Raw genomic sequence first — 141,006 nt, 5'->3', positions numbered from 1 at the left:
AAAAAAATCCACCACAAATGCTAATGTGTACCACAACATTAAACTAGCTAACCTGCTCAGGGACTCTGGGAACTGAACTTTTCAGGTGCCTCAGATCTAGAAAGGCAGGAAGCTGCCTTATATTGAGTCAGACCATTGGTCCACCCAGCTCAGAATTTCTGCACTGACTAGCATTCCCAGGATTCAGATGGGAGACATTCCTCACCCCAGCTTGAGATGCCAGGGATTGAGCCAGGGACCTTTGCGTGTAAAGAAGATGCTCTACCAGTGAGCTACAGCCCTCCCTGAAGTTTCCAGAGAAAGCCAAGATCATGAGCAAAGCAATCCTATGGAGGTGAGAGAGTTTATGGTAGATCTACCACCACTTCCCAAGTCGTGCCAGCAGAGCAGAAGATGCTGGGTGGGTAGCCTATTACCTGTTTTCCCTTATCCATTTTTTCTTTTGGAACCAATGGGAGGAGGAAATAATAATAATAATTTAATAATAATTTATTATTTATACCCCGTCCATGTGGCTGAGTTTCCCCAGCCACTCTGGGCGGCTCCCAATCAAGTGTTAAAAACAATACAACATTAAATATTAAAAACTTCCCTAAACAGGGCTGCCTTCAGATGTCTTTTAAGGAGAAGATAGCTGCTTATTTCCTTCACATCTGAAGGGAGGGCGTTCCACAGGGTGGGCGCCACTACCAAGAAGGCCCTCTGTCTGGTTCCCTGTAACCTCACTTCTCGCAATGAGGGAACCACCAGAAGGCCCTCGGTGCTGGATCTCAGTGTCCGGGCTGAACAATGGGGGTGGAAAGGAAAGAGGGAAATGAGCTAGGATGAAAGCACGGCAAAGCTAATAAACCACTTCAGTCAACATAAGCAAAGCACAACACAAGCTTGCACTTTCAATCCCTCCAGGAACCAACAAAACCCATGCCAAAGAAGCTCATCAATATATAAAACAGCTGAACAGCCTATGTCTCAGCAGGGCTACCTTGCTTCCTAGCTCTCACTTGGATCATCCTACATCAGGGGCTCCTCCTTCTCTCACCAGGGAGCCAAAGACATATTTCACTGATTCTTTTTGCAGTGCACACCAGCTGCAGAGGCACTGCCTCCCTTGTAATGTTTTTACAAGGTGGTGAGATGAATAACATTAACTGAAATGTTAATATGTCTAGATTAGAAACAAAGGACTTTCCAGAGCCCTTATAAGTTTTGTTGTTGTTTTTTATTTGCAACATTTGGAGTAACCATTCCCACTTCCAGATTAGTGGATATGATAAGAGTTATGGAGTGGTAGAGTGTACTTCAAGTGCACTTGTGTGCGCACACAGATGCAAAACCAGATCTTTGCCTTTGTTTTGAATAATCACAAGTGATCCTCACAATCAGAAGCATGGCTCGAAAAGATAAAGCCCTGTTGAGTATTTGCTCTCTCCCAAGTTATAATATTGGGACGTGGGTGGCACTGGGGGTTAAACCACAGAGCCTAGGACTTGCCGGTCAGAAGGCCGGCAGTTCGAATCCCTGCGACGGGGTGAGCTCCCGTTGCTCGGTCCCTGCTCCTGCCAACCTCACAGTTCGAAAGCACATCAAAGTGCAAGTAGATAAATAGATACCACTCTGACAGGAAGGTAAACGGCGTTTCCATGCGCTGCTCTGGTTCACCAGAAGCAGCTTAGTCATGCTGGCCACATGACCTGGAAGCTGTACGCCGGCTCCCTCAGCCAATAAAGTGAGATGAGCGCCGCAATCCCAGAGTCGGCCACGACTGGACCTAATGGTCAAGGGTCCCTTTACCTTTGTTGTTGTTGTTTAGTCGTTTAGTCGTGTCCGATTCTTCGTGACCCCATGGACCAGAGAACGCCAGGCACCTCTGTCCTCCACTGCCTCCCGCAGTTTGGTCAAACTCATGCTGGTAACCTCGAAAACCTTTACCTTTACTAAGTTATAATATGGGCTGTGGATACACCATGCATTTAAAACACATGACTTCCTGTCGATGAATTGTTGGAACTATAGTTTCTTAAGGGTGTCGGCAACTGTAGCTCTGTGAGGGGTAACAACTGTTCCCTCAATTTTGGGTTGGGGGGAGTCATATGTTTTAAAAGTATGGTGTGTACGCAGCCCCGGACAACATACAGAGACTCCAGCCCCTCACCCACTTGACTAAATTTGAACTAGGACCCTATAGGAGAGAAACCTTAGAATCTCAATTTTTTATTTTTTTATTTTTGTTCCCTTGATAAAACTCTGCAGTCCCTTTACTCTTTATTTCAAAAGACAGATTTGAGGCAGCAGGTGTGCATGTGATTGTTAATTGTGCCCCCAGGCTTTAAGATTTTCAGCTTAATGACAGTGGATCAGTTACTTCTTTGCGGCTGTGATTTCAAAACAGGCTAAATAAAAGTTATTTTTGCAGTTTTTCTTCCAAGCACATTAATCAGCCTGTTACTTTAGATCTTACTCCCTTGAGGCTTTTAAAATGCTGCTTGAGACTTTTGCAGATAGCTGTACTGTTTGGAACCTTCTCTCTATACATATGTTTACTCAGGGCAATTAGTTTTGTTGTGGTATTTTTAATGTAATACTTTTGTGAGGGGGGGGTGGAATTATGCATTTTGAAATTAAAAACCAGAAGGTAGCATGCAGTTGCTATGAACTGTGAATCACCTTTAGCTACTATATGAAAATAGCTGGAAGATAGGAAAATTCCTTCATATTAAGCAGAAACTTTTTTTATTGTTGTTCTTTTCCCCTTGGAGATGAAAGAGCACACACAGAAGGGAGATGTGCAAAGATGATCAAATATAGTAAAACACCAAAAGTGTTGCCTTAGTATGTAGATCAATGAAATGTCTTATATAAAGAGAGAGAGCTGTCAGCCATTTTGTGGAGAGACCAATACCAATTCTAATAAATAAATACTAATAAATCAGCCAATTTCCTACTTAAATTCATGAAATTGCAGGGCAATCCCATGCATGCCTACTCAGAAGTAACAACATTGAATCATATTAGACTTACTCCCAAGAAAGTATTACAGGATTGTGTACACACCATACATTTAAAGCACCCACCCAATGAATCCTGGAAGTGCAGTTTACCCCTCATAGAGTCACAATTCCCCTTACAAAACTACAGTTACCAGAATTGGGAAGGGGGCACTTTAAATGTGTGGTATGTACACTGAGACTGTTGGTCCCACTGAAATAAAACTATAGCAGTGTTATAAGAAAAAACTGCTCCTTTATCCCTTATGGGGTATTAAAGAGCCCGTACGGAGTCCTTATGGAGGTTCTCTATTGATAAGAGAAAATAACAGAAGACAACCAGAGAATACTGAGAAGCAAAGCAGCTAGTAAGCATGGTCTTTATTAAACTGTTGCAACAGGGTCCCCCACTCCCCCACGCAGGGAGGGAGGAGAGGAACCCAAAACATTGGTGTGCAAGCTCTTATATAGACTTTTGAAATTGCCTGCCCTGAAGCTCAAGACCACCCCCCAAAGCACCATACATACATCACAGAAAGAGGTGGTCCCCAGCAGAAATTTGAGTGTGTTGCTTCTCTCCTGTCTGCCAGGATACCTGATAATGCCTTATTTTATTGTCTTTTCTGCATAGCCTGGCCATTCCTTTGAGATGGTAAATACTTAGTTCCTGAATCCCTTACGCATATTGATAAGTGTGCTCAGCTTAACAGGTACTTGCCAGACTGTATTTACAGGGAGGTGTAAGCCCCTGAAGTACAAAGACAACTGGAAAGCTTCTCCCATTTCCTTCCTCCTTGCAGAGAAATATTTTTGGTCAATTTGGGAGAGTCAAAATGGCTTCAGGGTTTTTTCCTGTACTATTTCAGACACATGGTTTATATACTTACGTATGTGTTTGCCTTGTGCATTTATGAGCATTTATTTTATATCTTAGACCTTATAATTCTCATAACAGCAGAGATGAGAATGGATCTGGGGTAATGCCCAGACAACCTGATTTGTTGTCCATCCTGACAGCTGAACATGATTCCTGAGTCGTAATCAGTTAGGTTATTGCCCTACTGTCCCATGCACCAAACAAACAGGATGTATTCCTACTTTCTGCTTCCTGTTATCCAGACTTTTTCCTGATCGACAAGAGGAACCTTGCCTGTTATTCCATGACTGCTAACCTTACTCAGGAGTCTTTGGCGTGATACTTTGTCAAAAGCTTTTTGGAAGTCCAAGCACACAATGTCAACTGGATCACCACTAAAAGGTAAAAGGTAAAGGACCCCTGGTCGGTTAAGTCCAGTCAAAGGTGACTATGGGGTTGGGCGCTCATCTCGCTTTCAGGCCGAGGGAGCCACCATTTGTCCACAAACAGCTTTCTGGGTCATGTGGCCAGCATGACTAAATCGCTTCTGGTGCAACCGAATACCGGGACAGAAACCAGAGCGCACAGAAATGGAGTTTTCCTTCCCACCACAGTGGTACCTATTTATCTACTTGCACTGGCATGCTTTCAAACTGCTAAGTTGGCAGGAGCTGGGACAGAGCAAAAGGTGCTCACCCTGTCGTGGGGATTCAAACCGCCGACCTTCCAATTGGCAAGCCCAAGAGGCTCAGTTGTTTAGACCACAGCGCCACCCACGTCCCTTTTGGATCACCACTAACTGTATGCTTGTGCGTACTTTCAAAGAACTCTAAAAGGTGAGAGAGGTCCTAACCTTGCAGGAGCTATGCTTTGGCACAACCTTTTAATCGATGTGTTTAGTAATTATATCTTTAACGATGCTGTTCATTAGTTTTTCCAGAACAGCCTCTAATTCCCCAGAATCCCGCTAGAATCCTTTTATATATTTAAAAAATATTGATCACTTTCTACTCCTCAGGTATGAATGCTGGTCTTCTGGACAAATTTCACTTCTTCTTTTTTTAGATCCTAGAATTGCAAACATTTCACCCCTCCTCTGATGGGTCACAGTTATGTGAGAAACAATGATTCAGCAGGTAAGTGCTTGGTAGAGAAAGGTGTCTATTTCCCCAGGAAAGCTTTGCTTTTTGGACTTCTCATACAGCTATGGAAGCAACAGGTCCTAAAAATGGAGTAAATAAAACCGAGCCATAGGGAATGAACATTGGGGATGTTCCCAAGGATCACTGAAATACGTAAACTTCGCTGCTGCCCTCTGAGACATATAAAGGATCAAAAAAAGGATGAGTGTAATATACAGCTTTTCAGAAAGTTCATGTTCATTGTGTGCTAACTGAGGATCAGTTTGCTGAGCAAAGATGCTGCAGATGTGAAATGATACCCAAGGCCATGAATGGCTGAGCAGAGAAAGTGTCCTTTTGGAGCTGTTCAGGAAAACATTGATGGTACATGTATAATGCATAAGAGAGGAAACAACCCAGGTTGGCCTTCCGGGCAATGAGATGAGTCACTGCATTGGAATGAAGATGACAAACGCCACAAGCAAATTGTTTGGCTGCCATTTTGTGCGTGTATCTCCAATATAACATTCTACTTTGCCGCCTCAAAAATGGAATAGCATTTCTTCCCCCTCCCCCACCAAAAAAATATGAATTGTGTATGAGTAGAAGGAAACTAACATTGGACAGTATAACGGATTGGATGTATAGAGAACTTGAGCTGTAATCCCAGGAGAACCACTTACCAAGTAACCTTGGGAAGCCTGGCTGATCTTGTTATGCAATGACCTCAGCTGGAAATTGGATAGAATCTGGACCTCTGAGAGTAGCAGAGACATAATCTGAACTAACACTACAATAAAGACATATGAACTATGTTACTGAGCTGGTCCCAGTATTTAGTTACTTTTAATAGATGCAAATACACACCCAGACTAATGGGGGGGTGAGAGACAGGGGAAATAAAACCAACTACTGTACATCATAAGCACTGCAATAAGATCAGAAGGCAGCCATTTGCTTTCATGTCCCTCTTTCCCTTTTGTTTGTAATAACATGACGGTATCTTTTGAGGGACTGTGGTGACTTTTGAATAAGAAATTACCACTGCCTTTTATGTTTCCCCAGTCATAAACCTGGGAGCAGCCAATCTGAATTCATCTCCCCCCCCCCAAAAAAAAAAAGTATTGAAAACACTCTTAAGTTTCCAGGGAGGGATAAAAACGAAGCACATCGGGGCTTGAAAAATTTGATGGAATATTTAAAATGCTACCTGATCACAGGGCAGCTCCAGTGCTATTAACTGTATTTTTCAAGTGGAGATTATGGTGAGCTGCTCAAAAATTGAGGTTGGTGAATGAGTGGTTGCTAGCATTATGACTGCCCATAACACTTTCTTCTGCAGTCCTTGAATTACAAGGGGGCATGGGCATAGCCAGGGGGTCAGGGGAGGGGCAGTTGCCCCCCCCTTAAATCAATAAAAATCAATAAAAGTACATAGCAAACTGAAGTTGTGTCCCCCTTTAACAAAAATCCAGGCTACGCCCATGCAAGGGCGTGGACCTCTTAACACATTGTGTGGGGCCCCTTAGCTTTGCTTTTGTGTGGCTAAAATTGTGGAGAGGAGAAATGTTAGTTTGGGTTTTCTTTAAGTACTCCTTCCCATTTATTCCATAATTCAAACACGTGAGTTTTCTAATGTAAATCAGCAAAGTTCCTCCTTGCCTTTTTCTCTCTCCTGCCACCATGGAAGGCAAGAGAGATGAGCCAAATTTTCAGGGGTTTGAAAAGGATCACAGCAAGATTGGTTGCTGGCTAGCAAATCCTTCAGCAAGAAAACAAAGCAAAAATATCTTCATTTAAATTACAACTGCAGCTTCTCGCTTTGGTGTCTTACACCTTCCAGCTGGTGCCACAGTAGTGATTATATAGGTTTGGCAGAACATAAATCTTATGCATACACATACATACATATACGGTCTCCCAGTACTTGAAACTTTTAAGAAAATATTACCGTACAACATCACATGTGGTTGACACATAATAAAATATCAAAAGTGATGAACGATTCTTGCATTACTGCTATAAACCTATACACACACACACACACACACACACAAACATGCGTAGCCCTGAAGACTCTTCTGCGAACCATCCTTCATTGATGGAAGACTTTTAGAAACAACATCGTCCCTGGGCTGCTCAGCATTGCAAGGAGTTTAATTGTAAAAACATTTTTAATATTTGAGGGAGAGCAGGGCATTCGTAATTGTAAAAGCATACGTGCTCTATATTACAATATATTCAAAGAACATAGATCACACATTTCCCAATGTAAAAAAACAACAGTGTTGGTACTTGAAGAGGCAAAACACTGTATCTTCTAGTGCAGAAGTTAGTACTGGCAGGGAAATTTAACCTGGAAATTTACAACCAGAGAGTAGCCTAAATGAAATTAAAAGAAGATGGTGAAACTAACCAAACTCTAGAAATCGTTAGACAATTTAAAGGCTTCTACACAAATTTATGTAAACATTCCAAACTGGACCGATCAAATGTATCAGAGTAGGAGTTGAATTACGGTGGGAACTTGGACTATTCCTTTTCTCTCCCATCCCTTGTTCATCTCTATAAAAATAAACGCCATGTATAGTGGCTAGACGCTAGAGAGATAACGGTTTCTAGCATATGTGGGTTTAAAAAAAGAAGGAATTCACTTCCAATATTAGGTCCAGAAATAAAAGAAAACTAATAGACCCTGAGATATAACTGGCTTCAAATCCACGAAATTTACATTTTATTCAAACCCCTCTTGTCTATAAGCAAACTTGTAGGAAACTTGCCCAGAAGATGGAGGAGAACACTGAATGGTGTGTGTTTTTTCTATCCTGGCTCCCACCCTCAGGGACAGTACTTGGACTCTCAGCTCCAGGAAACTCCAAGAGATTATTTCAAGAACTCAGCAAGAGGTCTCAGCATTAGCTTAAGGTACAGATTACAGCGGGACATGGATGGCGCTGTGGTCTAAACCACTGAGCTTCTTGGGTTTGCCAATCGGAAAGTTGGCGGTTCAAATCCCCATGACGGAGTGAGCTTCTGTTGCTCTGTCCCAGCTTCTGCCACCCTAGCAGTTCAAAAGCATGCCAGTGCAAGTAGATAAATAGGTACCGCTGCGACAGGAAGCTAAACAGCGTTTCAGTATGCTCTGGTTTCTGTCTCGGTATTTGGTTGCGCCAGAAGTGGTTAAGTCATGCTGGCCACATGACCCAGAAAGCTTTCTGTGGACAAACAGTGGCTCCCTTGGCCTGAAAGTGAGAGGAGTGCCACACCCCATAGTTGCCTTTGACTGGACTTAACTGTTGGGTCCTGTACCTTTACAGGTTACACAATTCATAGGTCTATAAGCAAGTCTGTAAGATTCATGACCAGGCGTTAGCTAATATGCTGTTCCAGCAGTTGACATGCCTCACCCGCTTTCCTTTTTAAGCGGAGGAGATTGTGCAATTCTCATCCCCAATGAGAAGACTGATCTTTCAAGCGTGCACTCCAGTAAATGGGCAGAGTCTGTTTGTGCCAATACAGATGGCAGTCTCTCCTTGGTGATGGAACTCGCATCAGTTCCTCTGGCTTTTCCTCCACTTCTGTGAGTGAGCCGGCTGCCTTCTCAGCTGCCATGGACATCCCATTCTCCAGAGATGGAGTAAGGACTGTCTCAATTGCTTCCCCATCCTCCTTGGTGACATCTAGCAATAACAGGGTAGGGACCTCTCCCAGCTCAATACATGGACACTCTCCTTTTCCATTCTCAGGGTCCTCTATTCCCTTCTCTTCTGACTGATCCTGCCAGCCCCATCCTTCTTTGGTAGGAATAATATCTCCGGTGGTTAAGAGACAGAGCTTCAGTGGCCTGCACAGCTTCCTGAAATTCGCCAGAGGGCTAGCAAAAATGGAATAAGGTCCATCAGGTTGGAGGGCACTAGGAAAGCAGTTAGTCACATTTATGGTACCTTAAAATCAGTATGACATGCAGCTTTATCCCATAACGTATAAGGAAGTAAGGATTGTTGACTGAAATGGTAATTACTCCCTAGAGAGTGAGCAAAGGATCAGATCTTTGAATATATTATAGTGTAGTGCTTAAGGTCTACTGATTTCAAGCAAGACATAAGCAAGGTACCATTTCCTGGCTTGACCTGTTAGGTGGAAGTTCCACTGATTCCTGCAGGCCTTAGTTTAACATGTTTTAAGGAAGAATAGCAGTGTAAGGGGGGGGAAAGGACTTCCACATTTAACTAAGGAAATACTATTTAATTGTTGTTTTAAGTACAATGGATGTGGTAACGCTGAAGGAACAACTTCATGCCAGCCTTCAGATAAGAAGGCGAAAGATTGTGGAGGCCTGTACTTAACTTCAAATTGCACAGGGAAACAAGATGTTACTGAAAAGAAACCAGAATAATCCTCCCTCTCAGAACTACAGCAACCAAAAGACCCTGGATGTAACATTGCAGATGTTATAGCTCAGTAAAGAGACCCAATTAAAAAGGTCCCTGTAAGCCAGGCATGGCTGAACTTGGACCTCCAGCAGTTTGGGGACTCATCCCAGACCACTTGTCCTGTTGGCTAGGGATGATGGGAGTTGTAGTCCCAAAACATCTGGAGGGCTGAGTTTGCCTATGCCTGCTGTAAGTCAAAGTACAACACTCAAGTGGACCACCTGGACTCCACATACTTGCTTTTCAAAAGATAGCAAAATTCCCACAAGGGGAAAGAATATTTAAATAGCTGCCAACCTTTGAAAGAGGGAAAGTTTGAATTCCCTACTCCTTCCCACTTCCCAAGCAAAAGAGCTACTTTGCAGTCATGAAAGAAACTGGTCAACCTGGCCAACTAGTTAACTGAAATCCAAGGTCTTGCCAGGATGGTGAGCTAATTTACAAACTCCATCGTTTGAAGAAAGCTGGCAGTGTTTGAAGGTGCTGCAGCGCCATATACCAAGCCTGTTTAGCTCGTGGGCAGTTTATCTTAATTAACAACATTGCCATTTAGGAAGCTATGGTATAAGGAACTTCCGGGTTGGCGCCTCCGGACAATGGCGGAATTCCTCTGATCGGGAGGAATTCGCTACGTGGAAATTAGGGTCTGGCCGCCACGGCGAAGGCGGGGACCCATAAAAATCACAGGCGGGAGAAGCCTGTGAACGTGGGATTCGGCTGGCACCTTTTGCGCCTCCCCTACTCGCAGTGAAACCCGGTTTCGGGGATCCGGAGCGACGTGGGGTGAGTGGCACGGTGCTTTGAATCGACTGCTTTTTTCACGGAGTGAAGCCGCACTGCTGTTGCCGGAGAGCGCTGACTTTTTCCTGTGGACAATTTGATCTTGAAACAACTACCCGTGAGTAGAACGGAAAATTGGATTTTCAAATGTCTTAATTTGGCACCGAAACAGGGAGGTTTTAAACAGGAAGTCCGCCTCCCCCTTTTGTAAATAGACTGAAGCAAAGAGGCTGCAAGCTAAAGTCTTGGAAAGTCTTCTGTAAAGAATTAAACCTCCATCAGCTAAAATCGTTAAACCCCCCTTGGAAGCAGGAGAAAAGGGGGGAAATTTTAGATCGCCTAAGCCTGCAGGAGAGAGAGTGAAGAAAGATAAATTACCACCGTTTTGAACCTGGAAACGGGCTGCCAGTAAGATTGACGTTTTGGGAAAGTTCATTGACTGTGAATAAAACGTATGTTGACAGATAGTTAAACAAGAGAAATATATTGTTTCCATTGTTTCCTTCTGCGCTTAAAAAGGAGCAAAAGTAACTGAAAATTGAAACTAATTTTGTTGCTGGATCTGCGTTTAAAAAGACTGATACAAATAGAAATTGTTTCCTCTAGAGGGAGCCTTTGAAACTGTTACAGGAGTGGAGCTGGGGAATTTTCCAGCTGCAGAGATAAAAGACCGTGAGAATCAGAGATTGACCTTAGACTGGTAAGAATGTCGACAGAAGAAGCCTTAGCGATTGCATTTTGCAAGATAAGTGCTTCATTGGAACAGCTTCATAAGAAGACGGATGTGATGACTATTAAAATTGATAATCTGGGACAAAAAGTGACTGATTTGGGACAAAAAGTGAACATCTATACAGAAACTATTCAGGAATCGGTTCAGGAATCTACCTTGACATGGCAAGTTGTGGAGAAGGCGAGGGAGAAAGTTGTTGTTGAACCTCAAGTAATACAAGTGGAGAGAACCCCAGCCTTACAGAGGCAATTTGATGAATATAAGTTGTTGCTTTCTATGACTGAATTTAGAGAAAGTCAGATTTTGAAGATTGGAGCCCCGCTTGGATTGGAGAAGGAAAGTTGGACAGATCCCTTTATGCAGGGATGTTCTGGCTTTTGGGACCTGGATTTGGGTCAGGAGGAGATTGGAGTTGTGGGGGCCTTCAGTTTTGGAGGGATTTTGAAACACGTCCGGAAATATCTTTTGGACCTTAGTTTTGACTACGGAGAATGGGCTGATCTGTCGAGAAGGAATAATGACATTGTTAGGTTGGAGCTTCCCCGAGATCTACTCAGTGCCAAAGGAAGGAAATTAAGAACAAGATCAGCAGAAGATAAAGTAAAGTGTACGTATAAATATGAAGAAGAACTGCAGAAGGGACATGGAAAAGAGTTAAGAGCCTCGGACAGAAGATCACCAGGTTGATGGACCATATGGAATTGATAGAAAGGACTGGCAGAATCCGAGACCAGGGAGAAGAGACGGTGGAAGAAGATTGGGAAAAAGTTTAAAATTTATTTATAGAAATATTGTAAAATTAATGAGTGTTAGAAAAATGTTGGAATGAAATTACATGGCTTTAGTAGAAATGTTTTAAGGAGTTAAGTACAAATAAGTTTTATGGTATTAATGGTAAGATAAGGTTAAAATAAATTAAGATAATTATATGACAGAAAACAGAGAAAGATGGAAAGGATTTGCTGAAATAATTAATAACTAGAATACAAAAAAGGGAGATGTGAGGAGGTCGATGAAACAAGTAAATGAAAGATAAAGATATGGAAGTATTGGATGTGTTTTTAATTGTTTTTGCTTTTGTTTTTGTTTTTGTTTTGATGTATTGTTTTTTGTTTTTTTATGTATTGTAATGTATTGATCTGTTTTGTTTAATCTTTCTCTTTTTTTCTTCTTTCTGTAATCTTTAAACTTTTAATAATTTTTTTTTTAAAAAAGGAAGCTATGGTATAAGGAAATGAATCTAGCCAAAGTGGGCAAGTTGGCAGGTCCACTATAAAGTTGAAAGGGGCAGGGGGTGGGCCATGAGTAGAATCGGCAGCTAAAATAACAGCAGTTTATGAAATAACACTGTGTGTTTCTTTTTAGAATGGGACAAAAATAATTCAAAACTACCACACCTTGTTTTTCTCTCTACAGTAATGAATGTTGAGTAGAGTTATAAGGAGGATGAATGCAAGGAGAAAAAGAAATGTGCCTATTTTGAAATGTTGTTACCAGTTTCATATGACAAAAATAAATGAAATAAACCTGAAGACTAAAGCAATCGACCCTTTAGGTCATATTCAGATATAACATTAAACCAGGGCTTAATGCTCTATGCTTTCCCTGCTTCTCCATGGGGTGTGTGAAAAGCACACACCCCATGACCATTTTAAAACAGAAGAAACCAGATGTAGGTGGCCCAAGCAATGGACATGGTGGTGATGTGTCCACACCTGCCCAGTGACATTGTGGGTGGGTGTATACCAAGATCGCACTCAGCACTTCCTTCATCATTTACCCTGGGGTATGTGCAGGGAGAAAACGGTATGGATAACCTAATCAAGGGAAGGGTTTTCAAACACATAACAAATAACCACACACACCCTTGTGGAAGGCAAAATCTAGATGCAATCAAAGTGTTGATACTGACCTTTAAAGCCCTAAACAGCCTCAGCCCAGTATACCTAAAGGAGCGTCTCCACCCCATCATTCAGCCCAGACACTAAGGTTCAGCTTTGAGGGCCTTCTGGCAGTTCCCTCACTGAGAGAAGAGAGGTTACAGGGAACCTGAAGGCAGAGGGCCTTCTCGGTAGTGGCGCCCGCCCTGTGGAACGCCTTCCCATCAGATGTCAAGGAAATAAACAACTATCTGGCTTTTAGAAAACATCTGAAGGCAACCGGGTTTAGGGAAGTTTTTAATGTTTGATGTTTTATCGTGTTTTTAATATTCTGTTGGGAGCTGCCCAGAGTGGCTGGGGAAACCCAGGCGGATGGGCGGGGAATAAATAATACACTGTTACTGTTGTTGTTAGCAGCAGCAGCAGCAGCAGCATATTGAGGATGAGTGTGAATAATTCCAGATTAGGTAAACAAAATGAGTGTGTATTCTAAATGGAACTCTTAACAGTATTTTTCTCCAATGCCTTCAATATAACTCTTTGCACTGAGATAATGTAATGCTGGTAAAGGTAAATGTAAAGGGACCCCTGATCAGTTAATGGCCTTGCTAAAACCCAAGGCAGCTCAGCTAGGAAATCTTGACTCTGATGACAACCTGATTTTAAGCCCTTATAGCTTTCCCCACCTGGTGATCTCTGAACATGCCACACCAAGAGAATAAATAGAAAGGCTGTTGCATAACAGTGAGGATTTCCTCAAGTGAGCTGGCATGCCTAATCTTTGATCCTGGTGGTCCCTCTAGAGGTGGAAAACTATTCAGCTTTTTAAAATACCGTATTTTTTGCTCTGACTCACTTTTTCCCTCCTAAAAAGTAAGGGGAAATGTGTGTGCGCAGCAATCCCTCTTGCTGTTCTGGCTTCTGAGATTCAGAATACTTTTTTTCTTGTTTTCCTCCTCCAAAAACTAGGTGCGTCTTGTGGTCTGGTGCGTCTTATAGAGCGAAAAATACGGTAAATATAGTCATTGTACTTCCCTGTCAAACTTAGTGTTGCTGGGGATGATGATTCTCTGCTATAAATAGTGGCTCAGAATGGGACATCTTACACTAGACTACTGTAAAGACTACCTTGTGTGGCTGGTGATAGGGAAGCTATCAAGTTATGCACTTACAGTACTCTCATCAATGGGACTTATATATTCTTGGGATTTTGATCTAGGTAAACAGGCTCCCTTTATTATTACACAGAAGGCTGTGTGGACAATTGCTGGAATGTAGCAGATGTTTAACCTAACCAAAATGTCACTTGATAATGACTGAATGTGCGAATTGATCCCAGGTATCCTTGCTGAGCTATCAGCTTTGCAACTAAGCCACAATATGCTTAGAACGTATATCACTTTATTCCCTTTCCTGGATCCTTCTACTTCTTTTATGTCTTGTGGGTATATTCATTTTGCATTGGGTAGTTTATTGGCTGGTCCCTGTGAAAAACAGTAGTTGGAGATAGATTTAAACAAGAACCACCATTGCTTGCATTCAAAGGTGTCCTTTGTACTTAATCCAATTGAGGCTTCCATCAGTGGAATAGGGAGGGAGGAATTTTTTTTGCCAATTTCCCCTCAAATATGTGCCAGAGGGTTGGGGAGCCCTTTGAGACAACAAGAAAGATGATGCAGGGTGCTAGATGATGCAGCAAGAGAGGTAACCAACAACAACAAAAATGTCCTTTCCACTGTTTGGGTCCATGAGCCCTCCATCACTTTAAGGGACACCATTAGACACAACTTTTTTAGGTGCGGGCTAGTAATAATCATTTAGCCTACTGCACAAAATTATTGTTAGGCGAAAGGGGGGACCATGTACATTGTCCAAAGCTCTTTGGATGAAGAATAGGGTAATAGATAGATGATAGATAGATAGATAGATAGATAGATAGATAGATAGATAGATGATAGATAGATAGATAGATAGATAGATAGATGATAGATAGATGATAGATAGATAGATAGATAGATAGATAGATAGACAGATAGATAGATGATAGATAGATGATAGATAGATAGATAGATAGATAGATAGATAGATAGACCCTCAAAAAAAGTTAGGCTGCACAGTCTTACAGAAAAACTTGATTCAACATCACTTGACATAACTAAAAACATCCAGTGTTGCCTTGGGAGAATTCCACACACAACAGGAGTCTCACAACACCTTGAAGATTGATAGATTATAAATTGATAAATTATATTTAAAAAATATCAAAAATATATTTTGAAAATCCTATCCCCCTATACAATACAAACACATGGTAAGAAGAAGCTTTAGCTTGTAGTGCAACATTGCTTCCGTTGCCAGGTGTGTGCCAAGAACTAAGAACTTCATGGCTGACATTTCTGCTGTTTCAGGTGCTGCCAGAGCATTTCCTGTGGAGCCTCCTGGAGGACTGTGGCACTACCTTACGCATTCCAGTACAAGGGTGGGGAAGCCATTTCAGCCTGAGGGGCCACTTACCCTTCTAGACCACCTTCCAAGGGCCCCATGCCAGGTAGGGCTGGAGGCAAAAGTGAGCACTGAGCATAATTTTTTCATTCGTATGGTAGGCTGCTTTCCACACACCTCCCTATCTTCAAGACGGGCAAGTAAGAAGAGTTCCAGGATATATTCTAGCAGGGCAAAAACACTCAAGGAGAGCACAACAAAGGCCACTGGCAGATCAAACTGCCCTTCCAACTGAAAACCGAGAGCCCGAGTAAATGTTTTTGCCTGGCTCCTATAAACAGACAATGATGGCACCAGGCTTGTTTCACACAGGGAACAAAAAAAAAGCACATCAGATGATGAATGCCGTGTACTGGTTGTTTCATGGGGGGGAAGTGGTACTTGAAATACTGGGATCCTGAGCCACATTCTTCTTCTCATACTAGCAGTGTACTTCAACAAAGTCTGAAAAGATGACTCAGCGCATCAAGCATTAAGGCAGGGGTCAGCAAACTTTTTCAGCAGGGGGCCAGTCTACTGACCCTCAGACCTTGTGGGGGGCTGGACTATATTTTTTTTGGGGGGGTGAACGAATTCCTATGCCCCACAAATAACGCAGAGATGCATTTTAAATTAAAGGGCACGTTCTACTCATGTAAAAACTGTTGGGATACTGCCAGGGAGACAAAGTCCATCATAGCCCCCAAGCCGGCTGCCGGACGATCCATCGACCTCCTGTAGACAGGCAATATCAGCAATTAGCGACACGAAGCCTCAGAAACAGATTGCCACATTCTCAGGCTGGTGCACACTCTGTCAGCAGAATTCACACAGCAAAAGATGCACAGCAGGAGAGCATATTTACAGTTTATTTAGCGTTGGTCAGAACAAAGAAAACCATGGCCGCCTGCATCGGTATGCTCAGGCACGAAGGAAGAAACGAAAGCAACTGAAAACATAAACATCCTGTGAACAGGAAATACGCAGACTCTGTGACTCACAAAGCCTGCTCCCTTTTAAGGTGGAATGGAAATATCCATGGGCCGGATTGGGCACCCGGGCCTGTTTGCCTACCCATGCTTTAAGGTATCTCAGGCTATACCACCCCCCTTCTTGCTTTCTAATTCCTTCATAGTCAAAGTTGACACCAACCTGCTTTTAGGGCAGCCCTAGCTATATTATGGCTTGGAAAACAAGTCATTTGTTCCAGTTACACAGTGTTCTTTATCCACTTGAAATTTTGCCTTCTTCCTGTGTGAGCGACCATTTTTCAGAGATGCTCCATTGTAAAGCTTAAACACTCTGTTCCCATAGATTTGCTCAAATGGATCAGGTAATTAATGATCCACACAGTTCTTCTAAGTCCCTAATAAATTTTGTCACTTTCTCTGCAATGCAAGGAGAGGGCTGTTATGCTAACTGAAAGGCATGAGCCAAAATCACACTGTGATCTCTCTTATCTATAATCTTTGGCATCCTAAATTTGCTCTAGGGTGTTTGTTGGCCATTTCACCATAAAGCACACACTAGTAATTTAGAAAATCATAAAGTGAACATTGTTCAACAACACACACACCTAAGAGTTTATTGTAGGCAGCACACACACACACACTATATATTCAGGTAGGTAGCCATGTTGGTCTGACGCAGTCAAAATAAATTAAAAAATTGTCCAGTAGCACCTTAGAGACCATTTATAGTAGATATTGTATCCTGCTCTATGAAGGCATTGTATGTTGCTTGGAAACATCTTGCTTGGACAAACATGGAAGGCATTATATGCTGCTTGGAAGACATATTGCTTGAAAAAACAAGGTACAAATACCTGAATAAATTCAGGGGGCATATGTACGAATATGCACATCTTGTAGTAGCACATCTAGTTTGGCCCTGCCAATTCTGTACAACCGGGATTGTTATTTACACAGTACCATCAGTAGACATGGCTTGTTACAAAGGATGCTGGGATTCACACTTCCATAGCACGATCAAACGGTCACAGGAGAAGCAAACTGTCTTGGTGTGGTCCAGCCCCGGTCCCAGGCAATTTTGCACTCTAGTCCAGGCTAACTACTTGCACTCCCCACCCCCACTACTCCAAAATTGCTAACATCAATTTTCAAAAACAGATGTCTTGTTGAAAAAATGAAAAGCACAAAACTTGAAACTGCTAAATTTATTTTAGCACACAAATCATTTTGAACAATTGTTTTAATTGTGATGTTAAAACAATTAGTCTTCTAAAAGTTTCAATTTCAGGCACATCAAAATCTCACTTTGTGTGCCTTTTCCTTTGATAATTTTGTCACCAATTCCTTCAAGTGAAGTGCTGATACTGGGGCATGTTCAATTCATATAGCTGCCAAGCCAACTAGTTGCAAAATGTAAGTTTATATAAGTTTGAGCTTTGAGAAATTGTGTTCACCAGTTGCCATTGACACTGGAAGTGTGGGAAGTATTTTTAGAGCAATAGAAACATTAGGCACATTATCCTGGAGTTATTGTTGTAGTATAAAGAGACGTACTACTTGGCTTAACCTATGCCTAAGTGTGATACATGGCTAGTTAGAATTTTCCAATGCTGAGTCAATGCAAAGAAATAATTACAGATCTGTTGAACCAAACTGAAGAAACTGGTTGCTTCCAAATAACATTTAGCAGCAGCATTGATTACCAAGTTTAAAGAGTGCGCATTGAAGGGCACAAAAAGGGAACACGGGTTTATGTCCCAGACTCTCTTTTGTATGCCATTTTCTTTGCTTTTCATGTTACTTCCATCATCATAACTTTGACCACACAAGGTTCTCAATTGTTAATCCCATTTGCTCAAGCTGTCCAAGAAGAGTTTCTGTCATAAAGGCAGCTGTAGTCTTCTCTTAAGATAACCTCAGGCTCAGACATCTCATTATCTGTGGCTTGATAGCATCAACATAATATACAATCATTGTAAGTTGTTCAGTGTGATTAACATCAGATGTGCAGTCCAGAATAACTGAGTAGTATTTGGCTGAGTTTGCATGTGCTAAGTTGTTCTGCTTTGCAGCATATGTTAAAGCTATATAAGCTCATTTTGGATATCTTTTCCCAGGTAGCAACCATTGTTTCTTGATCTTTCCCTGTGCAAATGTTCATTTGTGATAGGATCAAAAAGGGCTAGAAAATTCTACAAGTTTTAAAAAAATAATCCTATGCCAGCACTGTACAACTTTTCAGATGAGGCACAGAATGCCAAGAGAAATGCCAAGTAAACATTTTGTTTAGAACATATAACAAAACCTAATCTGTATAAAACAGTGCCCCTCCAAGGCCAGTACTGTGCCCCTCAGAGATGTGCACCCTAGATAGCTGCCTAGTTGGCCTAATGATGGCCCTGACCCTTGTGTAATCCTTTGCATGCATCTCTCACTGAATTAAATACAATTTAGCATGGATGATAGCATGTGCACAAAACCTCCTCGGCTGCAAAAGTGACTAGACAGGTCCAACTACTGCATTCTTCTCACACAAGCTCTATTCACTTGAGCAAACTTTATGCTTTATGAATGAGAGGCTGCAACTATTAGACAGCTACACAAATCCCAAGCCCTTCTCCTTCATCTCCATGAACTTTTAAAACGTGGAAGTGCCTGCATCATATGAAATAGGTAATAAGATGTGATACCAAATTGTATCCATACTCACTCAGAATTCCCACTTCATAGAATTTTTGAGCTAGAAGGGACCATGAGGGTCATCTAGTCCAACTCTCTGCAGTGCAGAAATCTTTTTGCCCAACATGGGGCTTAAACCCACAACCCTGTCTCTACGAACTGAGCTATCTCAGTACAGTGGTACCTCGGGATGCGAACGGTATCCGATCCGGAGCCCTGTTCGCATCCTGAACGCAGCGTAAGCCGCAACAGTGTGTCTGCGCGGGTCGTCTTTTGCCACTTCCGCGCATGTGCGTGATGTCATTTTGAGCATCTGAACATGCGCGAGCAGCGAAACCCGGAAGTAACACGCTCCGTTACTTCCGGGTTGCCGCAGAACGCAACTCGAACACACTCAACCCGAAGCACATTCAACCCGAGGTATGACTGTAGTACTTACAACAGAGTCTGGATGGCTTTGCTCAAAAGCTATGTCTTTACCACATGTCCATCCTGACCCTGTGCTTGCTCACTCCGAGGTCCCACTCCTTTCTGTCAAACTTACCCAGGGCATAACCACCACGCAGAGCAAGTATTAAGACTTACAGAGCCTTACATGAATCTTAAACAGCACAGCCATGCAACATAATCCTATGCATGTTTACTTGGATGTAGGTAGCCCTGTATTTAATGGGGTAATACTCTCTGCTAAGTGTGCAAAGGATGCAGCCCAACTCTCCTTACTCTGCATAGCCACCTGAAATAGTATCTACAGACTATTAGGCAAGGCATCCCAGTTTGGGGTTGCTAATTAAATATCATGCATTAAACATGGTTCGCATTGAGTCACACAACTTTCATGTTTCTGAGCTCTACAAATTATCAATTAACCGAGTGGTTTAGTAAAATGCCAAACGTTGCACCAGTGCAGCTGAATTTAGGAAGTGTGTTCTGAGAAGTGATTCCCAGCAGCTAGAGGGGGGGGGAGGAGCAAAGGCCATCAGACAAGCTCTCTGACCCTTGATCAATGCAGCCTCCACTCCTCTTATCACGATCCCCTTATTCGATCCTAGCTGTTCTCCGCACCCAACCTTTTCTAAACTGATAAGCATATATGCTTATTCAAACTTGTTCAGAAAACACACTTTCACAACGCGCAAGACGTCCCCCGCCAGCCCCAGACAAGGACTTGAGTCGTTTACAGATCCCCGCCTTGAACATTAAAAAAAAAAACCAAAATCAACCCACGCAAGGCGACCTTTACCCGAGCGCACCTAAAACCACTTGCCCCAAACCAGGCCACGTGACTCCCCGCCCGCCAGCCGCCTCGCTTTTGCTTTTTTAAGTCTGAGCGGCCTACGGCAATCCAATTGGCCCAAAAACTTCCAGCGCATATGGCAGCGGCTGGGGGTAAGGGAGTGGATGGCGCGCGCTGATTGGAGCGCGCGGCCGGAGCGGAGTTGTAAGGCGAGCGCCGATTGGCGGAGGCGCGGCCGCATGTGTCCGGCTCTCTGTCTTTGTATACAGAGTCGCTCTCGGAGCCCCTTTAACAATGGACGGAGGGAGCCGCTCCGCCGGATGGCGACGGGCGACGAGCGCAGCTCCCGCGGGATGCCGAGCCTGAGGCTGCTGCTGCAGCTGCTGCTGATCGGCGTTCAAGGCGGGGCGATGCCCGGGGAGATCCCCGAGGTGGATCTCTTGCTGGCCCGGGGGCTGTAAAGAGAGAAGTGGAGCTGGGCAAACTCCGGGTAAGTGGAGAGGAGGAGGCGGCGGGGCTGCGCGGAGCTCCGAAGAAGGAGGAGAAGGGGACTCTCCAGAGGCAAGCTCGGGCAGCAGACGGAGGAAGCGTGTCAAGCCCTTTGTTGTAGCTTCATCTGGCGCTGCGCTCTCGCTTTCCACAAGGAGGAGGAAAGTTGGCAGTTGCTGCGGGACGGTCTTGGGCGGGGAGGAGGTGGTCGGCGCTCGCTCTTCCCCGCAGCCCTTGTCAAGAGGCCAAGACGTCCTCCGCCGCCTCCGAAGCTCAGCTGGGCGCCCACCGCGCCGCCGCCCTTTAATGCAACCCCAGGCTCCCCGCTTCCCACCAGGGGGATCCGACGGGCGCGGCACCAAAAACTCCGAGCTCGATCTCTCTTGCTCTCCCGAGGATCCCCTGCGCGCCTCTCTCTCGACGTGCATTGAGTGGGATCAGCTGCGTGGCTTCAAGCGCAGCTTCCTCGGCCGGCCTCCCTCCCTGGAAAGAGGGAGCGGAGGGGATCGCGGAGTTCTCGTAGCTCGGCGGGGAGGGGTGGGGTGGGTTGCCCGGTTGCTTCTAAGTGGGCGCAAGCGGCGGCCCTGGAAAAGGGGGTCTGAGCCCGGGCTGCTTCCGCTCCCTCTCCTGTGCAGGCTTCGGTGCTGCTGCTGCTGCTGCTGCCGCCGCCGCCCGCTGCTGATTCCCGGCCGCCTCACCCTGTCCCATGGAGCTAGAGGGGCAGTGGTGGAAAGGACAGCTCGCTGCCGACATCCACCAAGCGCTTCGCTACAAGGTAACTCGGATCATCAGGGCACCATCGTGTTCTACCACTTTTCCCCACTTTTCTTTTTTTTTAATTGCTCCGGGTGAAGGTAGTTCTCGGGCTGCTCAGTGCTAGAATTAAGTTTGCTTCTTTTGAGTGACAGGGCGAAACAGCTGCCTGCTGCTCTTTCTCTCTGTCCTCCTCCCACCCCACATTGGGCGCATCAAACGGCTTCCTGCGTTCACTCTTTTGTCCCCAGCGTTTACATTTTGCAGGAAGGCCGTGCCTATGGGCCGCCTGTTTACCTCCAGATGGATTTCATAGTCCTGTGTTCGTTCACAGGGCTGTTTCAGGAGCAAAGTTGCTAATATGTTCACGTGCAGGTGGGGAAACTTAACTGCATGCTTGTTGGGAATTAAGAGGGACTTGCTTCTGAGGCCCTTATGCCCTGAAAGTTAGTTGTGCTTTAAATCCATCTTGATAACCGGCCTTGTATTTCTCACTGAATGGGGCTTGCTTCTGAGTAGACACTCATAGGGTTGCACCATAAAGCTTAGGTACATTAAATCCCATTGGCCCCGGTGGCTTTAATTCCTAAGCTGCTTTGTTCTCTCATGGGACAGGGCAACTCTGTCAACTTTCATGTGCACCCAGCACAGTGTACCAGGGCCTCCCAGCCACTAGGAACAGTTTTTGAAGGAGACTGGGTAGGGAGGGGAAAGTTGCCAAAGCAATGTTCTATGTACTGTACAGTGGTACCTCGGGTTAAGTACTTAATTTGTTCTGGAGGTCCGTTCTTAACCTGAAACTGTTCTTAACCTGAAGCACCACTTTAGCTAAAGGGGCCTCCAGCTGCCGCCGCGCCGCCAGAGCACGATTTCTGTTCTCATCCTGAAGCAAAGTTCTTAATCCAAGGTACTATTTCTGGGTTAGTGGAGTCTTTAACCTGAGGCGTATGTAACCCAAGGTACCACTGTATTCTGTTCATGGAAGCAAAGTTAGACTCCAAGCTGGTGTCCTAAAACTGCCTAGGATCAGACTTCACCTTTCTCTGAACTGGGGCCTAAGGTAAACATCCCAGACTGCCCACACAACTTGCTTCAGGCTGCATTATATGTCTGTGACAGAGATGAAACTTAGATCTCACAGATCTGTGCCTGGCTGTCTGTCTTCTGAGTCATGGTGTCTGCCAGATGTATGTATATTTGTGAGCATTTGAAACTGGACCTGTTGCTTTTGCAAAGGAGTCTGAAATGTTCCTTCTGAGAATCAAGAAGGGTGGCTGAGTCAAAGGTTTCATGCAAAGTGCTTTCCAGCACCTATAGAAACAAAGGGTAATATACTTTGCATTGTCTTCAAAGAGTTCATTGAAACTTTTCTTTTGCTTGATCAGCTTTACTTTCTTAATTGAACAGCATGTGGAGATGAAACTCCTATTCAGATAGTAACTTCATTGAGGGACCTGTTTATTTTCTCTCTACTCATTCAGGAATTGTGAGAACCTGTTTAGTCTTGGCTTTTCCCAAAGTGACTCATCCCTGATCATAAAAGGCTTTATTCTACCTCCTATACAAAAGGGTTTTACTTTTTTTGAAATAAATCATCATCAAGACAACTTCAGATGCCTTGTCCCAAAGCCCGTTGTGCTGTATGGAAGTTCAAGGCTGCTTAACTGGGCTATTGAGCCAGAGTTTCATGGGAACTACCTAAAGAATGAATAAAATGTGATAGTGGGTTGCTGGGCGGCAGGAACAACTGTGGGAGAGGCTGGGTCATAGTCGTTAAAGGGACATTAGACAGCTGGCTAGTGCTATAGATCCTAGTCGGAAATTGCCAGCCTATGAGCTCTATTTGTCTCTTTCCCCTAGACTAGAGGCAGACTGCAATAAAAATGCAGCGGTCTTCCTCAAAGGACCAGTGTGAGAACATTTCTTACTTACAAATCTTTTAGGCTGCCCAACTTAAAATGTTGGGTTTCCATCTGGAATGTCTGCTTGATTTTAGCTTTTTAATAATAAACAAATGCACGTTATCTGCTCTGGAGTTGTGTTGCCACCTGTTTCTGGCAGGACTCCTGTGGTTTTAAACAGGGTAGAAATTCAACAGGTGCAGTGGTTGAATTTCTGCGTTTTGTGCTACTGTTAAAGGCACATAACCCCTGCTGGAATAATGATGGCAACTCTTCTGGAATTACCAGTTAATATTCTGTACTGTTTCACTTATGTTAATTTCATAAATAGTTGCCACCTATTTCTGAACCCTTTGGTGTGTTTGTGTGTGTGTGTGTAGTTGCCTCTGGTTGTACAAATGCACTCTCAGCAGTTACCACTGCTATAAATGTCAGCTGATGATGTTTAATTATAGCAGCATTCTGCAAGAGTAAAGGTCTGGATGTGGATGACACTTTGGGTCAATTCTCTCTTGAGGAAGGGGAGCATGCATCTTATTCTAAGCATATTTACTCAGATGTAAATACAACTGAAAGCACCAGAACTTACATATTTGTAAGTATGCTTAGGACTGCAGCCTTTTAAGCATTAATCTGTCTGAACAGCACCTTAGGCATACTCACATATAGGTCACAAACAGGAGCAGGGCTGCACCATTCTGTTCTACTGACAACTGAAGCATCAACCTCTCTTTGAAACTAAACCAGTGTACTTGCCCTGGCAGCTGTTTTGAAGCATGAGTGGTTTGTGTGACTATCATCCCATTTTTCTGCTCTCTCGCCAGCTTCTTAAAGCCTTTGTTGATCCCAGTGTAAGCTAAGAAAGATAGCTGAAGTCAGATGTGCCTTCAAAAAAAAAGATCCTGAAATTCTGGATTTATTCCGCAGTAAATCATTCTTTGCTGCAAACTGAATCCAAACTATTATTTGGGGATATTCCTTCTTGATTACTTTAATTATAGACTTGTCTTGTCTTCAGTGGAAGTGATTCTCTGTTGTATGTTTATTTTTAAAGCATTGGGCTGTGATGTCTCACCTTGCTGACTGCTCTGAGTCAGGTAACTAAAGCAGTGACTCTTGCAGTTAACCCTTGACTACAAAGGATAATCGCTATCTAAGGCAGCTGAGCTGTAAAGTAAATTCAGGCCTTTGTGTGTCAAAGCATTTTATCTGTGGTTTTCCCTGTGAAAACCAAGAACACTTCGAATCATAGAATTGTAGAGTTGGAAGGGACCAACAAGGCTCATCTACTCCAACCCCCTGCAATGCAGGAATCTTTTTCCCAACATGAGGCTTGAACCTGCAACCCTAAGATTAAGAGTCTCATGCTCTACAGACTGAGCCCAAATTTTCTGAGCCCTTGGATATAGTGCTGGATAAAGTTTCCCTGTTCTAGCAACACCCAATGCTCATTGTAATGATCTTTCATAACTTCCTAGACTACAGACTTGCTGGCATTTTGTATTCTTAGCTCCAGTGAATTCTTGGATACTTACATGCGAATAGATGGATCATAGCATCTGTTTTGTGCAAACAAGTCTGGAGAGGTGATAAGTGCTGGCATGCCCGCTAGTCAGATGTGCTAATTGGCTGCCTCCCCTTGGTCCAGCTGTGAGCTGGAGATCAGTAACCCTTTCCACCACAGAGGTGTTGTGAAATTGGGCTCAGTCTGTAGAGCATGAGACTCTTAATCTTAGGGTTGTAGGTTTCAAGTCCCATGTTGGGCAAAAGATTACAGGCAGATCTTGCTAATGTAATAGAAGCCCATGTAGTGGACTGTCCAGCTGCTCATATGCATAGGGGTGTCTACTCTTCTAGATTAGCTGAAGAAGCCTTTTGCCTTGTCTGTTACTTGAGCACTGTGACAAGTAATAGGATTGAAGGCTAAAGTAGTTTGGGTGGTGGTGGTAGGGATGGAAAGGCCTATGAACAACCCTTACATATATGGTGAGTACCGGAGAGAACAGGCAACAAAATAAGGCTTTTGTGCAAAAACTGCCTCTTTTTATAATGTACTGCAGTAATAAGGTGCAGGACAACGTAAACCCATTTGTGTTACTTGGAACCTTGTGGTATTTTGTTGCTATGTTTAATTTTGGTATGGAAATTTGTTCCCATATGTTTGATTCTAGATATATCTCTACTTCTATTTGACACCTGCTGTTATACTCCGTTACGTTATAAATAAATAAAAATACCAAAAAAAGGCCCACTCCTGGGCACTTATGGAATCCAGTGGATTCCTGAATGGTCAGTGGAATTTTCTTGCATATGGAGCTAGTGATTCTGTCAAGGCCTTAGTCTCTAGGGAGATGTGGCAGGCCGTCAACACTATTGTTCCTGAGTGTCCTTTCTAGTGCTGTGGAGTCAGTGCTGTTCCCTGGTACTCGAAAGAGCTGCAGCTGATGAAACGGGCTGGATGATAAGTGCATTTTGAACCCACCACTCATTGTAGCTAATTTGGATGCGTGCAGGCTGTTGTGTATGTGTGGCTATGTGAGATGGCGGTGCACCCAGAGCTATTTGATGACTTCCACCTGGCTTTCCCTTTGGAGGGAAGGTAGGTACCCGAGAGGGTTGTGGCGGCCCAGCTTCTTGCACTCTTGGAAGAAACTGATTACCTGGACCCTGTTCTTCTTCCTTGATTTCTCAGTGACTTTTGATACCATTGACCATGGTATCCTGCTAGACTTGTGAGTAGGGACTGGGAGGCATTATGTAAAAGTGCTTCTGCTCCTACTTACAGGACACATTTCAGAGACTGGCATTGGGTGGCTATATACAGACCTTGGCAACTATCTTCTAGGGTGCTGCAGGAATGTGGTTGTGTTTTAAAGGGTTGTTTTTGATCCATTGATAATTTTAATCCCTGCTTTATTTGTAATTGAGTTTTAAGACAGTAGTTAGCTGCTCTGGCAGGAGGTGAGGAGTGATATAAGAACAACAAATACAGTTGTACCTTGGAAGTCAAATGGAATCCGTTCCGGAAGTCCGTTCAACTTCCAAAATGTTCGAAAACCAAATCACGGCTTCTGATTGGCTGCAGGAAGCTCCTGCAGCCAATCAGAAGCCCTGTTGGATGTTCGGATTCCAAAAGATCGTTCGCAAACTGCAAGAATCACTTCTGGGTTTGCGGCATTCGGGAGCCAAAACGTCTGAATTCTAGGGCATTTGGGATCCAAGGTGTGACTGTAAATGTAACATCCGAGTGGAGTCATCAAAAGATCTGGAGTGTGGTGTTATCAGTAGGAAAAAATAAAAGAAACTGCAAACCCTAGGTTCCTAAACCTTAAAAATGACTTCAGTTTCTTTAATTTTGGTTAGTTTCAATGTCTGTGTAGTGGTGGCTGTCTTTTTTTAAAGTACCTGTTATTCTCCACTTAGGAGCTGAAGCTTCCATCCTATAAAGGCCAGTCTCCCCAGTTAAATCTGAGAAGATACTTTGCAGACTTGATTGCCATTGTGAGCAATCGCTTCAGGCTCTGCCCTGCTGCCCGCCATCTTGCTGTTTATCTCCTGGACCTCTTTATGGACCGTTACGACATATCCATTCAGCAGCTGCATGTGGTGGCTCTTTCCTGTTTGCTTTTAGCGAGTAAGTATGAAGCAACAGGATTAACAGATTTGAAAATCATATTTCCCATTGTTTGGTTAAAAGCTCCTCAGTTTTCCAGTCTGTTACATGTCCTACAACTATGCAAAAAGAAAAAAGAAAAACACCACCCTGCATGATATCGAAGGATTGTGAGGGAGACACAGGGCCTTGGCAGCTTCTCAACAAGCACTGTTCTATGTAGATTCAATCTCATTCTTATATCCACATCCTGTGTTAATATCACATTACTCTCTGGCCTGCCTCAGGTACAGTCGTATTGTGGTTTTTGAATTTAATCCATTCCGGGACTCTGTGAAGAGGGCTTTGGTGAGCAGCAGAATTCCTGCTAGAAGTTGTGTCTGCCTCAGAAGCTTTTGGACAATTGATTTCACAATTTAACAAAGGATGAAATACCTCAGAATTTCAAATATTGTGATACTATACCTAGTTGTCCACATCAGAATCCTCTATCACATTTGCAAAAATACGGAAACCAAAACTGGTTATTTCAGATACCGCGGCACTGAGTATGGCATACATCCCAAATAAAAAGCAATCGCTTTCTACTCAGTGAATATATCTGAAGTGACAAACCAAATCTGCCATGAATCTACTCAAAACGCTTTTGTCAAAGCCTTAAAAAAATACACATATAAATAAATCCATTTATATTGTCAACCTAAATGAGCAACCTATATTTAATTTTAAAACTGAGGACCAGATCTACCATAGATTTTGTAAATGTATATCCTTTATGTTTAATAGAAAGTGTATATATGTTCTGGTTAGGCCGTTATCTACCTCTGCAGCTTTTCGCTATGAGGTGATATAAGGTACTACAAGTGCAACAGAATCCCCATTGTAACTTTTTGCAGGATGTGGTGGCAATTGGCTAATCCTCTGTAGCAGGACTGACCAACATGCTGTTCTCCAGACGTTGTTCAACTCCCATCAGCCCCAGCCAGCCTGGTCAATGGTTGAGGATGATGACATTTATGCTTTAACTCCTGGAAGGCACCCCGATGGCTAACCCTGCTGTATAGCAGCTGCTATTATTTTTATTTTGTTTTATTTTGCAACGTTGATCCGTTTCTTTTTTAGGCATTGCCGTTCCTCCATGAGGAGCTAAAACATAAATACATTTGTTTTCATTGTGTACCTAAGCTGTAATGGAATTTTACCTTCTCATTTCCCTCAAGGTAAATTTGAAGAGAAGGAAGACAGTGTGCCTAAACTTGAACAGCTAAACAGCTTGGGTTGCATGACTAACATGAACCTGGTAGTAACCAAACAGAACTTGCTGCACATGGAGCTGCTGTTACTGGAAACCTTTCAGTGGAACCTCTGCCTCCCGACAGCTGCTCACTTCATTGATTATTACCTCTCCATTGCCGTTCACGAGTCCGATCTTCATGATGGATGGCCAATGGTTTGCTTGGACAAGACAAAGTTGTACATGGCAAAATATGCTGACTACTTTTTGGAAGTATCCCTGCAAGGTGCGTTTTCATGGCTTTGTTCTAAAGACCCCCCATAGTTACTTAGGTTACACAGCTAATACTGTGCTTGACTAAACCGTGATCCTCCGATGTCTCTCCAGATCATGCATTTTTAAATTATGCCCCTTCGTTAGTGGCTGCTGCATGTGTGGCTTCTTCAAGGATTATCTTGCGTCTTTCTCCAACGTGGCCAGCAAGACTCCATCGCCTTACTGCCTACTCCTGGGACTTCCTGGTGCCATGCATTGAACGATTGTTGGTGTAAGTTTTTCAAGCAGTCTCTAACGTGATTGTGTGGGTTTAAATCGCCCAAGTGGTGGAATGCAGTGGGGTGTATGTGTTTTGTTTTGTCTTGTGATCACTTTGAAGAAACTGGTAGTCATGCTGGTGTCATTCTTGATTCTGGCAACTGGTTCGTTTTTAGCTTGAATGCTTTCACAATAATTGCCACATTTTATTATTTCCCCCCAATGACTTCCCCCTTTTCTGCCTGAAATTCATCCTAGTTATCACAGACTTCAACCTTGTGTGTTTTGGCTAAGGTACAAAGTGCCTTTATTAAGGGGACTTTCTAATCTTGCCTTCCTTGGGACCCACTTGACAAAATCGGCTTTTGACTTGAATGTGGTTTCCCCCTCCTTGTGCTGCCTTGCTCTGCATCCATTGTCTTCAGCCTGCAATCCACCACTTTAGAAGGTCTGAAATTGTATGATGGCTTTATTCATACAACTATTTTTATGTAGGCTTTTTATTGTGGAGTTTTGATTTGCATTACTACTGCAAGTAAAATCTGGCCCGTGGTGGCTTTGGTGCCTTAGAAATAGTTGCATAAACAGTACCTTGTCTGACTTCTATCAGTGCACTTATTGGTTATCTTTCTACTGAAGTACCCAGGGTGATGTACCTACAATAAAATGAAAGAGCAGAAGCACACACGTTTAACAGCATAAAAACTAATCTAACAATATCCATAAGATAGCCAGAATAAGTCAAATACAGGAAGTTGTAAAGATGACAGGAGTTCTGTGTTTCATTCATACCCACCAGATGGTGATAAACATTAAACTTCTTATTTTTGATTAAACGGTCACCGGTTTCAAACATTCATGAATTCATTTGCTTCAAGTATACCCTTTTAACGCCCTGCTGCTAAACTCATGGTCTTGCATGCTTGCCCTATCGATTTCAACAAGCTATGTTCAGAAATGACAGTGTTTTGGATTGCAGCTTTAAGGTGCCAGAATGCAGTATGCTTATTAAGCATACTGAAACTATTAAAAAATTAATAGCCATTCAGAGTATAACCTTCTGAGGCGTATTTTATTGTAAGGATAGGAAACCTGTGGCCTTTTAGATGTGGTTGGAGTGAAACTACTGCCCATTGGTGATATTGACTGGGGCTGATGTAAACTGGAGCCCAACAACTGAAGAGCCACAGATTCCCCTTCTCTGGTTTACTTTACTGTTTTTTCAAAAATACCAAATACTGCATATGTTAAAAAGAAACACCATGTTTTAAAATCAACCTTAGATGCTGTTTTTAAAATGCATCTGCAATGTAAATTCAGATCTGCATTTGTTTTGGAAGGCTGCTTATTTTCTGACAAGTCTCTTACCACCCCCCCAGTCCAATTGTTTTACGAGGATGTAAAGTGCTTGTTACATTTGTTTTACATGAGGTAATGTCAGTGAAACAGAATACTGAGATTATTATTGTGTTCTATTGTTGAAGAAACAGGGGCCAGGATCTAAAGCATTGTAAATAATGTTCACACCTGCATATGTGTGTTCCTCTCCCCACACAGACATCCTCAGTTTCTTCCCACAGAAATTTCCATGCATATCAAGTAGGCTTTGATATATGAAGAAATACTCTCCCCCCAATATGCCTGCATACATACATACATACATACATACATACATACATGGGATGGGTGGGTTCTGGTTTCCAGCCTCTCTAAAATGGATAGTAAAACAAGGTTTTAATATTACATTCTAGAGCCCATGATAATGATGTAAAAGAAGCCAACAAGCAAAAAGGACAGCACGGTTCTCAAGCAGCCCAGCACAGTTTGTTTCAAACAACCACACAGCCTCCACAGCAGCACATACCCCAGTATGTTCAAGCACATCAGACTCCTCAGCAGTTTCATCCGACAGCGCAGCAGCAAAACTGCCAGCAGATTCTGCCATCTGGCCACACGTCGTCTTATCCACTGCAGACTTGCCCAGCTGGTTTACAAGGTGGTGTCCAGGCTAGAGGTCATATACAGACGGCTGCTGGAATGTCACTAACTGTCCCCATAGAAGTGAAGCCATGTATAAGTGTTTCTTACAACCGAAGCTATCAGATCGCTGGACGTTATCCTTGCATTACTCCCTGCTTTGAGAGGTGATAACTACAGCAAAACACTGCAAGGAGGACAGTCCTCTATTTTTCCTCTTAACAGCAGAGAAGTAGTTGAATACTTTTTTTTAAAGGTAACTCAATTGCAGGAACTGCTAATATGAGATTATACCTACTGATAAGGTGTTAATAACCTGAGAAGGATGGACTACTCCCCGTTCACAGTTGTTGTATTTGTTCAGTTGAAGCCTGCGCTTAAAACTGATGCTGAGAAACTGCTGCACCGGCTTAGTTTGTCTTCCCCTGAAGAGGAATGATCCTGTGTGGTTCTAAAGGGACCACTGCGTCTACCCTTCGCTATACAGTATTGAATAAGACTTTAAACTCCACCAAGTGCCATGCTTTCCTTCAAGATAGAGAGCCACATGGGAGAGAGGAGAGAACCTCTTGACTGAAATTGGCAGTTCTGCTCTCGTTCAAGATCTTTGGATGAGATTTTGTGTTAGAATGCCCTTTGGGTTAACTTTTTTGTATATCTCATACTTCAGAGTACTTTAGTGTTTGCTGAAACCATTTTAGAGCTAAACTGTCATACTAACTCAGGGAATAATCAAACTACTTTGATACTGGTGTATATCATTTAAGTAGTGTTCTTGGGTTTCCTCACTCAGGGTAATGGCCATAGCAAATACCAAAGGGAGTTCAGATGCTCATCCAGACTACTCCCTTAATCCAAAATTGTGCTTTCTATTGGGAAGAATGGTGTGCTATCTTCAAACAAAACCCAAGGGTGTACCATAGCCAACTGAATATTGTTTGTGGTTTCCCCTAGATTATGTAACCAACTATTTATGACCCAAATCCTTTTTTTTTCTTCTCCATTGTATTGAATTCCTACTTAAATAGGGAGAAAGTACAATTTAAATCTTTTCAAGAAGCATAGCATTGTACATGATAGTTGCAGAGCAAATACGGGATTGAAGTTCTCAGGCTCTACCAGAACAGCTACAACTTCTTGTTTCTACAATCATATTAATAGTGATTCAGATATTTTTCTGATGTGAACTAGATAGTTCTACAAAAACTGTTAAGTGCATAACTATCAGAAAGGTGATAGTTTTTAGCTATTTAATTTCCTATACTTGGGTTCATACCAGAAACAGAGTGGCAAATAGGTGAACACCTTACATCTTCTCTAGCTTCCTATCTGATGTAGATGTGAGAAGGAATCCATGATGGTTGAAGGCAGAGGGTAGCACTTGCTTCCTGATGTCTAGGGATGGATTAAGTTTTTCAAAAGAATAGTATGATTTGATAGGGGAAAGTATATATAAAAATTGTCAACAGATTTTCCTCACAAAAGGGACCATCCCCAAACACTTGGTGCTCTGAGGGAAATGGCACTGCTTGATTGAAAAGGCTCTCCTAGAGCTGAATATGCTGCAAGAAAATTTTTCTTTAATTTAGAGGAGAAACAATCCTCTGAGGCAATTATTTTATACCATAATATATTTTCAGGGTGTCTTTGACAAATGTGAGGAGTTTTTGAGAGAAGGGAACATTCTGAGACCACCACCAATTTGATAAAGTGTCCTTGCTACTTCTTTCCTAAGGTCTTTAAGTATTGTCTTGTTTTCCTCTCACATGCTGTCCTTTAAAGGGGCAGAGAGAAGGTTACAAATAGAAGAGGTGGAGGTCTGATGGTATCACTTGTGGTGGTTTCACTTTAATATGTGAGGATGAAGGACTACAGAATGCATCTGAAAAGGAAAGATACTCAACTTAGTTTGTAATACTATATGTAAGACTCTTCATTGTTTGACTACCTCAATAATACGTTGAATGTACAGTCTTGTGGTATTCCATGACTTGAAATAACAGCAGGTTACTTGTTTTGTGTGTTTTTTACATTGGGTTCATTTTCATCCTCCATGTGTGTGACAGCAAACGAGTTACTAATACAAAAGAAGTCTATTTTGTAGGCCTGTACACTCAAACATTAGCTGATAATTAACACTGGAATACTGGGGGAGGGTAATTAGTTAACAGCAAAGCCTATGTGTAATAGGGTATTGTTTGTATTTAAGTCATTAGACTTCAAAGGATCCACTATGTGCTATTGGGTTTGTGGTTTTCTGCTCTGAATTTTTTATTTATTTATTATTTACCGTAGCCTTTTGAGTTTTGACATACTAGCAGGATATTGACAATAGAATATGCACTGTGAACCATTTCCAGGTCTTGCTTTTTTATATAAAAAAAATGGGTTTGGTCAATCTTCACTGAATCCACACACTACTTGAAATTCCAACTGAAGGAATTGTGTGTCGTGGTCATGCAAGAGAAATGTCTACAATAAAAAAATTCCAGCTGAGTGCCATGCACTCATTTTAAAAATAAAACTAGTTTTGAGCAATCATCTCTCTAGTGGTGTGTATATTTGTCTGCAGCAATTGAATGGAGCTCATTCCATACCATATGTCCCAGCATGTGTGTGTTTTTTAAATATGCTAACTCTATAAACAAAATAGGCAGGAAATACTTTTTAAAAAATCTATAGCAAAAAAAGGTCTACTTTATACTCCACCACTGACACATCCTCCTCTTCTAAGAAGGAGAGGAAGCAAGACAGGAAATGTTTCTGTATTAGGTTATAAACAACTAGCAGTGGAACTATAGGCTATTTATGCTGAAATCACATTGAAATCAGCATGGTTATAGGGCAATTGCTAACAGGATGACATAGAATTCTACAGCTAGCTATTCAACAATGTATTTCTACTCTTGTACTAAAGGAAATACAAAGCATACATAACTGCAAACTTGGAAGACACTGACTATTGAGCATAGGATGGTATGCAGGAGTGTCTACAGAATGAACCAAATCGCTGGCTAATATGCCATTTCAGACATTATCCAAAGGTAAAGGAGGTTTGGTCCCTTGCCTTTATGGTGAATATTGATTCAAGGCTGCTTTCACTGGGTAGTCATTAGAAACACAAGTCCTTGAACCAGCAATATAACATTTTGAATCTGGCTAATTTAAATCTTGCAATATAGAGATGTGTGCAAGGAAAGCTTTTATTTTCTGATTATTAAAATCTTGTTCATGCTTTTTACCACTGCAGAAAGTAAATGAAAACACAAGTTAATACAATTACAAATGAACAGCATTTTTACATATATCTAGTAAGCAATATGTGAGGAACATTTAAGAGATAATCTCTGCAAAAGCAATGTGAATCTCAAGACATAACTTACTACTACTTGTTGATATAAGAGTGAAAATTTAGACATCACAACCAGCAAGCTCCTCAAGGCTGCACTAAAATTCTTGATTCCTGAAGAGTTTGGTGGTACTGCTTACTGATGGCGTACCAAAGATACTAAATATATCCAGACAGATAACATGTTATTTGGGTAAGGATGAATATAAACAGCAAGAGCAAATTCTGTGTTGGGAACCTCTGAAGAATGAATTCCTGTCTGATAAACAGCTTCAGTTATTGACTGTAGATCCAGATACGGCATTTGAATAGGAAATCCTGTAACCTACAAAAATTAGAAATTAAATTATAAAATAGTCACTGTGTGAAACATCAAACGTTGCATATTTGCTCAGCAACAATATTAAACTTTAGAAAGTATAAATTCTATAACATTTTTCAGTACCTTAACACTGTGTTTCGTGTTTGAAGTTTGTTTAAATAAAAACAAGGCCACCTAGTGAAATGATTAAGTTCTGAGTTCTGGCTTTACCTCTGAGCACTAGCCCCCTCAACTCTAAATCTTGGGCTTGATCCCTTATCTCTGAACTCTTGTGCCTAGCTCCTAAGTGATGTCTGCCTGTGGCTCAGTCCTGACTGAAAAGATCCACCCCCACCCACCCTTTATAAGAGCAGAAATAATGGGAGTGTCCCTGAGAACAGGAAATTTCAATAATCTAGTAGCATAAACACTAACCCAGTAATGTTCCTGGAAAGCCTCCAAATTATTTTCTTCTTTTTCTCTAGCTGTCTGACCAGTTCTAAATTCTAGATTTGAGAGAATTTGTCGTAAGACACTGGTACACTGTCGATGCCACCGAGTTGGCTGCTGAGATCGCCATTCCATAAATTTCTTTTTCAAAGTCTTTTCAATCCTGTTTTTTTTTTTTAAAGTAGCAGCATAAACAGTAACCATTACAGCATTGTATTAACAAAACGTAGTGTTGTATTAACATTATAGTGACAAAACGTCTAAATTAGTGGGTATCATGGAATGTAGAACAGAAACAATATTTGCAAAGGGGAAAATTACATACAAACCATACATGCAGGAGAAGCTATGATAGGAAGTGTCAGCGCTGCCCAAGGTCCCAGCTCAGACAAGACCAACGCTGCTTCTTCCTCAAGTTTAAAAGTCTTTATTGAAGTACAGTTTCATTTCCAGACGCGCAGCGCGCAACACTACGTCTATGCATCAGACCGTAGAAGTCCCATCTGAATCTCCTCCCCCCTGACACCAGCTTAAGATTCTAGCCTTACTCCACCTCTTCCTCTGTTCCTTCTTTCTCTGGGTCCTCCTGCTAGTCGGAGTCTCAGCCCTCCTAGATTCTTCTGACGCTGATTCTGCCGACTCTTCTCCCCCCCTCTTTCGGGCTTTAGGACCTGGCTCCCAATCCGGGTTTTCTGCTGTCCCGCGCTCCTCCACATTTGAACTTGGCGCGCGCGCGCAGCCTCCCACTTTCCTTCTGACCGTTACACTTGTGTCACTGCTCTCCCTTTCGGGGAGGCTAGCTGGACCTGGCCTTCCCTCCGTTTCCCCACTCCCCGATGGAGGAGAAGCTGGTCCTGACTCACGTGACTCTTCCCCCCCCACTGTGCTCTGGTGGGGGAACTGGTCCTAATCCTCCGCTACTCCTTTGGGACTCCCCTCTGGTTCCTTGTTTATGGATCGTCCCCCCTGGGACTCGCCTCGCCCTTACCATAGGCGCCCCCTCCTGGGAATCTTCTGATTCGCTGGAGAAGCTCATGGAATCTCTCGGTCCACTGTCATATTCCCCTACGCTCCCCTCTGATTCCTCTCCTCCGCTCTCTATTTGCTCTCTCCCCTGCTCTTCTGCTCCTGAGCCTCTGACAGGAAGGAAGAGAGGCTGAATGGAAAGTGGTCATGATGTCAAGTTTGCTAATGGGCCTTGCCTTTTGAGTGGCATAACTGACACTACAGCAGAAGAAGGCAGATGACTTATTACAAGGCTTCCTTCTAGTCAGCAGGCTGAATGAAAAAACTTTTTTTGGCATCTTTTAAATTGATGCCAATTAATCATATATTATAATAAAAAAATTATATAAAACCAAAAAAAGAGAGAAAAGAGAAAGGGGGGATACAAAACCCCCTTCTAAGGTAGATCTTAACCCTAGTCTCACACTGAAGGGGATAGAGTCTTCCAGCTCTCAACTGGGAGCTTCCCTTTCTTCTCCTAGCCTCTCACCCTGGGAGATCTTCCCTTGCCTGCCTCTCACACAGGGTCTTTCACCAACCATTCATCACCTTCATTAGCCCAAAGTAGAGGACATCAAAAATGAAACAAATCTTGGACCTAGAATAGTCTAACAACTGTTCCACAGTTGCTAGTATTTCACTGTTTTCTTTTTTATGGAAGATGCATGACAGGGTGGTGATGGTGTATTACATAGACTCTCTTCAGTCTGAGTTCAGGCCTTTGTCATTATACTAGAACCCAGGATTATACAGTGGAAGATTAGAACAGACAAGAAGAATCACTTCTTCACACAGTGCATATTTAAACTATGGTATTTCCTTCCACAATATGATATGATATAACTACAGCCTGCTGCTTTTCTTTGAAAATAAGAGTGGCAACATTAAATGCTTTAAAAAAACACCACCATGATGTTTAAAGTACATACCTATTTTGTAGCTCTACGACTAAACTTAGATCAGTTGGCGTGTAAAATAGTTCTTCTTGCTAAAACAGATATTGTACAATACTGTAATATACAGATACACATTAAGCAGGATCTGGAACGATTTTCTGAAGGTATCACAATTTTTTGATACAAAGCACACCATACATTACTAGAAAAATGCAGCTGTAACGTAAAAGATGGTCAGGGAGTGAGATTCCTGAAGTATAACTGGCACCAATTAATTACTGTTTGTGGTATGGAGATTAATAATGAGAGAAGCTGTGCAGAAAAATGCTAACACTGATGGGAGAGGAGTGAGAGCACAGATAAAATTGACAATAGACTCCTCCCTCTAACTTCAGCTCTCATCTGTTTTCCCACTATGAGGAAATGTTGGATTAGCCTGTGGCTCCGCTTCCAGATTCCATGAGACTGCATGTTTCTTTCCTCCTAAAAGAATCATAGAACCATGCAATTGTAGAGTTGGAAGGAATTACGAGCATTATCTAGTCCAACCCCCTTTAATGCAGGAATCCTTTGCCCAACTCAAACCCATGAACCTGAGAATAAGAGTCTCAGGCTCTACTGACTGAGCTATGACGACAGTAAAGAATTGAACTGTCTGTTTCCATGTGGACACAATCTGTCTACTTATTTTTAAAGTCTGCTGGTTTTATTGTTATTTCCTTATGAATATTGTATACTATTTTATGTAAACTGCTTTGAGATTTTTTTGATTAAGCCATGTTGTTAAGGAAAGAAAGAAAAACTACCGAGATATATATTAGTAAATTCAAGTTGTATTCTTGAAACATAGATTCATGTTCCAGGATGCAAGGCTCAAAGCTAATTTTGAGATGTAGAAACAGAATTTCCACAATCCAGCATTCCATCCTATGATGGTCTCTATTAAATAGTAAACACCTGTGTCTTCTACACTGACCTAAAGTTGATTGAATGATGTTGAAGACCACCCTTTTTGAGTGCCCCTGCTAAACTGCTTTGTACAACAAAGGCTCACATTATTTCTGTGTTTGATGTCTTTTGACTGACAGGTAGGTGTGGTTTGCCCAAAATAGCTCCACAGACCAAACTGAGAGTCTTGGTGAGTCTAATTAGGCCTGTGACATGGAGGTTCCTCACCCCTGATTTAAATACACACACAGCTCTCCGGTATCAGAGCAACTTGCAATTTTTAAAAGCAGAAGTCTAGCTCAAATTCTTCTTTCCTTCTTACCCCAATATGTAATATGTAGGCTCATCCAGTGAGGCTCTGCCCCACTGGGCAAGTCACTTGCAAGGTAAGTACTTTTTGAAATATTTGTCACCTGTACAGTCTGCATTTTTAAATCCTGAACGTGGTATGGAAGAAACTGTTTCCATAAGCTTTCCTTTGAAATATCAAAACTGACACACATTGGTGAACTGTTCTGCTGTATGTTGAACCAGACCTATCAAGACATAAAATGTAAACAACAAATAATTGAAATAAACACATATTTGAACTAGTTCTGCTGCCACATATCCTTTTAGCTGGAAATGCCATGGACTGAACCTAGGACCTTCTGCTTACAAAACATCTGCTGTCACTGAATGATACTCCCATTTCCACATACACTGAAATTAATACATAATACCATCAGTCTATACTGGATTTGATTCAAAATATGGAAGTTCCAGCGTTTATATGGAGTTTTGCAAAACAAGTGGGTTGTCCCAGAAATGTAGCAGCACTACAGAACTTAACAAAGGTAGAGACCAACTGAAACTGGTGAGGTTTATACAAGAGTGGGGACTAAGGAATGTTTGTCGGGAGATGAATCCGAGAGATATGACTCACATATGTGTACCCAGTGTTTAGCTTGTGATCCAGAATAGACTTCCTATTGACATCCACCCCACTGATAAATGCAGTGAAAGAACACAAATAGGAGAGATCAAAATAACAGAGCATGCCCCAGTCTGCACAAAATTTGAATTCACTCCAGTTGGACATACAACCTCACTAGGGTATTTCATAACAAATCAATTACAGTGGTACCTCTGGATGCGAACGGGATCCAGTCCGGAGCCCTGTTCGCATGCTGAGCAGAACGCAACCTGCGGCTGCGCGTGCGCGGGTCGTGATTTGCCGCTTCTGCACATGTGCGTGAAATCATTTTGAGTGTCTGCACATGCGCGAGCGGCAAAACCCAGAAGTAACCCGTTCCGTTACTTCCAGGTCACCACAGAACGCAACCTGAAAACACTCAACCTGAAGCAACTTTAACCCAAGGTATGACTGTAATAAGAGAAAGACTGACTAAAATATTTGGGGGGGAAATAAGGAAAATAATACGGAAGGAATAAGCTCTGGTCTATTGTGGGAAACAATGAAGACAGTGATGAAAGGGGCATGTATACAGGAAAAATCACTTTTAAACATATCACGTAGGACACAAAAATGAGAACTGGAACAGGAAATTTCCCTTCTGGAACAAACACACAGTTACAGGATCAAAAATGCTTTTTAAAAAATTGCAAATAAAGTGGAAAGAATTGGAGACCATAGAAATAAAGAAAACTATGATACAGCTGTACTTAAAACACAATACGAATCTGGGGTGAAGAGGGTCTAAACTCTTAGCCACAAGATTATGAAATAAAAGCAATAAAGAAACTATAACTGCCATTAAAACTAAACCAGGAGAAAAATATTTTCTACATAACAAATCTGAGAAGTATAAAGAATTTTTCTCCTCCTTGTACTCCTCAAAAAAAATAATTATACAATTTTTTAAGCACAACACAAATACCAACTGTAAAGGAAGCTGTGGACTTATGGAATGGGTAATTAAAGAAGAATGAATAAAAGAGGCAATTAAAAACTAGAAGTGAGAAAATCTCTTGGTCCAGATGGATTTTCTACAGTATTTTATAAAACATTTACAGATTTAATAGTCCCACATATGACTATATTGTAGAATGATATCTTAGCTGGAGACTCATTGCCACCAACCTGGAAACAAACAATAATTGTATTAATTCCCAAACCTTACAAAGATCCCTCATTAGTGGCATAATATTGCCAATTTCTCTACCCAGATTACAACATTTTCACAACAGTGATGGTTAATGGGAACTTTTATCGGGAAATATAGTTATCAGGCTCAAGCTGGGTATGTCCTGGGCCTTCTTCAGCTGAGGAAAAGCATCTAAAATTGGTTGGTAATTTAAATGTGAGTGAACGGGTGAGCTGCCTGAGAGCTTTACAGCTGAAATTAGTTGGAAACAGGGCTGCAGGAGGAGGGTCAGACCATAAATGTTGCTATCTGGAAATCTGGTGCAAGCTGTTAAATCTAATTAGAAGGGTGTATTTGTCATCACTATGTTCTGTTACTGTAAAGAAATACAGTATTACAAACCCACCACTGCCAATGAATCTTCCCACGATGCAGGAAGCATGTAACAGTATATTGTTTTTCTACTCCATTTAATCATACTTACATTTTCCCAGCTGATTAAGCAATCAACACTCTGTAGAGGGCAAAATGCATCAAACTGCTTATAGCACTGGCCACTCAGTGGATTCCACAGAAAATACTCTCCATTTTCTTGTGTTGCTACATAAGCTACTTTCCCCTGTAATAAGCAAAGGATACAGCCAGCTTTGTTGTTAAAAAAATTACCAAAAAAACTGGTAAAAAACTCTATTTTCCTGCCTCTATAACATGGAAAAAATAAGAAAATAAATAAAGCAACACTTAACCTATGTCTGTGTTTATACAAGAGGGAAGGCAGAAATAAATAAAACACATTATCTTGCACTTTGTTATTACACTAATACATTATGAACAATGACAATTTTTCAATAAGACCCTTGCTCTCTTGTTAACCTTTAGAATAGCTCTCAATTTCAACATGTATACCATATCCAAGATCATATTTCATCATTCTCCTAGTAATGGAAATTCTCTCTGTTTCTACTCTTCGCTTATTGCCATATCTATACTGCTTGTTTATTCCAGTTTTTACATTGCCAAAAGATTACTTTTGGGTCCTATTTTTTGTTCCTTTACAAATACAGGAGAAACTGTATGTTATATTTACTCCTTATACTTTCTAATATACTGAGAAATAAAATAGCAATTTGGGATCCTTTAGAAAACCTACAATCCTTATTCACATAAATACTTGGCTTGATAAAAGCTAGGGCCATTTTATTTCAAGAGAATGGGATAGAGGTAACTATTATTAAGTAATGAAGAATATATAAATCTAAAACAATATTTATTGTTTGAACTGTTTGAATTTATTGAATTTATTGAATTTATTGTCATGGGTGCCGTTGAATCAATAATACAACATCTTAAGGATCACACATGATTGATCATTTAATATCAAAGATAAGACTACACTCCATTTAAACGGGGTTTTGAAATAACTTATCCTGAAACAATTTATTATTTGATAACTCTAATGGATTTTCTTTAATCTGGCAGCTTCTTTTAACACTGTCCTCCTGTTCCTGCTACACCTAAGCCTATGGGTTGGATTCAGAGTTAAGTGCATAATAAAGCTATGAATTTATACTGTTCCACTTGTTATGTGGCTTATATTTCTGAGAAGAACTATACCACAGGCAGGAAACCTGAAGCCTGCATCTCATTTGGCTCAATGGCTGAATTTGCTGATGACACCTCCAGAGTCAGCTGGTTCATTTCCTTGCCCATTCAAGGTTTTTGCACTTGTTTGTGTTGCTCTCTTTCAGCGCTGGGCTCACTACTGACCCTGTTGTTCATGCCTACTCTTATTTTCATGCCATTCCTCTTCTGAACACAGACATACCAAGTAGAACATCTACTTAGCGTTCAACCATGCACCCTCTATGGTTTTCTGCTGCCGCTGATTCTCTCCATACTGATCTGCACTGAACTGAGAACGAAAAAGTTCGCCAACCCTTGAAATATAGAAACAAAGATTGAAATATTTTGCCAGACTTACTTCTAACACTGATGTTCCCAACAGTACCCATGCTTTTTTCCCAATATACAGAAAGTAGTTACATAGAAGCACTGCATGTTCTTCTTTACTACCAATACCAAGTTCAAGGAAATTCTGTTAGAAATATAAGATCATTCATTTTTAAAAGCAATGCATATATTCTTCATCTTCCCACAAAAATAATACTACAGCGGCATTGCCACGAGGAAGTTCAGAAATGGCAGCTTGCATGTTATTTAAAGATTAACTTCAAGTAGCAAAATAAAAAATCACAATGCTCTCACAAGTTATATTTCTTCCACTGCTATATTATATGTTTAAATTATGTAAATAATAAAAATAAGCAGACTAAGTTCAAGGTGCTCATACTGCTGTATTGCTTTATTTAGCTTGGGATGAAAGTACCCCTTTGAAAGCCACTATGAAGTTCAGGAACCCTCTGTAATCCTGTGGAAGATGCCCCCATCCAAGTTTTGCCAACTACCCACATCATTCTGGTGGGGCCCTAATTCTACCATATTTTTAGCATGTCTTGCTTTAGTAACACTTTCTACCATTTTAACTGGAACAGATATAACACCTGTAATTTCCTCTTAAAATCTTTCTTTCCAATGGTGTAATATATTGATCGAATTCTGTGGCATACACATGGTTAAGGAATTTCTTTTTTGACTATAGTACTTGCATGAAAGCTATGCAGGGCTGGTGACTTGTTACTTTTATCAGTTTAGCTTCTGCCCCTCCCCTCATCTTAATTAACTTAGAAGACCCTCAAACTTCAAGCTTGTTTGAACTGCAGAAACATTTCAAACATCATTGCTCATATTTTCAGGCATATTATTATGACTTAAAAGGAACATCAAAACTTTTTTTTTATTTAACAAATTTATACCCTGCTCTTCAATAAAATCCTTTTTAAAGTGGTTAAGAAATGCAATTTACATTTTAAAAAATCAAACCAGTAAAAAAAAAGCATAGCAGAAATAAAATGTCATATACCTCTGATGTCATCCAAAGATCAACATCATCATTTTCATCCCCAGTGTCTGATATACAAGGAATTAAAGACACAAATCGTGATATAAGATCCTACAAAACAAATAGGAGTATGTCTGTCTCAGAAATACATATTAAAATAATCCATCTGACATTTGGCATTTAATTAAAGGCATCAAGCAATAATTAACTCATTGTGTTACTTTTTTTTTACATTCTTACAGAGGTTAGCTGCGATCTTATGCCACCCTGATGATGGATGTGAGCTTTGGCTGTGGTATTGACCATCCTCAGCATCACCTCTCAGTTTCATAGCTGGAACCAAATGCTGCAGTGCCAGCCTTACAGCTCATAGTTTCCACCAGTTTGCCTTTAATTGTGGGACCCCTGCTATGAGCGCCCCAGCACACCAAGTATGTGCTGATTCTGTGATAAACATTACATACTTACAGAAGTTGAGTTAGGCTCATCAGCACACATATCTAATAACTGCTGAGGTGGATTCAGAGAGGTAATGTACTTTGTTACTAAAATATTTCTTCCTTGATTGTTAAAAGCTGAGGTTATTATTCTCCTCTTTGGAAACAATGCTTTGCATGTTTGCTTAAAAATGTATGCTTTTTGCAACAGTGTTTGATCTTCATGATCTATGAACTGAAAAACAACCTAGAGTTAGAAGTGAACAGTGATGTGGCTGACTTTGCTGATGATATTAAATTGTTCAGGGTCATTTATTGTTCAGGATTGTTAAAACAAAAAGGGATTGTGTAGAGCAGGCATAGGCAAACTCAGCCCTCCAGCTGTTTTGGGACTACAATTCCCATCATCCCTGACCACTGGTCCTGTTAGCTAGGGACGATGGGAGTTGTAGTCCCAAAACATCTGGAGGGCCGAGTTTGCCTATGCCTGGTGTAGAGCTCCAAAAGGACCTCTACAAACTGAATGAATGGACAGTAAAATGGAAAGGTAACATGATGCAACAGTATAAAATTACGTATGACCTGAAGAAAGTGGATAGCAAAAAGTTTTTCTCCCTGTCTCATAATATTAGAACTCATGGACATTCAGTGAAGCTGAATGTTGAAACATTCAAAACAGACAAACTAAAGTGCTTCTTCACACAGCACATATGTAAACTATGGCATATGTTTCTGCAGGAGGCAATGATGACCATCAACTTGGGTGGTTTGAAAAGAGGACTGGAAAAATTCATGGGGGATACAGCCATGAATAACTAATAGCCATGTGTTTATGCTCTGCTTCCATGCTTGGAGGTAGTGGGCTTCTGAATCCCAGTTGTTGGAAACCACAGGAGTGGAGAATGCTCTTGTGATAAGGTCCTCCTTTTGGGCTTTCCACAGGCATCTGGTTGCCCACTGTGAGAGCAGAATAATGGACTAGAAGGCCAATTGGCCTGATCCAGCAGGTTCTTCCAAAGTCCTTAAAAACTTATTTTAAACTGAGATCAAAACTATAATCTCAGTTATAAATTTCAAAGCAATAATTTCATGCAAATTATCCTATTTATTAAACAGAGTAAAAAATAAAGGCCAACCTTGTCTGATTCTAAATTATTTTCAGTAGAAGATATTTGAGGTTCAATAGTGGCAAAGATGGTTAAAAAAGTATATTCCTTCAAGTTCTGGCCATGACATTCTTCTTTGGGAGGCACATATGTCTTACTCCAAGTATATCCAAGCAAAACCGGTGGCATATTTACTTGAAATGTACCACAAATCTGTGAAAAGACACATTATTTGGCTTACTGAAACAAATGCAAGTATTAAGTTAAGAGTTTAAAAAGCTGATGATATGGCTGCATTACAATCTTGCTACTTTAAAAGCAACTCATTATCTGCAGTTATATTAATGATACAAAATCTTTAAAAGCATAATTCTTCTTCATTACCTTTGATTGCTCCAGGAGTGTAGAGAAAGGAAACATAACTGATCCAAGCCAATTCTTTCTTACATAGGAGTGACCACTGCAGTTTTTTGGACATGTGTCCTAACGAAGTTAATAATTTGTGTTAATCTTTTGTATTTTAGTATTCATTATTCAACTATGTTTCCTCAACAGCTGAATCTTAGAACTATCTCACGTCTTTATTCACTTACTGCCTAAACACGGTGTAAGGTGTTTAAGCAGACCAAAAGTATTTTCCTAGCTGCAACTTATCAAAAACTTTGGGGGCACAAAACAGATTTTCAGTAATATTCTCTCTTCATTAAATATCACCAATTTTATTTCTAGTGCTAATAAACAATTTGAAAAGAAATGCAAATATTTAAACTAGAAACAAGAGGTAACATCTAATACTTGTAAAAATACCAAATGATTTAGCTGGGTTATAAAAACATTCTTAGAAAAAATGCTGTTTAGTTTCAAATATGATGCTGAAATAGGGTTTGGTGTACAAAATACCAGACTTTTCTTTAAAATCTGTAATACAATACTGTACTCCACCATACTATACTATAACCTTCTGTGATTCCTTGTACACATTACCCAAACAAATTTAGTCTACAATTTACCTCATGCTTTTCAATCACAAATTCATCAAAAATGTTAATATTTATATTGTCTTTGATTTTAGATAGCCCTGAAAAAGTATAATCATGCCCTGGAGAGCTGAAACAAAAACAAAAGCAAAAAAATTAAATCAAACATTTTGACAACAAAGTTACTGAAACTATGTACAGTCGTACCTTGGCTCTCGAACATCTTGGGAGTAGAACGTTCCAGTTCCCAAACGATCGAAAACCAGAAGTGAGTGTTCCGGTTTTCGAACATTCTTTTGGAAGCCGAACAGACTTCCAGAATGGACTGACTTCCGAGTTATGACTGTACTGTCATATTGTACTGAGGTTTTGGTTTAATGTTCTCTAAGCAGTTCTGCTTGTGCACTGCATCTTTATGCATAACTTCTCAAGCCATTCTGAATGGGTCCTGCCATGAACAGTTGAGGAGGTGGGGTAGCAGAAGAGCCCCGTTGGGTCAGACTGAAGACACATATAGTCCAGCATCCTGTTTTTACACTGGCCAAACAGATGCCCATGGGAAGACTACAAGGAAGACCTGAGTGCAACAGCAGCCTCCCTACTTGTGATTGCAAGAAGCTGGTTCTTAGAGACATACTGCCTCCAAAAGCGAAGGCAGAACACAGCCATCATGGCTAGTCACCATTGGTATCTTTATCCTCCAGGAGATTCTGCAGTTGGGGGGAAATCTGTGACTCCCTCCACTCACCAAATACATGATCAGAACTGCTTCTACTCAAGAATGTGGAACCTGGGATCCAAACCTATATTTCTAAACAAAAAAAAGTCTGAAGCCTTCAACATTTCATATTCTTCAGGCTCCCTGCAAGGCAACCCTTATGATAATATTCAGATAATTTCCACAACCATGCAAAATAAGGGATTACTGATTTAACATATGTAACCGATATATACAGTTGAAATCAGAGACTTAAAATAATGGAACAGGCTGCAATGTAAAAAACATTTGGCTACATAAAACTTGAAGTACTGTATACATTATTAAAAGTGAGATACACGTAACTTACATAAAATCAACTTGCAGTTCTTCGTTCCAACATGGATGAGAGCCATCAGCAGTGCTAGTTTGATAGATTGTGTCCTGGAAGGTAACTTCTACAAAAGGGTGGACACCCACCTAAAATAAAAATGTGCAGTACATACTGGAATTTATTTTGGTTTTGTCTCATTTTCAGGCCTATTGATCATAGACATTTTCCTTATTTAGATAAACTTCAGACATTTTAAAAATCAGTATCAAAGTTACTCATGTAATGCATTTATCTCCCCCCTCCCAATATAATATACCCAGTGGGCATTACAAGAGAAAAATACACTCCAGTTCTCATTCTATCACAAAAACAGTTGCCAGTTTGGTGAATTGACAACCAAACTGGTACCAAACTGTAAACTACATCCCTAACCACAGCCAAGGCAGATGCTGTATAAAGGGGTGGAATTTAGTCTTAGGGTTTTTTAACCTGGTTCAGAGTCCTACAGTATAGACAAACTGAAGCTATATGTCTTACTAGTGCCTTATTCTATTATTGTTAAATACACAAATCAAGCAGCTTGTTAGAAGTTAGTTCTGAAATGTATGATCTCATAGAACAGTGGTCAGCAAACTTACCGCGCCTCAGGCCAGTGTCTCCAGCGCCGATCGGGCAGCAGGCCAGAGGGCGGGGGAGTGCATGCCCATACGTGTGCGCACACGCTATTTCTGGCGCACTTCCGGGTCGGAGGAGCACCGGAAATAGCTTGTGCACATGTGCACGGGCCTCATCTGACCCAGATGAGCACCGGAAATAACTTGTGCGCATGTGCAAGCGTTGTGCGCATGCGCACAAGTTATTTCCGGTGCTCCTCCGACCCGGAAGTGGGCAGCCGCACAGCGCAGCACCAGTAAGAGCGAGCAGCGGGGGTCACCGCAGGCTGGATAAACGAGTCCCTCGGGCCTTATCCAGCCCGCGGGCCTTAGTTTGGGGACCCCTGTCATAGAATATAGTGTATCACCAGCAGGAACAGCCCACCAGTTTCTTGTTGTTTCTCTTCAGCACCACGTGCGTGTGGTTCAATCATAAAAAGACTGAATAATCAAGTCAATAAGCTGTGGTTACAAGTCATAGACATTGCCCCGCCTCCATTATTTCTGTGGACACTCATGGAAGGTACTCCTTTATTTGCAATGGGCAAGGCTAGCACTTAGGATACAGCTGTTGCTACTACTGTATGACATCAAGTCTTAGTTTGTTCCTTGCTGATCCAACCCTGGAGCTCTATGTTGCTGGAGCACAACCTGAGTCCTGCATTCAGTCTGAACCCTGCTCTACCTAGTCTTATTGCACAGAACATTATGTCTTCAACATTAAAAATAAAATTTTAGAATCACCTCATTCTCCAAAAATAAATGTATTTTACTGCAAGGTATAGGATAACTTTCAATCCCTATGCCACGAAGCTCGTTGAAGTCCTGCCAGCACAGCATGGGTGTTGATTCAAGCACAGATTGCTCCCTTCTCCCTCAATGTAATAATCAAATTCCACCCCCTGAATACTAGCATTCAAATTAGCTGAAATATCTGAGATTCAGAAGCAAAAAAAGAGGCCTTGTTGTTTAATGAAAGCAAACTTTTAACCACAAGATGAAGCTATGTATAAATATACTGCAGTCTTTAGACTAATTTCTGCACACACAAAATAGACATGATTTGGAAATTAATTTAGAGGGGGGCATATAAATGTTGTTTTTTTCATAATTACCTCATACAAAGGGTCTGCTGAATAGGCTGAATTTCCTGACAAAATATGTCTGCCTCTGGACATACGATTTGGTAAATAGGATGGTGAATTAGCAACTCCAACCCTTAAGATAGTAAACAAGAATTACATGCATATTTCAGCAAGTTTACCTCATTAACATGCATCAAGATTCCCTGCTTATGTATAGGTACATAATTGGCTGGTTGTTACTAGAAATAAAAGGCAGTGAAAATGCACTCCTGCTGGAGTGGAGGCAGGAAAAGACCACTTTGAAATTTGACATTGCAGCATACACACTTGCAAACTGAGACAGGAAAAAAATGAACGTTATCAGAGGCGCAATCTCAGCAGGTAGGCAGCCAGCTTGCTTTCCGTTAATTGCTAACCAGTTGAAAGGGGTTAGCAATGAGCAGCAATCTTCTGAACTGGGGCTCTGAGCCAAGATGGAGTTGGCCAAGCAAGACAGAGACAGCAGGAAGCAGTATCCGTTGCTATACCTCCACAACCTGGTAGGCACCTACATTTGTAGAGTGTGTGTGCTAAATTAAGATTAGTCTGCCTGTTGCAGGTAGCTCAATATTCAGTGGCTCAATAAAGTTGTGGCTCTTTATTTAAACCACATCCATCCATCCATGCCTTCATTCTGAGTTTGGAAGCAATAATAGTTAATAGTTTTCTTTGTGCTTTGCTACTTAAGCAAAATCATGAATAATGCATCTCTTAAGGGAGAATTTCAGCATAATGCTTGTAATTCTATGCAAGTCAATGAGACTAAACCAGAGCAAGTATTTTGTGATTTGCCCCCTACGTCAATCATTATTGTTAAAATATTATTTAGATTCTCTGAAAGAAAGCTCTGTTTGCTTGCAGCTACTGCATACTATTTTGTAATCCAAATTACTTGCATAGTAATGTATAAAAGAACAAACATACTTTCAAACACAGTAACTTGTAAAATTATTATTAGTTTATTTCAGAATACTGTAAACTAAAGCCTTGATTTTTCAACATAATTTGATTAGATTTAGTGGCTATTATGCTAACCATTTACACTTTCACAAAATCCTTCTACATATCTGTACACTAAAATAGTATTTCACTGCGCAGCTGAACTTCGGATAAAAATAGCACAAAATGCTAACAATGTGTTGATGATTAGAAGCTGCAGTAAAATATGCACTATGTTTTAATATGCTTTCCCTATAATTCTCCTTGTTATACTTCACTTTCACTGTATTTTCCCATAAATATTTTTTCTAACTTAACCATTGTATCTGTCTCACTTCATTCAGTGACTTTTAAGATACTGAAGATATTTAACAAAATATTTGTAGCAGTATTCTTAGCAGTTGAAATTGTCCTTCATTCTAGATGTTATGTCCAAGTGGAAACTTTATACTGATAGGCATATAGAACAGATTATGAAATATGTATGCAACTCCTGAGACAGATGGAAGCCAACCATTATGCAATTCTCTATGACACAATGTGTTGATATAAACAGTCTTTCTCAAGAGTCAAGACCTTTATAATCTAGGAATTCTATACCTACTTAGTTGGTGGTGCCTTTCTTGCAGGGATATTATAGGCTCTCAATATCCTGATGAGAAGTTTTACATCTCCATCAGAGACAGCCTGTGCTGGAATCTTTCGCCTCTCTTTCCTTTGTGGTTTCAAATGTCTTTTGCGTTCACCTAGCTTGAAAATTGCATTACTCAATTCACTATTTAAAAAAAGGAAATAATTTAGATCAGACTTGCATATGCTCATATGAGAAAAATCTAAATCTTAATTATGCATTTTGTAACATTCTAGAAAAATAAGTTTTAAACTTCAATGTTTTTCTATAGGCTTTTTGTAATAAAATGAACTGTAAAATTCAGAAACTTTAGTCAGGTGGTCTATGAAGATTATAGAACAGCCAAAAATATATGTACATAGCCCTACACTAAGCAGCAAAGTGAATGGGGTATAGTCCATTAAGCTTTTACATAATAAATGAATATTGTACCTCATAGATATAATTTCTTCATAATCATTCACAATATCAGATAAGTTAAACTTGTGCCTAATGGTCACAATTCGTTTTGTAGCTTGTTTTCTCATCTGTATATAAAAAAGAGACTCGATGAATGCAATCTGAAACTAAATCATCATGGGTTTAGCTACATAGACACCAATATCGTAAGGTCAAATATACCTCAAATGTTTTTGCATTATAGACTACTTTTTTAGAACGTGATATGGATAAAATCTATTTTTTATTATTATTATTTTGAAATCAGATATTACTTTTAGTTCTAAGTGGGAATTGAAAGGGTTCCTCCAGATCCCAACAGCAAATGGTGGGGACAGTTAAGCACAGGTGTGCTACATATGATCATTGTTGCAGGTGCAGTGATGACAATTTTGATGCTTCATAGGCATACAATACTGACATGAAACCAAGCTTGACACAAGATGACTCAAACAGTCCTTGAACCCAACCCAGACTCAAATACCTAGCTGCATTTCCAGTTCTTCTGTAGCCATTTATGCTTCATATTAAATTTATGGAAAGTATCATACCATCCTAACAAAAGTGGCTGAACTATTCCTTCGTGCAGAAATAGGATCTGCATCTGTCATCATGTCCTTTTCTAACTGGTTCCCATATGCCTGAAATAAGAATTAGTTCATTAATCATAAAGCATTAATTTTCACTGGATTGTGCAGCTAGCCATATACAAGTTAATTTGCTACAATTATGTTCCATTTTTCATTGTATCTGGGGAACTCGCATAACTCTCAAGCATTTTGTCCCTCAGCTTTAGAATACTTTCTAAGTACTTTTTTGTATGAATTAATGTATATCTTTGATTTCCTATATAAACATTATATATTTGATATTTCCTTGTTTTCTGTTTTCTCCATGTGTTATTCAAGAGCCTGGGATTATGTATGCAGTCTTGAGCTTATTGAAAGAAAGACAAGATGGAAATAAATTTTTAAAATGAATTTACTAAAACTATGTAGAAAGGCATCATAAAGCTCCATTCCTAAGAATACATAATCAATATTGCCCAACATGAATGCAGATATTAGAATGAAACACATAGCCAATACTGTTTGTATTCAATCCAAAATTGTAGGCCAACATTTGTTTTTAAAGTGGAATACCTGAAAGACCGTGTCTGGTATTTCTCTGTCATACAGAGGAATTTGCTGGAAACCATAGAAATCTAACTGTCCCAAGCTTCTCAGCTGCAACAGCTGGAAACGTTTACAATTTGTAATCTCTTCTGCAGTAACAAAGTTAAATTCTTCTTGCAGCTGTTCAAGACGAAAGTATTTTGATTCATTTTGCTCCAAGGATTTTGTATACTAGGAAATATAAAATAATTTATTTAGCAAGTTAGTTGCCTACAACAAATAAATATGGCTGTTGTTTTTAAATTTAAATTTAAAAAATTACTTCTCTTAATACCGCTTGTAATGTTATGTTCTACATGCATGCTGAAATGATAAAGCATAACCACTGAAAACACAACTTTTGCACATCAGAATGTGCAGGTGCATGGATCTTGCAAACCTGGTTCAGGAGCTCAGCAAAATGTGTGTCAGATGCACACCTCACATTTCCAAAAAGTCTCTGATATGACAAAGACCTAAGTATCAACTGATACACTAGCTACTGAGACTTAAATATTTACCATGATTATCTCAATCAAATCCAAATAGTCAGGGTTATTTGGATCAATATTGGCTTCTTTTGCCCACTCAATTAGTTTCTGTATGTCAGAATGCTGCCAAATTCCAGTTCCTTTTCCTGAATCGATATACCTTGGCACACTAAAGAAAAAGAAAAAATAATTAAAGGGATAAACAAGTCTCATTATGATGGAACTCTATTCAGCAAATATAAACCTTATTACCTAATGCAGGCAACATGAAGGGGCTGAAATGTGGGTGCTAAAGGAGCTCCTGTGTCATCAACTGTCCAGGATAAAGAATACATTAATTTTCCTGATGTCAGAATACATAGTTCTTCTCTTTCCTTTTCACCAAGGAAAAAAGATACATCTGTCAAAAACATAACTAAAATAAGCCTTTTGATAACAAGACCTTATAATTATGTTTAACATATTATTACTAACATTAATGCCGCAATGTGGATAAGCCTACACAGACAGAGAGAGAGGAAACAAATATGAGATATAAACTACCATTAACACCCCCAAACATTCCTATTTTTTGCATCATTTGAGTGAATTAATGATAACTGCCATACATCCAATTTATACCCGAACTCCGGAGCTGGGTTTTTTCCCCCTGATAACAAACAAGTGATCAGAGTGAAGTATCCTGGCCACCATGATGATAATGGAAATGGTTAGGACTGCAGTGTAAAGGCCAAACTAATCATGACAACAGCAGCTTCGTGTGTTTAAATGTGGATCTGACCACTCACATGAAGAGGGAGGATATGATGGTCTGTTTTTGAATAATAAAAGAGTGTACAGTTGATTGAAACCTTAATACCCTCAATTTACCTCTTCACAGTCTGTTACCCCAGAAATGCTTGGTGTTTGAATCATGATGATATGCTCCAAGAAGGTAAGCTGTCAGAAGGGGTTATACACCCCTTACCTGCGCTCCTTTTACTCTGTGGCTGGGACACATGGGTGTAGCCGAGTGTTTTGTTAGGGAGGGCAGAACCTCAGATTTGTATTTATTGTTTGTTTTGTTCAGGGGGGCAGCTGCCCCCCCTTGGCTATGCCCATCAAGCTACATCTAAATGCATGGATCTGCCATCACTGCATATTGACTAGCCCTCATAGTGACTTATCAGAGGTCTAAAGGTAGAAAGCTAAATATCCTCAGAGTTTGGGGGCTCAGTGTAAAAACCTTTTAATTCTATCAAATATATCACTGGATATAATGGGAGGAATAAGCATTTTAAAAAAGAAAGCCATTATCATACTGACAGGTGCAGCAGAATTAATAGAGGCACCCATCCCATATCTAGTTTCCTGTACTGATCATCCACAGAGACATATTGTAGCAGATTGCTTTGAATGATCCACAAATAGTAGTTAAAAATATATATTATGAACTTACTGCTTCCCACTGCCCCATTGGAAGGTTTAACTTGTTGTTCACAACTAAACTCTGCCTCGTCCAAAACATCTTTGCTTTTCAATGTAACATTATTGGGAAGAGGTAAGTACACTTTGGCCAACAAAGTCGGTTTTTTACTTGATTCAAATATCTAAAATTAAACAAATCACCCAATGTTTTTTAAAAAGAAGATTGTGTCATCTTAACCAAAGAAAGGCAGGGGGGGGGGGAAATATGCAAAGAAACCCTATTATACACATATTAAAAGGCTGATATCTTATAAATCAGTACTGTACCTAGTACAAAGTTGATTCTTTTTAAATAAACAAGTAGTCATCAGTACAGCACAATACTGTGTAAAAGGTACCACTGATCTAAGATTATAAATATGTTCTAAAATTCACACATTACAAAATCAATGGCTGCATCACATGGACTCATGATGTACTCCCAAAATGTAACTACAACTTTTCTTCTTTACCATATGCACGTCCTACAAGGAAGCCACAATTGGCCCCACTTTCCACTGGCATGTACAGATAATATAACACAGCATCAAAGGTGGGTCTAGGGGAGGGTGACTGGTACAATCACTCCGGGCATGGAGTGTCTGAGGTGCTGAAGCAAGTGCCACAACTATGATATCCAATGGAAGGCAAGAGGCAGGGAGTGCCGGATTTTGGCGTTGCACGGGGCACCACGGAAATTTGAGATGCCAAAATCCTGACAGCGTGAAAAAGACATGTGACATTTTCACACATTATGGAACACCATAGATTCACACAATTTTTATGCAGCCTACCCATTAAAATAAAAATACAGGAAGCTATGATGAGTATGAACAATAGTTCTTAAATATTACATCAAAATACAATCCAATTTTGTTCAAAGTGCATGGTTTGTAAAGAACAGCTTCAGCTATGGTACACTGTTGAACTATTTTTATCATCTAACTAGGCATACCTCTAATCGAAGAGATTCAGGCCAGTTTAATACTTGAATTCTAAAAATCTGCTGAAATATTACTTTAAAATCCTGGTGAAGAGGCGCTTCAGAAGTAGAGGAGACCAATTTATTGTTGTAATATATTTTAATAAAGTATTTTTCCATTTTGACTTTTTCTCTTCGCTGTCGTTCATCTCTAAACATACCGGAATACAGACCAGATCAAATAATATATTAATATTTATATACAGAACCAGCCAACAAATCAGAGGAAACTTTCAAAGTACAATAAAATATGTGCTCACACTTTTCCTACATTGGTTCTCACTACAGCAAAAATTTTAAATGTTTAATGTGTACATAATTAAATTGAATATTAATTATATATTCCATGTCAAACCAAAAAGTGGGGGATTACAGCATAATCACATATTTTCTTTAACTTGTGCAAAGTTATTAAAGATCTTGAAATCAATAATAAAGATACATTTTCTTTCTATCACTAGGGTTCGAAGTCACAATTCTCATATGTGTGTTTCCTTTTACCACAAGAATTATTAAGAGCTCCAAAAATTAGGGAGCCACTGCTCACACAGCGAAACTGCTTCTTCCTCTCCTCTAACCTGCAGCTCCCACACACCCCAAATCTGCTCCAAAGGGCTGGGGGATCCAGGGCAGATTTGGGGACGGGGGGGGGGTAGATGGTAAACTAGAAGATTTATGTTGCATAAGCACAGGGCTGTCTTAAACAAATTCGGTGCAAAGATCCCTCCGGCGCCCCCCTTTCCCAGAGTTGACCTTTTTTTTAGGGCTAGAGGAGGTGGGCAGTGGCTGGAGGGCGGCTCTCCAGTGGGGAAGAGGCGGAGGCTGGCCGCAGTGCCTCCTGGCTCAGCTGGCCACTTTGTGCTGCAGTGACCATGGCAGGCAGCACACTGTGCGCCGCTCCCGCCAAGCGTCAGCTCGGTTTTTTCCCTTTTAACGTTCTGGCACCCCGCAGAATTTGGCACCTGCAGGCTAAAAGGGAAAAAACCGAGCCGATGATCGGTGGGAGCGGCACACAAACCCTCACTCACTCAGCACGCTCGTTCGGTGTTCCCCGGACTCTTGCCTGGCGCCCTCCAGAACTTGGCGCCCTGCGCCACTAGCCTTAATGGGTAAGACGGGCCTGCATAAGCACATGGATATAACTGGATTATACCCACAGTGCACTGTGTCCTACAATTAGCAGAAATTCAGAGTAACTGACAACCAAACATTCAGGAAATTTCCAGGTTTTCCCTTCAGTGATGGTCTTCACATAGGATTTGGCTCCCCCTACTGCTTCAAGATGGGAAATGCTGAACTTCAGAAATAGTCTTGGAGGACAGCATTAATATACAGTAATGGACATAATGGTGGGGTGGAAAGAACCAGTGGAACATAGTTCTTTCTGGATATCAGACATGCATAGGCTATTGTCATTGGCATCTCCACTTTCAGAAGCAAAGTGAGGTGTGGGATGGGCTGGCTGGGGGCCGGCTCACTTAAGGGGCATTTCCCCCCTTCCCCCACCATAAATAAGCAGAAATCTACAGGTGCACAGTCTTCGCTTTGTGTCTCATATATGTATGTGTATGTGTATACACACACACGCGCACACACACGCACACATATATACACACACACATATATAAATTTCCCCCCAGTAGCATTTATACTACTGGGGAAATACGTTTTTATATAGGTGCTTTGTAAAACTAAAAAAAAAGGAAACCTGCAACTCACAGAGGGCACATGTCGTCTGCTGTTATTTCTGTTACAAAGGTAAGATGTGGTACCAAAAGAGGTTCATTTATCCCTCCGGTGTCCATTGCAGTTTGGAAGGTATGAGCTGAATCCAAGCATCCCTAGAAATCAATATTTGTATTTTCATTGCACCCAATATATTATTTCAAACAAACCACAATATCTGCATTCCAATTAAAAAACCTGGTGTAATAAGCTTAGACTGGCATGTATGAGATAGAGTACTCTTCAATTCTGAATTTACACTGTATATAAAATATTCATAAGGTCAACCAGATTTCTACAATAAGCGCCAGAAATTAACTGAGCACAAACCAACAGGGAACAGTGCTAATCACAGCCATTTTCCTATGGCACAATGATTTACTATTCTGCAACTCCTTCAACTTAAGAACCTTCTGTCTTCTTCCAGCTGCTGAAAATTTGTTTGATAAATCAGTATATCTTTCGTCTCTTGGAGCATTTTCATTCTCTTCTGATATGTTGCCTTCGAATTCATCAAGTTCTGAGATATATGTCAGCCTTATTCAAAGATGGGGAGAAAACAATGAAACCTCTACATTTAGGCTCAAATGTTATCTGACATTTGGTTGTACGATTCCTCTCCCTTTTTAATGTGAAGAGGATATAACTGGAGAAAGGAAGTGCTTAACCGCTTTGCTACCTCTTTCACCCATCACTCTTCTCACACCCAATTATAGCCCTCCAGTGCTCTGCCTCTGCAGCTATTATCTGAGTTTTGTTCCTTTGAAAGGAAATCTTTGGAGGTCCACTGCATTTTGTAATATTTGAATTTATTTACAAATATACGGGTTAAGCTTAGATGGAGGCACACAGCCTAAGCCAGGCTTCTTCAACCTCGGCACTCCAGCTGTTTTTGGCCTACAACTCCCATGCTCCCTAGCTAGCAGGACCAGTGGTCAGGGATGCTGGGAATTGTAGTCTCAAAACATCTGGAGGGCCGAGGTTGAGGAACCTGGCCTAAGCTTTCCAACAAAATATACTGCCCTACATCACACCCTCAGAGAAACATACTCCTTGATCTCCAAATATTGTTAGTTTACTGAGCACACAAAATCCTGCTTTTTGTCTTTTTAGATTTTAGATTAATTTTTAGAGATTTTAAAGATATCAAGCTGTTTATCAGTACATATAAACAAACTGCGATAAATTCCATTCCTTCTCTTTGAGAAACACAAACACACAAGGACTAGCTTAAATCTTTCTGAAGAATTAAAAATCATATATGAAAGATAATCATTACCACTTACTTTTGAAATTGCAGCCTGACAGTAGAACTAACAAATCCTTGCTGTCTCCGTAGAGATTTTATTTGTTTCCATACTTTCATAATACTTTGTATTAAGCATTTATCTCTTTGGTGTTCTATATCATGTAATATTCTGGTATTTCTTGTATTTTATAATGCAAAACAGGAAAAAAAACCTGAGCACAAACTTAAAATTCCATTTAATGATTTGCAGTTGTTAAACTAAAATCTAAAATCATGACATAAATTGTACATTCGTTACCCCTGCGATTAACGTATTTTATAAATATAGTTACACACTGCCCCAGTTTCCAAGCAGTGAGAGATTGTAGGGGTTCCAGCACTTTGCCCAGAATTTGGTTTGCTTGGAATGAAGGTCAGCAGAGACTGTGGCATCTTTAGGATAGATGGCTTTATTTCCACATATATACAACTTAAGCTCACTTCATATCTGTGTCTCCTGCTTCCAGCTCATAGGCAAGAGGATGCCAATGCTGTCCTACGCAAGAGAGTGGGGGGGGGGGGGAAATCCCACCCCTTTGTTGTATGGCACAGAGCAACTTCTTTGGTTCTGCTAATCATGGTGCTTAACAAGCCAGACAAAGTCATTAGCTTAATAAAGGAATTGGTTTGGCAAGCCTGTACATTCTATCCGCACAGATGCAGGAGCCCGAGAATTGGAAGGGATTCATGGTACCATTCAGATTGACACCCACCAAACTACCCACTGATGCTACCCACTTCCAAGAAAAAGAGGTCTGGGCCTAGACCTACAACTAAATAACAGAATAACAATTTAAATGTATCTGCATCTGGTACTTTCACAGTACATAGTTTCCACTGTATGCTGAAGATGCACTCCTTTACCTGGGCTTTGACACCCAAGATATATATTTACAGCACCCACCCTATTCCTGGAACTGCAACTTGCTTTAACTTTTTTGAATTTTACATTTTTATAACTTACCCTGGGATCTGATGCTGAAGGGTGGGTAACAAATTGAAATGATGATGATGTTTGTTTTTCATTTTATTTCATAGAATTTATTTTCTACTTGATGGGGGTAGGACAATGTGGTTAAAACCTCAAAGCAGCTTAATCAGTTGCCTCAGGGAATTGATTTTGAGTCAGTGCAGATTACTCACTATTTTCAATTTTGCACTCTTGGAAATCAGCACTGACCAAAGCAGTATATACCTATAGCACGGTCAATTCCTCCTCCTGCCCCATCTTAAATAGGTACCTTATTTGTGATCTGTAATCCTTCAAAGTTTTCGTACTTAGCTCACTTGTTTTTAAGTTACTTTCCAGTAATTTTGTGGAATTTATTAATGCTTTGAGCTGTAATTAAAAATAATTTATTTAAAATGCATTAATTCTTTTATTAGCAAATAACTTCATGTGATATTTTGTTAAAATTATTAATATTTTAAAATGAAAGTGTCACACTCTACAGGACAATATCCTTTCTGGATATTTAGGGTTGTTGGTTTTTTCCTGCCCTGATATGCATCACTTTGCATTCATTTACATGGATTTACATTTGCCATTTTACTGCCCATTCTGTCGGAATGAAGACACCAAGTCTTCAAGCTGTGACATCCTGAAGTCTTAAAGCCTTTTACATCATACCTTATAACTAAAACTGTAAGATAAAGCATTTTCTTACTTTTTCAGATAGCAAGAGAGTAACGTTTTGCTGCTGCCGTTGTTGAAAGCAGTCATAAAGGTCAAGCAACCTGGCAGCCAGTACTTGTTCACAGTTGAAAAAAAAATGATGGCTAAACACAATACTTGATATGTTAAGATCCAGTTGATAAATTTTGCTCTGTTCCTCTGACTTAGTTATGATGCAGTTTTCCAGTTGAGGTTGCATTGCCTGTGTTTAAAAAAAAAGTAAATTTGAGGTGAAGCAACAAGTTTTTCAGAGTTGAATATGGTTTAAATGAGGAATTACTTCATCTGGCATACATGTTTTTGGCTCTGATAGGTAGTTTTTGCTTTGTTTTCTAGGTTTTCACAACATTAAAAAAAAACTGAATAACCTCCTTGACTAGAGATAACAGTGGAGAAAAATGTGTGTAAGTCTACACTGTGGAAAGTGATGCTTCTCTCGTATCAATTGACTCTCCTAAAAACTATTTCTGTCTTAATTCTTGGTTACTAAACTAACTCTTACTCTTATTTAGTCCTTTTGAGTTGCTATATGATTCAGCCTTAAATATATGTACAGTGGTACCTCGGGTTAAGAACTTAGTTCATTCTGGAGGTCTGTTCTTAACCTGAAGCACCACTTGAGCTAATGGGGCCTCCTGCTGCTGCTGTGCCGGTGGCGTGCAATTTCTGTTTTCATCCTGAAACAAAGTTCTTAACCCGAGGTAATATTTCTGGGTTAGCGGAGTCTGTAACCTGAAGCGTATGTAACCTGAAGCATATGTAACCCGAGGTACCACTGTTCAAGAATTTATCACATCTACAAAAATATAAGGCGTATTTTACATGAGAGCATAAATATTACATACCGTATGTAAAAAGGCATGATAAACATACCTACACCCCAAATCAAAGGTGTTTATTCTAAGTCACTCTGGTGACTATTAGTCTTACTTCAGATAAACTAAACATTTTTAATATTAATTTTATCGCATTAATATCCTAAATTTCTTTCATCATAGCACCCAAGACATAGCACCCAAGTATGTGTGATTTCCAGACACTTGTGCACTAATGAGACCCTACCTATGAACAAGGTGGTGTGCTTTCAGACCATTATTTAACTTCATGTGTGTTTGATTCCTTAGCAAACTAATTTATAGAAATCACTAGATTTATAGAATTTTATTTGATCACTAGATTTTAAGTGTACTGTATGTATATAAAATGAATGAAGTACATTAAAATATTTTAGCTAAAACATAACATATTATATATTACTGTTAATATTAGCTCAAATATATTCATTCCATTTTAGTAGTACACTGCACAACTCCTAGTGCAGTAGAGAGCTTCCTCAACTTTCATTAGTTGTAAAGATGTGAATGAACAATTCCATCTAAAATATACTCCCAGCCCTACATAGTATTTCTAGCCTGGGAATATAAAACATTTCATAGCAAAATAATAGTCTTAAAAAGGAAGTGTTTTCGTTTTTTAAAGTGGAAAAAAGAAACAAACCTTCCTGTATATTGTCTTTAATTGTGGGTCAATCTCAGAAGGAAAAAACACTCTGTAGTAACTTGATGGTTTGATTGGAGAAGGCAATGACATTATTTCTCCGCTTTCTTCAAACCAGTTTTTCCCCTTAATAAATATGATTCAGAAGCACAAACAACATTAAGCAAGTCATCTGCTTTTTAAACATATTATTTAGGTAACAGAAGTTTTTAGAAACTAAGCAGCACATTTACCCCATCTTGCTGAAGAAGACGGCTTTCCATTTTGTAGTATGTATTCCTAGATACACGAGGCTTTCTTGGAATATAAAATCCTTCATCTTCTAGGAATCGTGGTGCCATATTGTCTGGCAATTTACAGCTCTGTATAACTGAGAACAATTATTATGAAGATAGGGTGACATATAGGTAGAATGTAAATTATTGAATTAATTTATCCTCTTCTTTTTGTTGGTCAGATATTTAAATCTGATCCAGAAAAGTACAACAGTAACACAAAACAAACTGCTTAACCACCTACGCCAAATATAGCAAATTTTAAAATGAGCCCTCTCTTTCACTAAATTTTGCTCTTCTCTCTAATCCTTCCTTCTCTCTCAGAACAGTTGATACTGAAACGTGTCCTGTTCTGGTCCTGCAGATAAGCTCATGTAGCAAGGCAGGTCTATTATCACAGCACCAAGCAGAGCTCCTAGCAAACAACTTGCTTTGACAAGGACTGAAAGTGTTCTAGGACCTTTAGAGTTTCTGCCTCTAGCCCACCTCTCTTAAACTCTGCCCACTTTTGAAGAACTAGTCTCTTAATGGGCTAACCTGAAAACAGGCACTTTCCATGCATTCCATGGCCTCTTACCTGGTGAGGGGTGGCAGTCATTTCTGCATTTGTACCAGAAAATGAACAGGATCAGACTATCTGCAGCCTACTGGGCATTTGTGTGTTCACATGCACATTTGTAAGATCTAAGTCACTGTCATATTTTGCAACATACATTACCCGGGGATGTGCTTGGCAGAAAAAGTTGTTGATCCCATTGCTTTTGCTTATCGAGATTACTGCTTTCACACCCAGGAGGTTTTACTTCAAGCAGTTCTGGTAGTAGTATTTCTCTCACATGATCAAGCAAAGGAGCTTGTTCATTTAAGCCACAGACATTTTGAAGGCTGTCATTTATAGATTTCTGTTAATCATAATAAAAAATAAGTGTGATAGAAATATAGAGAGCGATGGGACAGATACCAACAGAAAGCAATCTACATAAACATGTTGGAATAGATGTAGGTAATTTCCAGAGAAATAGCTTTATAATTTTATGAGTCCAGTATGTTTTATGTAGTGCTGTAACACCATTATTAGGACCAGTTTGCTCACTTCTTTCTAATCTTTCAATAGGTCCTAATAAAGGAAGCACCTTATTGTTACCCTTTGATTGTTTATAATGCATAAACATTGATAGCTACAATTTTTGTTATATTTTATTGTTTTCATTGGAAAACTCATACTTCAACTTTCAGGTTTAATGAACAGTATCTAAGTATGAAGAATTAAGTGATTCCTTAATACAGTACCTGGATCACTATTTTCTATCTTATGAAAATAGTCATTTTCCACAAATACTTCAAAAATGAAGTATCGCCAATACTGCTTACATTCAGAATGTGCAGGCATTTCAGTGCATGGCCTAGTCCAGGAGTAGTCAACCTTTTTATACCTACCACCCACTAATGAACCTTTCTTGATAGTAAAATTTCCTTACCGCCCAGCGGTGCTCGCTAGAAGGAGAATTCAGCTTGTGCCATAAAATTCCCTACCGCCCACCTAGAATCCTGAAACCCCACTAGTGGGCAGTAGGGACCAGGTTGACAACCCCTGGTCTAGTCCATAGGTGTGGGGAAACAGGCAGTACCTCTCTGATCTTGTTGAAAAACAAATATACAGGGTCTGGTGCTTTGTGCAGCCCAAATACCTAATCTCTCCCAGTGTCTCTGCTTAGACAAATATCAGTGTATTTCCCTCCAGTAACAAAGCAAGTGAAAGAAATGCATAGTGATTTCATCCAAGATGCTGTCTTCCTCACTCTCATTCACTTGAAAACAAAACAGCAAGCCCTTTTTTTTGTACCTAGCTCTCAAAGCATCTCTTTCCTTCAAGCTCACTCACAAGCAATCTCCAGTCCAGCCCATATTGTTGCTCATTTTGACACTTTCTCACCTATATACAACTAATTGCAACTCAACTCATCCCTTTGAAGTAATCAACAGAGTATTAAAGTGGCCGACTGTTCTCTGCAACACTAGAAAGTATAAGAAAAGTCTGTGAAAAAGTTAAATATTTTAAAGAAAGCTCCAGTTCCACGACAATTGTTTATAAATGTAAGTCAAATACTTATTTGGATCATGGTCAAATATATCTAGGAAATCTATGGTACAAGGTACTTTGAAAAAAAGAAAATGAATGAAATAAAATTTCTTTTTCTTTTGTTTAAGGCTATATAGTTATTTTGTATATAAGTTTAGGGCCACTGAAGAAAACTTTTGAATAGCTTATTTCATAATTTTCCTTTGTTAACAGAGAAAGTGAATTAACTGTAGCTATAAACAACTTCAAATACTAGACATCTATTTGACAGAAGACTTTCAAGACACTCCAGCATCATAATGCAACAGAAAAGAATGCACTTTGTATGAAGAGAAGAATAGCAGTACCTGGTCAATGACCTGATCAGTTTCTTTCAGCTTTGAGTAATCTTCAAAAGTTGATGTAAAAAATATAAAACCCTCATCAAAGGAGACTTCATTCTAAGATTTAAAATTTGGTGAATAATTAGTCAGTAGTGCTAAATACTGGGTAGCCTTCTCTTTCTCCAGAAACTTAATTTTCCTTTATTTTCCTTTATTATATCCATTGACAACATCACCATCTAACCTAGCACTGAGGCTGTTTTACTCCCTCCCTCCTTCTCATATTCAGTCTTCTCACCAAGTCAAGTCACATGTTCTTATATAAAAACCCACCAATTCATCTCTATCTTTCTCAACTTAAATTTTGGTTCATCATCTTCTCATTCCCAAACTGTCTAATGAAACATTTTCCTCTTAGGCCTTCCCTTATCATGCCTTAGTTCACACACCTCTGCCCATAGCTTTGCTGCCAAAATCATTTACCTTCTTCATGATTCAGATCTTAGTACTCTGAATGTAGAGGGGAGACAGCATATGCCAATCTTTCTGTAAACAAAGATAATTCCTATATCTCAGTCTTCTCCAGCTGACCTTCAACTTCAACTTAAAACACCTCTAGATCTTGTTGCTTAAGAGAGAGGGGGGGGCTTCTTTGGCTTTTCTCAAATTTGTGCCACAGCAAGAAGAAGCTCTAAATTACAGAGCTATCAGAGAGATTTTTTTTTTTAGAGGAACAAGTAGCAAGCATCTCTCTCTTGCTTCTCCCCTCCCCACCTCTCTGATACCGAGATTCTTGAATATGCACCGTACATTTAATGCACACACGCCTCCACCCCCCAAGAATCCTGGGAAATGTAGTTTATACCTCACAGAGCTACAACTCTCAGCACTCCTAAAAATGTCAGTTCCCAGGATCCTTTTTTGAGGGGATGGAGATGTGTTTTTTAAAAAAGCAGTGAGAAGAGATTCAAGACTGAATGATACCCATCTTCTTGATGGCACAGGTGTTTTCTATATGTAATGGCAGGAGTAACCAGAATCACACATTCTACAAAAATATGCTCATATTAGAATTTGTTGCACCAAATTGAATATAAAAAGCAATGGTGCAGCTTATCAGTGTTGGCAGCAATTTTACAAATATTTTATTACCTCAGTGCTCACTTCAGAGTTGTGTTGGTATTCTTTAGTATCAGAGTAGGGTTTGTCGCAAGATTTTTCTTCTTGTTCAGCCTAAAACAAAGGATATTTTAGTGTGCTTCTTGTAATTTTAAAAACACAGAGAAAACAAGAACTGAGATAAAATGCAGGCTTTCCGTATTCAGCACTTAACTTCTTTTTTCTGATGGGCTCCAATTGGTGTGGGAGAAATGATGAGTCTTTTAAATTGGTTGAACTTACCGCCTTTTATAGAATCATACATACAATAAGTTACATGTTTCATTTGAATGCTAAATCAAAATTGAATTAAAACTATTTACCTTAACAGTTCTCAACTTCCCTCTCACTCTATCCCGTAATACTTCAGTTAATCTACTTTGTTTTTCTTCTACAGCCACAGCTATTATAAAAAGCACAGACATTTGAAACACACTTTGCAATAAAATACTTGAATATTATCGAAATGTATTTTGCAGTACTTTTCATATAGACAATTTTGGATTCTCAAGGAAATGACAATAATCCAGTAGGTTTTTCAAAGTTTGTGAAGGATTTAGATTAAGTATTCTTTATTTGTCATACATTCATATTTCAAGCACACTCCTTAAAGTGCAAATTATAAATGAAAGTGCATTTAGTTCACTGCACAAGAAAAATGCAGAAAACACATGATTTCAAGTTGCAACATCTGCACAAAAAGTTGACAAGAATCTAAAATTAGAATATTCTAATTCTAGCACATCACAATATTCTGTATTATTTTTTATCAAGTGCTAATATTATTACAGTACTTTAGAATAGAATGAAAACAGGAAAAGGTCATATGCAGGTTTGACGTTTGAATAACATCTAAATTTAATCTGAGCCACATTTGTGGAAATGCCCTTGAACTTCATTGTGATATATTACAACTTGGTAAGGAGTAAAAACATTGAGCTACCTTCCTGTGGATTTTGGTCCAGGGTTTCTTTTTGTTTTCTATCAATACGTATGTCATCTTCAGTTTGCTACATTAAACAATTTACCAAAAGAGAAAAGTTGCAATGAAATGATCAAAACTATTCCCTCACATTTTTATTCATTTTTTCAGCTGTATACATCATATACCATCACCCCATCCAAAATGTTTACTAGTGTGCAACCTACAAAAACTTCAAGTTGTGATGCAGGCAAGGTTTATGCCATCATTCAGATAGTAAATGGAATAAACAAAGAAGAATGATCTTCATATTAGAAACAAAATAACATTTAGTTGGTCAACATGCTATAAACATTTAATTGTCCAAGATACAAGACGTCCCATGTGTTCAACAAATGTATCTATATGTATAACGGAGTTCTCAAAAGCTCATTTCCATTTTAGTTCCTCTTGTTCAGCGGCGTAGCTAGCCGCTTGGGTGCCAAGTGCGGCACGCGTGTCCTGAAGCTGGGGATGGAGCGAGCCGCCCATGGGGGTGGGGCGCGCTGCATGGAGCCTCTCCGCCACCTCCCCCTCAGCTGTAGGGCGGCTGAGGGAGAGGTGGAGGGCAGACGCAAGTCCCACACTGCGATTTCAGGCAGTGCGGAGCCTGCAGGCCCCAAGCCACTACATCACTCCCAGGAGAGACACGTGTCTTGGGCATGCTGCAGGCCCCGCGGCGCCCAGTGCCAGCTGTTTTGTTATGTTCGTTGACTGAACTAAAAAGTTTCATGAGCCCATTTAAACAAACAAACAAACAAAAACACCTCATATTTTTGTCATTTTGTCACACACACCCCTAGTGATGACACCTGGGGCAGATCCGTACCCCCCTTCCTCTGCCATGGCTCTTATTGTATTTAGAACTTCTAAAGTGGCCTTTTGAGAGATTCTGAAGGACTAAAGGAAAACAGAGAAAGGCCCCCAAAGCCCTTGAGTGCTCTGCCAATGAGTCTTTGAAGTGAATGCAAAACCAAATATTACAATATGAAATGATTACAAAAACAGGAACCTTAGTTGAAGTGCCTCACTTCATAATGTCTAATACTAGCTTTCCAACCTGGTGTTTCCCTCCAGGTGCTCTGGACTACAGCTCCCATGATCCCTGACCATTGATCACACTGGCTAGTAAGAATGATGGAAATTGTAGTCCAAAACATCTGGAGGTATCAGGTTGAAGAAAGCTAGTCTAGAGCAACTTACCCTGATGTCATTATATCTTCACCCATACGTGCAATAAAATGGCACTGCGCAGTTAAGATTTCACTTTCAAGATAAAACTGATTTGGGGGAAAATACATTTTCCATGAAAGCTCTGTAGAGAAGAGATTATTTTTTAAAAAATTTAAAAAGCAAATGCTTTCCAAACTCTTGCTTCAGTAAATGTTTTGCATGTTATGTGATGGGGTAAAACGTACCTTTCTTCTGACACTTCTTTTCTGTAAAGATTTACTTTTCCTTGCAATTCTTTCCTGAACCTTTTTTTTCTGGATAATAAAAAAGAAAACTATCTAAAATCATAATCTATATGATACACAACTTCATAAACAAATGTAAATAAAAGCGTGATGTTGCATAGAAGGATGAAGTCAATTTTAGGGAACTCCTTCCTAACTGAACCTTTGACACCTACTGAATATTTATTTTTTTTACTCCACCAAGCATTTCAATCCAAGTCAGATGTTATAGATTTAACTTTTTTTTTAAACTTTTTATATTGTATTATTGTAAACTGTTTGTATTATTGTAAACTGACTATCATAGTCAAGTGGTAAATAAATAAATAAATAAATAAATAAGAGGGACTACATGTAGATGCATAATTTGGGAACTAAATCTCACTAGCCAAGTTATCTTCTTACACTAAATAACCTCAGGCTTTTCAATAAATTTCAGTACCATGACATGCTGCCTTTAAAAATATTTGATTATACTGTATTGTTAAGGTTAGGCTTCTTGCAACGTAGGGATGTTCACTATAACAATTTTGTTTGTCGTTATAAATAACAATAACAATTAATTTCAGGATTTTTATAAATAATTTTTATTAAAGATTTTCTTGGGTTACAAAAGTACGTGCATTGCCTCTATTTGCAGGTTGTAGAGTCTTTTCTACAAATCTGTTACATTTGATGTGAGACATTAATGTAGTATACTGCATGAAGTTGGGGGAGAAGAGAGGCAGGGATAGAGAGTACAGGGAAGGGGAAGTGGTAAACTAACATAGTGTATGTGTGAGGTTGTTGCATTAATAAATTTCAGTTTTAATAAGTAAGCAACCACACCCTCACCTCCAAAGAGGCATCTGCTTGCCTGGGATTTTAACCATTAGGGAAATATCCAGAAAACAGAATAAAGTGTTGCATGAATGCAGCCATAATTTATATGTATTTGTTTTTAAAATACACTTAAGTCTATTATCTGCAGGAGTATTATAAGAAATTCAGAATAACCATATTAATTCTTAATTGCAGTACATTCTTGGGGTATAATAATAAACATATGCCTGTTATTATGATCACTATCTTATCTAGAATAAAAAAACTGATCAACAAATCTAATTATTAGGGCATTGTAGCTGGGTAATAATGTAAACATTTAAAAATAGTCTTCATAGCTTGCCTTTGTTTTTCTATCCAGTAGTACTCCTAATTCTTTGTCAGGATCCATTTTATATAAAAACTAGATTCAGTTGGTCATCAAGGAAACTGGGAAAGAATATGCAGAATATTAAAATGTAAAAACCAGTCCATATTTACTCCATTCCACATATTTGTGTCTGTCACAGGTCATCTTATTCTTTTGCCTAGTACAGAATGTTTCTGTGCCAGTACTGCTCATTCATTTGAGTGCAGGTGTAGAATGCAGAAGAAGCGTGTGCCGATGTGCTTACAGAAGCTCTGTGTGACCTGGAACATTCCAAGTCAACCACATCTCATATACCAAGCACACTTGAGTGGCAGCTGTCAATCCCCTGGCAGGCCACATTTGACGGCTTGTGAGTTCTATGAAATAGCTGTGCAGGCCTGTTACAGCGACTAAGCAATGAAAGCAATATTGTTTCAAGTGGCTGCCACAAGATAACAATGGAATGCAAACAAATCTAAGAAATAAGCACCCAACTTGAGAAGTGGGTGCATTACTACCAGCAAGTTCTGACTGAGAATAGCAGTTTTGCTTCTGGATTGCCAATAAACATGGTCCAGAAGTTTAGAACCAGAAAGTCCTAAGTTCTTAGAATCGCAGAACTGTATCTGTTATCTGGAAGGGACCAGCGAGGATAATCTAGTCCTGCAATGCAGGAATCTCTCACTCAACAGGAGGCTCAAACCCCCCCCCAAAAAAAACAACAACATGGAGAGTCTCATGCTCTACTGAGTTATCCTAGAAAATGCAGTAAGACAAAATCTTATTCTTCCTCTTTTTTGACCCCAGCACAGAAATGCACCGCTAGGCACGCACCCACCTCGTCAAAAACTTAAACTCCTTCTCCCCACCCCCATTCCTGACTAGCTGGACCGTTTCCTCCTGAGGTGAGCTAGAAGGGAGAGAACCGTCTCCTCAGCCGGCCGAGTCCCAGCTCCATTTAGGGTGAGGCAAAGTGAAACGGCAAACCGCTCTGAAGCAGAGAGACCGTCCTCTCCCGCCCTGGCTATAACCGTAACCTTTCTACCGTTAGCGAAACCAGCACGCGCACCGCCTCCCTCCATCCCGCCCCGCTCGTCATCCAGCCAGAAAATGAAGCGTCCTCCCCTAAAACGGCCAACAGAGGGCCCCTCTCTGAGCATGCGCTCCAATGCGCGCCGCCGGCCGCTGGGCATGCGCTTGCTGCTCTGACCGGCTGCAGGGCATGCGCAGTGCCGGAGCGTGAAGGGGGACGCTTTCACCGTCGCTGGGTCCGCTCGCTTCTCTCTGGAGAGAGAAAAACGCGTTTCTGAGGGTACGAGCAGCCGCCCACCCGCTTTTGCCGCCGCCGCCGGTCCTCTTGCGAGGCCTGGTGAAGGCCACGCCGCAGCTCCGTTGATTTCTGGGCCCGAAGGCTTCGGTGCGCAGATAGCTTACACGCCCCTCTTGTTTGGGGCCCGGCGCCGAGGTCCCCAACCTTGGTGTCCGTCGCCGGGGAGCCGGGGCTTCCTATGGAGTCTGTGGCGCCCCCTTTTCTCCCCACCTCGCTTCGGGGGGGGGAGCAGAAACCTGCCCCCGCCCCCGCCCCGTGGCAGGTTGGTCGGGCAGCTCTTCTTCCTCCAAGCTTCCAGCGAGACAGCTTCGTTCTCTTCCGCCAGATTTGCTTCCTGGAAAGTAGAGGTGCTTTACCGGGCGGCTGTTTAGGGGGGCTGAGAGGTTCAGCTCTATCTCCGCGCCTTGCAAAAAAAAAAAAAAAAAAGCTCACAAGCCGACCAGCTGCTAATTCCTCTAAAACCCCCACCCACTCATTTCCACCTCCTCGAGTGCGTACACTTAAGACCAAGCAAACGGTGAGGGATGTTTGTTTGTCCAGTGCCCCAGTAGAGAGGGGCAAGAGTCTGGTTTTGGAAGCAAACTGGGTTTATTGGGACCCTCCCCCCGTTTACCTCCCTGCAGTCAGATCCCCCCCCCTCCTGTGCTCTCCTGTGTTCAGAGTAAGGTTGGTGTGATGGTATGGGGTTGGACTGTGGGGAGATAAGCGCTGGGTGAGGGTTCAGCTCTCCTCTTTGGCAACAAAAGCTAGACTTTCTGCTCCCTTGCTTTATGTATGGCTGGTGAGCTACCACCATTGCATCCGACATAGGCCTTTGAGGGCTCTCAGCTCTGTGAGAGTTGGAGGAAGAGACTGGCACCGGGTTAACGGCGCGGTTCTCTCTCATTTGCTGCAGTGCTGCCCATTTTCCCTGCTGCCTCGCGCTCTTGTCCACTCCTGCTTTCACCATGGTTAAGAAGAATAGTATTCCCGCTGGGTAAGTATCCTATAAATATTACATGGAGAGAGAGGAAGGGGGCTCTGACAGCCCCACCTGTTCTCTCTTGCTGCAGCACCGTCTTTGCCATCTACCATAAGCTAAGGTAAGTATTTGCAGCAACATGAAGTCACAGCTTACCGTCCCCCAGGTAAGTATTTTATCCCACCGTGTTTGTGAATGCTCCTCCATCAGCCATAGATGGCTCCTGTTTCTTCTCTCTTGATCCTCAAATGTGTGCAAAGAGGAATTAATTGAAACTACGTTCTTTCACTTCTGTGACATGGCAGAATAATACCACACCATCATGTTATAAATGTGGTTTTTATTAATTACATGACATGCAGAAACAGATGCTACTTGACTAAGCACGGGCTATTTACATAAGCCCAACTTTACCAAAGTATTATTCAAGTGTGGTTATTTTTAACTGTAGGATTGTCAGCATTGACTTGCATAATTGTCTAACAGTTATTAAACAATAATTGCTTTCCTTCATCACATTTAGCCCCTAAGGTCGCAGTTTTTCTCCACTTTTGTGACATGCCAAAATACCCCAGAACTCTCTTAAAATATAACACAACTTTTCTATGGAAAAGTGCTTTTAAAATGTAGAGATTAGTTTGATAAAGCTATCCAAATATCAAGATAAAATTGAAGTAATTCAGGAAGTGACATTAGAAAATTAAACATAGAAACAATATTGCTAAGCAGTATTATTTCTAAAGGAGTATTGTTGCAGCAATTTGAAAGCAAAGTTTGTGGTTATGACATATTTTTTAGTTTGAATTGTTCTGCGTCTTCCTCTGTTGCCTCCTGGTCTTGTACACTCTTGTAACCTGGCATTAAATTACCAACATAAATTGAGTATTCATTTAACAGACAATTGAAACATGCACTGATTTTAATAAACAGATCAACTTGGTAGTCCAACCCTCAATAGAAGGATAACTTGGCTGGAATTATGCATTGAGAACAAAAGCTTAACATTGTAAGGAATTATTGGGAAGTTAGGTACCAATTAAAATAGTGCAAATAAAAGTGAACTGTAGTTGCAAGATTGGTACATTATCTTTTAGGCTAGAACTGGTAGCGTAGTAGAGCTTGATTTTTTGTCTAGAGGCCAATCGTCACAACTTCTTCGGTGTGTAGCTGCTAACCAACAGGACTTCACCTCTTCCAGCTTGGTAACATACTATGAGAAGCGATGCATGACTATCACAATTGTGCACTGAACTAGGCACAGATAAGTTTTCAGTACTGAAGTTACTATACAATTGCAGCCGCACATTACAGCCTCTGTGCACTGAGCTGTCTGTGTTGTTGACAGTTATATTAGCCACCTTAGTATATGCTGCTAGATGGAATTCATTACTGGCTGAGTTTACTGGCAGCAGCTGTTCATTTAAGGAGCTGTTACACAACCTGCCATCTCTTATTTGTTCTTCTATGTCGTTGCTGTTCTCTATGCCTTCACAGTACACCCATACAAATACCAGCACTAGAGTTGTAGTACACACAGACTATAGCAGCCCAAATACTTCTTGGCTGCTAGATCCTTGGTGAGGGGTATATGAAAAAAATCTGTGATAAATTGGTTGAAAGGATTATATAAAGAATGGACATTGGGCTGCTTTTGCTAAGAAGACAGTGCTGGGGGTTTTCAGTTTTTAAAAGGTTTCCATCTCGCCTCTCAGTGGAAGTTTCTAATGAAGGTAACACATTGATTTAAAATTGAACATTAACATAAAAGCAAAAACAACACCAATAAAGAGCATCAGTAAGAACAGAAGCAACATTTTAAAATAGGGAGAAGTATGGCTGTCCCCAGTGCCAAAAACGTGGTGAAGTCACACATCTGGGGCACACCAATGAAAAGGTCCTATCTCTGGTCCAAAGCCAGGTGTAAATGCATAAAGCAGATCAAAAATACAAAATGTCTATCAATCTGTTTCCTCCCATGTCAGAGGGTCTTTCACTGATGCTCTCTTTCAAATACCAAATATCAGAGATTGTATTTGATATAATAAGGGCAAGGGTAGTATACCTGATGCCACCATTGCTATCTTTTAGGCACCAGACAAAACATTTTGTATTTACTCAGGCATTTAAAAGAATTTTTCTATTCTTAATATGTCTATTGAGAATGAAGTTCAGTAGAACTTCCTCTTCAGTAAGAGAGTACTGTATTATATGACTTAATTGTGCTTTTATCTGCTGCTGCTTTCTGTGTATGTTGTATTACTTGTTTTTATTTTTTGTACACTGATTTGAAATTATTGATGAAAAGAGGTGTATAAATATTTTAATTAAAGGGAAATCATGCAGAAATAGATTTACCTTCCCAATATGATTTGGTCCTACAGCATACAAGGCATATTTTACTGTAGAAAAAAAATACTGATAACTTCCACAGTAAGTTGAAGGTTCCAGTTTTTACGTCCTCCTTTAATTGTACACTATAGCTGGACTATTTCAAATTGCACATTGTTATTCTATTTTATTTTGTGTTAATTGTTATACCTACAATGAATTTGCTAACAATATAGGTGAATATACATTATCCAAAGTGCTAATACACATTACTTGGAATGCATTGTCATTATATACTTCAGGTATATTAACAATCTAATAAAAATTAATTAAGCAATTCAGATTGGTAAATATTTTCTATTTTCATATTAGGAAAAATACATTCAACTTAAACAGCTAAGTTATTTTAGGCAGCTAAATAATAAGGAATAGAAAGTGAGTGCAGTTAAATGTCTTTGTTTCCTATTGTAAGAAGGAACTATACTTCTGTATTAAAAATGTTATGTTACTTTGCAGTTATTCATAAGACACGTAGGCTAGCAAACATTTAAAAATCATTTTTTGTTAACAAAGTACTTATTTACATAATTTCAGGTGCTTGCATGATCATTCTTTTAACAGGTGATAACATATTATCGATTTCAGTTTGCCTAAATAGAATAAAGACAGATTTCCCTTCCTTCTATTATTTTTTTTAATTGAGGAGGGCATTATAAGATAGCTCTTTACTCTAAGCTATTTGCTTAAGTGGTTCTCCTTTCATTCCTTATGATTTGAGGGACAGTTGAAATATTCTTCGCCTTGTGTATTTCTGTAACACGGTTTGAAGTATTAAATCAGATGCTAATTGGGGTCACTGCAAGTAGTCCTAAGTTTTTTTCCTATTATGAAAAAATAGCTTTTAACTCAGATGAGGAATTGTGTACAACCATTACAGCTGCTCTGTTGTGCTCCACAAAACTCAATTCCACCTTCACCCCTGTTGATTTTCTCCATCTGACAGTCAACTTTCCATAGGTGCTGAGTATTCTCAGGCCTCATTGAGGGCTTTGCCACTTGGGATTCTTTTTTAAAAACATTTTTTATACATGCGTGAGGGCAAACCATGCGGTTTCGCTGAACATGCTGGTATCCCTCTCTTTTTTTCTCATTAGTTCCATTTCTGCCATCACTTACTACCTGATCTCTTTGTTAGAGGAAGTGATGAGTGCAACTTAAGTCTGCATGAGATGGATTTCATTCCAAAGTTTTCACTGCATGAGTGCAATGAGGCAAGTCTCCCACTGTGATGGTATAGTGTTATTGCTGTAGAGTGCCTCACCAGCTCTCCAAAAATTGGGCTCCTTTGCCTCAGCTTAGCTTGCAAATGCACCTCTTCTTCTTTGGTGCGATACAATTGCAAGAAGGCCTTATAGCTCAGGAAACGGGAAGAAAGGTTTCTTCCTGTTTCCTGTGTTGTCTTGCAGTGGCATTGCACAAAAGAGAGAAAAGGCTGCTTTGGAATGTAAAACATTTGAAACTGTTGGGCTTTTCATCTCCATTATAGCATTGAGGTAGGAGGAAAGCCTTCTACCCTAGAGCTACAGTGCAAAGGAGGAATGCTGGAACCTTCAATCCTCCTCTGCTGGTCTGTCCCTATGCATCCCACTCTACTACATGTGTGCTTGCCTCTATGGTGAACTGTATGCCCAGCATAGCTGAGTAGGAGAGTGTACACATGTTCTTTGGGCACACCCACTACTGGCATGCAGAACTTGGAGGGGTGGCAGCCCCTAGTGTGGCCCTCAGGGTGAAAAAGATTAGTCACTCCTGTTCTAATTGATCCTAGACTAATATAATATTAAGTAGGTTTTCACCTATTTAATGTTCAGCATAATTCTGACATTCAGTTTGATGCATGGCTCTCAGTGGCATGAAAGGCAGAAATCTTCAAGAAGATGAGACAAATCATGTTTAAAACTATCAATTATGTTCTCCCCTTAAGGCAGAGGTGTCCAAACTTCTTTCAAAGAGGGCCAGATTTGATGAAGTGAACATGCGTGAGTGAGTTTACCCCAAAGTTGTTGAGGGTTGTTGTTTTTTTAGGATTTTACCCCAGGAAATAAACTGCCACAGGGGCCGGATTAAATAGAACAGCAGGCCGGATTAGGCCTCTTAGCCGGACTTGGGACATGTCTGCCTTAAGGGGTCATCCTCAATTCAGAGTAAATGTTGGCAGTTTGCCTAATCTAGTATTTAATCAGGAAATGATACTTGAGAAGATATCTCTTTTCCTCTTGCCAGATGCTTCCTTGTATAGCAAGGTAGCAACAACTAAAACAAAAAACTTCAGCTCTGCATGTCAGTTTTAAGATAATGGATGACAAGGACCTTCCTCACTTTCCTGGAGAATGTAAAGAGTCCATGACAGATGAAGGATTTTCAACGGGGGAGAGGGCTTTGGTTTTGGTTTATCTGAAACTGCCTCCGTGTGGTGAGATGTTTTGTATGCATCACTTCACTATGAGGATCAGGCTCAACTATTTCATTTATCTCCATGTTCACGGAAGCTGGAATGTTTGGCATTGGTGTGGAGACAAAATGTGGTGGGAGTTGACCATCAAGGTGAGGCAGTACATATGAACTGGCTCACTGCATGAGGCTGTTGCTACCAAGGAAGCAATTTCAAGCAGTAATATTATTTGTGGCCGCTATAGTATGCCAAAAGGTGACAGATACATACTCGTTTTTGCCCAGGACATATTGAGTCAAAGGTTTTTAAAAATTGGTTTCATTTTCAGCTTGGGTTCATGAGTATTGCCTCCTTCTCCTAGTATCTTAAAAATATGTTTGGCAGCCTCTTCAACCATTTGAGGTGGTTCAGATATATTTACTGCAGGTTAATATCAAAAAGCCTTCTGCTTGGAATGCAACTACCATAAAATGAATACAGTAACAAAAATTAACATTCATAAATTTTAAACATGTTTAGTAATAAAAAAGACTTCATAGGATACTTGCATGCATACTTCTGAGGCAAGGTTCACTGATAAAAGAATCTTAAGACAAACCAATACGTCTTTGAGTCTTGCTTTTATCAAATATCATACTGCTTGGTTAAAGCACAATTTAAATATTAACTCATTTCCTTGTTGGAAACTCAAGCTGCAAATTTGAATCGTAATCAGTGGTTTGGCACGCTGTTTGAATTCAGTAGTGCTTGCTGGATCCCAGTCCAGTTTGGGTAGATGGATAGCTATACAAATAGAGAATGAAAGCCTGACCCTACGATAAGAGTTTTAGTGTTCAAAGATGGTAAGTATACTTTGGTCAGTGAACAAATGTGTTGCATCGCTATGTGGCAGCAGATAACGCTTGCTTATTTTATCTTCATTAAGTGGTTACATACGTAAACCTTGAAATTACTCCATACAATCTTTGAATTAATCTGAAAAAAGCCCCACAATCTTACTTTATTTGTATTTCAGACAAGCCAATATTTCTGACAATAAAATATAACAATTCTACCACCTCTGTGTCTCTTTATTTCACCTGCAAGCTATACTTTTTTATAAACTACTCTGAGGCAATTCATTTTGAGAGTGGAAGCTGAAGCTCACACAGTAGAAAACATTTACTGAAATAAAGGAAATGTTTACCATTTTCCTTAAAAAAAAAAAGCTTAAGCAGTATGTAAATTTTCTTTTTTAAAAAACAAAATTTTACTGAGTTGCTTTTTTGTTATGGATACCAAGCACTGTGTCTGAAAGAGTCCAAATGAGTACCTACTACAAAAGTGTTATAGTGTAGCCTTGGAGGGCCACTGTCCATCAGTGCAGACAGTAGTGAGTTATGTGAGCCAATGGTCCAACCTTGAATAAGACAGCTTCCAATATTTCTAACCTCTCTAGCCACATACATACACACTGAATGGATTGCTGCTTTTGCTATCATCAGCATCATTTTCAATATAGATGTGGTTTGGATTGGCATACCACTAGCAACCGATGAGAACCTTTAAGCTATGGAAACAATCTGCCAAACTGTTGGAAGGTAACGTGGCGCTTTCTTTGTCAGCTGTAGTAAAAGCTGGCTAACAACATACAAAGCTGTCTTCTATTCAGCCTATTAATAATTTCATTATTGCATTTTTATCCTACCTTTCCTTCAAGGAGCTCAAGGTGGCTAGATGGTTCTCTCCCCATGTTATCCTCAAAGTGACCCTATGAGTTAGACTGGGACACAGTGACTGACCCAATCAGATCCACTTGGTGAGCTGCATGCTTGAGGTGGGGATTTGAACCCTAGTCTCCCATGTCCTAGTCCAACACACTAACCCATATCATGCTTAAAGCAAAATAAATTTATTTTTGAAGCAAGTGCCACTAAGTACAATTTAGGAAATATGCACTATTGACAGTTAGACATAGCGATAAGTGTTCCTACTTTGGGAGCATGTACGGTATATAAAGCAAGAAATACAGGCTGTGCTATCCATTGCTACTATTGAGCAATACTCAATACTATTGACTGTTGAATATGGGGGGCCTATATTTTATCCCCCCCCCCCGTTATAATTGCTTCTTTCGAAGCATCTTGAAGTGATTTCGGAATACAATGAAAACTTGCATAAAACAATTGGATATCTGAAAACAATTTCAAATGCATACAGAAAACATTAGGGATAGGAATATCCACTCAGAAAAATTGTTAAAAAGGAAAGTCTTCAAGAGCTGTTGAAAAGAGAGTACAGATGGCACCTGTTTGATATGTAATAGGAGGGAGTTCTAAAGGGTAGGCACCACCACATTGAAGCCCCAATCCTGACATGCAGAGCAGTTATGATAAGATGGTCATTGGTATATAAGGGATGAGAAGATCTTTATGTCAAAGCCTTAAGTGTTGTAGCACAGGTTATACTTGCATTGCTTTATGCAGTAATGAGGAACCTTTTTCAGCCTAGTCCCCATTCCCTTTGAGGAGCATGCTTGTAACAGATGGGGCCAGAGGCAAACAATGAGCTTAGTCAGATTCAGAAGTGGACTGGGAATTGTGAAACTTAATTGTGTATAGTAAACTCCTTTCTATGCACTTTCACACCTCTGTCCATCCAGGCAACCAAGAACTATCAAGAGTTTAAAAACATTTCAGCCAGGCAAAAATACTTAAGGAAGGTTTGAAGCAGGACCAGTAAGAGGTGTGGCCAGGGGAGAGTTCTGTGGGCCAGGTAAATAGGTCTTAAGGGCTGCATTTAGCCCCTTGGGCTGAGGTTCCCCATCCATGAATTTATATTAAGCCTGCTCTTGCTTGCTCCGCATTCCTAAAACACTTCTTGCAGTTTTAAATTGGTGTTGGAGGCTAATATGCCTTACACGTTCAACAAGAATGAGTTGGAGATTAAATACTGGTCTTGTATGCCTGCACATGCCCTTGTAGTCATACATGGGCTTATGAAAAGATGGACAGCTGAATCTTGTGATATTGCAAAATATGCAAATATGCTTTTTTATTTTGAGTAATTTTTCTACTATTACTCATGAGAGGATAGCCAATGAATTATTTAGGGTACTGAAGTCCTGAACCTGGTCCCTGGAAATGCTGCTCTTCTAAGATTCATCATGTATTGCATACACATTTTCAAAATTACCTTCACATAGATCCATGCTCAATACACATCATATGTATGTTTAATAAGCAGAATATACATATAGGGACAGGTTATGAAGGATGGAAGAGCATAGTTGTGAATCCCGATTTTTTAAAAGCAAACTAGAAGGCCTCTTGGCTGAGTTTTATGTTCAGTTGCATGCTGAGTCCCCAATAATAGTGCAAGAGACAATGAATGTGACATGGCTAAGTGTCCAGGCAATAATGCTTTCTGCAGGATAGCTTCACTATCCATGTTTCTGTTTTCAAATCCCCACCCCATATCCTGCATTAGCACCCGCAAATGTGAAAAACGTTCCTCACAATATCCACAGTAAAAAGATGCCTACTTTACACAAAGAAGTATGTGTGCTTCCCCTGTCCTTTTGATGCATATGGCATGCTGAGCCAAGATTTGGCTTAGCGTGTCCGAATCTGGCCTTGTGGTTAAGCTCTCTCCATGCTAACTGCAGACTGTAGCCAAGGTTTGCTCTTAGCCATGGTTTATTCTTAGCTGCAGCTCATAGTTTGCAGGGAAAGAGCTTGATCATGAGCTGGGGTTCAGATGACACGTTAAGCCAAACCTTGGTTTAGCTCAGCATGTTGTTGGTGTAAAAAAGACTTAAGAGGAGCAAAGCAGCTGTGAGCTCTGCTGCAGGAGCCTGCACATCCAGCAGTCCCAGTAAGCCATAGTTTGAGGCTACCTATGCAGCAACCTGGTTTGCACAACGTGGGAAGCCAAAGACTTCCATAGTAGCAAGAGATACTTTTCACCTACCTCTCACTTTGCCAGAGGCTTCCCATTACTTTTGCAAGTAAAATTTCTATTTTCTAGTTCCATAATAGGGTATCTCATATAAAATACAAAATAAAAGCCAAAATTAAATCTATGAGTCCCATAAGTTTTTATGCTTACTGTATGTGCTCAATACACAACAGCCCCCTAATGTAACTGGCAACAACATAGAAGCTGCTGCAGTATGGATGCGCCTCGTAAAGTTTTTAGGAAGTGATTGCAGACATTGCTGGAGCAATGGTTATTTCTCATATATCAGAGATGACGGCTTGGGATATAAACATGTTAAACCAGCTCACAATTGCTTCCTGCAAACCCTGCCAGAAATAGCATAGGAACAGCCACATCACAGTGACTCCCATTTTAAAAAATTGCTAAAGATGCATTCTAACTTGGAGCCTGCCAACCTCATTTCTAGTTCTATATGTTGCTGCATTAAGTAATGTATATTTTAGCTTTGCTTTCAAAAAGAAACTTTTGAAATGATACAGGTTTTTGTCTTGCTTCCAGTCCAGATTTGGACCTATGGCAGGAGATGCATAGGGACAGTGTAGCCTTGTTGACCTTCCTGAATCTCACAATGGCATTCAATGCCATTAATCATATCAGTGTATTCTAGAGTACCTCTGTTTGGTTTGGGTGCTTTTTACATAGAAATGTCCTAAATAATTTAGTAGTAGTAGCAGCAGCAGTAATAGGTGCCCCATGGAATTAGTAGTAGTAATAGTAGTAACAAGTACTACTGTATAGCAAAATGTGCTATTTGGCAACAAAAAACTTGATTTTCATCTCACAGTAATAGCAAGAGAAAATGGTTTCCTGTCTCACTACATATGTTAATTAACTCATCAGTATTGATTATGTTAACATTTGTCATGGTTTGGGGGAATGTTCACTCTGGTTTTTTTGCAGACATTCTAACCCTAATTTAATTGTCCTTTGTAAATTTTGAAATTTCATTTCTCTCTGATTTCACTGCTGATAATCCTCTTCCCACCTGCAGCTGAAGAGAGCATACATCTGATAAAGCAGACTCCTGCTCACAAAGGCTTATGCCCTCATAAATTTCTTAGTCTTTAAGGTGCCTCAAGATTCTTTTGTTATTTGTGCTTTGACAGACAAATTCAGCTGCCCTTCTAGAAACCTAATCAAAGATGAGCACATTTCTATAGGAGAATTTTGAGCTCTCTCCCATTAAAATCAATAGGGCAGGCTCATGCTCTGAGATTTCAGTAAGCGTTACATGCTTACCTGTTTGGAATGGCATGACCAATGCTACAGAAAAGGAGAATACAACCTTCTTAACAATGTTGGATTGGAAATGAAGTGTACACAAATGCTTGCCTACATAGCTTCTGGGGCACAGTAACACTGGCCTGAGGATTACACGTACAGCACCAAGTACTGTATGGTTGAACCCTGAGTTTGGTCGGAGACAACAATATGTTGGGTAGGGGGAGGGAATCCAGAACCTCCTTCCCTTTCTTCCAGCATTAAAGAGTATCTGGATTCAGAACCAATATCAACTGCACCAAAACATATAATTGGTGCAGTATTCTGAAAGCAAGTTTCTGCTTTTTGTACATATCTCTGGATTGAAGTCCTTATGTTTTCTCTAAAACACTGTTGTCATAACCTGTATTTTTCCAATGCATACAGAATTAAATACAACCATATTTCACTTTTCTTAACAGATGGCGGAATGTATCGCCAATTGGACAACCTATAGCAGGAACCCGGTTCATTCCTTTCAAAGCACCCATGAAAGGGGTACGTATAAAATTTTGCTTTCATACATTTATATTAATCACAAAGCATAACACATAAACTCAGGTATATTTTATCTAAGTGTTTAACTTATCTCCTTTTGGATAATCCCATTCAGCACAATATCAGACAAGAGCAACAGAATAGTCTTTAAACTACAAGACTATTCTCTTTTAGTATTCTCCTATCCCTATTCTGTGTTTTGTATGTGGCTCAAGACATGGTTGTAGGGCAGGGTATTCTATTGTGTTCTGTGTATTGGCCCTTTGTCTCAAAAACCCTGTTTGCCGCTCAGTTGCGCCTGTGAGTTTTATTAACTGAGATTAAAAGAAAGAAAGCACTTTCTTTCCAGAACATACAAAGGTCAAACCTGTATGCTATGTGCACCTACATCACACATTTCCATATTTTTCAGTGGGTCACATGACGCTTTCCCAGGAATCTCAATTTACACAGATTGAATTTTGTCTTGCTTACTCACTCCTTAAGGCTGAGGAAAAGGAAGGGGGTGATATATAAATTGAACTTAAGAAAAGAAAGTTGAATAGGGGAGAGAATTTTCTTTCAATTGAGAAGTACTGTTTCTTAGCCTGTCTGTACTGGGTGGAGTTGCTTACAAGCTAAAGAATGGGAGGTTTGGTTTACTATCTGATAAACTATCTGATATTTACTATCTGATAAACAGCATTGTTACTCAAGATGATGCAAAGAGGTGTTTCGTGAAGGATGCTTCAAATGGTGAAACTGTATAGATAAAAGATGTTTACTCCACAATGATCTGCTCCACCTAGACGTTGCTTATCAGTTTCTTTCCAAAGAAGCAGGCAGTTCCAGTACCTTCACTTGTTTAGGTTGTTGCAAAATACCACATGTTCAATTCAGGGCAATTCCATTTGGGCTCTAAATTAGCATTATCCTTACAGCAGCCAAGACAGAAACCCCTTCAACAACCTTCTGTCTGTGAATTTTCATATTACCTATGCCTCCTGTTTAATTTTAGGTAAAGAATTTTTGTGCTTCAAAACTACCTGTTACTTTTGAATGCTTCTGTTTCATTTCCTAATTCTCAGTTTTATAAGTCAGCTTTTTCCATTTCCATAGGTACATTTTCTCATATATAATTACTTTTTTCTCCACCCTAGGAAATCAACCAGCGACTGACACCAACTCAAAAGTTCACTCCAAAAGATCTGATAGCTGCTATAAAAGCTCTAAATATAGAGCTTGGCTTAATTATAGATTTAACATATACAACAAGATACTATCATGTGAAGGTAAGAATAGTAAATTTGTATTTCCGAGTTTTGCTGCGTACTTTCTAATGCGGATCTTAAAACATACCAATTCTCTATGTGTTATGCAGCATTCAACAGTGGAGGAACTTGATGAGCTCTGAATGTCAATTATTTATTTATAGTTGCCATCGATGTGCACAGTGCTTTGCTTAGTGTAACAGGATTAGATCCATGCCCCTGAGGGCATTCAAAACCGCAGAGCAAGGGAAGAGAAGGAGAGGTAGGGAGAAAGAGCAAGAATGCATTTAGGCTTCATTACAATAGTATATTAGAATCAATGGGCTGGTTCACTTTAGTGGATTATAGTGTGACCAAGTTACATCAGACACTTAGACTGGTAGTGAGACATAGTGACAGGATTATGAGAGTAAGATTTGCCAATTTGAAACCAGGATCTTTCTGTTCAATGATTTTAATCAAATTATGAAATGCCTATCACAATGAAATTTCAAAAATGTTGGAAACGGAGAGAAGCACTCTAATTATATTTTCAGCTGACATCTGTCTATGTTTTGGTGGATGATTATAATGATGCCATGACGCTCAAAGCTTTGAAACTGGATATTTAGCCAAGTTACTATGTCATACGTTTAAAACTCTATAGGGCTTTCTCCAAATATGATCTCATGGGGCAGGTTTCCTGTCAGATCTTGTGCAATAAATAAATAAATTGCAGTGCAAGGAAGACAGATGACACAAAAGTGCTTGGAGCTGTTGCAGTCACATTCCCTTTCTGAGTTTGGGGATTTGTACCAACAGTAATTATGACTGGTGCAAGAGCATTTTGAAAAATGATTCACCAGACATAATTGTGCACTTTCAGCTCCTACAAAATAAACTTTATTCAGAGCCAATTTTTAAAAGTTTGATCAATCTTAGAGATATGCAGTGATTAAATTACAATGTTTTGCTACAAGTTTGTTCACCTTCTTGTTGATAGGATTTGCCTAAAAATGTGGTCTACAGGAAGCTTTATACTATTGGATTTGAAGTTCCAGATGATCCTACTATTCTACAATTCAAAAAATTGGTCAGAAAGTTCCTATGGGAAAATGCAGAAAATGGTAATTAGCAGCATTTTTCATTTTGTAAAACACTGACAGTATTTGTCCATATATGTATAATTTACTAATTGCTGTTGGAATCTGTGAATACGGATTCACAGTTTTCCAATGTAACAAATCTGGAATTTTACAATGTTTCCATTTCCTCCCTTACTAACAGTGTATTTTTCAATAAGAAAAGTCAGAGACACTAAATACATGCATTTTACATATTGTGTAGTTTGCCCCAGTTTCAAATGAGGTTTGCTACGCAGCATGAGACTGCTATTCAAGAAATACAAATACAAAGCCCTTTTGTGCATGCAAAGCTGTTTGTGTGTTTATTTGGATCTCGGCTATTGTGTAGAAACAATTCCCATTAAAAATGTGCATCCACATCATTGTCTCAGTCCAGAAAAGTCAATCCACATGCATTAACAGATTTCTGCATAGTGTGGCTCAGGCTGCAGGGAAAGCCTTGCATTCAGTTTTGGACCTGCAAAAGCAATTCTTCGGGTGGAATTCAATGTCACGCTCTTCCAAATGTTCCATCTGCACAAGCATTGCAGCTTGCCTTGCTGTATGGAATGATCATCCCTCTCCTCTCCTCATGCTGTTCTGTGAGTTGTCCTGATCCCCCCCCCCGGACGTTTCCATGTGCTCTGGCACTCGTCACGGTGTCCCGTTGTGCCAGTAGTGGTTTAGTCATGCTGGCCACATGACCTGGAAAGCTGCCTGCGGACAAACGCCAGCTCCCTTGGCCTGAAAAAGTGAGATGAGCAGCACACCCCATAGTCGCCTTTGACTGGACTTAACCATCCAGGGGTCCTTTACCTTTTTTTACCCGATCCCCCCCACCATGCCAATTTCATGTGATGGGGTGGGCAGAAAGGTCCATGGCAGAAGGAGAAGTCCTTAGGTGAATTCTGCTCCGTGTATAGTGCATGCAGACTACATAAGATGCCATCTCAGTCCTAACAGTACTAATTACTAGTTACCGTATTTTTCGTTCTATAGGGCGCACCGGCCCATAGGACGCACCTCGTTATTTGGGGGGGGGGAATGAATAAAAAAAATCATTTCCCCCCCCAGCCGCGGCTGCCGCCCCAAGCCTTGCGCACACCTGCCCGAAGCACGGGGCACCCTCCGGAGGGCTCCGCATGCTTCGGGCTGCAGGCTGCCGCCCCAAGTCTTGCGCGCCCGGCGGGACCTCCCGCCGGGCGCGCAAGGCTTGCGAACACTCGCCCGAAGCACAGAGAGCCCTCCGGAGGGCTCCCTGTGCTTCGGGCGACAGGCTGCCGCCCCAAGCCTCACGCGCCCGGCGGGACCTCCCGCCGGGCGCGCAAGGCTTGCAGACACTCGCCTGAAGCACGGGGAGCCCTCCGGAGGGCTCCCCGTGCTTCGGGCGACAGGCTGCCGCCCCAAGCCTCACGCGCTCGGCGGGACCTCCGCCGGGCGCGCAAGGCTTGCGGACACTCGCCGGGGCTGCAGGCTGCTGCCCGCAAGCCTTGTGAGCCCACGGGAACTCCCGCCGGGCTTGCAAGGCTTGCGGATAGCTTCCTGAAGCCTGGAGAGCGAGAGGGGTCGGTGCGCACCGATGCCTCTCGCCCTCCAGGCTTCAGCGAAAGCCTGCATTCGCCCCATAGGACGCACACACATTTCCCCTTCATTTTTGGAGGGGAAAAAGTGCGTCCTATGGGGCGAAAAATACGGTAAGCAGAAAAGGAGGGAGAAGTTGGCTCAAGACTGTCAGCTTTCAGAGTCTTCATCACATCTTAGAAGAGGTTTTGCAAGTGAAGCAGAGTGCAAATAGCCATTTGCCAAATTCATGGTTCTCTAAGTGGGAGCCAATACATTCAGCATTAAGGGATTAAAGATGCATTACTGGACCAGTTCTGTAAACAGCAAGAGTCTTTGCAAAGCCTTTGTTTTATTGTGCACTTACTGTATTTTTATATTCACATTCTTTTATTTTCATTTTGCTTTTTAAATAGCAAAGCTCATAGGAGTACATTGTACTAATGGAATTAATAGAACGGGTTATCTTATCTGTAGGTAAGTATCATATAAAATATTAAACAGTTATTTTCACTAGAGTGATATGTTCTGCTTGGTGATCTGCATCTGTGCATATATTCCTTTAGATATCTTATTGACGTTGAAGGCTGGGATCCAGAAACAGCAATCCAAGGTATTTATGTGCCCCTTGATCAAAAGTCAAGGTTCTGCATGCACTTTGTTGTTATATCAGTTGCCATAGCTGGGATCCAAAAGGCTGCCCCCCAAAAGCCACAATCATACTGAGACTTTTGCAACCTCCTTTGTTTAGTTTTATGCAACTCAAAAAAACTTCTCCTGGAGGTCATAGGAGCAGCAGGATGCTATACCAAATGCTATACCAAAAGTGCAAAATTACAATCTCTCCATATGTTCACAGAAAACTTTACACTTGTGTAAGGGAAAATAGAGCCTTCTTCATGTGATTTGGCTTATGTAATTTAGCTCATGATAATTCAGTCCTGGCACTGTCTGTAAAATGTCTGTAAATCGTTTTAATGTGTTATTTTGTGGAGTTCTCATTTGCATGATCACCGAGATGTGAACCATGCAGATACTGGATACAGCAACTTCCACTGTCTCTGACTTCAGTATATATTTCTAGACATGTTAGAGACCACAGTGGTGTATCTAAGAACTCGAAGTTTCAGGTTTTTATTAAGTTGCTCATCAAATGGATAACTCTCATGCCTAGCGGAGTGGGGTGGGTGTAATAAGCTGTTTTTGTGAGAGTCCATGACATTGGTTAAATGAAATGACAAACCACAATTCATTGTTACGAGAATGAGCCTTTCTGATCCTTGGGCTCATATATTCACTTTACCTTCTACTTTGTTCATGAGGAATAGGTCAAAAACCTCTGCTTCAATAGTCATCAGATGCCCCTGTTACATCAAAAGTAGGGAACTGCAGTTTGTTCCAGCTGTGGTTTTCTGAAGATCCCAAACAACTGCAGTTAGTTAAAAAGAAGGATGATCCTTCTTTATAAGAGTTTAAGCCTAATTAGTTTTAAGTAACCACAGTTAAAACAAACCACAGTTCCTTGAGTGTGAATGAAACAGGGAACTATGGTTAATGCTAAAGCAGAAGTTTTCAATTTTCTTATGCAAATGATGGAGAAGAGGTAAGGATGAGGGTGGAGTATGTGAACCAGAGCTCCTGCTTGTCCATCTTCATAATGGCAAACCATATATTGCAGCTGGGCACAGATTATTTTTTCAAAGATTGAAAATATTCTGCTTATAGCTGCAGTGGCAAATAGCACCCACTAGACCAGTGCAGTGTAGTAACACTAGCTCTCTGAGAACCGTGCTTGATCACAGTTAAATTAGAACCCTGGTTAACCTTAACAGCAGTTAATATTGGGGTCAATTAACTGCTTTATTGTGGTTAAAGAAGGAAGGAAGGAAGAATTTGTCTTAGTAAGAAGAGGCACTGTGATGAGGTTATCTCTTGATTTGTTAATCACAGTTTATTTTGTTTATTATTTGCATTTGTCTGTCACCTCATAATACAAGTTCTCTAGGCCAGAGGTAGGCAGAAGGTAGTTTGTGATCTACTAGTATATTTTTAAGTTATTCAGCTCCACAAGCGTTTCTGGGTTTTACCCAACACGGCTGTGGCACCAGCAGAACAAGCTTCTGGCAGCACAGCATGACTTTCCCTTCCTCTTCTCCCACCTGCAACTGCCATGCACCCTCAGACTCTGGACCAGATGTTTAGGGAACCCTCTGGAGCATATTTTGGAGGCATGATGGGAGATGCATAGGGGATGACAGGAGGGGAAATGTCTGTTGCACAAGTGGAAATGTGTTTGCACCCTCTGACTCCCAGTTTTTTAACAATGCCATCAACAAAACAAATTTTGCCACCTAAATTAGGCTGCAGAAGTGTAGAAAGCTAACCAGGAGGTAATTTGTGTGTGAAAGTGCTGTGATCTAATTTCACTTCTGATACTGGCAACAACTTCCTAGGTTCAGAATATGCTCAGAGGCACCCTGCTCTTTAATTCTAACTCTGTGTCTTTGCACATGAGTCTGGTTGTTAGAACCTGGGGCTCTAGTAAAAAATGAATTAGATCTAAGATGTCTTCCCCACACACACCACAATTCTAGGCAACAGTTTATAGAACAAATAATATGTCAACATCAGCCTGATGCAGTTATTATTGTGTTGTGTTGTGTTGTGCTGTGCTGTGTTGTTTTAAAACAACATTATTCATGTTGATGAAACCAAATAAGTTGGGGGAGGGATCCACACTTCAGAGTGAGGTTGCAGTCTCCTTCTGGACTACCTTCCCGGATCCCCAGTCAACTCCTACATAGAGGCTGTGAGACAATCTAGCAGGGTTCCTATAATTTAGCACAAGAGGAAGGGGGGGGAGGAAGGAAGGACTAGATGACTCAGAAAGCAGCAGGGAGAACAATAGTCCCAGCAAACTTCAATCATATCTTTAAATAGCAATGGGCCAAGCCAGCCAAGCCCAAGGTCAGGTGAAGGCAGAGGACAAAGAAAATCAGGACCTTGGATAGCTCCAAGCAACCCTGCTCTGCTAAAGCTCTCTACTACATAAAGTAGCTATGAGAAAATACTAGCAGGGAGAAAGCCAAGTGAAGATTTATATTGGCTGACAGGACCTGTAATGTGGCTGTGCCTCCCTGGAGGAGCAGTCTGGGTTGTTAAAGGGCCTTGTTTGATTTTGTAGCGTTTGATATCTGCTAACCTGGGGAGGAGATCCAGCAGGGGACTCATCAGCTGAGTCCAAGGATGGTGACAGGGCTGTGTCCTCTGACTAGGAAAACTGATGGTTCTTCCTCTCACTGCTCCCCTACCCCTGGAGGAAGGGACCTCAACCTCATCCTCTACCATGCACTGCAAGGTTCCAAGCTTGGGGGGGGGGTCATAACACTGCAATGCATTCTCTCAACCAGCATGCTAGCAAGGTGGTAGCTACATACCTGTCCAGGGAAGAACTGTTTAAAAGTGATGAACAGGATGCTGTGTCCTCAATGTGAAACATGATGGCTCTATAAATATCTAAGGAAGGTCACTCCTAGTGAAAGGGTGCCTGCTGTGACTTGACTTTGTCTGCCTTGACCAGACTTTGCTGTTTGATCTGACCTTTCCCATTGTGAGCTTGCCTTTATCAAATAGTACCTGCTTTACACACAAGCCTCAAGCTCCTATGGAAGCCAGAGAAAATAGCTCCTCACTTAGTCACTGAGGAATCAACTTCAGTGGCTTTTTGTGACAGAGCACTTCAGAACAGAATTGCATGCAGCCATCTCTGCTATCACTGGACATTACAAAATTAACATCTTTGCATCCTCTGATGGGGAACTTTGGCAAATGGGCTCTCCAGAGAGTTGTTGATCTACCCAGAGATGCACTTCTTTTCAAAATCCCCAACCTAGATGGCCTCCTGCACTCAAGGAAAGAAATTATGTGCTCACCTGTGACTCTTTATTATTTTAAAGTAAAGGAGATTAGCTAGGCCCCATTGTTCAAGCTGCTTCCCTGGGAGAGAATAGCTCCTTCATTTTCTCCCAGCTTAGCTATTTGTGCTCCTATCCCCTTCCCCTCTCCTCAAAGCAAGTATCATATCCATAGGGGATTTCATCAAAGATCTAAAATAATCCTTGAACCATCTACCTTTGCCTTGGAATCAGGAGGGGGGGTAGGGGTGGACCTGAAACCTCTAGAAGGAGACTGCATCCTTTTCCCCAAGGCGTGGAAATTTCCCCAACTTAGCTGGCCTTCACTTGAGAAGAACAGAAATGCCCATGTACGTATAACAGAATTTGTTCCTAGAACAGAAATGCTCTGCAGTTTTTGAACCCCTATCAACAGTTCCCCCCCCACTGTTCACAAAATGGCATTCCACACAACTAATGTTCGCAAAATCTGTTTAGCTTTTGGGGAGGCTCGTGGTCACCATATTGATGGGAAAATATACCTGGCAGATCTCAAAACACAACCAATGAGAAGGTAAGTAAATACATCATTTTTCATTGCTAAATACATTCCATTTCTGTTATTGGAGATTCTATACAAGTTCAGTGTTTCCTTCTTCAGACTTTGCTTGTGATAACAAATATGTTACTTTGGCATGGATTCTGCTCCATATTGATTCAGAGCAGACCCCAGTGTATGATTAGCAGAGTAAAAACTTAAACACAGTGCAGGATTCCCAAAAAAGGGACCAGAGGCAATCAAGTTCATCAATCAGAGCTTTTTACTACTGAAGGCAAATGAGCTTTGTGGTCACAAATCCATAAATTTCAGGATTATCACAGACCATAAGAAATCCAGTTGCAGCAGACTTAATTTAAACTTACAATATGACTAAAACCTCAACACTTAAGCACAGTGGTTTTTTTCTGCGGGGACACAGGGGTACACCTACCCCTAAACATTTTGTGAATCTTAAGTTTGGCCTCATTGAGGGGCAGTGTTTCAATATGAGTAGGAAAATGAGAGTACCCCTTAACATTTTTTTAGGGGGGGGGAGCACTGCTTAAGCATACTATATACAGAGCAGAAGAAAAGAGACAGGAAGTGAAGAAGAACAGAGGAAAGAAATAGGCTCCTTCTGGCCTATTATTATTGTCAGCATGACCTTGACAGAAAGAGATAACAGAACTTCAACTGTTCAACTTCTCTGAAGGAATTACCCAAACATCAGGAACCTTCTGCTTGTTTCTAGGCAGAATAGAAGCTTGTTTGTTAGCTAGAAACTTCCAGCTTGTATCACACAGAGAAGCTTCCAGAATCAATAGAAGCTTCCTTCTTGAATCAATGGAATAGGAAATATCTCTACACTTAGTTTAAACCGATAATTTCTGTACCAAAAAATAAAAATGCAAACCTGACAACTTTTTTGTTCACTTCCTGAATATACACTAAATATACATTCTGATAAACTGATAAGTGAAGAGTAACATATCCTAATATGAAATCTGGGTGTCCTACATGCTGATTAAGCACATCTGTCCCTTGCTCATAAAAAGACAACTGTACAGCAAGGGCCAGCTTTGTGGAAGTATAAACATATATTTACATACAGGTGTGAAACCGATAAATATGGTTGAAAACTTCCTCCTTTCTTCATTATAATGTTGCTTTGTATTTTTCCATCAGTAACTTCAGCAAACAATTAATACATTCTGTTTTGACATTTTCTAGCAATCTTGGAATGAATTTATGGGATACTGATGGAGATATTGCACCACCACCAAATGATATTGATGGACATATTGATAGATTCCCAAATGAAGAATATCCTAGGTAACCTGCAGAAATTCATTTTTCTTAAGTAGAAAGTAGAAGTATGAAAAATATTGTCAGAACAATGAAATCTGTATAGTTCTATTGTAATGCTTACAATTAAGCCATAATTTAATGATAATTAGGTTTTAAATTGTGGAAAGTGCAGTAAAGGTCAAAATAATTCCACTCAAGGATTTCTTCTATAATGAAAACTGACATGCAAACATTAAAACTATGACCAAAAATATAAATTGCAAGTGTGATACTCTTAAGAGATGAGATATTTCTTTACACTTTGGTTTTATCTGCTGATTTCAATACTTGCCTTTCTTAAAATGAGAACCCTTTCCTTAACAGGCCTGGGAAAAGAGTAAGAGTTTTTGACTATGGCCACAATGAATTACCAGAACAGGTTCAATTGAGAGAGTTCGATTTCATTAACAAAGGTCCAGGACAACGACGAAAACCGTATCATGATCACCAATTTCAAGATGATTTGCAGCCACTAGTACAAATAAGTCAAAGACATTTCCCTGACCGCCAGTACTATGATGATGACTATCAAGAAGAAATGCGCCTGATGGATTTAAGGGGCTCAGAACATAGGCTGAGTCCTTTCCATGATCAGTTTTCTGATGACTTTCCAGGAAGGGCATCACCAGAAGATCTTAGTAATGTGGGTCGTGATCAGAGGCAAATACATTTTCCTGACATCCCTGTTCTCAGAAGTATGCTGCTAGATACGGAGGTTGAGGAGGGCCATGTGGAAAGGCAGAGACCATTTTATGAACCGCAGTCTAATGATGGCTTTCAACCACACGTGCAGTTAAAAGACCTAACATTCCACAAGAGATCTCTGCCAAGAATTAGACGTTTTCATGACTGTCCCCCTCATGATGATGTGCAGCCACCAGTAGGAGACTTTGAGTTTGTTAGTAGGGGCCATGGACAAAGAATGGCACCTTTCCCCGACCACCAGCATCACATCGATGACTTACAAAGAGAGGTGCCACTAGAAGATTTTGATGATAGAGATTCTGGATCAAGATGTAGACGTTTTCATGGTGATCAGTCTTACACTGATATCACTGAGGAAACACAACTGAAAGGTTTTCGAAATAGGGGACCTTTTAATGACCACATGCCCCAAGACGATGTGCCATGTGAAGGATATTTAGAAAGGTAAGAATTACCCTACTAGCTCAGAGTATACATCTCTCTAGATCAGTTTCCTGTGTTTGACAGTAGCTGCTATTAACTAATACAATGGAAGAACAGTACAAAGCAGTTAGGAAGACTCCTTTTCCGTTTATGTACTGCTAGATTTAAGATTTCTGAGGTCAAGGAGCCTGATATCCTGGCTATTTTTGATATTCCCATCTACAGTGGAATTCTGTAACCTAGCCAGATTAGCAAATTATAGTTTTGATAGTTTATTGTATTTATGGAATTGAGAACACGAATACTGGTGAAAATTATCAAGTTTCAAATACTGTTTTTCTTTAAGCTCCTTATACAATTAACTTTCTGACTGTATAAACTTCATATTCCATATATATTTTTAATGTTATGCCAATTATTATATATATATTATTTATACTCAGATTGCTTACTTTCCACTATTTTAATATGTCCGTTTTGCTCCTTATAGAGGTCATCCTTTTCTTTCTCATGAGCACTTCACAGAATCTCCTTTACTTCACAGAGAAAATGATTATAATAGAGATTGCAGGTAAAGGCGTTGTCATGGCATTTATGCAGAGCATGTCACTGATTCACATTCAAAAATATAAACTAAAAGATTGACATTTTCTAATAATATACATGCTCCTGCTTTGTTTTTGCAACAAGACAGTTTCCTGTGGATATAATACATCCTTTCATAGAATTACTTCATTCTTGAGGAACTCAGCTTTGAAAATAAAGATTTTTCTTTAGAGGTTGGAGCAGGTACAACTTTTGGTTCCCTCTTAGCTATAATTAGGAGCAGCCTCTGAAATCACACCCTACATCTCCTCTACCCTCTTCTCAGTTCCTTTCTCCCACCGTGGCTGCTGTTACGCGATACAACAGCACAAACTAATTCATCGGTTCCAATTTAAAAAGGATTTTGATCAAGATCAAACTCTGGCTTCAAATCATGCTTAACTGGAAATCCTAGTTAGAATTAGATGTAGTTGGGGGTCAGTTCCAATGTGTCCCTTTTGTAGTTAAAGTAGTGGAGTAGTATGTGCATCCAACAGAGGAGGGTTTGGAGAGAATCCTGCAGCTGGTTTCCTAGTATCTTAACTGTGGGTGGGAGAGAGTTAGCACTGTGGCCCCAGATAACATTAATTTTACTGGGTATAATTGGACCCAGAATTGTAGCCCTAAAGAAATTTTCATTTATTTCTTTTTAATGATGCCCTCTTAGAATTTGGATGGCTTATCAGGATCAAGTGGCAGTGAAAGCAATATAGTTCTAAAAGTCGTATGGCTTTAAAGGAAATCACATCATCACATCAAATGAGACCTTAGTAGAGAAGGCCTGAAGTCACTGATCCTTAGGGTAGATATCTGGTCAGTGTGGTGTGGATTCATGCTGCTGACCACAAACCTGTTTCTCTGCCTGTGTGATATATAACATGTAAAGTAAAGGTAAAGGGACCCCTGACCATTAGATCCAGTCGTGACCGACTCGGGGGTTGCGGCGCTCATCTCGCTTTATTGGCCGAGGGAGCCGGCGTACAGCTTCCGGGTCATGTAGCCAGCAGGACTAAGCCGCTTCTGGCGAACCAGAGCAGTGCACGGAAACACCGTTTATCTTCCCGCCAGAGCGGTACCTATTTATCTACTTGCACTTTGATGTGCTTTCGAACTGCTAGGTTGACAGGAGCAGGGACCAAGCAACAGGAGGCCACCCCGTCGCGGGGATTCGAACCGCCAACCTTCTGATCGGCAAGTCCTGGGCTCTGTGGTTTAACTCACAGCGCCACCCACGTCCCTGTATATTATAACATGTAACCTACCGTATATTATTATTTATACAGCAGGGAGTCAGGAAGTAACCATTGTCGATTGCAACAATTCATTATAAGCTAAAGTAATTTACACGGGGATGAAGCAGCAAAATAGTTAAGTATTTGTGGATATTCCTGTTAGGACAATGTGTTTGATCATATTCTTAGGAAGATATTTGACAGTATCAGCGGAAGACAGAAGGGGAAGCAATAAAAGGGGAAATCCTAACCCAGTCTGGTGGGGCTGAACAGACTGGCAGGGCCACCACTACATCTGCAGCTCTGCCATTCATGGTGGCTGGGACAGAAAGTAGGGGCAGGCAGATCTCTGCATCTCAGAGCTCTCTCCTTTGGGGCTATTTGCCAGTGGGGTGGGGATCCCACCGGTGGTCCTTACATCTGCCTGTTTGGCAGGCAAAAAGAGAAGATCTGCACTGACATTGTGATGCTGGCATCACTCCACAGGCAGCGGGAGGCTGTTGGAGCAATACCTCCACTCGGTCCAACCAACCACACCTCCAGACCAGCACAAAGAGGCTTTAGATTGCTCTGTATCACACTTCAAAGCAGTAATGCTGTATTATGTCATCGCAGTCCAAAATTCTGAGTGGGGTGGATATACACAGGGGTCTCAGCATGCACGAGACTTCTTGTTTTCACATAGCATGATCATCTCACTGTGTACACGGATCATATTTCAGAATAGACCCCTGAAATCTCTTCTTGAGTGGAGGCTGAGCCTTGTGTGCAGGTATGAATCTTCCTATGCATTGGGACCTATACTGGTAATATTTTTCCTATGAAATGTACTGAAACTAAAAAGCTTCTAGGAGGGAATTTCGTTATCTCACGCAGAGAGAGGCTGCACTACCCATCACTTGGAGAAATACACCTTTTACATTTTTAATTTGACAGGTTCCTTTCCAAAGAAAGGAAGTATTAAGGAAATTTTTTGTAAAGTGCAACCTTTTATGCTTGTCTCTCCTGTCTTTGATGACTGCCTGATCAGCTGAAGAAGTTTACAATTAACAATTGTTTTCACATTATAGACCTGATTGCCCTGAAGATTACAGGAGAAGCTGCCCTCCTAATGATGAAATTAACAAAGGAAGAAAAACCAGATTTGCACCATATCCTTCACAGCCAGTACATGACTCTTCATCCGTGCAACAGAAAGTTAGTTCAGTTTCAGTGGACCATGGAAGGGAACTTCAACATAAAATTACAAGGGAGACAGAGCAAAGGCAAAGATTGCCTGTAGTAACAATTGATTACAATTATGGTTTGCCTTTAGACTATGCATCTGAAGACGAAGATAGATCACACTATGATTTACCTCCAAAACAGCACCAGATTTGGAAATGAGCCAAGTATGTGTGGCCATGCATGTTTACCCATTATCCCTTGTGTGGGGACCAAACCTTTTCTCAAACTGAAGAAGCATATCTTTAAAAATTACAGCACTCGTATCAGTAGTAAGACTAGTTTCCACAAATGTTTGGGGTTTTTTACATGTAGATAGTGGTACATTTGTTACGTGTATGTGGAGACAAATGTCCAACTTCTGTAAAATAAAATAGTGGTTACCTATAGTGAAATTGGAAGACTGTGTTCTTCTCACTTCTGCCTCACAGAAGCTGTGTTCTTCTCACTTCCCCTATTTTGAAATGTATATATATTGCTTCAACTTACGAAATGTGTAATAAAATAATTTAAAGACAAAGACTGCTCTCAATAAACTTTTACTATGAATTTGAAAGGAAATAAATTGCAAAATATGAAAATAAAAGAGTTATGGTAATGTGGTCAATTCATTTGATGGTAGCAATTTGAATTTCTCAGTACAGTGGTACCTTGGTTTATGAACTTAATCAGTTCCGAAAGTCTGTTCTTAAACCAAAGCGTTCTTAAACCAAGGCACGCTTTCCCATAGAAAGTAATGCAAAATGGATTAATTCGTTCCAGACTTTTAAACACAACTCCTAAATCAGCAGTTTAACATGAATTTTACTATCTGACAAGACCATTGATCCATAAAATGAAAGCAATAATCAATGTACTGTACTATAAAATAAATAAAACAGTATTGTAGATGATAAAAATAAAAATTACAAAAAATTCTTACTTGCACTGATGATAGTCATTGTTTGGATGGGAGACTTTTATTCATTTCCGCAGTCACACAATCAATCAATCAGTAGCTGAACTTGGATCCACACAGATCTACCCCCCCCACACACACACACTGCTGTGGGAAATGCTCCCTAGAGCATGCATCTCCCACAGCAGCATGGGGGGGTGTTACGCGCCCACCAACCAGATGGCTAGCGGGTGTGCAGCTGCCCTCACAGCTGCGGGAAAAGCCATGACAACCCCCTCTCTACTGCCGGACAACGGAAGTGTGGCACTCAAAACGGAAGTGCACCCCCAAACGGAGTACATTCGTATACCACACACAAAAAAACCCCCGCAACCCGGAACACTCATTTCCAGGCTTGAAGTGTTCATAATCCAAAAAGTTTGTTAACTAGGCTGTTTGTAACCCAAGGTACCACTGTATTTCCTATTTTAAAAGCATGACAGCAAGGGAACCTACCCACTGAGAAAAATTGTAAACTTGAGGACTTGTGCTCTATTAGTATCCTGCCCATGTAATCTCAGCAGCAGGTTCCCTTCAATGTTGAATTTCAATTCTGTGTTGTATATTACAAACAGGTAAAGAAATTTCAGGCGTGAAGATAGCTGTGTAGAGCCCTCACTGTCATTGGAGGCATTCATCATTTTTCTCCTGTCATGCTTTTGGAGGATTTTTAAGTACTACTATAAGCAGTATCTCAAAAAAGCCGAATATAGAAGCAAGATCAGTATCAAGACTACAGGACTATTTGTTTATTTTATTAAATTAAATTAAACATTGTGTTAAAATAGGGATTTAAAAATCCTAAACCCCACCAACAAATTGCTTTGGGGAGGGATGGGGCAGCACAAAGCAAATTGACCCAATCTGGGGCCACAGATTGGATTGAGAGGTCCGTCCACAGCCTTAACTGCTACTCATTCCTGTGGTGGTAAGTAAGCAAGCAAGCATTTGAAGAGACTCGGGGGTGTTTTTTGTGGGGACAAAAAACGCCATGATTCATAAAGCTCAGTTGCTTGTGGGGGCAAACCGCTACCAGCATATATCACCTTGCCTGCAGGATTTATACTGGCTACCAATCTGCTACTTGGCCGGATTTAAGTTATTGGTACTAACACGTAAGGCTGTATAACTCAGGACCAGGTTACTTGAGAGGATGTCTTTTTTTCTTCCAAGGGTATTTTACGAGCAGGTTTCTCACTTTATCCTCATGCTCTCAGTGTTTAAACCTGACTTGGACAAGATCAGTGTGCGTTTCATATCTGACTGGTGAATGAATTGAGATTTTCCTGATGGAAGCACAAGACTATATCACCACAACACACTTCCATATCGTGGGCTGGAACATCCAACGAGAAGGGAAGGTCAGAAATAGTAAAATGGGAAAGGAGAAAATAGCCCAACTCTAATACAAGGCCAATGGCTATTGAGAAAGGTATGGTGGGACTAAATGGAACTAATAGTGGATGCTGTGCAGCATGGGAGACAGCAACTAATACCACACTGCCAAAGTAATGACACAAGCACCAAATATGGGAGTAGCAGGCATTCACTGGGTAGCACAGGCTAGTTAGAGTAAAAGCCATTCAATCTGCAAATGAGGATGCAGCCACCACTTCTCCCACCCTGTTTCTCCCCCAGTCCATTAATCCACACACCTTTCTCCACTGTTGGAGGAAGCAGGGCTCTCAATATGCTGCGCAGCAGGCAGAAAGAGAAGGGTGATCAAGGCAGAAGAAGCCACAGCTGCATAGATTTGTGTTATTGTGGGGCTGTAAAAGGGCACACATGCTCTCTGGGTTGTGACCTGGCAACCCTATTTGGGGGCTTAAGGCTAAATATAGCATAATGTTATTTAATCTTTAAATCTAGGCTACATATAGTATCTAGGTCCCATCTAGGTTCTGAATCAATCAAGGTACTGCCCAGGGAAACATGTTTTTAAGGTGTGTTTAGGTCACATGATTAAAATAATGAATTGCTGGAAAATGTATGGCATAAGGCAAAATTTCAACACAATGTAGTATGACCTAAACAAATTCAATGCTACAAACTTATGTTCATAAAATCCAACAGGGCTCTATTTATGTTTTTACAGTCATAATGTAAGGACTGTAATTTAAGTCAATTGATTTAAATGGGTCTACTCTCACTATGACTTAGTTGGAGATTGATGACTGCTGAAATTTAGGGTTGGGTGGAGTTAACATTAACCTATAAATTATTTCTCATACTTTCTATTACAGGAGATAATATTGTGTGGGCATGTTTAGGGCTTTTGTAAAAAGGACTATATTAGTCTTTAGTCTGTCTTGGTGGAGCTGATATTTCAGAGCTCACTAGAGTTTTCTAAGTGTTATTTTGGTTGAGCTGTATAAAAAAAAAAGTTAAAATGTGGCCTTTTCATGATTGGTAATTATTTTTGTTGAATTTAGGCTAGTTCACAAGCCTTTCAGTATCTAAAGATTACACCTATAGAATTATGGAATATGTGAAATTTAAGGTGATTAGTTGGTGAGAGCTGATGAATTAACTAAGGCTGTATTCACATTCCTGTTTACTGTGCACTCACCCTGTTTCCAGTGCTGGGTTTTAATCCATATTCACATGTTATCCAAAATACATCTGTGTCCTTTACCTGGTTCTGAAATACTATCTGATGCGTCTTTCGCAAAGCAGTTTCACACTGATTGGAGTGCTTAAGCCCTTCCTAATTCATCTCTAGCCAAGGTGTGAACGCCTCTGCATAGGGTAAAGATGGTGCATACGCAAACAGAAGTTAATCTGACACTAATGAAGCCATGCTGATGTGAATAGCTGGGGGGGGGGGAGCTGTAAAATTCACCAGAAAAAAGTGGTTTTGAGGTGGCATTGCGAACATACCCCAAGTTATCGAAGTGGCTGGAATCTCATGTTCTTTCACATTATAAAGATTGATGGTATTTAAATCAGTATTTACGGTAAATGGCGTTCAAGCTTAAAAGAGGTAGGAAGAGTGCAGCTTAGTTAGCATTATCTACTGCAGTCTCCTTGTGACGACACCTTCTATTTCTTGCATTTTTAGATTTTTAGATTTAAAATGTGCTCAAAAATTCCAAATTTTAAACATTAATATATCAACTTATAACACATTTTAACTTTTAGCTCTGCCAAGCTCTCCGCTTCCCTCCATCCATCTTCTGGTTTTCTAAGACATATCTTAATTCCACACAATTATATCATCACAATTCTACATTTTTCTAAATTATTCAGATTTTTAAAATACAAGTAGAAAATTTCTTCTTATAAACATTGCAAGTTTTATCTAATCCTGCTAGTGTTTTTAAATGTGTACACTGATTTTCTATATATGAAATTAATTTACTCCAGTCTCTCTGGAACACTTGGTCACTCTGATTCTTCCCATCAGGTTTGCCAGTTCCACATAGTCTATCATCTTTTTTTGCCAATCCTGCATCATTGGCATTTATTTCCATTTTTGGGCAAGTAAAGTTCTTGCTACTGTGGTGGCATACATAAATACACTAATGTCTGGTCTAATCTGGATATTTCAGCCCCTACCATTCCCAACAGGAAGGCTTCGGGTTTCTTAGGAAAAGTATATTTTAACCTTTTCTTTAACTCATTATATATATTCCCCCAAAATGTTTTAACCTTATCACAAGTCCACTACATATGATAAAAATCTCCTTCATTGCATTTCCAACATTTCCTATTTTTCATTCTGCGCATCTTAGCTAATTTAGCTGGAGTTAAATACCATCTGTACATCAGTTTCATTATATTTTCTTTTAAGACCATACACGCAGTGAAATTAATTCCAACATTCCACAGCCTTAACCAAGATTTTGAATATTATGCCCAGTATCTTTTGCCCATTTTATCACCATCATCAATGTGCTCAACAGTCCTTTCATGACAGTGCGTAAGTCTGAGTTGATTCGCTACGGTCTACTTTTTCCTTCTGAAACTGACCTAAAACTGAACTCATTAGCATGACATTCCCTTGTCCAGGGGCACAGTAGCCAATTCCTTCACCATAAATAGGGCAAAAGAAAGCCAAATGTAGAACTGCCATAGTAATAGTGCAATCGTAACCATGTTTATTCAGAAGCCCTAGAGTGCAGCTCATTCCTAGGAAAGCAGGGTTAAAAGCACCACAGGTACTCAATTCCCCTCTGTAACTGAAATGGAAGCTAGAAATGCCACATGGGCATTTTCTGGTGAATAACATACACTAGTAACATAAGAAGAGACTGCGGGATCAGTCCAATGGCTCATCTAGTCCAGCAACCTGTTCTCACAGCGGCCAACCAAATGCGTGCGGGAAACCTGCAAGCAAAAACAGGAGGACAACAAACCTATTTCTCCAGGAACTAACACACTCACCGCTTTATTTTCCAAGTTAAGTTTATTTTCGGAGAAACTGGAAGAGTGTGGGGGAGGATATATTATTTCCCTTTATTCCGCGGATGGGAAACCGCTAAAACTACCGAGTCTTCCTTTCACCACCACCACCCATCCTGTTGGGCGAATGGTACTGCCCCGTAAGCATGGCCGCCGCCGCCTCCTCCTCAGCAGGCTCGGCAAACTCTTCTCCGGCCCCTGCTTGTCCCCTCCCCCGCGCTTCTCTTCAGAGGACGCTTCCCATTGGCTGCGGTCTGGCGTCCATGCCAATCAGGAAGCGGCTTCCATGGAGGAAGGGAATAAATACAAGATGGCTGCTCATATAAAACCAGGCGTCGGGCTTCTCCCTGGTGATGGGAGAATAGAGGCTTTAATCCGCGCGGGTGGAGTTTCTGGTCGCTACTGCTCGTACAGGCGGCCGAAGGGAGGAGGGGGGCTCGAGCCGCCGCGGGCCGAAGCGTCGCCTAGTCGCCATCCCGCCCTCGGGCCGCGCCGCGCTTCCCGGAGGCCCAGGCCGGGGCCCTGTCCCCGATCCTTCCTGCCAGCAGCGCGGTGGCTCCCTGCCTGCTCAGCCGGGCCTTAGCTCCGTCTCTCCTTCGCCATGGCCGTCTCCAGGTCGGTGTGAGGTGGTGGGGGGAGGCGTGGGCTGAGGGGGCAGGCGGTCTCCTAAGAGGGTTTCCGCCTCGTTCTTCGTTTCATTGCTCTTTCCTCGGGTTGGTATAGTAGCCCGGGATATCGGCAGGCGCCTGCCTTTCTTACTCCGGAGGCACGCCTCGTGGGGTGCTGGCTGCTCATGGAGTCGTGGTAGGCAGGCATCCCCACCCCCACTCGCTTTTATTGTTGCTATTATTTATTGAATTTATATACCGCACTATACCCGGGATTCTAGAAGCTTTGTGGAGTCTAGAAGCAAAGATGAGTGCAGGCGAAAGGAGCTTGGGCCCTGCACACACACACACACCCTAAAGTTAGGGACTCTCGAAGCTTTAAGGGGGTCGGTGGGTGGTAGGTGTCAAACTTCATTTCAACGTAACTTTAATTGAGTTTGAATAAAGAAGGGCCGTGGAGAAATCTGATGACACACACACACACACGTTTACGGTTTCTGGCTAAACGAAAATGAATGAGAAGTCATCAAGGCTGTTAGGGTTTCCCTTCCTGAATGTGTGTGCCTGTCTATGCATGATGTTCATGCACGGAGGCCTCCACTGTGTATGAAGAAGCTGTGCATCATGCCCTTTCCAGTGTTTGAGCATCCTGGTGCATGAGGTTCCCACATAGTAAAGATGCTTTCACTGTAGTCCTAAACCAAATTAGGAACCTAGAAGCTGTTAACTTGTGGCCCATTATGTTCATTTGGTCAGTGTTTTATTTATCATGAGTTTTCTTCTGGTTATTCTTTCTGTTAAGCAGCAGTGCTGTTACCTTTCTTCATAAAAAGCCTGATTTGAAAAAACTTATAGGAAATTGTCATTTCCATCTAGTTGAGTATTGCCTACACCAGGGATGCAGAATATGTGGACTTTCAGCTGTCGCTAGACTAGAGTTCCTATTATCCCCGACTCTTGGCCATGCTGTCTGGGACTGATAATGTTGGACTATGACCAACACTGGGGGCAGGCAGAGATTCTGTGTCTTTAGACTAATGACTGGTAGAAGCTCTCCAGGGTTTCAGACAGCCCTATTTGGAAATGGGTATTCTAGGGATTGAACCTGGGAACTGCATGCTAACCATGTGCTCTGCCTGTTATAGCCCTTACCGTTTTTCTGATCATGTAAATTAAAACCTAGCTGCCTTGTGCTACAATGGCTTGGCAATAACTAGTGAGCTTCTGCCAGCAGTTATTTACATAATTGTCTTGCTGTAGCTTGTGGCGATACTTCTTGTTGTTTAGTCGTGTCCAACTCTTCGTGACCCCATGGACCAGAGCATGCCAGGCACTCCTGTCTTCCACTGCCTCCCACAGTTTGGTCAAACTCATGCTGGTAGCTTCAAGAACACTGTCCAACCATCTCATCCTCTGTCGTCCCCTTCTCCTTGTGCCCTCAATCTTTCCCAGCATCAGGGTCTTTTCCAGGGAGTCTTCTCTTCTCATGAGGTGGCCAAAGTATTGGAGCCTCAACTTCAGGATCTATCCTTCCAGTGAGCACTCAGGGTTGATTTCCTTCAGAATGGATAGGTTTGATCTTCTTGCAGTCCATGGGACTCTCAGGAGTCTCCTCCAGCACTATAATTCAAAAGCATTTTTAATTCTTCGGCGATCAGCCTTCTTTATGGTCCAGCTCTCACTTCCATACATCACTAGTGGGAAAACCATAGCTTTAACTATACGGACCTTTGCCGACAAGGTGATGTCTTTGCTTTTAAAGATGCTTTATAGAATCAATTAACTGAAGAGTTGGAAGGAACCACAAGAGTAACCTAGTCCAACCCCCAGCAATGTAGCAATTGCAACTAAAGAATCACCAAGAAATGGCCAATCAACCACTGTTGAACAGCTTTTACAGTCAGAAAGTTCTTCCTAGGTGGAATTTCCTTTCTTGTAAATTGAATCCATTGGTTCAGGTCCTAGCTTCTGGAGCATCAGAAAACAAGCTTCTTCCATCTTGCATGTGGCAGCTGTTCAGATCTTTGAAGATGGCTATCGTATCTCTTGTCTTTTCTCCAGGCTGAACATACCCAACTCCTTGAAGTGTTCCTCTTAAGCTTGGTTTGCAGAACCTTGATCCTCTTAGTCACCCTCCTCTGCAAGCATCCCAGCTTGTCAATATCCTTCTTAAATTGTGGTGCCTGGAACTGGACACAGTACTCTAGGTAGGGTCTGACCAAAGCAGAATAGAATGGTAATGTTACTTCCCTTGATCTGGACACTATACTTCTGTTGATGCAGCCTAGAATAGCATTAGCTTTTTTTACTGCTTCATCACACTCATTTTAAGCTTGTGTTCTGCTAGACTCCTAGATCCTTTTCACATATCTCTCTAGTAGAGCGTTTGTTTTGCACGGAGAAGCAGCTTCATTTAAAGGAGTGTTTTTCAACCTTAGGTCCCCAGATATCACATTATTAAGTTGTGATTTAGTTATATACCATTTTTTGGCTCAAGAGCCACCTCAAGCTGTGAGCAGCATATTAATACCAAAGGGTACAGTAAAAATACAATAGAAAATCACCAAATGTCCACCAATCACCTTGAGCTCATTGTTTTATCACAGAGCAGCTCCCCAGCATTCTAGTTCTGCTGTTGGACTACAGTCCTCATCATCCCCAGCCAACTTAGCGGGGGGGGGGGGTGGTTGAAAGGATCTTTAGTAGCAAGCTGACAAAAGTCACTGGATTTTTCAAACGTCTACTGCTAATTTATATTTGATTTTATCCTGTGATCCATCCTGAGATCTTGTGATGAAGGGCGGTATATAAATCTAATAAATAATAAAATATTTGTTAAACTTAGATCTTGCCCTCCCCTCCCCTCCCCAAAGGGTCCCCAGGGTAATATCAGCATAAACAAAATAATATGCAGTAATTGTCTGTCATGAAATTCCAATTTCTAGCTATCTATATTCCCTTCCAAGGGCCTGCACAAACACAAACTTCTTCAAATTCCACCTCAGTTTGGCAAATGAAGGTCTACCAGATCTCTCCCAGGAGAGAGTTCTAGAGGCAGGGTGTGTCACCACAGGGAAAGCCCTCTCTTGCATTCCCATCCTCCTTGCCATCCATGGTGGTTTCACTATGAGAAGGGTCTCACCCCCTGGTTATATACATTGTGACTCAGGACATATAGAGAAAAGTACTTTTTCAGATACTTGTGTCTCAAGTCGTAAAGGGCTTTGTACACTAGTACCAGCATCCTGAATTAGGCCTGGTACTGTGCTTTCACTGGCATTCAGTACAGTGCTTTCAAAATTGGGAGTGATGTACAATACTCTAGCAGCTGAACTCCCACATTCTGCACCAGCTGCACCTTCCAGATTGTTTTGAAGAGCAGCCCCACATAGAGCACATTGCAGTAATCTGTATGGGAGGTTATTGGAACATGGATCACTGAGGTCTAATTAAATTGTTCTAAGAAAGGCCATAGCTTGACCAAGATACAATTGAAGTACAAAATAGTGGGTGTCAAGGCAGTTTGTTTGTTTTCCCTACTTTCTGTAACCTGCCAGTAAAGGTCATTTGCAAATTAGAAGATGATAGGTCTGAGTTAATCATGATATTCTTAACATTTTAAAGCAGGCATGGGGAGCCTTTGGGCCTCCAGATATTGCTGAACTGCAGCTCCCATCGTCCCTGACAATTAGCTATACTGGCTTGGTCTGATGGGAGTTGTAATCCAACGACATTAGGAAGTCCATGGATTCCCAGTTTTAAAGCCACGATTTCCTGAAGTGGTTGTACATGTTTTATACAAACATTAATGCTCACTAGCAGCTAAAGAAAAATAGTCCCTTCTCATTTGAAAGGTTGAATTGATTGTTCTGCGTCTTTTGCCCTAAGGTTTATAAGACCTAAACCACTATCTTGTGCTGTTAGAAAATGAGAGAAAAAATGAAGCTATATAAGATTTTTATTGGCTTAGTTATGAAGCACCTACAGTTTTGTAAACAACAATAGGTCTGGGAAAGTGGTGTAGGAGTTTGAGCAATTAAACATCCAAAGAAGACAGGAAACCATGAAGTAGGGAACCTTGTGGTCAAAGTGATACAAAAATAGACACTGATGAATAAAATTGACGTCTTTGCCAAACAAAAAAATCTAGCAGTTGTCTATGGACCTTGTTGATGGATTTTCCATCTCTTTCTGTTAGTAATTACGGGCATTAAAGAGTTTCCCCCTGTCTAAATGATGGCTCATATGTACCTCATACTGTACATGAAGATGCTATTTTTAAAAAAGCTGCAATTGTAGCATGAAATCACAAAGTAGCCACATCTTGATACAAATTCTTCAACTCATCTCTGCAAGTGTTGCATAAAGCACAAATTTTACATACTACAGTATGCAGAGAGAAACATAAGTTTCCAGCACAGAAACTACTGCCAGCAGTTGCTGAGTAGCCAAACATGGTGCCCCAATAACAGCAGCATACGAGACCCCCTTCAGCAATTATCATTGTAGCTTGAAATTGAACCATTGGATTAATTTAATTACATCCCCATGTAAGGCCAATTAAAACCATTCTGACACCTGGCAAAAAAAATCAAAATGGTGAGCCTCTGTGTGGCTTGTACCTAGTTGTTCTTAAAATGACAGGTCCACACTGTCACTTGGTCTAATGAAAATATTCAGAGACTTCGTTGGGAGTTTTTAAAAAGGTCTTGTGTTACTTTTGTTAGGCTTTTAGATGGAGGGAACAGTGTTACTGTAAAAGGAAATACTAAGATTTTAAAATGGAGCAAAAATGCAAGAGACAACTAAAATGGTTTGTGGTTTAGCAAGAAATATTGGTTCTTATATGTGTGTTAAATAGTTTTTTTTTTCTTGTAGTTATCTAGAAAATACTTTGACTGGTGGTTGTCAACAAACTCATTAATTGCAAACATTGTTTTGTTAACTGTGGTCTAGAATGGGTAGACTTCGAAGAAAGCACTCACTGTGCCTTTTTGTGGTATAGGTGGGTTTTTGTTCTAGTCTATTCTATACATAGTAACAGTATTTCACTAGAATTTTGCTTAACTTTATTATTTAATTTTCCAAATTAGTAGATTATCTGGGTTTCTTGGTAAAAGTATTTAAAATGGTTTCACTATTGACATATTCATTCTGTTCCACTAGGAGCCATATTGAGAAAACCAAGGGTCAAAAATATGTTAATTATGAATAGCAGTGTGTTCTTGAACTCTGCTTCAAGTAGGACTTGGTATTGTGGGAGCCCAAATCCACTGATTTGTATCTATTCTTCCCATGCCTGGAACAAAGATCATTGTCTTGGTTCCTGTTTCCCATTCTGTGTCCTGCTTCCTCTTGCTCAAGGACACCCTGAAACTGACTGTGCCCAAATGCCTTGTGTGTGTAGTGATAGTGGATGGGAGTGGGAGGCAGGATAGATAGTTATCAAGTCTGTGATGGAATTGGTATTAATGGAAGAGCCTGAGTGCCCTCTCCCATGTGTCTCTCCTCAGTCTTCTGGGAAGATCCTGTAATTTCATTGATGTCTCACGCATAGAGATGTAACAATTTCTATAATTTTTAAGCCATAAGGAAAAACATTTTCCCGAGTTTCCCCCCTGAAATAACCAATTTTGGGGAAATTGAAATATGAACAGTACCATTTAAAATTGAAATATAAACAGTAACCATTTAAAATCAGGAAGAACTGGTTAAGTAACAGAAGAGTAGCCATAAATGGGACAATCTTTCTCCGATGGAGGGCTGTATAAAGTGGAGTTTTCCAACGATTGGTATTGGGACCTGTTCTTATTGATTTCTTCATAAATGAGGTGAGCAGTGAGGCAGCAAAGTTTGCTGATGATACTTAATAGTTCAGGGTGATTAAAACAAAAAGAGATTGCACGTCGAAGCAGAAAAACATTATTTTCACATATGCACTCACAGGGTCTGAACTGGCAGTGACTGACCAGGAATGAGATCTTGGGATCATAATGTATAGCTTGATGAATGCATTGACCCAGTGTGAGGCAGCTGTGAAAAAGGCAAATTCCATGCTGGGGACTATTAAGAAAGGAACTGAAAATAAAATACAATCATGCTGTTATACAAATGTATGGTGAAACCAATTTGGAAGTACTATGTACAGTTCTGGTCACTTCATTTCAATAATGATATTGTAGAGTTGGAAAAGTTTCAGAAAAGGGCAACAAAATGATCCAGGGGGTGGAAGAAAGGTTGCAAGCATTTGGAGCTTCTTAGTTTGGAGAAAAGTCAAGTAAGTGTGGCGTGATTGAAGTCTGTTAAATTAAGCATTGTATAGAGGGACTGGATAGAGAAAAGTTTTTCTTCCTCTCAAGTTACACTAGAACTCAGGGATATCAGTTAAAGCTCACTGTTGGAAGATTCAGGACTGCCGTGGAGGTAATAATAATAATAATAATAATAATAATAATAATAATGTTGTTGTTGTTGTTGTTGTTGTTGTTGTTGTTGTTATTAATACCCCACCCATCTGGCTGGGTTTCCCCAGCCACTCTGGGCGGCTTCCAACTGAATAGTGAAAACAATACAACATCAGACATTAAAAACTTCGCTAAAGAGGGCTGCCTTCAGTTGTCTTTTAAAAGTAAAATAATTGTTTATTGCCTTGACATCTGCTGGGAGGGCGTTCCACAGGGCAGGTGCCACTACCAAGAAGGCCCTCTGCCTGGTTCCCTGTAACCTTACTTCTCGCAATGAGGGAACCGCCAGAAGGCCCTCAGCGCTGGACCTCAGTGTCCGGGCTGAACGATGCGGGTGGAGACGCTCCTTCAGGTATACAGGACCGAGGCCGTTTAGGGCTTTAAAGGTCAGCACCAACACTTTGAATTGTGCTCGGACAGTGGCTACTAATCCTGATAGATGTGTTCTACCTCCTCTGTCAGAGGCTGCATGCTTCTTCTGAACACCAGTTGCTGGAAACCACAGGAGGGGAGAGCTTTGTTGCACTCAAGAGTCTCTTTTGTGGGCTTCCCATAGGCATCTGGTTGGCTAGATTAGTCCTAAACACATTTACTCAGAATGCCCATTTTGTTTAGCGGCACTTAGTTCCACTAAAAGGAAGATTGCAGCATCGAAACTATAGCACTTTACATTACAGTCCTGTGCATGTCTATTCAGAAGTAATTAGTATTGAATTCAGTAGGGCTTATATTCCCAGACACTTCTGAATAGACATGCATAGGATTGTACTGTTTGGTAGCAGTGTGACAAGCATTTGAGGAATAGATGAAAAGGTCATCCACAAGCGATGGGGCAACTCAAAAGGACATCAGATGCAGTGCACTTGCTTCTGGTATCTCAAAACTAGTTCACAACTCACCTGATGGAGACAACAATTCATAAGAAAGCAAAGGCCTTGTGTGATCTTCTCATGAAGGTTGCAGCACTTTCTAGTTGCAGAAATACAGGTTGATTTGTGTATTGCATATGTCTACAGTCTGGATAGGAGTTCTCAATCTCTATTCTTGCAATTGTTGCACAGTGAGGACTCCTATACATGGCAGAATGTTTCTTCTGACATGGGCCTACATGGATCTGAGATAATTGTTAAGAGACCTTCATCAGAGTATCCCCGCCAGCAGAAACTTGGAGAGTAGCAGCAAGGAAGAGGCTTTTCAGTGGTTTTCCTCCCTTTTGTGGAATACTTTCCCTAGTGAAACTCACCTTATTGCCTACATTCATATTTTTGGCAAAGACTTTCCTTTTCTCTTAGGCATTTGATTGTTGATGTCTTTGTCATTATTGGTGTTTCAGCTAGCTAAAGTCTTAGTAATTGTGATTTTATATAAAGTTGGAGGCGGGTGGAGTTTCTTTCTGTTGGCTTTATAATTAAGTCTACGATTATTTTCAGCCTTTGTATTTTTAAATGTTACGGTGCTATGACATTTTTTGTAGTAGGCATCTAACAAATGAAATAATGTGGGGTGGGATACAAAATGTGCTGCAGTAATGCTTTTAGTTTTACCCTTGCAGGTCAGGGTGACTAGAAACATTATATTCCATAAAGAGTCAAAGGTGAAAGTTTGTCTTACAAGATCATCATCAAATAAAGAAGCCCCAAGCTGGCTGGATCATATGTGTACATTTGCTTAACAGCATGCTTATAGGATTTATCCATTTTCAAGATCCCTATGGCAGAATTCTTAAAGAGGCATTCTAGAAAATTAAACTAGAAAATGACATTCAAATGTAGACTTACAAGTAATACTTACTTGGATTCCTTATCTCTGTACTACAGTAAGCCCACAATTTACGTGGAGTTTACATTCTGGGCATCATGCCTCAAACCAAAATTGTGTATAGTCAAAACACATTTGATGGAATGGTGGGAGGGATTGCAAAGGTCTTTTTTCACAGACGCATCCTACCCCACACTTTTAAAAAAGTTGCCTAGCATGTAAAACTGAACACACACGTTAAATGTGCATATGTTGCAGGCTGTACTTAGTTATAAGTATTTAAAGTTAAGTAGTCCATCACTAAGCCAACATCTGCTCAAGCAGCCATATAGCATAAGTTCTATGCTAAAAATGACTATAAAGTAAGTTTACTATATAGTAAAAAAGAAGTGAGAATCAGCTTACAAATAGAGGCAGAGAGAAGATGCAACAAACCTGGTAACCACAACTTGCTTTACAAAGTAGTATACTGGGTAGTTTGCTTTGGGCAGATTGTGAAGTTCTTTGTGCAGTTATTTCAGTTCACACGGTCAAGGATAATGAGTAAAAATGTTCAGAGACAGCATACCTTGTTTGAAGTCAACCTGATGTTAAAGATCTGGATGTCTGTATGGTTACATTTCACTGTGACAGAAATGTGACTGAATGAGAATTGTTAGTCTAGTCCAGGGGTTGTCAAGCTGGTCCCTAGCGCCCACTAGTGGTTGTTTCAGGATTCCAGGTGGGTGGTAGGGGGTTCTATGGCACATGTTACTGCAGCACTGGTGGGCGGTAAGGAAATTTTACCATCAAGAAAGATGCATTAGTGGGCAATAGGTATAAAAAGGTTGACTACCCCTGGTCTAGTCCCATGGTATTTAAACTCCTTTTTTAATATAGTCAATGCAGTGCACTGTAATTAGCTATCTAGTCATGTGATCTTTAGAAGATAGGTTGCCTCAAAATTTGCAGATACATTTTTTAAATATTTATTTTCATTTTGTCATCCATACTAGGCTTGATCGTCTCTTTATCTTACTGGACACTGGCACAACACCAGTCACAAGGAAAGCAGCTGCACAACAACTTGGGGAGGTTGTGAAACTTCATCCACATGAACTACATAATCTCTTAGCTAAAGTAAGCATTTTGTTGAATATTTGATAATGTTGGAGCCAGGATTAGGCAGTGCAGGGGGAGGGGCACCACCATGGACTTTGTAACCCCTCAGCTGCTGTGTACCAGGATGAGGGGGCAGAAGTTGCTCAGGTTCACCTCTGGGACTGCTGGATTGATTCTGCCAGTACACCATCACCTTCCTGACCTTGCTGCCACCCTGCACTCCCCCATACTGGTGTATGGCAACGACATCAGTGCTGGAAAGCCTGTTCTGCAGTAGCACCGCTCTCCATTAGCCTCTTATGGTTGGAGGTATTCCTTGTCATCAAAATGAGCCAAATGTGAATTTTTGTAACCTTAAATACCTGGTGATGGTGGAAGGCCTTAAGTTAGAATCAGTTGAATAATACCGAAATACATTTAATGGTGTATTTTGTTAATTTATTTAATAGAACACTTTAGATAGCATATAAGTCTGTGTTAGAATTCTGTATTTACAGGGCAATCCTGTATATGTCTGCTGTGAATAAACTTTTAGCAATGTAGCTTATTCCCAAGTGTGTGGGTGTCTGATTGTGGCTTTAATTGATAAAGCCTCTCTGCATAGGGGCTGTTTGTTATGATACTAGTTGTAAAACACTTTATTAGGGAAGATTATTACTGAAAATCCACAGAATTTACTGTCTAATTTTTTGTGGAACACAGCCATTGCTTTCCTCCATGCCATTTTTATAAAAATAGAAGTAAGCTGGACATATTGCAGACTTTTTGTAAATGGGCTGTCCAGCCTCTGTGCCACCCTTGCTTTTGTCCTGTGATAGGTTAAGGAAGTGACTTAACATTGTCAGTTTCTGATAATCACAAGTGGCTAGAGTGCTACTGTACTCTGTTCCTGATTTTGGACTTAGAGGGGTCTAGTTGGCCACTGTAACAACAGGATACTAGACTAAATGGGCCACTGGCTGATCCAGCAGATTCTTAAGTTCTTACTGAATATCCTCTGTAGAAACAGATGGTTTCAGGAAGAGCTGAGATGCAGAGAGCCTCATGCTGTTGAGCTATTTTTGAGTAAAAATACCGTATTTTTTGCACCATAACACTCACTTTTTTCCTCCTAAAAAGTAAGGGGAAATGTCTGTGCGTGTTATGGAGGGAATGCCTACGGGTGGCATGCCTACGGATTTTCCTCCTCTAAAAACTATGTGCGTGTTATGGTCGGGTGCGTGTTATAGAGCGAAAAATACGGTAGCTATTAAATCCTTAAATTTGTTAATCTAGTGTTCTGTGTAAGTAGCAACCCTATGCCTTTCTGGAAGAAAAGAGAATTATGTCAAAAGTGTCCATATATTTTTAAAAAAGCTAGTTGAACCAGACCATTGCTTAACATGTATATATCAAAAAGTGGGGGTGGGGCATTTATAAACTACTAATAATTTTGTTAAAAAAAATCAAGTGGTATGTAACAGAAGTAAACTAGATAGGCTATTGGGATGTAAAGATAATGGTGATCTGCGTTTGATCACCTTCTGTTTCAATGACTAGCTTTTAATCAATCATATTTTATAAGCTCTTTTATAAGTGTTGTGCAGAATATTTGGTGGCTGCTGAATTTAATTTCATCTGTTTGGAAACAAAGAGCATAATGAATGCATTTTTGAACTTCTTAAAGGTATTGATACACTTAAGGAGTACAAACTGGGATACCCGCATTGCAGCTGGACAAGCTGTGGAAGCAATAGTGAAAAATGTACCAGAATGGAACCCAACTCCACGACCAAAGCAAGGTGATCCCAAGAGAACTAAAAGTATTACTGTGACGTGGGCTGGGGAAACCCAGCCAGATGGGCGGGGTATAAATAATAAATTATTATTATATAAGTACATTTTTCTTAAACTTTGTTTGCAGCCATCTTTCTAAACCTGCTTTGCAACATTGTATGTTTGGTTATTAACAACAACAAAAAAGCCATAATGGAACACAATTTCCCCCTCTCTACTATGAAGTACTTTATGTGGCTGTTACCTATTTCTTCACTTTGCTTAGACCCGTTAGTGAAACGACATTGAATGGCAGTTGTAAATTTTTGAACCAGTTACTTCACTAATCTCATTCTAAGTTTTTTGTTAACCTTTACCTAGAACATGGCTGCGAAAGTCCAGTGGAAGAATCCTCCGCCTCTGATCGGTTGCGTTTTGACCGATTTGATATCTGCCGACTTCTAAAGCATGGTGCTTCTCTTCTTGGGTCTGCTGGTGCAGAATTCGAGGTTCAAGATGACACATCTGGTACTTGCTCCTTTAATACATTAACTGTGCCACATACTTCAGCTACATTGTTTTCATTGTGTCACCTTTCGTTATCTCAAATCATTAAAAACATTTTATAGTCTCTGCATTTTTGTGATTAAATATGTCTACTCAGGTTTTACAACTAATATATCAGATTTATGAAATAGAATCTGTTTATTTAACTACATTAGATACAATGGTGCAGTTCAGATGTAATGCTAAACCAAAGCATGTCTTAGCATGAACAAGCAAACAGATGGAGAGAAGATCACACCCACTGTGTTCCTCTCGGACCTGCTGTTGCCATGGTACTAGAGGGTAAACAATGGTTTGGCTTTGCACTACAGCCAAACCTGAACTCATGACAAACCATAATAAGCCTGGGTTAGTTCATATAATACTAAGCCAAGCCATGGGTAGCCCACCTGCAGCAGGACTAATGGAGGAGAGCAGCAATAACAATTCACTCTGGAAACGCACACATTTGCATTGGCTTAGTGTTAGATGTGAATTGTATCACTCCTTCCACATTTGGAAGCTAAGTCCATGAAAGAATTCACACAGTATCATTGTGGGGTGTGGGTGATACCCAACCAAGCCATATTAAGATCTGAAATGTCTAAAATTGGAGATCTTCCTATATTCTTATGGCTCTTGCACTGTTTCTCAGTTTGGTCCCGGAATTATTGCTCATGTGTTTTTAGTTTATAAGCCATACCTATAAAAACAATCTGAAGTGTTGAAAATGTCTATATAGGGGCACCAGTAAAGAGGCAGAAATTTACCTCTTACACCATGTTGCAGATGGCAATAGCAAAAATTAAATATTTTAAATAGCATATTAATATATAAATGTGCATTTTTATGTCTAAACCAAACTTTCTATACTAGTCAAGATGACATATACTTCAGACACAAAGTGTGGCAGTGGAGTATATATTGAAAGAAGCGGAGAAATAGAAGTTATTCTTCAGTAAAGGTTCTGCTTCTAGATTTAAAATGTGCTTAGTGCTTTCATGTTAGTAAAGGATAAGCATGAGATTAAAGACTGTTTTACTTTTTAAGGTGAAGTTGATCCCAAAGAGAGAATAGCACGACAGAGGAAGCTGCTCCAGAAGAAGCTTGGCCTTGATATGGGGGCTGCCATTGGAATGAACACAGAAGACCTGTTCAATGATGAGGATTTGGACTACACTCCTACTTCATCATTTTTTGTTCACAAACAACCTGTAGGTAAAATTTTAGACTGTTTGACTGCAAAGACTCATATGGCATTGTAAAGAATTAAGTTTCAAATACTATGTTTGTCATAACTTCAGCTTTAGGAAAATATATCATAAAGTAATTTATTGTAACATACTGTAAAAATCATTGATGGAGGATGATATTGAAAGTTTTAGGTGAGGGGGAGGTCTGTCCTCCTTTAAATTTCAGATAGAAGCTACTTTTATTTACCCAAAGTGGTCCTGAATTTCCAGTTGTTACCACTTCAGCCATACATGCCTCGTGTTGCACTCCTCAAAGAATCCCTTGCTACCCAGAAGTGATGCTGGGTACAAGAGGCTACAGAAAGGAGACAGCGGCATGAATAACATTTTGTGTGAGTGGAACTCAAATCATGTTTATCTGGATCTAAGCCAGAGTAGCCATTGAACCTTTGTGTCTTTCCAGACTCTTCAAGCTGCTGAGTTGATTGATTCAGAATTTCGAGCTGGTATGAGTAGCAGGCAGAAAAATAAGGCTAAAAGAATGGCCAAGTTGTTTGCGAAGCAGAAGTCAAGAGATGCGGTAGAAACCAATGAGAAGAGGTACTGTATCAATTTGAACTTACTTACCATTATAATAGGACGCGGGTGGCGCTGTGGTCTAAACCACAGAGCCTAGGGCTTGCCGATCAGAAGGTCAGCGGTTCAGATCCCCACGACGGGGTGAGCTCCCGTTGCTCGGTCCTTTCTCCTGCCAACCCAGCAGTTTGAAAGCACGTCAAAGTGCAAGTAGATAAATAGGTACCGCTCCGGTGGGAAGGTAAACGGTGTTTCTGTGCGCTGCTCTGGTTCGCCAGAAGTGGCTTAGTCATGCTGGCCACATGACCTGGAAGCTGTACGCCAGCTCCCTTGGCCAATAAAGCAAGATGAGCACCGCAACCCCAGAGTCGGCCACGACTGGACCTAACGGTCAGGGGTCCCTTTACCTTTGCCATTATAATAAAATACTTTAAAACAGCCTTCTTCAACCCTGATGCCTTCCAGATGTTTTCGGCTAGAGTTCCCATCAGCCCCAGCCAGAAAGAGCAATTTTCATGGATAATAGAAGTTGTAGTCCAAAACAATCAAGAGGGCACCAAGCTTGGAAGATTGATTTACAAAAGTACATCAGTATAGACATACTAAAACACCCTCCCTCTATTTCTCAATTTCTGGAGTGAATGCCATTGATCATGAGGCCAAAACAGCACTTTCTGTGTGTACAAGGAAGGTATCTACAAGCTTGAGGAAACCCTAAGGTTTGCGCAAATACAAAAACCCTAAAAACAGCTCTAAGATGGCAGAACATTCTTAATAGCCACAGAATGCTGATATGACGGGCGGAGGAATGGAGTATCCTGGGAAAGTTGCCTAGCTGAAATCCTGAAAGAGTATTCTACAGTGCAACAAGTTGTCTTATTAGTTCCTTTTCAGTACTCCCAGTGCCATGTGTATATCTTGAACCTTGTCATTCCATTCCATTCCATTGCAAGATTGGTTGGTTAGATATAGATAAGACTGTTTTCCATCTAACTTACATTAATTGTGCATGTCCTGTATCCTTTGCATTAAAGAAGATGTATCCCTTTGTTTCTGTCTGATTTATAGCTATCCTAGCAGCTGCTTACAAGTTGATAATGGAATTTTTTATTTCATGTAGTAAAATAATACCAAGGAATCTAGTGATAAATCAAAGCCAATCTTTTTTCTTATATTTTCAAATATAATACTGTAAGTTTCTGATTTGGAAGCATTCCCATTCAATATTATATTTGCACCTGCATGCCCAAATTTTCCAATAGTTGCTCTGTTAGGGGTCTTAGACACTTTCATTTAAAATCGTCAATCTTTAAATGCTAATAGTGAGTACAGTAACTTATGTGACAAGTAACTATTCTGTCAAGCAATTGGGTACTTAAACATTTCATTGTTCTTTCTAGCAATGATAGCACTGATGGTGAGCCTGATGAAAAGAGAAGAAAAATTGCAAATGTTATCATCAGTCAACCTGCAACTGACTCCAGACTTTTGGTAGAGAATATGCCAGAAGAGGTAGCGTATACCCTCATAAAAATATGAATTGACAGCAAAATCCAACCTCAATAACTTTGTCCAGTGATTCAGTTGGTGACAGTGGTAATAGTCCGTATTATTTATGTCTCTCTTTTAGACCAACGAATGGCCTCTGGAGAGTTTTTGTGAAGAAGTGTGCAATGATCTCTTTAACCCATCATGGGAGGTAAATAATAATAATCTTGCTGTCTTCAGTTATATTGGGTTGAAAAGAATAGACACTTTCAAGATTGAGTTTGGGGCAGTTTTTCTAATCATTTGTTTTCAATTGATAAGTTATTTGTATTGACACTAACGAATAGTTCAGACCATAACATCAGTTCAGTTCATTCTGTGCAGTTCTAACCATTTTAAGGTATCTTGACATTCAAGACCACTGATGCCCTTTTCATGCATTGGATACAGTGGGACAATTGTGTAGAGATGGGGGGACCTTTGCCCCCTCAAGCTCTACATTCCCTTCAGGGTGAAATGGACCATGGCATATCAAGGTCTGTGTGCTTTGAATGCAGGCAGGTCCCACTATCCGAATGCTCGTTACACAAAAATTCACTTGCCCAAACATGAGTTATTAGTACCCAACCTCACTATACACACCATCAATTCAGTTATCCAAACAGCCAGACCTGTGTGTAGTACCGTAAGCAAATAAGCAGTTTAACAAGGCTTACTTTTTTGGGAGGTGTTTTCCAGAACCATCTGAGAGGGGAGGAAATGGGGGAGACTGAACAAATAAGAGAGCATTTTTTCCTTCCTGGTTTGTCTTTTGCAAGATTTCAGAGGGTTTTCATAAATTGTTTCATCATTTTGGGATCTCAGTTCTGTAGTTGGGAACACATTAGAAATTTTCCCATAGGAATCAATGGAAATTGTCAAGAAATGATTTCCTGAGAATGCATTGTTTGGATAGTGAGACCTGCATGTATGTAAATAAATCTTGTGTTGTGAAACCTCTTCTTAAACTGCTAGAAACTTAATCTGTTTTGTGTTTAGATCCGGCACGGTGCAGGTGTTGGACTAAGAGAGGTACTTAAAGCTCATGGAAAAAGTGGGGGTAAAATAGGAGACAGCACTATAGAAGAGGTAAGATCAATATGCAAACCTAGATAATTCATTGTGAGCATTTGTACATTCAGCTGTAGTGCAGAGTTGTTCTTTTGTCATAAAAATAATGAAGTGTTGAGAGAGGTTGCTACAGAAAGCACTGTCATTTCCTGGCACCATCATTATCTACTTTTTGGCACCAGGCAAAAATGTTTTTGTTTTTTTAATATGCTAGCTTTTGGACCTTCATTTTGAGAGTTTTGGGTTTATCTTGGCTCTTTCCTTGCCTTTTTTTTGTAGGGTGGGTTATATTAGACCTGCCTTTTGTTTGTTTTAATTTTTTATTGTGTTCTGGTTTTTATATTTCGTTTTAATGTTGGAACTATATAGTAAGTCACTTTTAGTTAACTTTTTGTCAGGAAGCGACTAAAAATGTAAGTAACAATCTTGAATATTTCACCTTTTCAAAATTTACCTTTTTTCTAAACAGATGACTCAACAACACCAAGACTGGCTGGAAGACTTGGCTATCAGGCTTCTTTGTGTGTTTGCATTAGACAGATTTGGTGATTTTGTTTCTGATGAAGTAAGTATCAATCTTTGATGCCTTAATTTGCATATGGGGCTCAATTTTCTGATGCCTTTGTTTTATTACGCTGGGTGTGTTTATTTCCCTTTAAACCTTAGGTTGTGGCTCCAGTACGAGAGACTTGTGCTCAGACTTTGGGCGTAGTGCTGAAGTACATGAACGAGAGTGGAGTTCATAAAACTGTGGCTATCTTGCTAAAATTACTGGCACAGGAGCAGTGGGAAGTGAGACATGGTGGCCTGCTGGGGATAAAGTATGCTTTGGCAGTGCGTCAGGTAATTGGTTTTAAATCTTCAAGGTGCTATTGTTTCTTCTTTGATTTCAAAGTCTTGGCTGCTGTATAAAGTGGCATTGTGCCAACATGCGCAATGTGTATGTGAATATCTCTGAGCAGTTTTGTGGGCCTTTCCTGCCCTGATCAGTACCCACCAGGAGGATGGGGTTTGTTTTGGCTTAGAAATGTGTTCTTTGATGATAAGTCTAGGTAATGCTTCCTTCGTTGTTAATAATAATAATAATAATAATAATAATAATAATAATAATAATAATGGAACTTGCAGCGTAGTGTTGGTGTATACTTCACCCCTTAAGACAGAAATAGAAAGGTGCCCCACTTTGAGAGGTGGGCAGAAAAACGTTCCTTTATTGTTTCCCACATGCACATCTCCCGGATACTTACTATAGGATGTTAGGAACTCCAGCAGGCCAACGCTCCCTCCCCTCTTTTTCTTTTTATCCAGCTGTCACCCTAACATACCATGTCCCAACCGTAGATATTATTCATAGACTCACACAGTCTGCCTGAGCTTTGGCCCCTTGGTCTCTCCTTGTTGAGCTCAAATTTCCATCAGAATTCTGTTGTTCCTGGGAGTTTGCAGGTATTTGTCACCCTGTTCTGTTCTGTTTTGTTTTGTTAGTGTTCTTGTGACTTGCATACTTCTGTGTACCTAGAGAATATTGTGTGTATGTTGAAACTGTTACCTTATATTTTGAGTGACTCCATTTCAGACTGATAGACACTCAGCTTACTTGAGTCTGCTGTTAGGCAGAATGATGCTAAATTACCTAAAGTGAAAATAATCTATGTGTGCTTGAAAAGGAACAGTCATCCTGCCTACAGGCTTAGAATTTGCTTTGACCGTTGATCTTCAGCTTAAGGATTCTTGCTTTTGCAGGACTTAATTGATACTTTATTGCCTAAAGTATTGCCTGCCATAACTGAAGGTCTGCAAGACTTAGATGATGACGTTAGAGCTGTTGCTGCAGCATCTTTAGTACCAGTTGTGGAAAGCCTTGTGCATCTTCAGCCACAGAATGTAAGTGGAGCACACCGACACTTAAATGTTTTGTTACCCTTCTGAAGGAAAAACCAAGTCTTAGGAATCCATGTTTTATGAAACTCTCTTCACCTCATGTATTTTTCATCTCTGTGTCTATAATCTAGGTTCCCTTTATTCTTAATGTACTTTGGGATGCACTCCTGGAACTAGACGATCTAACAGCTTCCACAAATAGCATTATGACCCTTCTTTCATCCCTTTTGACGTATTCTCAGGTCCGAAAATGCAGGTAATTTAATTCTTTTCACAATTTTAATTTTTATGTAAAAATACACTGTTTTCAAAATACCTTGTCTTAATAATATATAGAATGAATTCTACTTGTCAGCATACCTACACAGCAGCACTGATTTTGCTTTATAAATTTATATGAATACAAACGAATATGAATTACAATGTGATCTTCTTCTTTTTCCTTCCACACTTACCTCAGTATTCAGCAATCACTCACAGTTCTCGTACCACGTGTGTGGCCATTCCTACATCATACAATATCATCTGTTAGAAAAGCAGCATTAGAAACTTTGTTTACCCTATTATCTACAGAGGATCAGGTGAGAGTTATTTACCTTCTAGCTGTCTTCTGGACATTGGCGGACCCTTTCTAATCTATCAGTTACTTCTTTGTTCATCTTCTCATTTTCCCTCACTTTTAAAAGTCTCCCCTATTTTTTTAAGTTGGTTCAAAAGGGTTAGTATTTTATTGGATAAAAATACATTGATGTGGAGTTTTTGTATTTCCAGTATGGCTTGCTGGGAGTGGGGAGAGTTGTCCCTCCAACTGTATGAGAACTAATTTGTAAACTTCTACCCCTCACATATACTGTGTGTATAGCACACTCAAGTGAGAAAGGAATTACTTTTGCTTGCTCACCAAAACAGTAGCTATATTGCTTTATTGTCCTAAAAATAAAAAAATAAAAACCATTGATATGCTTATTTGAGAATAAGCTTGTTTTGTTAGAATAATCTGCTTTGATAATTTCTTATTTGCTGTTTCTAGAGTTCTGCAGCCTGGCTTACTCCCATTTTGCAAGACATGCTAAGACATATATTTCAGTTCTGTATTTTAGAAAGCAATCAAGAAATTCTGGAACTAATACATAAGGTATGCGCCCTTTTGCAACTTAAATTTACCTTGCCCTGTTTGTAAATGTGGTTGTGTGCGGATGCTGCCTTGCAATGTTCTATTGTTCAGTTTTAGCATTGGTCAAATCTGATTTGTACCATGCAGTGTGAAATGATGATCCTTGGAATATGTTGGTGAAAATTGTGGATGTATTTTATGTGCACAGAAAAGTCTTAAAGAAATTGGTAATGTAAGATGTTTGAATATGAAGGGTTGTTGTTGTTTTTTATAATCCTGTGAATGTTGTTTTTCTCCTTTTTTTAGGTGTGGCTTGAATTACTAAGCAAGGCTTCCATACAATATGTAGTAGCAGCTGCGTGTCCGTGGATGGGAGCCTGGCTCTGCTTAATGATGCAGCCGTCACATTTGCCTATTGATTTAAATATGTTGCTAGAAGTGAAAGCCAGATCAAAGGTCAGAAGAGACCTGTATTCCTTTGGGTGGTGTTTTGCTTATTTTGTTGCATTATACTATGGAGCAATCTGAACTGTGCATGTCACAAGCTTAGGCATTTTCTAACTAAATGCTTGCACTTTTTGGCAAGGGCTGCCTCTTACTTTGAGAACCATGGAGCCTGAAACCATTCAAGGCTCAGGGGTTGCACCAGAAGGGTTAGTAGTATTGAAGACAAAGCTACGCAGTTTTTAGAAATTATATACATTCTGTAAGAGTCAGGATTGTTTTCTAAATACTATTTGACTTGAAAAGGTATTACATTGTAGTGTTAAATGTATCTGTAATGGAAGGCTGCTTTTCTCATATCTGTAGCCCAAATTTAAAAACAAAAGAGTAGGATGTGAAAGCAAATGAGGCTTGCGCCAACAACTTTTTATATCTTGTTCATAGGAAAAGACAGGTGGCAAGGTGCGGCAAGGTCAAACCCCGACTAAAGAAGCAGTACAGGAATATATTGCTGGAGCAGAAAGTGTCGCCGAAGATCTAGCAACCAGGGATTATGTTGTTATGAGAGCCCGGATGATGGCAGCAAAGTCAGTTTATTACTGAAAATCTTAAAACGGGTTTTTTTGGAAAATCAATGAGTTTATAGACAAGCTATTCATAACATATTTCAAGTTTGATTGTGCAGAACAGTGTGTTACTTGAAGTGTAACTAATATAAAATTGATTGTTGTTCCAGATTGCTTGGAGCACTTTGCTGCTGTATTTGTGATCAAGGTGTGAATACCGTTTCCCAAGAAATAAAGCCAGCTGAATCACTAGCCCAGCTATTGCTTTTCCACTTGAATTCCAAGTCTGCTTTGCAGAGGTTTAGTGTTGCATTAGTAATCTGTGAGTGGGCTTCCTTGCAGAAGGTAAGACATGTACTTCAGTAAAAATGCATGCTTTTTCAAAGTTAAAACATTAAGCTTCAGTTATATTTTTGGAGCAGATTTACATTTTCTTTATACTGTCATGAGCTGTTACGCAAGGTGCTAATTTTAATGTTGAAAGCATGTAGCTGACAGGGCTGTGTTCAGTACTCCTGATGCACATAGACTGTGATTGAAAATGTATTGCTAGGCATGCACGTAGTGAGAAAACTGCGTTCAGAGCTTCTCGGAGATGGAGTAGAGTGGGTGGGTGACTAGCAGTTTGATAATAAGCCATCAGCTGTATTAGACATGTAGAACTAGTTGCATCAATTCTTTGGCCCCTTATAAGCGGTTGTATATGTTGGAAATGCCTGTTTTTGTAAAAAAAATAATTTTTTTTTTACAAACCCAAATTATTCTTCAAGGACAATGAAGATTGCTTGCACTTAAAATAGCTAATTTGACAGCTGAACGACATGGTGTTTGCTTTCAGGAAAACAAAGAAGTGACTACTGCTGTCCAGTCACGCTTGCTTGGGGTCCTTTCTGAGCATCTGTATTATGATGAAATTGCTGTTCCCTTCACCCGAATGCAAAATGAATGTAAACAACTCATCTCCTCTTTCACTGATGCAAACATTGACATGGGCAGCAGAGTAAACTGCAGTGTGTTTACAATAGATCAAGCGAATGAATTGGTGAGTGACTCAATGAAAGGGCTAGCCTCCAATCCTTAGGTGAGCAGTGTAAAAAAGAGCTTGAGCAGCTGTGGTAGCATACAAGCATTCACCTGTGGCTACACAGAAAGATATTGCCCCCCCCCCATGCATATTACTAATAAATATAGTGTGGAACGTATTACCAGTCTTCAGAGAGAAATCCCCTTCCATCTTGTAGAGGTGTCTGGCTTGTAGATGTGGACCGTATAAGCAAAGCAAGGCACTTCTTCCTCAGTGCATCTTTCACCACTAACAGAGCTGGCCAGATCTTAATTTCACAGAAGGGACCGTATTAATCCCCTCACCCCAGGAAAAAAGTTTCAACAGTTAAGTTTTTATGAGAATAACATGTGCATACTGTGTTTTGTAAAGAGTACACTAGTTTTCTTTGATGCATTTTGTTAATCGATGTGTAATTCATTAAGTATTTGCTGCAGCCACTTCCAATTGTGAGAAAAAAACACTGAAGAACAGAATAGAAGGGCACTTGCCTAATTGCAAGGTGGGAGCTGCCACTAAAAAATATAAGTTACAGTGGAACCTCGGGTTGCGAACCTGATCCATGCAGGAGGCACGTTCGCAACCCACAGCACCGCGTCTGCACACACACGAGTTGCGATTTGGTGTTTCTGCGCATGTGTGGGCGCCAAAACCCAAAAGTAACCCGTTCCAGTACTTCCGGGTTTGGCGTGGTACACAACCCAAAAACGCGTAACCTGAGGTGTCTGTAACCCGAGATACCACTGTACTGCTGTCTTAAGGCAGCAAGGTACTACTACTGCAAAAAAAAGAAAATGAGTTGGTATATGGTAGCTTCTACCCTCTTTAGGGCAACAGAATAAGCTGCAAGCCTCTCATTCCTCCTTTACCTTTTCTGTCTGCTGGTAAAAGGGATCTGTTCTCATACTGAGATTCCAGAACAGGCAGAAGGATATTGAAGTACAGGCACACCCTCATTAAGATGGTCACATATGGCTCAGCTCATAATCAAGGTCTTCCTTTTCATCATACTTATGAAACTTGGAAACACGGGGAAACGATGCATCAATGTTTAGTAATGGATCTATCTGGACAAAATTTTGTCCAGCGTGTTATGGACGTATCTCACATTTGCCACTGCCACATGTCTGGCAGTTTTCTCTAGAATGCATTGAGCATTGCAATGGGTGTGCTAAGCATCTTAACTACTATGATTTTACTATGGAGGCTTATTTTGAACTTACTTGTACTCTTGCCTGCCTTGGCTACTTCTGGAGGTAGGGTGTACAATATCACCTGTCTTGGGGGGGGGGGCAAGCAAAAAACATGTATCACCTTCTAACACCATGTGTAAACAAACCAGCAAACTTTTCTGTCCTCCTTTCTGTTGTAATAGAGCAATGTTGCTTTGGGTTAATTTTCATTTTCTTAGGTCACTACTGTGTTCAATGAAGCTACAGCCTCTCTTGATCTAAATCCTAAAGTTCTGCAGCAGCTAGAAAGCAAACGACAACAAGTCCAAATGACTGTTTCAGAAACAAACCAGGAATGGCAAACATTGCAGATGAGAGTGCATACTTTTGCTGCCTGTGCTGTTGTGAATCTTGAACAACTTCCAGAAAAACTAAACCCTGTCATAAAACCACTGATGGAGGCTGTGAAGAAAGAAGAGAACACACTGGTACAAAACCATGCCGCTTTGTGCATAGCAAAGTTACTTCAGCAGTGTACAACAAGATCTCCGTGTCCCAACTCAAAGATCATAAAAAATCTTTGCAGTTCTCTCTGTGTAGACTCGCATCTTACTCCTTTAGCATCATGCCCTGCACAACCTCAGAGCAGCCATGAAAATTCAAAAGGTAGGTTATGTGCTATTCTGTGGATGAGTAACTTGGTAGAAGAAAAACCTACAAAGAGGCTGTCCAAAACAGCTTGGGGCATTTGAATAATCCTTGACAGACTGTCAAAGCAGTTTTTCCAGCTAGCAATAAAATCAGCATCTTTGCCTGGTACTGTTCACGATACTTTCTTTGGATTCAGAGCAGGAAAATATTACAGAAACTCCTAAAATGTTTTGCTTAACCTGGTGGTACCAACTGACCACTGGTTGATCATTCTTGTGTTTGGTACTGTGATTTTTTTTAATGAGAGTAATGTTCTAAATGAACAGCAACTTTATTGTGTTATGCTTGCAGTGCTTCAGGTTTCCTTCTAGGAAGGGAAGCATTCATTTTCTGAACATACTTCTTTCTTGGGAATCCCATTAGTATTTGATCCATGGATTAAGTCCCGGTCAGGGCTTCTAGAAGAGATTGAGGAAGTGGATCTTGGGTTTGAGCCTACCCTGATTTACTGTCACTGCGTGAAGAAGAAATTGCTGTCCTTATCTGAACACTCACTCACCCTGCAAGTTTAAAAGTGTTAGAGGAGATCCTATATTCAAGTCCCTCTTCCAGGCAAGGTGGGAGGAAGGAATAACATCTAGGCATATCATTTATTTAATTTCTCTCTAGAAATAATGTGCATCTGAATTTCATTTTCAACCCCCCTATTATGCCACTTCGTTTGAAGGATGTGCATTTCAAAACAATGGTTTTAGTGTTCTGTTTTGATCTTGCCCCTTTCTTTAATTCAGCTCTAGTGTTTATCAGAGAACTGAATTTCCAGACTGTATTTCTAGTCTCTCCTTCATGTCTTTTCCTCTACTCTCCCTTCCCCACCCTCTCAATCCTCTGGAGAGGAAAACATATGTTCCTGGTTTCCCCTCACTGTTTTTTATTAGCATAATTGCGCCCTGGGTATGAAAAAATGTTTTAATTGCCACCTTTCTTTATTGTAGGATCTAATTCTGAAAGAGATGGGATGCATCATACAGTCACCAAGCACAGAGGTATAATCACACTGTACAGGCATCAGAAAGCTGCATTTGCCATCACAAGCAGGCGAGGTCCTACACCAAAGGCCCCCAAAGCCCAAATTGGAGATCTACCTACAAGCAGTAGTGGAAATGCAACCACAGAGCTTGACGAAGTGGGTGTGAACTTTTCATTTTCATTGTCGCGAATGTTGTTGTGTGGTGCTCCACTCCAGGTGTGCATGACCCTGTACAGCATGAGATGCTAATGTGGTGCCCATGCACCCTCACAGGCCTTCCCTGGCACTTTCAGTGTCCCGTCCCACCACTGAAATTAGGCTTGAAAGAAATACCCTGCTGTAGCCAATAGAATATGTGTAGTGAGTGATCAGATGCAGCATGTGTCAACATCAGTTTCTACAGTTTACAACAAATAGAAAACATAGAGGATTAAAAAGAAAGGACAGAGAAATAATGCTTCTGGCAATGCTTTTCTAGAGTATTTTCTTGGTTTCTTTACTTCTATTCACTGGTTAGCACACAAGATGTGCATAAGTTGATTACACAATGCATTGTAACTCTGAATAGGCTTCATTTTTTGAAAGCAGTTATCTGAGATAATCTGTCTCTGATTAATGATAGTCCATTTGCACACACAGATATTCAGTAATGAACATACGTGCAAAACTGGCCTTGAAAACCATTTACGGAATCTCATTTGATTTTGGAAATAGTCAACTAGTTGTGAAGATTTAGCAGTTATGCCTGTTCCTTGATCACATGCATTTTCAATCAACAGCCTTTGACATTAATCTGATGCTTGTTCGTATTGTGTTTGTCTCTTCTGGTTATGGTTCTGTTGAGAGAGAAGTGATTTATATGTTGTAGGCCTATATCAGTGGCAATTTTTGCCTCAAATTTTTGCTGATCTTACTTTGCTCTCTCTGTGTAAGTGTGATTGCTTTCTGTTTCCAACTTGATATGTAGTCTAGGGCAGTCTAATTTATTCTGGGCAGGCTGTATGGTTGGATAAAAACTTTTCTATTTTGCTTCATAACCCTTCTCTTTACCTTATCAAATTCTAGGCTCAGAAGCCTTATGTTGTACAGAGAAGAGGAGCAGAATTTGCTTTATCCACTATTGCTAAACACTTTGGATGTGAAATGGCCATGGGTTTGCCACATCTCTGGGATGCTATGGTTGGTTCTTTAAGGAACAGTATTGACATAGACAACTTTGGTATGTGTATTTCTTAAGGTATAGGTATTCTAGAAGTTGAATTCTGAAACTCTTCTGATAATATGATATTGCTTCTTGTAGACAGAAAAGTGCTCTTGGATAAAGGAGATGGTCCAGCCCAGGAATTAGTGAACTCTCTACAGGTTTTTGAAACAACTGCAGCTTCTATGGATGCTCAGCTTCACCCTTTGGTAATTTAAATGTTTTGAATTTATTTCTAACACAATTTTAATTGCCAATGTAGGTGTTTGGAAATGGATAACATAAGTGATTCTGTTCAAGAATACAATTTTTTGGCGTTTGCACGTTTTCTAAACTAGGAAAAATGCTTATGCAACAGTAGCTTGCAATTATGAAGGATAAAGGAAGTTTAGGATATTTGTGTTTAAATCTGTTATTTTCAAAGTGAGACCCCCAAGTGGTTACAGTCCTCTTCCTAAGTCTCTTACTGCTGTTCTATTCCAAACAACGGCAGCTCCAACAACCACTCACTGACCTCTTATTTACACCAGCCATGCATTTCCATCAAGTTTGTACCATCAATACCACTGAGGTAATTTTCCACACTCTTATTGGTCTGTGATTATGAGATAACAAGATGAGGCAGCATGTTCACTAAATTACCAATTAAAGCAGAACACCCTTTTTGATGCCTTTGATTTGGAACATAAAACTAGAAACCATCCCAAACATATACATCTCCATGTTGATATTGGGCTACTTTTGTTCCCTCTAGTTCCTTGCAGGAACACCATTCTGTTCAGTTCAGTTAACTCTTTACATTCATTATTTTGTTAGGAATGATGCAACATCCTTCATTGTAAACTTTGCTGCGCAGATAATATGATTTCTCTACAAGAGGTGATACGAGACGTATACTTTGCTTTTTTCCATATTTTACTGAAATGGTCTCTTGAAATGAACTTCTTAGTTAAGTTATGGTTGTTCCTTCTGGAAATGAGCCCAAAATATTTTAAGCTGCCAAACACCTAATATGATCCAATTTTCATTCCATCCTTAATATAAAACTATACACTAGCATTACACATTTCCCTCTTTGTACAGAGGTTCTAGGAGCCAAGTAGCTTAAAAGCACCTAATGCCCTATGTGTGATTATGATAAAGTTCTTTTTTGAGTTTATGCAGGTTGCAGTATTTAGCAAAATAGAATACAGTGGTACCTCGGGTTACGTACTTAATTCGTTCTGGAGGTCCGTAGTTAACCTGAAACTGTTCTTAACCTGAAGCACCACTTTAGCTAATGGGGCCTGCTGCTGCCGCCGTGCCGCCGGAGCACGATTTCTGTTCTCATCCTGAAGCAAAGTTCTTAACCTGAAGCACTATTTCTGGGTTAGCGGAGTCTGTAACCTGAAGCGTATGTAATCCAAGGTACCACTGTACTCACGGTTGGCATTCAGTATGTTTTAAAACAGCTGTGATTTCTCTTTGCAGTTGATCCAGCACTTGCCTTACCTTTGTATGTGCCTTCAACACCCCACCACTGCAGTGAGGCACATGGCTGCTCGCTGTGTAGGTGTAATGAGCAAAGTGGCCATCCTGGAAACCATGCACATTTTCTTGGAAAAGATTCTTCCTTGGCTGGGAGCAATTGATGACAGTACCAAGCAAGAGGGTGCAATTGAAGCTCTTGCCTGTATCCTTTCCTGATTCTAAGGAAGAGGTATTCATGTATGACTTTAAGTGCTGAAATGCCCTCCAGATGTATGATTTCGTGGGGAAGATTTAGTAAGTTTTGTGAAGCCTGGGGAGTTTCTTCAAAAGGGCAAGTGCTTCTGCAAGATTGAACTGGAGCAGAAATATTTGCTTCTTATTAACATGGTATATATGATCACCTGATTCCAGGCTTGGTAGAAGAAAGATATTTTTTTAAGGAAATGCATAATAGTTGTTTGAGCTCTAGTCCAATGTCTGTATATTGACACTGGATACTCCTGTATAGAGAAAGTGTCCTAGAAACCATTCTGTAACCCACTAACTTTGATAGTAATGACCAGAGACTGTTTCTACCTTGACCCAGGTACATGACTTCCAGTTGCTCTTATTCTCAAGCTTTCAGTTCCACAAAGTCATGAGAGTATCTTGCTTCAGTAGTTGAGAAGATCATGTACCCACGCTCATAGCTGCCCAGTCTTAATATGATTCCAGTTCCGTCTAATTTTTTTTTTTTAATCGCCACAATTTATGCATTTGGTGAAGGCTGTGCTGAAAGACACCAGAGATCCCTTGACCTTCATGAGTTGTGTGGTGTGGGGATAGCCTGAAGTGTTCTTGTGTGCAGGTTGAAAATTGCATGTGGCCCTTTGAATGGGAGCCAGAATTCAAGTAATGTACAGTTAACACTATGAGAAGTAGCATCATCAGGAGTCCACACGTGTCCTCGCTGTGGTTGCCATGGTGAGTGTACCACTGTGTCCTGAAGAACCTGATAATTCCAAGTTGTGTTTCGGTAAGGGGCGGGCGGTGGTAGGAAGAATGGCTCTGATGAGAGGGAAAGCATAACAGCAATTACTGCGCCACACTGATATGGAAGGAATTCACTCCAGCGGATACTTCATGGCTGCGCCTAATACAGCATTTATCAGGTCTGCTTTCTTTAGCTTATGCAGGGCTGCCTGCATCCAATCCCATGCTGCATCTATGCAACATGAGTCTTCCTCTGATCATTGAAAAGCAAAAAGTGGGATTCCCTCCCCTATATATGCCCAAAAGTTCCACCCTGTTTCCTTTAAAAAAAATAATGTTATTTTCCATTAAGATGAATACTGCACAGCATGCTATAGCAATAGAACATTCTATATTGGTGCCATTTTCTTAGCACTGAGCTGGAAGGTAGTTTTTTAAAATGTACCATCTGACCTGTAAAAGAAGAACTGTCTGAAGAGAAAATGGAAAATGTAAGTGAGAAGTTTTCAGGGGTTGCAGATATTCATAACTGGACCAGCTGTATCAAAAATACATATTTTCAGGGGGAACAGGGGTTGCATTAGGAAGTGGGAGGCAGGAAAGCCCCATTCCACAGGGGCAACACTGCTCTCAGAAATTAAGATTCATGCACATGTGATTCAGTAATTGCTGTTCAGATGCATTTTGGGTTTAGATAAGACGGATTTATTGTTGTGGAAATGGCTCCAAAACTGGTAAAGAGAAGCTCCTTAATTATTAATCCAGGTGTAATGGAACAGCTAGATGTCGGAATTGTTCCCTATATAGTTCTCCTTGTGGTTCCAGTTCTGGGCAGAATGAGCGATCAAACAGACAGTGTGCGTTTCATGGCCACCCAGTGCTTTGCTACGCTGATTAGATTAATGCCTCTTGAGGTAAGTCAAAGTCAGTGAGCGAGCCCTGTAAAAAAGCGTATTGGCATATAGTGATAGAAAGGAGCAGTCTTTCAGTATTGCATCTTATTTAGGTAAACAAGTAAAAGTTTCAGGATTCAGCAAGTAATGCATTTTGTGTCAGAAATCTTCTCAACTGATTAAAATATGAAGTTTTGGAGCTTGGAATATTATATTTTACAAATACTTGGATTGAACATTCACTTTGAATTTCAAATGCATTCTTTCATACGATGTTTGATTCATTCTTCATTCTTGATCCTAGCACCTTTCTAGACTCTTAGTTAAATTTGTCTTTGTGCATTTGCAAACACTGAAACTATCTCTATTATGACTGTGAAATTTAACACTGAAAGATCAAGAAACCACTCAGGAATAGCAAGAAACATAACAGCATACAAAGAAGTCAGTGTTGTAGAAAAGATAAATGAGTCCTTTACATTCTTCTCTCTCCTCCCTCACATTTTGTCAGTTTAAAGGAGGCAGGCTTGAAACTGACAAAGTGGGTGTCTGTGCCACGTAAATCACCGTTAACTCTTTTGATTTTACTGTGTCATAATGCCACTTAAAACATTAATTCTCAATGCCTGATCATAGTTTAATCTGCTTGGGAAAACACTTCTCTGTACAGTTTGTCCTTCTTGTTTGGTTGCAACATAAGTTTGTCTTTAAAGCATCCTGTACAGACCACTGTGTGGGTTACCTTACACAATAGATCTGTGATCTACTGGTATGCAGATGGTGCTATATAAATAATGGAACCTGCATGTTAGATGACATAGCTGTTGAGGCTTTGAACACCTATATATCTGCAGAGTTCAGGGGATGCTCTGTTTGAACACCTGCACTTCATTGAGACTTACCTTTCTCCCAATTCATAGAATCATAGAGTCAGAAGGGACCCCCAAGAGTCATCTAGTCCAATCCCCTGCAATGCAGAAATCTCAACTAATTACCATATTGGTCCGAATATAAGCCGCACCTTTAAAGTTCCAGCGGGGGAAAAGGAAAAAAGGCAATACCCAAATATAAGCCGCTCCCTTAAAATTCTGCAGGCACTCACACCTGTTCCATTTTACCGTATGTCTGTTTCAGCAAGGATATCCTAAAAGCCAATTTTTGTAAGGTCACAAATTTAACTTTTCACGGTCGGAATTTGGAAAAAAGTAAGGCTTATATTCAGGCCATTATGGTAATTGTTTTTTCTGCTGATTGCTATTTATCTGCCGATTCCTGAGTAGATCATGTAACGGAAGCATCACTATTTCTTAATTGTGAACTGAACACACTTCTACAGCATTATTTTCAAGAAAATAACTACACTGGAAGGCAGTAGTTTGTTTGAATGTTTAATTCCCATTCTGTGTTAAAAGTCTGAAAGCTGAGTTACTTCAAATTAATGACACTTTCAAATTGTGTGATTTCATTATGCTTTTTGTAGAATATTAGTATTGATAGAGTTGAAACATGAATTAAAATTAACTTTTAGCATATCATGAACTTTATTTCTTATTTTAATTAAATATGCAAGATACTGTACATATAAATATATATTTTCTTGTTTCAGGCTGGCATTCCAGACCCACCAAATATGCCTGAGGACTTAATCAAAATTAAAGCCAAAGAGCGCCATTTTCTGGAACAATTATTGGATGGGAAAAAACTTGAAAACTATAAAATTCCAGTACCCATTAAAGCAGAACTAAGAAAATATCAGCAGGTAAATTCTTATGGGAAGTTTTTTTAATTTCAAGACACACATAATTTCCTTATCAAATTTGTCTTGTGGATTGGTTTGAATAGCTTTTATTATTATTTAAATTTGTATTTTGGAACCTGATATGAAAATCATATAGTTTCTGGTCTTCTGAACACTGCTTCCAATCATTATTTTTATGAAGACTTGAACATAAATAAAAAAAAATCCCATTAATGCCTACCTGGAAAAAATGCAAGTACAGTGGTACCTCAGGTTACATACGCTTCAGGTTACAGACACTTCAGGTTACAGACTCCACTAACCCAGAAATAGTACCTCGGGTTAAGAACTTTGCTTCAGGATGAGAACAGAAATCACATAGCGGTGGCGTGGCGGCAGCAGGAGGCCCCATTAGCTAAAGTGGTGCTTCAGGTTAAGAACAGTTTCAGATTAAGAACAGACCTCCGGAACGAATTAAGTTCTTAACCCGAGGTGCCACTGTAGAGTTGTATAGCTTCTACTGATCAAGAATTGTATCTAATAAGATTCCTGAGATTAATCATAAAATACATGAGCAGAGTTGGAAATAAATTCCTCTGTGCAAGCACCGTACTAGGTGGCTTTTTTTGTACTTAAGACGTTTTAGAAATATTTATCAAATTCTTGGCTCTAGTGCACACTTCTGAGTGCTGGCAGTTTCATGAAGTGGTATAATGTTAACATTAAAGTGTCAGAGGTCTGGCTGGGAGGAGAGGACAGCTTTTACTTCTAGCAGAATCTCTAAGAAAAGCATTAATACGCCCCCAAGAGGTGTGGTTACTGGGGAGAAAAATGCTTTTTATTCTTCTTCTTTTTGCTATATGAGTGGTAAGGCTTTTTTTTTTTTTTGCACCAGAATTTTAATGTATTTCAATTTTGCCTCTTGTTTTCACTTTATCTAGCCTACTTGCTGTCTGTTTTTTTGGCTGTGAATGTATTTTAAATGTTAATAATTGTGGAGGCCTTTTTAAGGGGCATAAGAACAGAAGCCTAAATTATGTTCCTCTTCCTTTCTGTTCACAGGAAGGTGTGAATTGGTTGGCTTTTCTCAACAAATACAAGCTTCATGGAATCCTCTGTGATGATATGGGCTTGGGTAAAACCTTGCAGTCCATCTGTATTCTTGCAGGAGATCACTGTCTCAGGTAGCATGCGCAATTACGGCTAGTCAGTTTTTACATCAACATATTTGCAGTGTAGAAGATGTGACATTTCTTGTGATTTGGTTTTGTTCTCCAAAGGGCCCAAGAATATGCAAGAACTAAGATGGCCGATAGTGTTCCACTCCCATCCTTAGTGGTGTGCCCTCCCACACTCACAGGCCATTGGGTGGATGAAGTGGGCAAATTTTGTTCCAAAGAGTATCTAAATCCTTTGCACTATACTGGCCCTCCCACAGAGAGGGCTAGGTAAGTACTGTAATATAGCTTGGCTCTAAGATTTGCTTTGCAGTGACAGTTCCTTCTGTTGTGATTATGTGAAAAGTACTAAAAATAAGTGTACAGGTTTATTTTTTGTTGCCGTCTCTAAAGTTCTACTTTTTATACTTTATCTTCTTAAGGTTGCAGCACCATGTGAAAAGATACAACCTAATTGTAGCTTCCTATGATGTTGTGAGAAACGACATTGATTTTTTCAGGTAAAAGCTATAGTTCTTCCTGCTATTTTGAAAGATACTGTATGTTTCAAGGCTATTTTAAGTTGATTAGTTGTGTTTTCTTTCCTAGAAATATTAAATTTAACTACTGTATTCTTGATGAAGGCCATGTCATCAAAAACGGAAAAACAAAACTGTCCAAAGCAATAAAACAGTTGACTGCCAATTATAGGATAATCCTCTCTGGGACACCAATTCAGGTAATCCCCGCTATCTCTTGAAATAAATAAATGCATGAGAACTGGCCCAGTTTGCCGTAATTAAAAACAATGATTGTTTATCCTATTTTCAGAACAATGTCTTAGAATTGTGGTCACTGTTTGACTTCCTTATGCCGGGATTTTTGGGTACTGAGCGCCAGTTTGCAGCTCGCTATAGCAAGCCCATCTTAGCAAGCAGAGATGCCCGGAGCTCTGGTCGAGAACAGGAGGCCGGTAAGAAGCAAGTTCTGTTGCTTAATGAAGCACTGTTGTTCTTGGGGAAAGTTAATCCTGCTGTGGGTGAGACACCAGAAGAATCCTGTTCTTGTTTAGTGGCTTTGCTGATCCATATGCTCTTCCTTTGGTGGGCATTTGCAGGTGTTCTTGCAATGGAAGCATTGCACAGGCAAGTACTGCCATTTTTGTTGAGAAGGATGAAAGAAGATGTGCTACAGGATCTTCCGCCCAAAATTATTCAAGACTATTACTGCATCCTCAGTCCTCTACAGGCAAGTTCCTTGCGCTGGTTTGCATTCCGCTGATATTAGTAAACAACAAACGAGCCTGTTGTAGATCTTCTCAGATCCTATACTTGTTCTAAATTGGAATTTTATTATGTTTTGTCCTGCCTGGAAAATATTGCTGGGGCTTGCGTCCAAGATAACAACATTCTCATTGATGAGCAGTTAGTCATAACTTCTTGGACTCAAAACCCTTTGTTTTTTTTCTGGACTGTTGAAATAGCTTTTGTCTTGTGCTGTAGTTTATATGTAGTGTATGGTTAATAATAATGATGATGATGATGATGATGATGATGATGAAGGGAATCAACAGTGAGGATAGTTAATGCTGCTCTGGTGTGGAGCAAAAGCTTCTGTCCCTCTGGATATGAATACAGTCATACCTCATGTTACGTTTGCTTTAGGTTGAGCATTTTCAGGTTGCGTCCCACGGCGACCCAGAAGTACCAGAAAGGGTTACTTCCGGGTTTCGCCGCCTGCGCAAATGCTCAAAATGAGGTCACACACATGCGCAGAAGTGGCAAATCGTGACCCGCAGACGTGGGTTGCATTCTGCTCATGTTGCAAACGGGGCTCTGGAACGGATCCCGTTCGCAACCAGAGGTACCACTGTAGTTGAGTAGAGTGCCCTTTTCTAAGCATTTTCCTTTGGGCTTATGTTAAGAATAAGATAGTTGTGGTTGTATATTCCCTTGCAAAGAAGAAATGCAGTGGCTTAATCCTGAAAATGGCAGTGTGTTGAGCATTCAGTAGTTTAAATTGTTGCTGGATTATAGTTTGGGAAACAACAGTACCTAAGAAATGAAACAGAAACCATGGCTGTCTAACACAGGATGCTTACCTTCTGTCAACTATATTGTTGAGGTTAATGTGGGAGTAGGTAAATAGGTAAATGACCCCGGATGGTGAAGTCCAGTCAAAGGCGACTATGGGGTTGTGGCATTCAACTCGCTTCAGGCCAAGGGAGCCGGCGCTTGCCCACAGACAGCTTTCCAGCATGACTAAACGGCTTCTGGCGCAATGGGACACCATGACGAGTGCCAGAGCGCACAGAAACACTATTTACCTTCCTGCTGCACCAGTACCTATTTATCTCCTTGCACTGGTGTGCTTTCAAACTGCTATGTTGGCAGGAGCTGGGACAGAGCAACGGGAGCTCACCCCATCACGCAGATTCGAACCGCCAACCTTCCGATCAGCAAGCCCAAGAGGCTCAGTGGTTTAGACCACAGTACCACCCTCTTTAAAAAGATAGCTACTGTTGAACACACCCCTTTGTGGGGTAATTTTGAAGTGAACAATAGTCTATTAAGCATAAATTTCTTCCTTTCTTAATAGGTTCAGCTTTATGAAGATTTTGCCAAGTCCCGTGCCAAATGTGATGTGGAAGAAACTGTTTCAGCAGTGTCACTGGTTGAGGAAACTGAGAAACCAAAACTTAAAGCCACAGGACATGTGTTTCAGGTTGAAATTTCATTTTGTTACATCTTCCTTACAAATATTTAATAAAAGTAGTAATTTTTGTGTAACTGGTGATTGTTTGATTAAACACTGTAGGTATATTGAACCAAAGCAGTGAGCTGCCTCTAAATTTCCAAAATAGATTTTAAGCTTGGTGATATATAAATGTAAAATTTATTAAATAATACGTTATAACTTATAGAGTGCGGAGTATTCATAGATTCACAGGAAGCAAAGAAATTATTTTTTAAAAATACAGGGTAAAGTAATTGCTCCAGGGACAAATTTGTCAATCATATTTTTTTCTGCCCTCCACAACTGATTATGATTAAACAATGAACATTAGTTAGCTGTCAGTATGGCATCTATCTCCACAATCTTTAGCAAGATTTCGACAAGTAAGAGAAATATACTATCTTGTGCCTTATCTGAATATATATTAAGTTGTTATGCATGTTTAATGGCTTCCTTCATGGGGTTTTTTCTTAGGCACTGCAGTATTTAAGGAAACTCTGCAACCATCCAGCATTAGTTTTAACTGCTCATCATCCAGAGCACAAGAGGATTACAGAAAAGCTTGCCATTGAGAATTCTTCCCTTCGAGACATCCAGCATGCACCTAAACTCTCTGCTTTAAAACAGGTGAGGAAAACCCTGGCTGCATATCTAGTTTTAGGGAAAGTGTTCTCCTTAAGCCTGTTCATTTTTTATATGTAACAAAGGGATGGGAAAGAAATTGTGGTATCAATTATAAAATTCATAGAATTGTAGTTGGCAGGGACCCTGAGGGTCATCTGGTCCAACCCCCTGCAATGCAGAAATCTCAACTAAATCATACATGACAGATGGCCATCCAACCTCTGCTTCAAGACCCTCAGAGGAAGGAGAGTCCACCACCTCTCGTGGGAGTTTGTTCCACTGTCGAACAGCTCTTGCTGTCAGAAAGTTCTTTCTGATGGTTAGTCATTGTTACTTGAAACCATTGCTTCAGGTCCTAGCTTCTGGAGCAGCAGAAAACAAGCTTGCTCCATGTGACAGCCCTTTAGATATTTGAAGACAGCTATCATATCTCCTCTCAGTCTCCTCGTTACTAGGCTAGACATACCCAGTTCCCTCAACCCATTCCTCATAAGACTTGGTTTCCAGACCCTTGATCATCTTGGTCGCCCTCCTCTGCACACATTCCTGTCCTCCTTAAATTGTGGTGCCCAGAGCTGGACACAGTGCTCCAGGTGTGTTCTGACCAAGGCAGGATAAAAGTGTTCAATATAGATCAGTTTATAAAAAAACACATTAAGGAAATAGAAATTCTATCATCCTGAACACATGTGCATGATTTCTGTTCTTGTTTTGTTGCAATCCTGGAATCAGCATCTTTTATGAAAAGCAGATTTGCTTCTTGCTTTGTCACTCTTGTCTCATTTCTAAGCTTATGCCAAAATACTCGCACGCGGTCATTAGTATGAAGTAGATTTCACCCATAAGTACTTTAAAAAAGAGAAATAAATGGTACTGCAGCTGATGTGTCCTAGCCATTCTCTAGCTTCTAATGCATGTACATGTGCACCTCCAGAGGGTTTAAGAATAAAATATTTTTAACTTCTTTGCAGCTTCATTGGTTTCATGTTTTGATATTATGACACCTGGGAAGGCGCCTCATCCATTGTTAGATTTGGCTGGTCCTGTATTTTCTTCTCACTGGCAGCAGCTGTCCAGATTCTCTGGCAGTGATCTTTGCCATCACCTGCTACCTGTCTCTTAATTGGCAGTACCAGGGATTAAACATCCGAATTCTGCATGCGAAGCATGCACTGTCCTGTTTGAGCAACGATGACTCCTCCAATGGATGAAATCTGTATAATAATTTTAAATGGAGAATATATGCCTACTAAGTTCAGTGACTAATGGCATGCTTTTGTATTTGGTCTTTAAGCTGCTACTAGATTGTGGCTTGGGAAACGGAGGCTCCTCAGAAAGCGGCACAGAAGCCATAGTTGCACAACACAGGATCCTTATCTTTTGTCAACTCAAGAGTATGCTGGATATAGTTGAACATGACCTTCTCAAGCCCCACTTGCCCTCTGTTACTTACCTGCGACTGGATGGCAGCATACCTGCTGGTCAGAGGCATTCCATTGTGTCAAGGTAAATCCAGAGTCAGATATATTCTAACAGAGTAGCTCTTGCATGTAGAGCTCCCACAGTTGCTGAAGGAAATGAAATCCTATTTCGTCAACTTGGAATACATAACTCAAATGGCCCCAGTGGCCTGCTTTTATGCTGGATGCAGAGGAGAGGACCGCTCATCCTTGGTGCCCAGCATAAACATGAAAATGGCATTAAGGTGAACTTAATCAGCAACAGTGGGTACTTTTCCCTCTCTTACTTTTGCAAAACGACATTTTGCTTACCAGATGTTAACTTAATGGACAGAAATTCTGCCTGGGTTCCTGACTGGAAACCATACAAGAGTTTGCCTTCCTTTTAGCATACTGTTTTGCTTTGAACTCACATTTTGCACTCATTGCTCTTGAGTCACAATGGGTTTTGGCACTGGGCAGGGACCGTAACTGGGATGAGTAGAAATGGGCTGCTCACACGGTCCCATCTAGAGGTGATGGCGCTATCTACAGACCCAGGTTGGTGAAGGTATTCAGAAGTAGCTCATACCGTTGACTTGTCTTAAGCTGGGTTTTCTGACCTCTTCTCCCTCCCACCACAAGAGTTAGGCTAGAGGTGCCCTGTCAGCAGATGGGCAGTTTCTAGTGAAGCCATGATTTCTGTCCATGCAACACCATAAGTATCTGGAAGGTGCAAGCAATAAAGTTGTTACGGTTTTAACACAATCTAGCGTCAGTTTCTGACCTGTCTCTTTCCCTTTCTCTCCAGTCCCTCCACCCCACCAGCACTCTGTCTGCTCAGCCCTGCCATTGTGCGTTCAAGCTTTTTCTGCATGTGCAACCATGTAAATCTAAACTGGCTTTTTTCATTCACAGGTTTAATAATGATCCCTCCATAGATGTCCTCTTGCTCACTACTCATGTTGGTGGACTGGGCCTTAATTTAACTGGAGCTGACACAGTGGTATTTGTTGAACATGACTGGAATCCAATGAAAGACCTCCAAGCCATGGACCGAGCACATCGTATTGGACAGGTAAAGCATAAATTGCTGCCGATTTGGGAGCAATTAAAACCATTTCAATAAATCCAAAATCGGTTTAAGCTTCCTAAACCAATGGCATAAATAGCCCCCATCATTCAGAGTTTGTGCTTTCAGTTTATAACCACCATTTTCTAAAATAATGGAGACGTGGAGCTGAAAGCATTAGCATAGACTAGCTAGCAAAGCGAGTTTCAAGGCAAAAAGTTCTGTTTTACTGCAGTCTTCCCCCTCCCCTGAAAAAAATGTTTCTTCACTTTTCATCCTGCCCAAAAATAGATATTTGCTATTTACCAGAGAAGGGATCTCATTAACACCCAAGATAAATCCTAGGAAGAAAAAATACTATCCTAGGAAGGAAAAAATACTATTTATATATTCCATAATTTATTGCAATTTATTCCATACTCCTTTAAAGGTCCTCATTGGGGTCTGCATCCTTTCTTTCCTCTCCACCGTTGAGCCAGGCCTGGGTTCTCTTATGCTGTGAACATTTTTATCTTGTTCAAAACCTGGATTGAAAGTACAGTGAAAAATTTGCTTCCAATGATGAAGGCCTCTATTGCTTCCTTTATTTTCTATTATGGTGTGATTGAGTGTATATCGAGTGTCTTCCCCTACATTTTATTTTACCCTGTGGTAGTTTCTTGAACGCTCACGAATGTTAACTGTCTCCTGCAGAAACGAGTTGTTAATGTTTATCGCCTGATTACAAGGGGAACCTTGGAAGAAAAAATAATGGGTCTGCAGAAGTTCAAAATGAATATTGCAAATACAGTGATTAGTCAAGAGAATACTAGTCTACAAAGCATGGGGACAGATCAGCTACTTGACCTCTTCACACTCGACAAGGTAAAGAGTAGCTCACATATGATCTGAAAGCAAGCGGCTAATGCTAACATAGTTGTAATGCTTTGGATTTGTCAACAATGTTTGGTAAGATTTGCCATGGAATTATAGCCATTCTCCCTTTATGCCGGAAGTCTTTAATTTCATTGATGTGAGAAAGATGAGTACCCTCTTGCTTCTGCTCGCTATTGTGTTGTAATTTGCAGAGACTGCTTTAGGATTGTTGGATCTTTTAAGTACTGATTTATGTATTTGCAGATGCTTTCTGACTCTTAAAATACATAGATTTCAATGTGCTTCTCTTTCTCTTTTTCTTCCACTTCACCTTCCAAATACCTTCAAGGATGGAAAAAATGAAAAATCAGATGCTGTCCCTTCTGCTTCTGGAAAAACAACTATGAAGTCCGTTCTTGAGAATCTTGGAGACCTGTGGGATCAAGAACAGTATGACACCGAATATAGTCTTGAAAAATTTATGCATTCACTCAAATGACCATTTTAATACAGTGGTTGCTAGTTGACATTTTCAGCTGATATTCAGCAACTCTCAAAGCAATTATAGTGGACTTCAAGCATAACATGTAAATATACTTGTGGAAAAATTATGAGAAAGGGCTGGCATTTTGAATAGAGCCGCCTTTGTCACTTTGGGATAGTTAAAGTCTTAAATACTTGCATTATACAAAACCTCTAAATGTAAACTTACTGTAAGGTAGTTCTGAATTTCCAGAATAGCTACAGATTCTTATTTGATAGAAAAATAAAACAGGTCTTAACAGGTTTTGCACATGTTGATAAGTGTTACTTCTCTTTTGAAATATGCCTGTTGCTCCCTCTTCCCTCAATCTGCAGTAATTTGTACAGAGTGTTTGAGTATTTAACTAGTTTGTTCTTTTAAACCTCACTTTAGCTAACTTTCATAGTATACTTTAAGAATGTTTAGTCTAACAAGTTAGAATGAGGTTTAGATCTCTTCAGGATATATACATTGGTAGAATAATGGCGAAGCCTATCACTCTGGAAGAATATTAGGGAATTAAATGAAACTTCAAGTATTAAAGTTCTCAGCTTTATATTTAAGTATGTGGTGCTCTTCAGTCTTCTGACATTTTGAGAGCAGTTGACTTTTTCATAGGAATTGCAGGTAATGGCTTATTTTAGGCCATTTCCACATCCTGTTTAGAGGGTGCCATTTTTAAAGTTTGTGTGTGTACATATCTATATGTATATATGTGTGGCTAGAACATAGCCCAGTTAAGAAAGCAATTGTATGAAGTAGACTTCAATCCTATTTTTTTTAACCAAAAGAGCAAATATATAAACAGAGTTTTTCTAGCAGTAGATCTTATAAAATTGAGGTTCCATGCTAGAAAGACTCTCTAATGCATGAACCTCTTAAGTGAAAGAGGGAAGAAGCTTTGAGGTCCAGAGAGGTAGTCTATTTAGAAATGCCTTCAGGGCATCAGAGGGAAAGAAGTATTTACAAGCTGAAATCATGTAACAAATTTTAGGAAGCTTTAATAACAGAGTAAGAATAACAAGAGTTGTACATTTTTTAAAAAAAGTGTCTTCTAAAAGGGAGTCAGTAGTGACATATGTCTGTGCATAGATGTGCATGTCTGTACCAAACGTGGACACGGTTTTCTAAATATATTAAAGGCAAACCTACATAAGCTGTCAGAATGCATACATGAAATATATGTTTAGTTGTCATATCTAGGGTTGGCGCTTGCTGTGCAATTCAGCATCGGAGCTTGAATAGCCATGAGATTTCAACAACATAGAGAGATGGTTTTAAATGTTGACTTACAGAGCAAGGTCATTTTGCAGCACTTGCATATGAATGGACGTGTTTCAGATTTCAGTAGATATATGAACTGCCATACTGTAACATTAAACTAGCATTCCGTAAAAAAAAAAAATTAAAAAAGCCAAACTGGCATTAATCATCCCGTTATATATCTCATGTAGTTCTTTCTGTATATTTGGTCATAAACCTGACAGCTGCATGGAAAAAATAAAATAAAATTGGCATTTCTCTGGATGAATGTTTTGTGGGGGAAATGCAGCTGGTTTCCTGGCGCTGAACACTTACAAGATTGTGTGATCTGGTTTTTCTATTAAATGGCTGAGGAAAATCACACTATGACACAGATCTATCTACTGCTATTTCAGCAGAGGATTTTAATGACTGATCTTGGTATCCTCCTGTCTGTCCTCGCAGGCTAATTCAACTTCTTATGAAAATGCCTGATAAAGAAATTGGGCAGCATAAAGCATGCATATAGTTATCAGTTGTACTTTGAGATAAATGTCTGGCTTCTACTAGAATATGTGTGCACAAATTTAGGTCTACTCTTTATATCTAGGTTTTATTTAGACTGTACATTTTAGGACAATACAAATTATCTTCTTTCACCTCCCTGAAATGTCAAACACCATCTCTCTCTCTCCCATCCCCCTGTCTCACACACATGCTGCTACTAACCTCTTTTGCCACCTTTCAGCAAGAGCTTATCCTCTGCAGTGTATTTAGAAATGATGAGCTTATTTGGTTATGCTCCTTGTCACCATCCTTTATAGTTGCTGGCAGCCATTGTAGGTAGCCCTGGCTATTTATAGAATCAATAAACACTGCC

At 40.3% G+C, this 141,006-nt stretch overlaps 4 protein-coding genes across 24 annotated transcripts; 3 read left to right on the top strand and 1 right to left on the bottom strand.

Annotated features, from left to right (window-relative positions):
* Window positions 1-20,555: 20,555 nt before the first annotated feature.
* Window positions 20,556-33,197, top strand: CCNJ (cyclin J). The gene is made up of 6 exons (XM_053388785.1): window positions 20,556-20,645; window positions 21,280-21,419; window positions 26,722-26,932; window positions 28,132-28,431; window positions 28,533-28,692; window positions 30,431-33,197. The coding sequence occupies exons 2-6, from the start codon at window positions 21,351-21,353 to the stop codon at window positions 30,825-30,827; spliced, it is 1,137 nt and encodes a 378-aa protein (XP_053244760.1). The 5' UTR covers window positions 20,556-20,645; window positions 21,280-21,350; the 3' UTR covers window positions 30,828-33,197.
* A 642-nt stretch (window positions 33,198-33,839) lies between these two features.
* On the bottom strand, window positions 33,840-61,343 carry CC2D2B (coiled-coil and C2 domain containing 2B). 14 transcript variants are annotated; one of them, XM_053388767.1, is made up of 29 exons: window positions 61,239-61,343; window positions 60,479-60,615; window positions 60,246-60,371; window positions 58,741-58,950; window positions 58,315-58,412; window positions 57,072-57,212; window positions 56,196-56,322; window positions 55,780-55,901; window positions 54,034-54,211; window positions 53,071-53,221; window positions 51,885-51,945; window positions 51,663-51,801; window positions 51,130-51,333; window positions 50,539-50,628; window positions 49,982-50,076; window positions 49,523-49,693; window positions 47,971-48,073; window positions 46,239-46,348; window positions 45,205-45,301; window positions 44,579-44,677; window positions 44,225-44,407; window positions 43,120-43,323; window positions 42,673-42,762; window positions 41,674-41,787; window positions 40,177-40,311; window positions 38,019-38,141; window positions 36,691-36,749; window positions 34,742-34,919; window positions 33,840-34,330 (listed from the first exon to the last, which is right to left on the bottom strand). In XM_053388767.1, exons 2-29 carry the CDS (start codon window positions 60,584-60,586, stop codon window positions 34,142-34,144), a joined length of 3,705 nt encoding a protein of 1,234 aa, XP_053244742.1. In that variant the 5' UTR covers window positions 60,587-60,615; window positions 61,239-61,343; the 3' UTR covers window positions 33,840-34,141. The 14 variants fall into 14 exon arrangements, 12 of the variants coding, with proteins under 12 accessions (XP_053244742.1, XP_053244741.1, XP_053244743.1 ...); XM_053388766.1 differs by having other exon boundaries at window positions 51,885-52,032; window positions 54,097-54,211; XM_053388768.1 differs by lacking the exon at window positions 43,120-43,323 and having other exon boundaries at window positions 51,885-52,032.
* A 7,522-nt stretch (window positions 61,344-68,865) lies between these two features.
* On the top strand, window positions 68,866-94,741 carry LOC128414073 (uncharacterized). 5 transcript variants are annotated; one of them, XM_053388779.1, is made up of 12 exons: window positions 68,867-68,982; window positions 69,896-69,976; window positions 80,405-80,480; window positions 81,620-81,751; window positions 82,713-82,836; window positions 84,810-84,870; window positions 84,960-85,006; window positions 88,785-88,860; window positions 90,058-90,159; window positions 90,499-91,323; window positions 91,793-91,873; window positions 94,190-94,741. In XM_053388779.1, the coding sequence occupies exons 2-12, from the start codon at window positions 69,948-69,950 to the stop codon at window positions 94,503-94,505; spliced, it is 1,869 nt and encodes a 622-aa protein (XP_053244754.1). In that variant the 5' UTR covers window positions 68,867-68,982; window positions 69,896-69,947; the 3' UTR covers window positions 94,506-94,741. The 5 variants fall into 5 exon arrangements, with proteins under 5 accessions (XP_053244758.1, XP_053244756.1, XP_053244754.1 ...); XM_053388780.1 differs by lacking the exon at window positions 68,867-68,982 and adding an exon at window positions 69,249-69,517; XM_053388783.1 differs by lacking the exon at window positions 69,896-69,976 and having other exon boundaries at window positions 68,866-68,982.
* A 5,233-nt stretch (window positions 94,742-99,974) lies between these two features.
* Window positions 99,975-140,405, top strand: BTAF1 (B-TFIID TATA-box binding protein associated factor 1). 4 transcript variants are annotated; one of them, XM_053388762.1, is made up of 38 exons: window positions 99,977-100,299; window positions 109,510-109,633; window positions 111,282-111,396; window positions 111,752-111,898; window positions 112,967-113,130; window positions 113,573-113,709; window positions 115,086-115,197; window positions 115,316-115,384; window positions 116,212-116,301; window positions 116,753-116,848; window positions 116,950-117,126; window positions 118,027-118,167; window positions 118,296-118,420; window positions 118,625-118,745; window positions 119,195-119,299; window positions 119,585-119,734; window positions 120,167-120,309; window positions 120,459-120,633; window positions 121,127-121,330; window positions 122,763-123,189; window positions 124,170-124,360; window positions 125,270-125,423; window positions 125,505-125,614; window positions 126,876-127,077; window positions 128,613-128,761; window positions 130,347-130,499; window positions 131,541-131,662; window positions 131,759-131,926; window positions 132,079-132,156; window positions 132,245-132,374; window positions 132,467-132,608; window positions 132,753-132,883; window positions 134,234-134,359; window positions 134,846-134,998; window positions 136,290-136,501; window positions 137,353-137,512; window positions 138,200-138,370; window positions 138,711-140,405. In XM_053388762.1, exons 1-38 carry the CDS (start codon window positions 100,286-100,288, stop codon window positions 138,858-138,860), a joined length of 5,538 nt encoding a protein of 1,845 aa, XP_053244737.1. In that variant the 5' UTR covers window positions 99,977-100,285; the 3' UTR covers window positions 138,861-140,405. The 4 variants fall into 4 exon arrangements, with proteins under 4 accessions (XP_053244740.1, XP_053244738.1, XP_053244737.1 ...); XM_053388764.1 differs by lacking the exon at window positions 99,977-100,299 and adding an exon at window positions 102,479-102,499; XM_053388763.1 differs by lacking the exons at window positions 132,467-132,608; window positions 132,753-132,883 and having other exon boundaries at window positions 99,976-100,299.
* Window positions 140,406-141,006: the final 601 nt, after the last annotated feature.

The sequence above is a fragment of the Podarcis raffonei genome, chromosome 5 (assembly GCF_027172205.1).
Source record: "Podarcis raffonei isolate rPodRaf1 chromosome 5, rPodRaf1.pri, whole genome shotgun sequence".
In the NCBI taxonomy this organism is placed as follows: Eukaryota; Metazoa; Chordata; class Lepidosauria; order Squamata; family Lacertidae; genus Podarcis; species Podarcis raffonei.
This window is presented reverse-complemented; position numbering and strand designations above follow the sequence as displayed.

What these genes read in the sequence shown, in the direction of transcription:
- CCNJ (XM_053388785.1), top strand. Translation starts at nt 21,351, where the DNA reads ATGGAGCTAGAGGGGCAGTGGTGGAAAGGACAGCTCGCTGCCGACATC. An exon ending in TTCCTGTTTGCTTTTAGCGA is followed by an intron (nt 26,933 to 28,131) that starts GTAAGTATGAAG and finishes ATTTCCCTCAAG; the next exon opens with GTAAATTTGAAGAGAAGGAA. An exon ending in TGCATTGAACGATTGTTGGT is followed by an intron (nt 28,693 to 30,430) that starts GTAAGTTTTTCA and finishes ATTACATTCTAG; the next exon opens with AGCCCATGATAATGATGTAA.
- CC2D2B (XM_053388766.1), bottom strand. Translation starts at nt 60,586, where the DNA reads ATGGCACCACGATTCCTAGAAGATGAAGGATTTTATATTCCAAGAAAG. An exon ending in GTCAGGCTGCAATTTCAAAA is followed by an intron (nt 56,323 to 57,071) that starts GTAAGTGGTAAT and finishes TCTTTGAATAAG; the next exon opens with GCTGACATATATCTCAGAAC. An exon ending in CAGCTGGAAGAAGACAGAAG is followed by an intron (nt 55,902 to 56,195) that starts GTTCTTAAGTTG and finishes ATTGATTTCTAG; the next exon opens with GGATGCTTGGATTCAGCTCA.
- LOC128414073 (XM_053388779.1), top strand. Translation starts at nt 69,948, where the DNA reads ATGGTTAAGAAGAATAGTATTCCCGCTGG. An exon ending in ACGGGTTATCTTATCTGTAG is followed by an intron (nt 84,871 to 84,959) that starts GTAAGTATCATA and finishes ATATTCCTTTAG; the next exon opens with ATATCTTATTGACGTTGAAG. An exon ending in CCAAATGAAGAATATCCTAG is followed by an intron (nt 90,160 to 90,498) that starts GTAACCTGCAGA and finishes TTTCCTTAACAG; the next exon opens with GCCTGGGAAAAGAGTAAGAG.
- BTAF1 (XM_053388762.1), top strand. An exon ending in CCTCCCACAGAGAGGGCTAG is followed by an intron (nt 131,927 to 132,078) that starts GTAAGTACTGTA and finishes TATCTTCTTAAG; the next exon opens with GTTGCAGCACCATGTGAAAA. An exon ending in ACCTCTTCACACTCGACAAG is followed by an intron (nt 138,371 to 138,710) that starts GTAAAGAGTAGC and finishes AATACCTTCAAG; the next exon opens with GATGGAAAAAATGAAAAATC.